The following is a 144,179-nucleotide window of genomic DNA, read 5'->3' on the forward strand; positions in this document are numbered from 1 at the left end:
GCCTCTCTCCAGATCAGAGCTTACCTCCACTCTGCTGCTCCCTGGAATTTCTGTTTCTCTGACACCCTGAATCCTGGACCCAGAATGTGAAAACTATAGGGCTTGCCTATGTATGTATGTAAATGTATTACTGTCAGGCCTCTGAGCCCAAGCCAAGCCATTGCATCCCCTGTGACTTGCACCTATACGCCCAGATGGCCTGAACTAACCGAAGAATCACAAAAGAAGTGAAAATGCCCTGCCCCGCCTTAACTGATGACGTTCCACCACAAAAGAAGTGAAAATGGCCTGTCCTTGCCTTAAGCGATGGCATTATCTTGTGCCTGGCTCATCCTGGCTCAAAAGCTCCCCTACTGAGCACCTTGTGACCCCCATTCCTGCCCACCAGAGAACAACCCCCCTTTGACTGGAATTTTCCATTACCTACCCAAATCCTATAAAACGGCCCCACCCTTATCTCCCTTCGCTGACTCTCTTTTCAGACTCAGCCCGCCTGCACCCAGGTGATTAAAAAGCTTTATTGCTCACACAAAGCCTTTTTGGTGGTCTCTTCACACGGACGCACGTGACAATTACTTTAATAAAAATGAAAAACAGGCTGGTGTGGTAGCTCACACTTGTAATCCCAGCACTTTAGGAGGCCGAGGGGGGTGGATCACTAGAGGTCAGGAGTTCAAGACCCGCCTGGCCAACATGTCTCTAACAAAAAATACAAAAATTAGCCAGGTGTGTTGGCACATGCCTGTAATCCCAGCTACTTGGGAGGCTGAGACAGGAGAATCACTTGAACCTGGGAGGTGGAGGTTGCAGTGAGCCAAGATCCTGCCATCGCACTCCAGCCTGGGTGACAGAACAAGACTCTGTCTCCCCCCGCCAAAAAAAAATGTAATAATGTTTGTTGTCAAAAATAGAAAATGTAGAAACATGTAAAGAACATGCAGAGTACTTAAAATGTCACAATCCTGAGATAATCATCATTCCTGTTTCTCTGAATTTCCTTACAATCTTATTACTGCATTTTTAAAGAATTGATGGTCATAAAATATTATGCTTTTCCTCTTTTACATATTTCATCTAATATTATACCATGAGAACATTGTCAAGTCATTAAAATGGTTTAAAACATGATTTTAACATCTGCATTATAGTCCATTAAATAGATTTACAATAATTTACTCAATCAGTCCCTTATGATTAGACATTTAAGTTCTGTCCAATTTTTTACTTTAATTTTTTTAAGTACCACAATGAAGATTTTTGTACATAAACCTCTTTCCTTATCTCTAATTATTTCCTTAAAAGTGAAATCACTGGATCAACAATGAGAAAAACAGAAATATTCAATGAGCAAAAAGCAGTAGAATTGTTATATGAACTTTGAAAACCCCTGCATAATTGTTATAGGTTGTTTAAACACCACATTTAAAATATCTTTCTTAAGATGTTCTTTACCCCGGGGCAAGTGACATCTGCCAACTTTTAGGCAAAATAGTTAGACTGCATTTGGAAAGGAATGCTTATTTAGACGATGACTTCTCATTGAGAGATTACTGAAAATAGTTACCGTCATTAAACGATTTGCCCCGCAGCTTCCTCAGCCTTTTTTCTTGTAGATTATCCCCAGAGAACATCACTGTCTTGTCCACACTTAGTGACAGAGCTGAGACTAGAATCTTGGATTTCTTCCTGATTCCCACACCATAGTATCACTTGATTTGAATAGATGAGTAAACACTTAACTTTTTTTAACTTTTCTTTTAGATTCAGGGGTACATGTGCAGGTTTGTTATATAGGTAAACTCATGTCACAGGGGATTGTTGTACAGATTATTTGGTCACCCAGGTACTATGCCTGATACACAATGGTTATTTTTTTCTTATCTTCTCCCTCCCCTGACCTTTCACTTTCACTCTCAAGTAGGCCTAGTGTCTGTTCTTCCCCTCTGTGTGTCCATGTGTTCTCATCATTTAGCTCCCACTTATAAGTAAGAACATGTGGTATTTGGATTTCTGTTCATACATCACTTACTAAGGATAATGGCCTCCAGCTCTATCCGTGTTCCTGCAAAGAGCATGATCTCATTCTTTTTTATGGCTGCATAATATTCTATGGTGTATATGTACATTTTCTTTATCCAGTCTACCATTGATGGGCAGTTAGGTTGATTCCATGTCTTTGCTATTGTGACTAGTGCTGCAACGAACGTATGTGTGCATGTGTCTCTATGATGGAACCATTTCTATTACTTTGGGTATATATCCAGTAGTGGCATTTCTGGGTCAAATGGTAGTTCTGCTTTTAGCTCTTTGAGGAATTACCACACTGCTTTCCACAAGGGTTGAACTAATTCACACTCCTCCTAACAGTGTATAAGCATTCCCTTTTCTCTGCAAACAATACTTAACTCTTTAATTATCTTGACTGGTCATCGACATTTAAAGACGAGTCAGTACAATAGACATTTCACCGTCAGGCAAAGAGTTTCTGGAGATCTTGAATAAAAAGTACCTGACTTTGTGAAAGGAAAAATGAATCACTGGTGGAATGAAAATCTATGATTTTGTCAAATAGAAGGAAAAGAAAGAACTCAATCTTTACTTGGATTGTAGAAAATAAGGTCAATTCAAACGATTTGAGATGTGAATATGAAAGAGAGAAAACTCTGTGTTTCTTAGGTACCTTTTGTGGTCTCCCGATTCTTTACCTCTTCTTACTTGCCATGGTAGGTGACATTATTTTTCCCCAAGTCTCCCTTGTCTCTTACCCTAAATAGACTAAACATCTCTGCCCCGTTAGTATTGGTTTTGACGATGTGACTGGCTTTGGCCAATAGAATGTAGGAAAAGGTGTCAAAGTGTGGGCTTAGAATTTACAAAGTAAGAGGCATTCTGTGTTTCTTCTTTTTTTTTTTTTTGAGATAGAGTCTTGCCTTGTCACCCAGGCTGGAGTGCAGTGGCGCGATCTCAGCTCACTGCAACCTCCGCCTCCCAGGTTCAAGTGATTCTCCTGCCTCAGCGTCCCAAGTAGCTGGAACTACAGGCCTGCGCCACCTTACCTGGCTCATTTTTATATTTTTAGTAGAGACAGGGTTTCACCATGTTGGCCAGGCCAGTCTCGAACTCCTGACCTCAGGTGATCCACCCTCGTCGGCCTCCCAAAGTGCTGGGATTACAGGCTTGAACCACCACGCCCAGCCACGTTTCTGATTGCTATGCTGGGATTACAGGCATGAGCCACCATGCCCGGCCATACTTCTGATTGCTATTCTGGTACCACTGTCATTGCCCATGAAAGAGCACGCCCCAGGTAGTACACAGGGAGTAAATTTAAACCCGATTTGCAGCCTGAAGCTGAGCTGTCTTGACTAACCCACAGACCTATGAGCAAAAATAAACAAGTAGGTAAATTTATATGACAAATACACTATTTAATTAATATTGTTGTAAACCAATGCAATTCTGAGATTATTTGTCACACAGCATTGATGCAGCAATAACCGACTAATACATATTAATTGACATTTTTTGATCTGCTCACAATCTGTGCATTAGCACCCTCCTCAAAAAGAGCTTGTTAATACTACCCAAAGAAACAATAGTGACTTCTGGGCCGGGTGCGGTGGCTCAAGCCTGTAATCCCAGCACTTTTGGGAGGCTGAGACGGGTGGATCACAAGGTCAGGAGATCGAGACCATCCTGGCTAATGCGGTGAAACCCCGTCTCTACTAAAAAATACAAAAAACTAGCCGGGCGAGGTGGCGGGCGCCTGTAGTCCCAGCTACTCGGGAGGCTGAGGCAGGAGAATGGCCTGAACCCGGGAGGCGGAGCTTGCAGCGAGCTGACATCCGGCCACTGCACTCCAGCCTGGGCGACAGAGCGAGACTCCATCTCAAAAAAAAAGGAAACAATAGTGACTTCTTAAATCGTAATTAGCAGACTATTTGATAACCTGTTGTTGCATTTATAGTCATGCATAGCTTAATTATAAGAATACATTCTGGAAAATGCATCATTAGGAAGTTTTGTCAATGGAGTAAACATCACAGGGTATACTTCCACGAGCCTGGAAGGTATAGCCTACTACACACCTAAGCTACAGAGTATAGCCCATCACTCCTAGGCTGCGAACCTGTACAGCATATTACCATACTGAATACGGCAGGCAATTGTAACAGAGTGATAAGCATTTGTTTACCTAAACATAGAAAAGCTATAGTAAAAATATAATATAAAAGGTAAGTACCCAACAGGTTACTTACCATGAATGGAGGCTATAGCACTGGGTGAGTCAGTGAGTGAGTGCTGAGTGAATGTGAAGGCCTAGGACATTACTGTACACTGTAGACTTGATAAACACTGTACACTTGGGTTATACTACATTTATTTTTTAAAAAGTTACTTCTAGCTGCGCATGGTGACTCACACCTGTGAGCACTTTGGGAGGCTGAGGCGGGTGAATTTCTTGAGTCCCAGAGTTCGAGACCAGCCTGGCCAACATGGCAAAACCCCATCTCTCCAAAAAACACAACGATTAGCCAGTCATGGTGGTACATGCCTGTAATCCCAGCTGCTTGGAAGGCTGAGGCGGGGGATTGTTTGAGCCTGGGATGCAGAGGTTGCAGTGAGCTGAGATCACACCATTGCACTCCAGCTTGGGCAACAAAGTGAGAACTTGTCTCAAAAGAAAACAAATTTTTTCTTCAATAACAAATTAATCATAGCTTACTGTAACTTTTTTACTTTATAAACTTATTTTTTAACTTTTTGACTTTTGTAATAACACCTAGCTTAAAACATAAACATATTGTACAGTTGTATAAAAATATCTCCTTATTCTATATATGCTTTCTATTTAAAAAAAAATTTTTTTTTCTCTTTTTAAACTTTTGTGTTAAAAATTAAGGCACAAAGAAAAACATTAGCCTGGGCCTACCCTGGGTCGGGATCATCACAATCACTGCCTTCCACCTCCACATCTTGTCCCACTGGAAGGTCTTCGGGGGCAATAACAGGCATGTGTTCATCTCTATGACATGGAGACCTGCCATCTCCTATGACAACAATACCTACTTCTGGAACACCTCTTGCAGCACCTACCTGAGGCTGTTTTACAGTTATTATTTTTTTAATACGTAGGAGTATACTCTAAAGTAACCATAAAAGTATAGGATGGTAAATATATAAACCAGTAACATTGTCTTTTACTATCATCATCAAGTACTCTGTACTGTACATAATTGCATGTGCTAGACTTTTATACGAGTGGCAGCAAAGTAGGTTTGTTAACAATAGCATCACCACAAACACGGGAGTAATGTGTTGCACTGCCATGGCTATGTATGACATCACTAGGCAATAGGAACTTTTCAGCCCCATTTTTTTCTCTTCTTCTTTTTGAGATGGAGTCTCAGCTCTGTTGCCCAAGCTGGAGTGCTTGGTGCAATCTTGGCTCACTCTACAACCTCTGCTTCCCAGATTCAAGCAATTGTCCCACCTCATCCTCCCAAGTAGTTGGGACAACAAGCATGAGCCACCATGCCCGACTAATTTTTGTATATTTTGTAGAGACAGGGTTTCACTGTTGTTGTCCAGGCTAGTCTCAAACTTCTGACCTCAAGTGATCCGCCCACCTCAGCCTCCCAAACTGCTGGGATTATAGGCTTGGCCACCATGCCTGGCCTTTTCAGCTCCATTATAATCTTACAGGACCACCGTCATATATGTGGTCCATCACTGACCGAAACGTCATACTGTGCATGACTGTAATTCTCACAACAGGAAATAAAGTCCAGAGAGGTAATACAACTTGTATAACATCACGCACTGACTAACAGCTAGGGCTGGGGCTTGAACTCAAGTCAAATTAATTAATAAGGCACCCCGCATGCATACAGAACTACAAAGACCAGTGATACAAATAGTCTAATAAAATTAAGGTGCTGAGATGTTGACAACAGATACGCTCTGGAGACAACTGCCAGTTGAAATGGAAAACAAGGAGAATCACATCAATGTGGTCAGAGAATGTCACTGGATTTTCACTAGTAGTCATTTCTTACATTCCTCTGTATTCGGGGAGGAATCTGACATGTCAATGTTATTTGAAAAGCAAACCTTTCATTTCCTAGGGAAATTCTTCCCCTGTGACATCGGGTACAGCTCTGTGGCCACATAAAATGTCGCAGTAAACAACTCAATATATATTTCAAACGTTAATTGTCTTCCCAGACCTTGGAATTTCTCACTGAGCTCATTCACAAGTTTTATTGAGGGCATAAAATTGATTGTGTTGACATACTCTTTAAAGTGCTGAATTCATCAAGGCCAAAGCAAGCCTGGATGACATTATGAAGAGTGAGTCCAAATTTTTTCATTGGAAGTTTTGTTCTACGCTTCTCTTTTTACATCACAACCCCAATTAAGCGGCTGGAAGGAAAAAAAAATGCCACCGCTTTTTAAAGGAAATGCAATGATCCTTTTCCAGGCACATTCACATAGAACCATAATGAAGCCGCATTATCTATTCTAAAGAAGTCTGGGGCCCCAGCAACCAGACTAAATGGTGAGAGTCTGTGTTTGAAATGTCTCGGCGGGATGGTCCAGTGTCAGAGGGGTCCCTGGAGATCCTCAGATAAAAGGAGTTTGCTATGGGACTTTTTGATTTGTTTAAAGAGAAGTTCCTTGTGACATGATGTCTTCAACTGATAATTGTTCAACATTTTGCTTCTCAGAGGCTTTGCTTGCAACTCACATGTCAACATGCTTGGCGAAGAGAATATCTTAAAATATAAAAGATCCCAACACGGAGAGAAAGGCCCAGCCTCCTGTGAAGGCCTTAGCAAAGAAAACAGGGAGGTGAAAAAAAGAACAGGTTGCTTTTGGAATATATTTTAGATGTCGACAACAAATACCATGCAAGGGGTTATAAAAACACCAATAAAGAAATGAAGGACAGAGAGGTACCCATCCCCCAAGGCAATAATCAGAAGTCATCCAACAGTTTTACTCCCTCATTTACTCCAACCCAAATATTTACTAAGAACTCTGAAGCCAAACTGCCTGGGTTCAAATCCTGCCTCCTCCATTTACATGTAACACCACTTTGGGCAACTTAATTCTTCTCCGCCTCAGTTTCACATCTACAAAAATGACGATTATAATAATACTTTTATCATAGAATTGTTAGAAAGATAAAGGAAGTCGGTGAAGGTACGATGCTTAACTATATGCTGGGCACGGGCTTACAGTATATGAATTATTACAAGTATGCAAGTTTTCTTGTGGATCTTACATTTTAGTAATGGAAATGATCCACTAAATGTACATTTATGACCCAGTGTGAAAAGGCCTTGAGATGCCTATTTTATCCAAGGAAGAGTATTTTCCTGGATACTATGGCCATCTGCCCCACTCAGTAGAGAGAGGCAAACTCATGCAGACCCATAGATGATCATTCCATTTTGATTGTGTAGTAGTTATCTGTTGCTGTGTAGCAAATTACCCCAAAATGTAATGGTGTAAAAATACAAACACTATTTCTGTGGGTCTGAAACCTTGGGAGCAGCTTGGCTGGGTGCCTCTGGCTCAAGGTCAGTTAGGCAGTTGCAGTTGTCAGTGCCGAAATTTCGCTTGAGGACACAACTTAAGAGGATTCACTTTCAAAGTCACTCGGGTGGATCTGGGCAGGCCACAGGCCTCTGTTCCTGCCACATGGGTCTCTTCCCAGACCTGCCTCATCACATGGAGACTGGCTTCACCTGGAGTGAGTGATCTAAGAGGAAGTAAGACAGGGAATACCGAAGGTCATTACCACAGTCATTTTATGATGTAAACGTTGAAGTGACAGCTCATCAGCTCATCCCTTCTGCCTCTTTTTTTTTTTTTTTAAGATTGAGATTCACTCTTGTTGCCCAGGTTGGAGTGCAATGGCACGATCTTGACTCGCTGCAACATCTGCCTCCTGGGTTCAAGTGATTCTCCTGCCTCATCCTCCCAAGTAGCTGGGATCACAGGCACTCACCAATACACCCAGCTAATTTTTGTATTTTTAGTAGAGACGGGGTTTCACTATGTCGGCCAGGCTGCTTTCGAACTCCTGACCTCAGGTGATCCACTCGCCTCGGCCTCCCAAAGCGCTGGGATTATAGACGTGAGCCACCACACCCGGCCTTCTGCCACATTTCATTTGCAAGAAGTAAGCCAATAAATCCAGCCCACGCTCAAGGGGTAGGGATTCCACGGAGCATGAATATTGGGATGTAGGAATCCTTGAGGGGCTCTCTTACTATGTCTATTGTGGTCTGTTGGATCACTTCAGGCACTTTGGAAGAGATTTGACAAAAAAGGACAGAAAGAGAGGAAGTTAAAAATTCTACTGTCCATTGTTTTTATCACAAGCCACCAAGCTAACACCAAAAAGAGGGAGAGAAGCCAGTCAATCCATTCAAGTGTCTACTCAAATGCCATCTTTTCAAAGAAGCCTCCCTTAGACCACCTTATGAGTGTTTCCTCTCTTCCCATTGCCCATTATCTGATCTTGTTCTTGTTTTCATTCTTATATGACATAGCATTTATTTACTTGTTTACTATATTTTCCCACCCACTATATTGCAAACTTCACGAAGGCAGGGACCTTGTCCATCTCGAATCTTAGCACACAGCAGATATTTATCAAATGACTACAGGACTTTCTATATAAACAAGAGGCACATCTGGCGTACAGTCCCTAAAATGTGGTTGGAAAGACCAGGATAGAAACAGGAAACAGTAAGGAATAAGTATTTGCCATGATTTCTGTCTTTAATTGCAATCTGGTTAGAAGACTGAAGAAGCCAGAGAACTCTCAGTGAAGAAAACAAAGCTGATCAGGGATTCGCACCGTGTTGTGGATTTGGTAAAGCAGAGAGATGAGCTCTATTTAAGGGAGGAAGAGTGTGAGTAGCAGGTGGATAGGTAAGGAGGGATCAGGTTCAAGCTTAGAAAGCTAAGCAGGGCACATGCAACAAGCTGAAAGCCAATCCCAATTCCTTGCCAGTAGCCCGGCCAACTGATACACTGAGGCCATGTGTCTCCATGCACCACTCAAACAGCTGAGCAAAAGCATTGATATTGCCAGGCTTTTTCCAAGAGTCTCCAAAAATGTCCCTAAATGAGAAACACTGCATCTCTCACAAAACTAGATAAGTGTCCCTTTAGAAGAATTTGCTGCCAACTTGTCTTTCCAGCATGAGTGAACATCTTTGAGGATCACCTAATTCTCTTTACTCTGATGTTGTGCTCACCCAGTAACCTGTTGAGGAGTGATTGACAGCCCAGAGATTTCTACAATGATCCAGCTTGAGCCAAGTGACCATCACTGAACCAGTCCCTTGGGGCCAGGGCAATGGTATTCCCTGATTGGCCAGCCAAGGACATGTGACTGCCCTGTTGCCATGGAGCGAGGTCAGTCACAGACACAACAAAGTCACATGATCTAGAAACTGAAGGAAGATGGTGCTCCCAATTAAAACTGGAATGACTTTGTCCAAAGATGATGAAGGATCCTGGGAAGATAAAAAACAGATGTTCACATAACATCCTGAACCACCTTAAGCAAATCACATCGCATTTCTAAGTACAATTGTCGGTATCACAGTCCCTTAAGAGGAATTTTCACACACTCAGACTGTGTGGAAGAACAGAGATTGTTTAAACTAGATGCCACGGAGGGAACCTCGCGGTGTGTGAACCACCTACCAAACATGCCATAAAGAAAGATAAATAAGCCAAATGTGATGCCTCACACCTGTGATCCCAGCACTTTGGGAGACTGAGGCAGGCAGACCACTTGAGCCTAGGCATTCAAGACCAGCCTGGGCAACATAGTGAGACCCCATCTCTACAAATTACAAAAATTAGCCAGGCGTGATGGCACATGACTGTAGTCCCAGCTACTTAGGAGGCTGAGGTAGGAGAATCACTTGAGCCTGGGAGGTCAAGGCTGTAGTGAGTCATGATTTCACCACTGCACTCCAACCTGGGCAACAGAGGAAGACCGTGTCTCAAAAAACAAGAAAGAAAGAAAAATAGTATATTTACTGTATCTCTCTCAAGAGTAGGCTTAGGGATATAGTAGGCACTCAATAGATGTTTGTTATAAATGGCAGAAATCCATGAGAAAGAGGGACCTCTTACAGATTAAAAGAGACTTAGAAGCATTTATGTGCTAAGGTACATAAGTCCTCATTTCTCCTGGATAAATAATTAGAAATGAGATGGCAGGATTATATGTAGGAATATGTATTAGTTTGCTATTGCTGCTGTAACAAATTACCAGAAACTTAATGGCTTAAAACAATAGAAATTTACTATGCTACAGTTGTAAAGGTCAGAACTTTGGAATTCATAGGAAGCACTTTTGGAAGCATAGGCAGACCTGTATTCCTTTTGAAAGCTCTAGGGAAGACTCATTCTCTTGTCTTTTCCAACTTCTAGAAGCCACCTGCATTCCTGGACTCATGGCCCCTTTTCCTTTTCAAAGTCAACAATGTAGCATCTTTACATTTCTTTCTCTGGCCCTCCTGCCATCCTCTTATATGAATATTTATAATTACATTGGACCACACAGATAATCCACATAATCTTCCCATCTCGAAATCTTTAACTTAATCACAACTGCAATGTCCTTTTTTTTTTTTTTTTTTTTTTTTGAGACAGGGTCTCACTCTGTTGCCCAGGCTAGAGTGCAGTGGCACCATCTTGGCTCACGGCAACCTCCGCCTTCTGGGTTCAAGCGATTCCCTTGCCTCACCCTCCCAAGTAGCTGGGACTACAGGCACATGCCACCATGCCCAGCTAATTTTTGTATTTGTAGTAGAGACGGGGTTTCACCATGTTGGCCAGGCTGGTCTCGAACTCCTGACCTCAAGCAATCTGCCCGCCTCAGCCTTCCCAAGTGCTGGGATTACAGGTGTGAGCCATCATGCCCGGCTCCTTTTTCCATGTAATATATTCACAGGTTGCAGGGATTAGCACGTGCGCTTCTTTGGAAGGTGAGACATTATTCTGCCTACCACGGTGTTTAACTCTTTGAGAAACTGTCTAACTGTTCTCCAAAGTAGCTGTATCATTTTACATCCCCACCAGCAGTATGAGAGATCATGTATGAGAGATCCTCATCTTTCCAACATCTGGCATAGTCAGTCTTTTTTTTTTTTTCTTTGCGACAAGGTCTCACTCCATTACCCAGGCTAGAGTGCAGTGGCACAATCTCTGCTCACTGCAGCCTCGACCTCCTGAGCTCAAGTGATCCTCCCACCTCAGCCTCCCAAGTAGCTGGGACTACAGGCATGCACCACCATGCTGGTTTAATTTTGTTTGTTCGTTGTAGAGACAAGGTCTCACTGTGTTGCCCAGGTTCATCTCGAATTCCTGGGCTTAAACAATCCTCCCACCTCAGCCTCCCAAAGCGCTGGGGTTTGAGGCATGAACCACCATGCCCGACACAGCTTTTTCTATTGTAGCGATTTTAATACTGGTATCTTATTTCTGGTTTTATTTTGCATTTTCCCGAAGTAAAGATGCTAAGTATATTTTCATGTGCTTATTTGCCATCTGTATATCTTCTTTGTTGAAGTAGCTGTTTAAATCTTTTACCCATTTTTAATTAGGTTGTTCATTTTCTTCTCATTGAGTTTTGAGGGTTCTTTATATACTCTGGATATAAGTCTTCTGTTAGATCTATGCTTTGCAAAATTTTCTTCCAGTCTCAGGCTTATTTTTTTTTCATTCTTCTAACAGCCTTACTTATAATAGCAAAAAACTGGGAATGATCCAAATATTCACCAACAGATGAACAGATAAATTGTGGTATATCCATTCAACAGAATGTTACTCAACCATACAAAGGAATAAGCTATCTACACCCAACAACATGGATTAATCTCAAACTAATTATGATTATAAAAGAAGGTCAGATAAAAATCAGTACCTGCTATACGATTCCATTTATATAAAATTCTAGAAAATATAAACTAATCTAAAATGACAGAAAGCAAATTACTGCTGGCATGGGGCTAGGGGGTAGGTGAAGTGAGGTGGGAAGAGGTGGGAAGGAGGAATTACAAAAGGCTACACAGAAACTTTTGGGGTGATGGAAATGTTCCTTATCTTGATCGTGTTGATGGTTTCGTGGTTATAAACATAGGGCAAAGCTTATCAAATTGTACACTTTAAATACTGTGTGCCAATTACACTTCAATAAACCTATTATTTAAAAAGAAGACTTAAGAGATTTACTGACTAAATGCAATGCCCAGATCTTATTTTGATCTGGGTTGAAAGAAATTAACAATCAAAGAACGTAAGTCAGGGAAATTTAGACACTGGTTGAATATTAATGATTTTAAGGAATTACTGTTAATTTTAAAATCAGGTCACCTTAAAATGTTTTAGTCCTTATCTCTCAGAGATGTGTATGGAAGTATTCACTGATAGAGTAATATGAGATCTGAGATTTCCTTTCAAAGAATCTATTCAGGGTGGTGAGTGGACATGAGACAAGATTGGCCACATGCTGATAATTGTCAGTACTGGGTGATGGGAACCTAGGGGGTCATTACACTATTCTCTCTAACTTTATGTATATCCCCAAACTTCCATCCTATAGAGTTGAAATGTTTAAATTTCTTTACAAAATGTTTGTTGGATGAATGATACAAGAAGGCATATTTTGACTCAATACATGATTGATGCTTTCTAAAAACAGCACCTTTCTGAAAGCAGAATGATCTGCCTTAGGATGCAGTCAGTTGGCTGGAGTTAAAAAAGGAAAGATTCAGATGCCAGAGGACCATTGATGAGGAATGATACACGAACAGTCGATGATCTATGGCCCGTGGGTCAAGTCTAGCCCTCCTCCTGCTAGCTAAGAATGTTTTCTTACATTTTTAAATAGCTGGAAAAAAATTGTTAAGAATATTTTCTGACAGTTAAAAACTATATGTAATTTCATTTCAGGGTTCATAAAGTTTAATTGGAACACAACCACATCCATTCATTTACCGATAGTCTCTGGCTGCTTTCATGTTAGAACAACAGAGTTGAGAAGGCGCCGGCAGACATTGTATGACCCACAGAGACCAAACTATGTACTTTCTGGCTCGTTACCGAAAAAGTCTGCTGATTTCTGATATAGGAGACCACCTTGACCCCTGAAGGTGTTTTCCTAAATAGACTCCACTCCAGAGAAAAAAAAAGTGAGTGGAAAAAGCCAGACATGAATGAGTCTAGCTTTCAGTTCTGTCTCTCTCAGTAATAGGAACCCCAAGGATGATGGGAAGATGTTACGCTCAATTCATCATGATGAACACGTGGTCATTTCTGGGAACAGAGTGAGCTGAGGGTGGGAAGTTGAGTTTACACTCCAGCCTCAGGATTCAGTATCTCCTTGTGGACATCGTTAGAGCCAGCAGATATGTTTCAAGAGCAAAGTGCAACTCTTAACCCTCACCTCTGTCTGGACCACTTGTGTGTTTGCTCACTTGTTTATTACCTGTCTCCCCGACTAGAACAGAAACTCCATGTGGACAGGGACTTGGTCTGTCCTGTTCACTACCATCTTGCACGTCTGGAGCAGTGCCTTGCACATAGTAGGTTCTTCATCAATGCAGGCAGAGGGAATAAACCGGCTATGAAGGAAGCCTCATCAAATCAAGAATGAGTGAATGTCATGGCACTGAATCTCAGAGATAAAAATTAATTATTTTTTGCACAAGGAGAACTATATTTACTCCCAATTGAGGCCTCTTCATGTATGTCTAAACACAGCACCTAGAAATCGTGCAATGTGAGTATTGAAGGAATTTTGCCTACCTAGATTTCTGTGCAAATCAGAAGTTCGGCTCCTGTTCTAGAAGGCAGCCAATGCTCAGAGTTCTGCCGCATAATATACACACACTTCTCTTCGTGACGAAGAGTAATGTGTACTGATTCACTGTGTGACCCTGGGCAAGTGACCTACCCTCTCTGTTCATATCTGTCAAAACAGGGGAGCTTCATGGGGTTCATGTGAAGATCAAATGAGATAGTATATGTGAGATGACTGAGAACAGTGTCTGTCACCAAAACAATCTGAATTTCTCCCCTGTCCTCAGTGATACAATCCTTCTCTACCTTCAGTATAAAAAAAGCTTTGGGCTTATATCAGTATTATTCACAATAGCTAAAATGTGGAAGCAAACAAAGTGTCCATCAACAGACACATGTATAAAAAAATGTGATCTATCCATACAATGGACTATGAATCAGTCATAAAAAGGAATGAAATTATGACACAGGCCACAGCATGTAGAAACCTTGAAAACATTATGCTAAGTGAAAGAAGCCAGATACAAAAGACCACAGATCACACAACTTTATTCATACGAAATATCTAGAATCGGCAAATTCACAGAGACAGAGAAAAGATGGGAGGTTACCAGGGGCTGAGGAGAGGAAAGAATGTGTGGAATGACTGCTTAACTAGTTCAGAGCTTCCGTTTGGGGTGGCAAAAATTTTGAAATTGATGGTGGTGATCAACGGGGTTGTATGACATTGTGAATATACTTAATGCCATTGACTTGTATATTTTTAAATGGTCGAAATGGCAAATTTTATGTTATATGTGTTTTGCTACAAGAAAAAAAAAAGGCTTTGGAGACTGAAGTGCTATGGAAGTATAAAATGCTGATTCAAGGAATTAAAGCCAGAATTCCTGGATTAGAATCCTAATTCTGCTAACTTTGTAACTTTGGGCAACCTTTGATCATCCTATGCCTCAATTTCGTCATCTGAAAAGGGGGAAGGAAGGAAACACACTTTTATCTCCCACCTGTTGTAAGCATTAAAAGAGTTCATTAATGTAAGCACTTAGAAGCATGCCTGCATATATAGTAAGTGCTCAGTAAATCCTCGCTGGTAGTAACAAGGCCACTACTGATAAGTGATTCTATCCACACATACTCTTAGAACAGGGTTTCTCAACGTCCACACTATTGACATTTGGGGCCAGATAACTCCCTGTTGTGGGGGACTGTCCTGTGCAATGCAGGACATTTAGCAGCATCCCTGGCCTCTACCCATTAGATGTCAGTAGCACACAATTTCTCCACAAAGTCGTGACAATCAAAAATGTCTCCAGATGTTGCGAAATCTCCCTTGAGAAGCAAAACTGCCCGTGCTTAAAAACCACTGTCTTATTGACACCATATTGCAAAATTGCAAGGGGCCTTAGCTATTACCTGCTTTCATGACTTCCACGTTCTTTTGACCATATTCCATGACTCATTACACATGTAAATAGTGTATGTTACATATTTATCATACATGTCATATGTATCAAAAGTTTACAACACTTACCCTTCCTATGCACTGCAGTGTATGCTGACATTTTCTTTTCTTTGCTTTTTTTTTTTTTTTTTTTTTTTTTGAGATGGAGTCTTGCTCTGTTGCCCAGGCTGGAGTGCAGTGGTGCAATCTCCGCTCACTGCAACCTCCACCTCCTGGGTTCAAGCGATTCTCCTGCCTCAGTCTCCTGGGTAGCTGGGATTACAGGTACACACCACCACACCTGGCTAATTTTTTTGTTTTTTGGGAGAGACAGGATTTTGCCTGTCTCTAGGATCAGGATTTGGCCAGGTTGGTCTCAATCTCCTGACCTCAGTAAATCCACCCGTCTCACCTCCCAAAGTGCTGGGATTACAGGTATGAGCTACCGCGCCCGGCCTGCATCCTGATATTTTCTATTCCATTGCGTTGCATTCTCTTTCTTTTCTAAAAACAGGGATACTAGTTATGACCCTTCAGATGGATTTCATGACCCATTTACAGGTCACAACCTACAGGTTGAAACATACTGATGCGGTCAACTTTATAAAGAAATGTTCAGGCATTTCAGACCAGTGCTCAGCCCCCAGCGCAGCCCAGCCTGCTCATGAACATTTCAGGCTGACCCTCACTGGCTCTCCAGCTTCCAACATGGGCTGGCACTCCAGGAAGCGGAGGGGAAACAGGGATTCCAAACCTCAAAATGGACATAGGTTTGAAATATTGAGGGGAAAAATGTAATTCCAAGGGATGGAATCAGCCCTGAATCGATTCCATATTAAAAAGCAATCTCCCTCTCCCTCTCATTCTGTTTGTTTTCGTTGTTGTTGCTGTTGTTGTTTTTTAAGAGACAGAGTCTCACTCTGTCACCTGTGCTGATGTGCAGCTACAATCTGCAGGATCATAGCTCAGTGTAACTTCGAACTCCTGGGCTCGAGTGATCCTCCTGCCTCAGCCTCCTGAGTAGCTGGGACTACTGGCATGCATTACCCTGTGTGGCTTGACTTTTTATTTTTTGTAGAGATGGAGTCTCCTTATGTTGCCCTGGTTGTTCTCAAACTCCTAGGCTCAGGCGATCTTCCCACCTCAGCCTCCCCAAGTAGCTGGGATTACTGGTGCGCCCCACTATGCCTGGTTAATTTTTAATTTGTAGAGAGAGGGTCTCGCTATGCTGCCCAGACAGATCTCGAACTTCTGGCCTTAGGTGATCCTTCTGCCTCAGCATCCCGAAATGTTGGGATTACAGATTACAGGCTACCACACCTGACCCTCATTCTGTCTTCATTCATAGCAAGCAGCAGGTTGAAAGGAGCTGTGCCTATTTTCCCGAGGCAGGACCCAGCCCTACCCCCAGGGACCTGCCTTTACTAGCCCCTCAGAAATTTTACACCCAGACACACCCCCCAGAGATCAGTCAAATCTGGCCTTGAGTGGGGTTGGGAGTTGTTGGAAGACGAGCTTTTAGATGCAATCAACCAATCCATTCTTTATGATCTACTATTAAAGAAATGAGAGAGGGCAGCTACAAGGACCGAGGGCAGCTACAAGGACCTTTTCAAAGAGGAGAAATATTTCCTAGTTTAAAATTTAAAAGGCTGAATCATAAAATCCTTTCAAAAAAAAACACTCTCTGTATAATGCTTTTTTCACCCCCAAAGTTACTCACCTGAGGATGATGGTGAATAATAACAGCTGACATTTCCTGCGTGCTTGCTACAGGCAAGGCTGTGTGCGAAATCCTTTATACGATTATTTCATCGTCATAATTACTTTAGGAGACAGCTTGTATTGTTACCAGCCCCGTTTTGTAGGTGGGGGATACTGAAACTCAGAGAGCCTAAATGATCAGCCTTCAACAGCATGACTTCAGAGTAACAGCACTGAGACTTAAACCCAATAGGGTTGCCAGACGTAGCAAGTAAAAATACAGGATGCCTCTGACATGGGACTTACACTAAAAAATTATCTGTTGTTTCTGTGAAATGCAACTTTAACTGAGCATATTTTACCGGGCAACCCTAAGCTCAAGTTGTTTGAATCCAGAGTCCTTGTTCTAAGCCAATTGGCTGGTGGTTCTCAATATGTGGTACCTGGACCATCAGCGTCACCATCACATGAGAAATTGCCACAAATGCAAGTTCTCAAGCTCTACCCTAAACTTTCTGAGTCAGAAACTCTGTGGTTGGGGCCCCACAATCTGGGTTTTTGTGTGTTTTGGTGTTTTTTTTTTTTTTTTTAAGATGGAATCTCTCTGTCTCCTAGGCTAGAGTGCAGTGGAGTGACCTTGGCTCACTGCAACCTCCAGTTCCTGAGTTCAAGAGATTCTCCTACCTCAGCCTCCCAAGTAGCTGGGATTATATGTGCCCACCACCACGCCCAGCTAATTTTTTGATTTTTAGTAGAGACTGGGTTTCACCATGTTGGCCAGGCTGATCTCGAACTCCTGATCTCAAGTGATCTGCCTTCCTTGGCCTCCCAAAGTGCTGGAATTACAGGTGTGAGCCACCATGCCCGGCCCATCTGGGTTTTAAGAAACCTCCCAAGTGATTCCAATGCACGCTCAAGTTTGAGCATCACTGCAGAGTGCTCCCCTACCCACCACAGTATTCTAAGGGAAGTAGAGATGCAGGCAAGCTTAAAATTAGGCCGCCAAATCTGAGTCTTAAGGTTTTTCCATGACCTTTTATCTCTTTATCTTCTCTTTCACTCAGTAAAGTCCTGCATACATCAACCCCCAATTCTCCGTAAAACTCCTAACAATATACTTCACTAAAAGCACACCCAAGTGTCTGGCGCTTTCCCATAGACCTCCATTCATCCATCCATCCATCCATCCATCCATCCATCCATCCATCCATTCCTGCAAACACTCAATCATTCTACACAACTTAATTAAGTGCCTATGATGGTTAATTTTATGTGTCAACTTGATCAGGCTGAGTGGTGCCCAGATAGCTGGTAAAACATTATTTCTGGATGTGTCTGTGACAGTGATTCTGGAAAAGATTAGCATTTGAATCAGTAGACTGAGCAAAGATGATTACTTTCACCAATGTGGGTGGGTAGTATCCAATCTGTTGAGAACAAAAAGACAGAAGAAGAATGAATTTGCTCTCTCTACTTGAGCTGGGGCATCTGTCTTCTTCTGCCCTCAGACATAAGCACCCCTCGTTCTTGGGACTTGAGACTCAGACTGGAACCACACCACTGGCTTTCCTGGTTCTTCGGCTTGAAGATGGTGTATCATGGGACTTCTCATCCCTCATAATCAGGTAAGCCAATCCTTACAATACATTTCTTCCTACATTTTCTTATATAAATTCCATTTCTTCTGTTTCTCTGAAGGGGAACAGCTAATACAGTCTCAATGGGACAGGCACTGTGCTGAGTCCTAAGCACAGTTTACTTTGTATAAAAGCAGCTTATTTAAACGTATCTATTTCCTGCACCAAATTAAGATCCCCTGGGAGGATGGGGAAGAGGAGTCTTTAATGTCTTGAGTCCCTAGTTCTTAGCCAAGGCAAGCTTAAAATTGGGCCCCCAAACCAAGGATCATAAAATGTGTGACAGGATTGAATGGGAAAAAATTGAAAAGAATTCTCACACCTCTTGTTTTTAATTCAAAGTCCTTCGGGTCTGAGAATGCTGCCTGTCCTTCCTCTTCCCCAAAGGAAAAACATAAAAACGGTCTCATTAATTCTCCTGGACATGTTTGCCAACTCAGTTGTCCCTCAGCCCTGATGCTAAGTGGGTTTCTCTGTTTGTAGTTAAGCAGGGAAGAGGGTTATTCAGGTTTCATGCCAAGAGTTCACCAGTTTTTCTTCCTGTCACTCAAAACAACCATCTTCGCTTGCCCACTGAATAAGGATAGAGAACTGGGATAGTGAAGAGATGTAATTGAAGATGGGATTTTTACAGCTACAAGACACACACACGCATGCGTGCGCGCGCACACACACACACACACACACACACGTCGTTAGTCTTACAATTTGCCAAGGGCCAATCACAAGCCTTTGGTCAACAAAAAGATTCTAGGAAATGATGTCAAAATCCCTCTTATAAAGAAAACACATCTGTCAGGGCCCAGGGCTGTCAGACAAATTGGCAACGCAGAGAATGGAAGTTACCACCAACAAGGGTTGGAGCCAATGCTGTTGTTGAATAGGCTGGGGGGACAGGCATGAGGAGTGAGTACACTGTGAACATGGTCTCTAGCCTGGAGCACTCTTCACACACCCCACTTTGCAGAACTCAGTTTAAATGTCACTCCTCCCAACCAGGTCAGATCCTCAGCCTTAGCCCTCACACACTGCCACCCTCACAACAAAGTCTTAGTTGCACCGGGAATTGGTGCAGGCGTCTCCACTGGAATGTAAGTGCCATTAGGACAGAGAGCTTGTCCTACCTATTTGCTCATTGCTGCCTTCTGTGTTTCTAGTGCAGTGTGTGGCCCAGTAGATGCTCAATAATTATTTGTTGTAAATGACAATGGAATGAATCCCGGCCCCACACCTGCTAGAATTGTGACTTTGGGCAAATGACTCAATGTCTCTTTAACCCTCAGTTTCCTTATCAACACAATAGGGATAAAAACAGTACCTGCCTCTTATTAGGGTTGTTGTCTATTAGAATGAGATATGTGTGTAAAAGATAAACACAGGCCAGGCGCAGTGGCTCACACCTGTAATCCCAGCACTTTGGGAGGCCGAGGTGGGTGGATCACCTGAGGTCAGGAGTTCGAGACTGGCCTGGCCAACATAGCGAAAACCCATCTCTACTAAAAATACAAAAATTAGCTGGGTGTGGTGGCGTGCACCTGTAGTCCCAGTTACTTGGGAGGCTAAGGCAGGAGAATCGCTTAAACTTGGGAGGCGGAAGTTGCAGTGAGCCAAGATTGCGCCACTGCACTCTAGCCTGGGTGATAGAATGAGACTCCATCTCAAAAAGAAAAAAAAAAAAAGATAAACACAGTGGCTTGGCACACAATAGACATTTGATAACAGTCAGTTGCTGTGACTATTAGCTGTATCTCTCACCCAGTGGGAAAAAGCAAGGTTATATAAAGGATGGTGGTCGGACACCGTGGCTCACGCCTGTAATCCCAGCACTTTGGGAGGCTGTAAGTGGGCGGACCACCTGAGGTCAGGAGTTCAAGACCAGACTGGTCAACATAGTGAAACACCATCTCTACTAAAAATACCAAAAAGAAAAAAGTAGCCAGGTATGTTGGCACGTGTCTGTAGTTTCAGCTACATGCCTCCCAGGAGGCGGAGGCATGAGAATCACTTGAACCCAGGAGGCGGAGGCTGCAGTGAGCTGAAATTGTGCCACTGCACTCCAGCCTGGAAGACAGAGGGAGACCTTGTCTCAATCAATCAATGAATGAATCAGTGGTTACCAGAGGCTGGGAAGGGTTATGTGTGGGGGGTATGGTTAATGGGTCCCCCCCAAAAAAAGAATGAATAAAACCTACTATTTGATAGCATAACAGGGTGACTATAGACAATAATAACTTAATTGTACCTTTAAAAATAACTAGAAGAGTATAATTGGATTGTTTGTAACATGAAGGATCAATGCTTGAAGGGACGGATACCCCATTCTCCACCATGTGATTTTCACACATTGCATGCTTGTATCAAAACCTCTTGTGCACTCCATAAATATATACACCTATGCACCCACCAAATATAAAAATAATTTTTATAATGAAAAATAAGAATAAAAAGAAATTCCACGACAGAGAAAAAGCCAGGTTATACAGCAACTAGAACATCACCTGGGACATAGTGAGCGCTCAATAAACCTGCGTTAAATACACGTAGTACATTTTACATGCCTCCTTTCCGCTAATCCTAATAGTTGATGCTAAGTCATCAATCATCTTTTCTTCCCACTTCATAGAAGAAGCAGAGGCTCAGGGAGACTGAAACTTGCTCAAATCACCCAGGGATTTGAGAAGTGGCAGATCCAGAATTTGAGCCCATTTGTTTAAGCGTGGTGACACTAGACAGCCAACCCAAGCTCTCTGTCCTCTCTAAGCTTTGGTTTGCTTATCTGAAAACTAAAATAAAATAAACAAACACAACGAGAACCTTGGCCTTGTGGGTCTCAGAGACACCCCACAGAGCCACCATTCCCTGAGAACAGTGGGTGAAATTCTTCCAAATCCATTTGCCTTGAGCACACGCAGTTGGGAGAACTGTTTACATTTTAAGTGTTCATTTTCACGGCATGATAATGTAGCCGGGCTCCATGAGGATTCCTCTCATGCCTTAAGACCAAATCAAGGCCAATGGGCTGAAAGAAGAGAGAGAAAAGAAAGTCTGATGGGCTCTATCTTTATTTTTAGGTGCAGCCATCTCTTGATTGAGACAAACAACCAGTCTCCCAGCCTGTTTCCTGGAGCAGCTTAACATCTCTTGGGGCTTTAATTTCCCACCACCTTTTTCCTAAGTACTCGACTTTTCCTTCACAGATGTTAGGTCTGTTCTTTGCACCTGTCAGCAGGCGTGATGCTCTCCTGATTCCCCGAGGTCCCTCTGCTTCATTACTCTTCTTTTCTCTGTTGCATCCCCCCCAACCAGTGCAAACTTGAAACGTAAATGTTTCCTATCCCAGAATGTAATGAAATCTCTTTAGCCTATATTTTGAAACAACACACATTTGGGGATGTGAGCATGGTAACCAGCTTAATGAGTCCTAGAGTTTGTGTGTCTATTTCTATTTGTGACTGACATTCCCATCCCGCTATCAAAATTAGTAGCCATCAGTCAAGCAGAAAGTTAGAAAGTTATTGTCAGTGAGCGTCAAACAAACCCCAGCTCCAGGTGGGACTGAGGTTTTTCAATAATGAATGTCTGAGCAATTTAACTAATCACTATATTCAGCCTTGCTGAACTTTTTCTCCCCCTCATACCTAAGCAAACAGAAATCTGGAAAGTTATGAGTCTGGTGCAAGCAAATGAATCTTTAGCTAGAAATTTAACCTGAGAAGAAATCCTATTTCTCTTAAACTATATGCTTGTTTCTATTTATTTCAACCTGTGTCATGTACAGTTCTATGCCAGGAATTTAGACTGAAGCTGAAGTTGAAAAGAAAGCAGTTAAGGAAAAGAAAGAAACCCCCCATTTATCCTATTTAGCAATTTCTAAAATTATCACCCTTATTCTACTGTCCTAGAAAGTGCTTTTCTCACATTATAATATACCTGTTGGCCTCTGTCCATTTTACCACGTATATTTGCAGCAGACAAAAAGGTAAGGTTTCCCCTTAGATTGGAGAAAGCTATCATTTGGGGAATGCAGTGATTGAAGTTTGAATATTATAAAATGTTCAACCCAGCATGCACTGGGGCAGGTATTCTCATGGACAATGACAGGTTTTTGCTTATAATTTTACAAATACATCAGCCCTTTCCCTACAAGATTATGAATAGAAAGAAGTTCAAATGAATTGTCCACTAAGGCTGGGAAAACCAGCAGAAAAATATTCTCAGGATTATATGTAAAAAGGAGTATAATATAACAGAAGAACTGGCCCATGATCAGAATTCAAGACTTAATGTTTCTTAAAATATAAGAGAAGCACATGGATTGGGATGTATCACAGTGCAGAGATTTCAAACATGAGCTTTGGCACCAGGCAAACCTGAGCTGAGTCCAGACTCTGCCTTTTACTGGTTTTGTTGGAGCAAATTTCTTAACGTTTTTTGGCCCTTAGTTTTCACATCTGGGAAATGGGCATAATCACTGTCGGTAACTAATAGAATTATTCAGATAATTTAATGAGATAATGCATGTAAAGTGCTTCACCCAGGACCCAGCCCACAGAGCACTCCAATACATGTCACTATTATCAATATTAATGTACAGGATAGTTCCACATGTCATTGTTGTCATGACTGTTTTGACTATATTTATTACTCTTAATGATATAGGTTGGTCTCTGGGATAAGGATTAAGAAGCCTCATAGCTTTATTAGAATATTGCCAAGACAGTCACTGCAGCAGGGCTATGAGAAAAAGCCTTTTGTTCTTTATTTTTAATATACAGACTCAGCCAAGAAAAAAAAGCCTTCTTCCCTCCCCCCCCCCACAGAATAATAAACATAATTCTGTGAAATAGATATGAGATTGCAGAGGACTTTGAAAGGTATTTGTTCAACAGTAATTTTTAAATGACATATTGTTATTACAAAAATAATGGATTTTCCTCGTCTCCAAAAATTTAAAGAATGCTAAATGGCGTGCTCCACTCAGATCCCCTAAAATCCCTTTACATTTCTTCACATCTCTTCCTCAACAGTGGTAAGCTTTTGCTCCCAGTGGCCTGCACCTGTGACTTTGCCTAGGCGACCTGCCTTCAGGCTACTGGAGCAGCTGCATTCAGCTTGTCTGGGAGTTTATGTCCCTAACCCCAGGGTGGCCTTTAACCAATGACTGCTGAGTGAAGGAGTTTGAAAGCCCAGCTTCCTTGCCTTGGGTTAGAATAAACCTAAGGTGTAATTTACACTTAGAGTTTCTCTGTGGGATCAGGCTGAAGTTATCCTCTATGGCAGAGGTCCCCACCTTTGTGGCACCAGGGACCACGTTTGTGGAAGACAATTTTTCCACGGATGGTGGGGACATGGTTTTGGGATGATTCAAGTGCATTACATTTACTGTGCACTTTATTTCTATTATTATTACATTGTCATATATGATGAAATAATTGTACAACTCGCCATAATGTAGAATCAGTGGGAGCCCTGAGCTTGTTCATCCTTCACTAGAAAGTCCCATCTGGAGGTGATAGGAGGCAGTGACAGATCATCAGGCATTAGATTCTCATAAGGAGCTTGCAGCCTAGATCCCTCACATGTGCAGTTCACAGTAGACTTTTTGCTCCTGTGAGAATCTAAAGCTGCCACTGATCCGACAGGAGGTGGAGTTCAAGCAGCAATGTGAAGAATGGGAAGTGGCTGTGAATACAGATGAAGCTTTACTCGTTCACCCGCCACTCATCTCCTGTTGTGCAGCCCAGCTCCTAACAGGCCATGGACAGGTACTGGTCCCATAGACCAGCTGGGGACCCCTGCTCTATGGGACTTGGCCTAAAATTGCACGCTGGCTTTGCTTCCTATCCTTTTCTGTCCTGTGTCTTACCTGTTTCTCCGGGAAGCACTCCCTTAATAACTCTGTTGTGGCCAGGTGTGGTGGCTCACGCCTGTAATCCCAGCACTTTGGGAGGCCAAAGCACGTGGATCACGAGGTCAGGAGATCAAGACCATCCTGGCCAACATGGTGAAATCGTGTCTCTACTAAAATTACAAAAAAATTAGCCAGGTGTGGTGGGGAGCGCCTGTAATCCCAGCTACTCAGAAGGCTGAGGCAGGACAACCGCTTGAACCCAGGAGGCGGAGGTTGCAGTAAGCCGAGATCGCACCACTGCACTCCAGCCTGGCAACAGAGCAAGACTCCGTCTCAAAAAATTAATTAATTAATTAATTAATTAATCTGTTGCACATGAATCCTTCTCTTAGGACCTGCTTTTGGAAAGCCAGACCTAATATAACTACTATTAGTAATAGCATCTACCCTTCCAGAGTGTGTGTGTGTATGTGTGTGTGTGTTTGGATATTTTATGATCTCCAAATCTGACAATTGTGAAATTGTATAGTACATATAATGGCGTTTTTGTTGTTGTTGTTGTTTTTAATTTAAACACTTATCTTTTCATGTCTACAAATAGGCTTCAACATGTATTTCTAAGAGCCACCTGGTATCCCATTGTAGGGTTGCACCATAATTTAGCCAGTGCCACTCAAACTTTTTTTGTTGTTCATTGCTATGGTAACAGTGTGGGTTGAACATCTTTGCCGGAAAATTTCTGTGTAAGTCCATTTGATATTACTCTACCTGAAAACATAATTCCTGGGTCAAACTGTAACCCATATCCAAGGGTTGTGATTCTTATTTCCAAATGCCCTCCAAAAAGGTTGGACCAATTCATACCCTTGCCGGCACTATCCTTGGTCTCCATCCCTACCCTTCCTCCATTTGTAATATTAAAGATTGGTGGGCATGAGCTCTGAGGAGGTCTGGAGCTTGGATGATGAACTTGATCTTCAAAATAGCTTGAGTGCTACTTCCTCTGCACTAACCAATCTAAGACTCACCCACATTTTAATTTTCATCTCATGTGAATTAAACCGACTTTTCTTGGAAGAAAAGTTTCTTCCTGATTGCAAAACCTACTGCAAGGCTACAGTAATCAAAACAGAGTAGTGCTGGCATAAGGACAGACATCTACACCAAAGGAATACAATAAGGACCCTAGAAATAAACTCTTACATATATGGCCCAGTGATTTTTAGTAGGGGAAAGGGGTAATCTTTTCAGTAAATGGTGCTGGTAAAACTAGATATTCACATACAAAAAAATAAAGTTGACCCCTTTATACTATTTACAAAATTTAGCTCAAAATGGATCAAAGACTTAAATATAAGAGCTAACACTATAAACCTCTTAGAAGAAAACATATAGGAAAATTTTTATGACATTGGATTTGGCAATAATGTCTGAAATACGATAGCAAAAGCACAGGCAACAAAGAAAAAAATACATGGATTGGACTTCATCAAATTATAATTTTTTTTGGATCGAAGGACATTATCAAAAGAGTGAAAAGAAAACTCACTAAATGAGAGGAAATATTTGCTAATCATATTCCTGATAAGAATTAATATTCAGAATATGTAAAGAACTCCTATAACTCAACAACAACAAAAAACAAACAGCACAGTTGAAAAATGAAAAAAGGACTTGAATAGACATTTCACCAGAGAAGACACACAAATGGCCAATCAGCACATCAAAAGATGCTCAACATTATTCATCATTAAGGAAACGCAACTCAAAACCACAATGGGGGCCGGGCATGGTGGTTCACAACTGTAATCCCAGCATTTTGGAAGGCTGAGGCAGGTGGATCACAAGGTCAAGAGATCAAGACCATCCTGGCCAACACGGTGACCTGTCTCTACTAAAAGTAAAAAATTAGCCAGGTGTGGTGGCTGGCACCTATAATCCCAGCTACTCAGGAGGCTGAGGCAGGAGAATCACTTGAACCTGGGAGGCAGAGGTTGCAGTGAAATAAGATTGCACCGCTGCACTCCAGTCTGGTGACAGAGCAAGACTCCTCTCAAAAAAAAAAAATAATAATAATTTTAAAAAACCACAAAAGAACAAAATAAACCACAATGGGATACCGCTTCACACCAATTAGGATGGCCACCAAAGAAAGAAAAGAACATGTTTTGGAACATCGTTCATCATAAAAAGAAATTAAATTCTGATATATGGGATAAGAAAAATAAACCTGGGACTTGGCCACGGGCCATGGGGTCAGTGCCTGCCTCAAGGGATGGGGCTGCGGGGTGTGTAGGAGCCCTGGGCCTACTGTGTTCCACAACACAGGATGGTGAACCAGGAGGCCACGGTGTAGCACCGATGTCTGCGGAGGAGGTGGGTGCTCGCCCTGGTCTTTGGGCTGTCACTCATCTACTTCCTCAGGAGCACCTTCAAGCAGGAGGAGAGGAGAGTCAAAGAGAGGAATCTCCTCCAGGTTCAAGACCACGATCAGCCCATTCTGTGTAAAGTGCATTTTAACTCGGGCAATGGCAGTCACCCCAGCAATCAGTGCCGCAACTCCATTCGAGGGGAGCACCTCATCATGAATGAACTATATTTGTGAGAGGAAGGATTTGCTGGTGAATGGCTGCTGCAACGTTAATGTCCCTGGCACAAAGCAATACTGCTGTGATGGCTGCTGGCCCAACTGCTGCTGCGACTGCAATGTCCCTAGCACAAAACAATACTGCTGCCATGGCTGCTGGTCCAGTGGCTGCTGCAACATTAACGTCCGTGGAACAAAGCAATACTGCTGCCATGGCTGCTGGTCCAGTGGCTGCTGCAACATTAACGTCTGTGGAACAAAGCAATACTGCTGCCATGGCTGCTGGCCCAACCGCTGCTTCAACATCAACATCCCTGGAACAAAGCAATACTGCTGCGATGGCTGCTGGCCCAGCGGCTACTGCAACATCGACATCTCTGGCACAAAGCAATACTGCTGTGATGGCTGTTGGCCCAACCGCTGCTGCAACTGCAATGTCCCTAGCACAAAGCAATACTGCTGCCATGGCTGCTGGCCCAACCTCTGCCAGCCCAACTGCCGCTGCAACATCAACATCCCTGGAACAAAGCAATACTGCTGCGATGGCTGCTGGCCCAGCGGCTGCTGCAATATCCATGTCCCTGGCACAAAGCAATACTGCTCTGATGGCTGCTGGCCCAGCAGCTGCTGCAACATCAACGACCCTGGCACAAAGCAATACTGCTGTGATGGCTGCTGGCCCGGCAGCTGCTGCCCAACAAGCAGCTTCTCTTGGAGTGCTTCCCCAGTTGGGCAGCTGGGGCATTCCAGAACCTCTTCATGGCAGTTGAAGAACATTTTGAGTTGTGCCTGGCCACATGCAGAACCTCAACCCGGAGCAGGCAACATGAGAACACCTACCAGTACCCCATAGCAAAGTCTTGCTAAGGAGAAAGCCCACCCAACCTCTTCCCTGCATGACAGGTGCAGGGGACTTGCTTCAGCTTGGACAAAGAGGCCCCACCAAAGAACTTGCCTCCTAAGGCCTGGTTTCAGCACGAGGAAACCTCGGCTTTGACACCTTCTCGTGTTATCATCTTTGGCTTCACTCACCACCTGGGCTTACCAGATGCACCTCTTCCGCAAAGTAGCGTGGACCCTCTATCCGGTCCCATTCGGGAAAGATGAAACCTCAGGCTGGGCTCAGGGAGTGACTTTCTTGGACCACTCAACCCTGGGACTGCACAAGGACCTGTAACTTGTGTTGTCAGGGGGCCGGTGTCACTTTCAGGTGTTTGTTTGTTTGTTTGTTTGTTTGTTTTGTGATGGAGTCTAGCTCTGTCACTCAGGCTGGAGTGCAGTGGCACGATCTAGGCTCACTGCAACCTCTGCCTCGCGGGTTCAAGCCATTCTCCTGCCTCAGCCTCCTGAGTAGCTGGGATTACAGGCACCTGCCATCACGCCCCGCTAATTTTTGTAATTTTAGTAGAGACGGGGTTTCACTCTGTGGGCCAGGCTGGTCTTGAACTCCTGACCTCATGATCTGCCCACCTCGCCTCCCAGAGTGCTGGGATTACAGGCATGAGCCACCGCACCTGGCCATCGCTTCCAGTTATGATTATAATTTTGTAACATTATTTATTGGATTCCTTTGGAGTAGCAGAAAAATTACAATGTTTTATGTTGGAAAACGCCTTGCCATTCTAGTTGAACATGTTCAAGGATGTTATTTCTGTTGTTGTTTTGTGTTCTTGAGTTTCCTGAGTTAAATCATCCCTTCACCCAGAAAACATGTTCTGTCTTTTAGGGCGTGGATGTTCTCTAGGCAGTTATTTTTGTTTTTATTTCAACAGTATCAAGAGTAGGCCCTGAACATAGCCTCTTAACCATATCCTGGCACCTAAAATTATCTAAAAACTCAGACACTCTTCTAATCTAACTGCAAGATTTCTAGCAGTTGGCACCCCGTGCCTGCCCTCCGGTTCCTTTCTAGAGGGGGTTGAATGTGCTCATATACCCTATGGGAGAGCACTGTTTTAGCAGAAATGTAACTTCTCATCCTGGAGGAATTTGTTCTCATTTCTTTTGCCACTTAAAATTAACTGTGGGCTGCTTAGCCTCAGGTACAATGGGAGCTTCAGAAAGGTCAGAGGCAAACTCCTCCCCTGTTCTGTCAACAGAAACCCAATGTTAAGGCAATTTCTAAACAGAGAGGCACATAGCAGCTTACTATTAAAAAAAAAAAAAAAATAGAGGCCAGGCACAGTGGCTCATGCCTGTAATTCCAGCACTTTGGGAGGCGGACGCAGGCAGATCACCTGAGGTGAGGAGTTCAAGGCCAGCCTGGCCAACATGGCAAAACCTCGTCTCTACTAAAATACAAAAATTAGCCAGGCGTGGTGGTGCACACCTGTAATCCTAGCTACCTGGGAGGCTGAGGCAGGAAAATTGTTTGAACCTGGGAGGCAGAGGTTGCAGTGAGCCGAGATTGCGACACTGCACTCCAGCCTGGGTGACAAAGCCAGATTCCATCTCAAAAAAGGACGACAAAAAAAAAAAGAGAGAGAGAGAGAGAGAAATAAAATCCTTTACAGACAAGCAAATGCTGAGAGATTTTGTCACCACCAGGCCTGCCTTACAAGAGCTCCTGAAGGAAGCACTAAACATGGAAAGAAACAACTGGTACCAGCCACTGCAAAAACATACCAAATGGTAAACACCATTGACACTGTGAAGAAACTGCATCAACTAATGGGCAAAATAACCAGCTAGCATCATAATGACAGGATCAAATTCACACACAACAATATTAACCTTAAATGTAAACAGGCTAAATGTCCCAATTAAAAGACACAGACTGGCAAATTGGGTAAAGAATCAAGACTGATAGTGTGCTATATTCAGGAGACCCATCTCACGTGCAGAGACACACATAGGCTCAAAATAAAGGGATGGAGGAAGATCGACCAAGCAAATGGAAAGCAAAAAAAAAAAAAAAAAAAAAAAAAAAAGCAGGGGTTACAATCCTAGTCTCTGATAAAACAGACTTTAAACCAACAAAGATCAAAAGAGACAAAGAAGGCCATTACATAATGGTAAAGGGATCAATGCAACAAGAAGAGCTAACTACCCTAAATATATAAGCACCCAATACGGGAGCACCCAGATTCATAAAGCAAGTTCTTAGAGACCTACAACGAGACCTAGACTCCCACCCAATAATAGTGGGAGACTTTAACACCGCACTGTCAATATTAGACAGATCAATGGGATAGAAAATTAACAAGGATATTCAAGTCTTGAAAACATCTCTGGACCAAGCGGACCTAAGAGACATCTACAGAACTCCCTACCCTAAATCAACAGAATATACATTCTTCTCAAAACCACATCACACTTATTCTAAAATTGACTAGATAATTGGAAGTAAAACACTCCTCAGCAAATGCAAACAAACAGAAATCATAACAAACAGTCTCTCAGACCACAGCGCAATCAAATTAGAACTCAGGATTAAGAAACTCACTCAAAACCACACAACTACATGGAAACTGAACAACCTGCCCCTGAATGACTGATGGGTAAATAACAAAATTGAGGCAGAAATAAGTTCTTTGAAACCAATGAGAACAAAGATACAATGTACCAGAATCTCTGGGACACAGCTAAAGCAGCGTTTAGAGTGAAATTCATAGTACTAAATGCCCACAAGAGAAAGCAGGAAAGACCTAAAATCGACACCCTAACATCACAATTAAAAGAACTAGAGAAGCAAGAGCAAATACATTCAAAAGCTAGCAGAATACAAGAAATAACCAAGATCAGAGCAGAACTGAAGGAGATAGAGACATGACAAACCCTTCAAAAAAATCAGTGAACCCAGGAGCTGGTTTTTTAAAAAAAGATCAACAAAATCGATATACCGCTAGCCAGACTAATAAAGAAGAAAAGAGAGAAGAATCAAATAGACACAATAAAAAAATGATAAAGGGGATATCACCACTGATCCCACAGAAATACAAACGACCGTCAGAGAATACTATAAACACCTCTACACAAATAAACTAGAAAATCTAGAAGAAATGGATAAATTCCTGGACACATATACCCTCCCAAGTCTAAATCAGGAAGAAGTCAAATCCCTGAATAGACTAATAACAAGTTCTGAAATTGAGGCAGTAATTAATACCCTACCAACCAAAAAATCCAGGACCTGACAGATTCACAGTCAAATTCTACCAGAGGTACAAAAAGGAGCTGGTACCATTCCTTCTGAAACTATTCCAATCAAAAGAAAAAGAGGGATCCTCCCTAGCTCATTTTATGAGGCCAGCATCATTCTGACACCAAAACCTGACAGAGACACACAATAAAAGAAAACTTCAGGCCAATATCCTTGAAGAACATTGATGCAAACATCCTCAATAAAAGACTGGCAAACCAAATCCAATGGCATATCAGAATGCTTATCCACCACGATCAAGTTGGCTTCATTCCTGGGACTCAAGGCTGGTTCAACATACACAATCAATAAACATAATCCATCACATAAACAGAACCAATGACAAAAACCACATACTTATTTCAATAGATGCAGAAAAGGCCTTTGACAAACTTCAACACTCCTTCATGCTAAAAACTCTCAATAAACTAGGTATTGATGGAACATATCTCAAAACAGTAAAAGCTATTTACGACAAGCCCACAGACAATATCATACTGAACAGGAAAAACTGGAAGCATTCCCTTTGAAAACCAGCACTAGGCAAGGATGCCCTCTCTCACCACTCCTATTCAACATAATATTGGAAGTTCTGGCCAGGGAAATCAGGTAAGAGAAAGAAATAAAGGGTATTCAAATAGGAAGAGAGGAAGTCAAATTGTCTCTGTTTGCAGACATGATTGTATATTTAGAAAACCCATTGTCTCAGCTCAAAATCTCCTTAAGCAGATAAGCAACTTCAGCAAAGTCTCAGGATACAAAGTCAGTGTGCAAAAATCACAAGCATTCCTATACACCAATAATAGACAAAAAGAGAGACAAATCATGAGCGAACTCCCATTCACAATTGCTACAAAGAGAATAAAATACCTAGGAATCCAACTTACAAGGGATGTGAAGAACCTCTTCAAGGAGAACTACAAACCATTGCTCAACGAAATAAGACAGGACACAAACAAATTGAAAAACAATCCATGCTCATGGATAGGAAGAATCAATATCGTGAAAATGGCCATACTGCCCAAAGTAATGTATAGATTCAGTGCTATCCCCATGAAGCTACCATGGACTTTCTTCACAGAATTTAAAAAAAACTAAATTTCATATGGAACCAAAAAAAGAGGCTGCATAGCCAAGACAATCCTAAGCAAAAAGAACAAAGCTGGAGGTATCACACTACCTGACTTCAAGCTATACTACAAGGCTACAGTAACCAAAACAGCATGGTGCTGGTACCAAAACAGATCCGTAGACCAATGGAACAGAACAGAGGCCTCAGAAATAACACCACACATCTACAACCATCTGATCTTTGACAAACCTGACGAAAGCAAGCAATGAGGAAAGGATTCCCTATTTAATAAATGATGTTGGGAAAACTGGTCAGCCATATGCAGAAAACTGAAACTGGACCCCTTCCTTACACCTTACACAAAAATTAACTCAAGATGGATTAAAGACTTAAACAAAAGACCTAAAACCAAAAAACCCTAGAAGAAAACGTATGCAATACCATTCAGGACATAGTCATGAGCAAAGACTTCATGATAAAAACACCAAAAGCTATGGCAACAAAAGCCAAAATTGACAAATGGGATCTAATTAAACTAAAGAACTTCTGCACAGCAAAAGACGCTATCATCAGAGTGAACAGGCAATCTACAGAATGGAAGAAAATTTTTGCAACCTACCCATCTGACGAAGGTCTAATATCCAGAATCTACAAGAACTTAACCAAATTCACAAGAAACAAACAACCCCATCAAAAAGTGGGTGAAGGATATGAACAGACACTTTTCAAAAGAAGACATCTATGCAGCCAACAGACACATGAAAAAAATGCTCACCATCAGTGCTCATCAGAGAAATGCAAATCAAAACCACAGTGAGATACCATCTCACACCAGTTAGAATGGCCATCATTAAAAAGTCAGGAAACAACACTTGCTGGAGAGGATGTAGAGAAATAGGAACGCTTTTACACTGTTGGTGGGACTGCAAACTAGTTCAACCATTGTGGAAGACAGTGTGGTGATTCCTCAAGGGTCTAGAACTAGAAATACCATTTGACTCAGCCATCCCATTACTGGGTATATACCCAAAGGATTATAAGTCATTCTACTATAAAGACACATGCACACATATGTTTACTACAGCATTGTTCACGATAGCACAGACTTGGAACCAACCCAAATGCCGATCAATGACAGATTGGATAAAGAAAATGTGGCACATATACACCATGGAATACTATGCAGCCATAAAAAAGGATGAGTTCATGTCCTTTGCAGGGACATGGGTGAAGCTGGAAGCCATCATTCTCAGCAAACTAACACAGGAACAGAAAACCAAACACTGCATGTTCTCACTCATAAGAGGGAGTTGAACAGTGAGAACACATGGACACAGGGAGGGGAATATCCCATACCGTGGCCTGTCAGAAGGTGGGGGGCTAGGGGACGGATAGCATTATGAGAAATACCTAATGTAGATGATGGGTTGACGGGTGCAGCAAACCAACATGGCACATGTATACCTGTTACAAACCTGTATGTTCTGCACATGGATCCCAGAACTTAAAATATAATAATAATAATAATAAAAGGCCAGGCACAGTGGCTCATGCCTGTAACCCCAGCACTTTGGCAGGCCGAGGCGGGCATATCACCTGAGGTCAGGAGTTCGAGGCCAGCCTGGCCAATATGGCAAAAACCCATCTCTACTGAAAATACAAAATTAGCCAAGCATGGTGGTACACACCTGTAATCCTAGCTACTGGGAAGGCTGAGGCAGGAGAATCACTTGAACCCAGGAGCTGGAGGTTGCGGGAGCTGAGATGGAGCCATTGCACTCCAGCCTGGACAACAAGAGTGAAACTCCATCTCAAAAAAAAAAAAAAAATTTGCTAGACATGGTGGCACATGCCTGTAATCCTAGCTACTAGGGAGGCAGGAGAATTGCTTGAACCTGGGAGGTGGAGGTTGCAGTGAGCCAAGATCATGCACTCCAGCCTCGGAGACAAAGCCAGATTCCATCTCAAAAAAAAAGGAAGAACCTTGGAAACGTCATGCTAAGACCAAGAGGTCACACACAAAAGGACAGATACTGTCTGACTCTACTTGTATAAGATACCCAGAATAGGCAAATTCACAGAGACAGAAAACAGAAGTTACCAGGGATTGGAGGAAGAGAGGAATGGAAAGATACTGTTTAATAGGCACAGAATTTCTGTTTAGGAGGATGGAAAGTTCTGGAAATAGTGTGATGATAATTGTACAACATTGTAATGTACTTAATGCTGACTTGTGCACTTAACAATGGTTAAAATGGTCAATTTTGTGTTTATATATTTTGCCACATTGAAAAAATTGCAAAATAGGCCAGGTGTTGTGGTTCATACTTATAATCCCAGCATTTTGAGAAACTAAGGCAGGCAGATCACTTGAGGCCAAGAGTTTGAGACCAGACTGGCCAACATAGCGAAACCTTGTCTCTACTAAAAATACAAAAGTTAGCTGGGCATGGTGGCACATGTCTGTAATCCCAACTACTCAGGTGGCTGAGGCAGGAGAATCGCTTGAACCCAGGAGGCAGAGGTTGCAGTGAGCCAAGATCGTACCACTGCACTCCAGCCTGGGATACAGAGCAAGACCCTGTCTCAACAACAACAACAAAAAAAAAAAAAAAAAAAAAAAAAGAAGTTAAAAACAATAGCAAAATGAATGTTCTTTCCCTGATGACTGGGAAAGAAAAATACACGTTCTCTCCTGTATTCAACATGACGTTCAGAGTTGACAATAGGAAAGAAAACTTTAAGAGGCATTATAGCATAATAGTTCAGAGGACTGGACTTCGCATTTTGACAGCCTGGGTTCAAATTCCAGCTCCACCCCTTACTTGCTGCATCACTGTGGACATCTGACAAAGCTTTCTAAATAGGTCACCTGAAGTCATCTGTAAAATGGCAGGAAGAATAGTTTCTACCTCATGGTGTTTTCTAGGTATTAAATGGGACAAGGCTTTTGACATATTTAGTACAGTGTCTAGTATGAGGTTTAAAAATGCACAAATGATATATAACTCTGGTTATTGCAGTGGTTGAATGTTATTGTCATTATTACCTAAAGTACTTAGGACACTTTGATTTTCTTGATTAGTTATCTTGATTGCATTTCATATCATTAAGAGACAGGCTGCAGGAAATTAATCAAAGGGCATTTCCAGCTCTGAAATGGGGAAATCTGATCTTTGTCCCCTTAAGAAAATACTTTCTAATTATGGAATGTACGGTGTTCCTGGCGGTTTCTGATCACTCTCAAATGCACTTGGGTGCCATCAATTTGGCCCTCTTTATTCTCAACAATTTAACTAATTTAGAGAAAACAATTCTTTAAAGGAGGGAGAACTCAGCAAAGGCTTGCTCCTGGTATGACAAATCCATCTCAAATAGCAGAGGAAGCCAAAATGCTGTGGTCCAAATGTCCTCTCCTCCAGGTTCATGGCGGCTGTAAACCCCATGCTGTGTGAGTGGGCTCATTCTTCATGGGATCCACTCCAGGATCCATACAAGGGGCTGACATTTGCTGAATGTCAGCCCCTAGCTGAGTAATGATGTATTTCTGATGTGCTGACTCCCTGCAAGGCCCTTTCCTTCAGCTAATTGTGCAGCAGGTTTACTTTGAAGGACTCTGAAGGCAGGCTCAGCATTTTCCTTCAGATGAATTAGCTTCTTGGTCATGCCTGAGAGAGTTGACTTGCTCAGAGCTTCTGCAAAGGAGTTGGGAACACCAGAAGACCAAAGACCCTCATGCTAATCTGACCTTGCCATTAATTTCTATGACTTTGGGGAAATCTAATCTTTGTTCCAGTAAAACAATACTTACTAATTATGGAATTTAACTCTCAACCTGTAATTTCCTAAAGGGTGAAAGTCTGTTTTCTTGGATGGGAGAAGTCGGATATACTTGGGCATCTAGAAAAGCATAAATATACACACACAAATTTAAGTGTTGTGATTTACCTGCTTTAGGGAGAGCATATTGATGTAATCAAAGATTCATGAGCATATTTGAGTTGTAAGTTTTCTTAGAAATTCAAACAGTTAATTTTACAAGTGAGAAAACTGAGACTTAGAAAGACTGAGTTTCCAAAGCAGGGACAAAGCTAGGCTTAGACTCCAGCTTCATGAGTTGGAGTCAGAGTTCCATAATGTGCTATGTGATGTGCCTCCTCCAACTATCTTTCATAGCTTTGTTGACTCCCACAGTCATCCTTGTTCACATTGTTCCAAGCACATCATCCTCCTTGCTGTTACTGTACCAAGCCTTAGGGCATTGCGCCAAATACTCTACCTGGGATTGTAAACAGGAACACCTGAAAAGCCAAAAGAAGCCCTCAGAAGTTAAAAATGTGATAACACAAATGAATGCGTTAGTTAAAAGGTTGAAAGAGGAGACCGACAAATTTTTCCAGAAGTGAGCAAAAAGACAAAGGGAGGCAAAATAAGTGAGAAGAATTAAAAAAAAAAAAAATAGTGAACTGACATCTGAATAACAAGAGTTTTAGAAAGAGAAAACAAGAAAAAAAATGGAGGGGAGAAAATTATCCATTAGATAACTCAAGAAAATCTCCAGAACTGAAGAGCGTGTGTTCCCAGGTTCCAAAGACCACCACCATAACCAAGGTACACTGAGGCACATTGCCGTGGCATTTTTGAAATCCAGGATCAAAGAAATTTTACACATTTACCAAGAGAAAAAGCAGATTATATGCAAAGAGTCAGAATCAGTGTGGCTTTAGACTTCTCAGTTGCAATTCTAAAAGATAGAATACAGTGGAGTCATGTCTTCAAAATTTTGAAGAAAGTGATTTCTGTGAAAGGAAAATAAATCTTGGGACTCCAAAATCACTAAGCTAAAGGGAGAAGTCAAGCTTGCACCCGCTTAGGGCAAACCTGCTTCCCATTCTATTCAAAGTCATCCCTCTACTCACTAAGATAAATGCGCATCTGATTGTCTCCTTTGGAAAGGCTAATCAGAAACTCAAAAGAATGCAACCTTTTTTCTCTTATCTACCTATGACCTGGAAGTCCCCTCCCCACTTTGAGTCATCCTGCCTTTCTGGACAGAACCAGTTTTCATCTTTTTTTTTTTTTTTTGAGATGGTGTTTTGCTCTTGTTGCCCAGGCTGGAGTGCAATGGCACGATCTCGGCTCGCTGCAACCTCCGCCTCCTGGATTCAAGTGATTCTCCTGCCTCAGCCTCCCCAGTAGCTGGGATTACAGGCACGTGCCACCACGCTCGACTAACTTTTTTCTTGTACTTAGTAGAGATGGGGTTTTACCATGTTAGTCAGAATGATCTTGAACTCCTGACTTCAGGTGATCCACCCACCTCGGCTTCCCAAAGTGCTGGGATTACAGGCGTGTGCCACTGCACCTGGCCTACGTTCCTCTTACATATATGGATTGATGTCTCATGTCTCCCTAAAATGTATAAAAACCAGACTGTGCCCTGACCACCTTGGGCACATGTCGTCAGGACCTACTGAGGCTGAAGTGTCATCGGCACATGTCCTTAACCTTGGCAAAATAAACTTTCTAAATTGACTGGGAACTGTCCCAAATATTTGGGGTTTATATTTCCAACCTAGGGTTCTATAGCCAACACCTTTATGTAACATCTCCAATAATAATAATAACTCCTTTTTCAGAAGGCTAGTAAAGTAAGTACTGTACGAAATTGAGGGGATAAACCAAGAACATAGAACATAGGTTCTTTGAGAAATAGGATCTCCACTACAGAGGATGGACAGAGGGGATTGCCCAGAAAGAGTTTGCTACCCCTGGAGCAGAGAGCAGGCTTGAAGCCCCAGGATCTTCATACTCCTGGAAGGTAGAATTAATAGCTTTGTGATACAGAGGGATATAAACAGAGAGTTACAGAACCAACCAAAAATTGGAGACTCAACCAGTGTCGAGATCATACAAAACGTTAAGCAAATTTTTATTTTTATTTATTTATTTATTTATTTATTTATTTATTTATTTTTGAGACAGAGTCTCACTCTGTCGCCCAGGCTAGAGCACAGTGGCCAATCTCAGCTCACTGCAAGCTCTGCCTCCCAGGTTCACGCCATTCTCCTGCCTCAGCCTTCCGAGTAGCTGGGACTACAGGCACCGCCACCTCACCCGGCTAGTTTTTTGTATTTTTAGTAGAGACGGGGTTTCACCATGTTAGTCAGGATGGTCTCGATCTCCGGACCTCATGATCCACCCGCCTCGGCCTCCCAAAGTGCTGGGATTACAGGCGTGAGCCACCGCGCCTGGCCTTAAATTTTTAAAAAGCAACTATTATTAATTTCATGGAAAACAAAAAGTTGTGCAGTAAAGGAAGAAAATATCATAGAACATATATTACATGATGCAACTGTGGAAGGCATTTGGCATGGTCATGACACAGGGAAATAATGAATATTAAACTATCAAAAATCATTGCAAAGACTCAGAGACAGGAAGTGTGTGTGTTGTGGGTGGAGGTCGTGGAGGCAGGGAGGGAGGGGCAAGAAAGCAAAATTCTCATTTTCTTTGAGAAAAAAACAACGGTTAATGCCTGAATATGAGAAATCAAGACATCACATTATAAACATGTCATTTAAGTATCCAAAGTTACCAAAAGAATCAGCTACAAGAGACAACAGTGGTTGCCTCATGAAAGGAAACAAGGAGAAGCAAGTTATTGCTCTTTATAACAAGCTTTTTAGAACCTTGGCTCTTTAAAGTAGATGCATGTATAATTTTGGTCATATGTTATGTTTATATATATAAAGACATATAAACATATGCAAAATAATATGTGTGTATATGTGTATGCATGTATGTGTGTGTATGCATGTGTATATGTATTCAATTAATGGGGGTACATAGTATAGGAAGTTTTAGAAGTTCTCTGAGCCACACTGGACATGGTAGCCATGAGAAAAACTAAGCTTGTTGGATAATGAAACATGGTTAGCAAAGCTTGACACTGGAAGGCACAGCCTGTAACATAGACTAGGTAGATGTCGTTTAGTTCTGGATCTTTTGCCAACAAAGCCTTGGTATGCAAAAACCTGCAAGGCACAGGTAAGATATTAGGGCATGATATAAATACCCTAGATACTTTAGAGGAGTCTTACGCGTAGAGGTAGTTTGGGCTCCCTCCTCTAAACATCCTTGTTGTTAAATGTGTATCAAACACTCTGGAGCACGAAAACACAGGTAAACTGAGTCCTAATTGGTACGTTTGCCATCTTGTGTTTTTGCTTTCCTTATGAAGGTGTTAACTGGGGAGAGTTGTGAGGCTTCTTAACCAAAGCACTTTAAAAAAAAAAAAAAAAAAAAAAAAAAAAAAAAGCAAGATGGAAAAACAAAACCCATTACAAAATAGTAATGGCCGTCTCGTTAGGTAGCAGAATCATCAAAGTGTGTATTCTTCCTTCTTTCCTATAGATGTCTTTTTAAATTGGGGCACATTTTTAAAAATCCTTATATGCTTTCTTTCTTTTATTTCTAATTCTTTTCTTACTGAAACTCACACATTATTTCAGATAACTCTACGTTCTATCTTCTGTATGCATAATCCATACCCTGTGTACAAGATGGTTGCCAGGGAGACCCGTCTTTAAATTGATCAGCAAACAAGTTTTAGAGGGTTGGCTTTAAAACACAAACTTACAAAGTGACTCCAAAGCCTCAGTTTAAGAGAAAATGTTCCAAGAAGTCTCACTTCGAGAAACACTTGTTCTGCAACACCCAGATAAAAGTTAGATAAGGGACGACATTTTGGGACTTCTCAAACGTTGCCACAGAATCCCTCTCCCTGGCCGCCATCTTGTAGGACTGTGGGAGTCCTCAGCATTCATTCCGAAACTACATTTTTGCTTCATGTTCAGCACCACAGCAATAAAATTAATGGGTTGAGCATTTTCTCCTTAATAAGTGCTGCAGATACAAATGTCTCGGCCATTTGTCTTTCAGTGGGGGTTAAAAAACCCAACAAAACAAACACTCCTACTATAGCATTGCATTCTCGCGTTTTGGTTAACATTATCATTTAAATTGCATCTCCCATGTTTCTAGATTAAGGAAGAGGGGCTGTTTGAATAGGTTACACTTTGCTTTTTCATTCAGGAGACTGTTTAGAGCCTCGAATCAATTCCATCTGACTTTCTAAAATGCGTTGGGGGAAAAATACATTGTGATAAATAGTATTTGCAATGGAAATACCAAAAAGGAAAAAGAGACGTTTCTGTTCGCTTCAGCAAGAAGCCATTCAATTTGTGGACTATGCCTGTCCCTTGTTTTCTTTGATTTTCCTTCCACTGGAAGGAATTTTAACCATTTCACTGCTATTAACCCATTCCAAAATGGGCATGGGAAAATGCTGTATGTCAGAGGCTTGCTATCTTACAAAAAATCTAGCTCCTCAGGCTGTGTAACTTGGGACAAGTCACTGAATTTCTTTCTATATCTCTACTTCCTCAACTGTAAAATGCATGTAATAATGAGACTTACTTTAGGGAATTAAGAGCAGGACTTTTCAAACTCTTATAATCTGCAATAATATATACACTTCAAATCCAGTACTCATATGCACACAAATACATATACACCTCTATCTATATGCATATATGGTTCTAAATACATGCCCATCTGAAATTAAAATTTCACAAAATAGGAATTATCCATATTAGAAGTGATGCATTCACGTAGTTTTTACTTATTTTTTTTCTTTTCTTTTTTTCCTTTAGAGACAGAGTCTCACTTTGTCACCCAAGCTGGAGTGCAGTGGGGCAATCTCCACCCACTGCAGGCTCCGCCTCCTAGATTCAAGTGATTCTCCTGCCTCAGCCTCTTGAGTAGCTGGGATTACAGGCATGTGTCACCATGGCTGGCTAATTTTTGTGCTTTTAGTAGAGACAGGGTTTCACATATTGGCCAGGCTAGTCTCAAACTCCTGACCTCAAGTGATCCACCCGCCTCAGCCTCCCAAAGTGCTGGGATTGCAGGTGTGAACCACCACGCCCAGCAACATAGTTTTTATTCTATTTCATGTTTTTAAAAAATGAGTTTTACAACCCTCTACATTGACTCTGTGACTAAATAGATCACAATATGAAATTTGAGAAACAGATTCAAAGCAAGCGTTAGCAAATTATGGCCAACAGCCGAAATCTGGCCAAATGACTGTTATTGTAAATAAAGTTTTACTGGAACAAGTCATACCTAGTCATTTATCTATAGTCTATGACTGTTCTCTTAATACAATCAAACTTAGGCAGTTTCAACAGAGACTGGTCCCCAAAACTAAAATATTATCTAGCCCTTTAAGAAAATGTTTGCCAACCTGTGGTGTAGAGGATTCAATGTTATGTGTCTAATGTAAAGTCTTTAACACAATGCCTGGGGTATCAAGAGGCTTTAATAAATACCTTGTCTAGTATTATTGTAGGTGGTGTTATTGCTGCTACTACTACTCTAGCTGAAGCTGAGTAGCTATGGAATGAGTTTTCTCATCAAACAAAGATGATAAACAGGCTTAGCTCAAAAAATATAAAGCAGATAGAGGATAGTTAGAAAGAATGAACAAACCTACTATTTGATAGCACAACAGGGTGACAATAGACAATAACTTAATTTTACATTTTAAAATAACTAAAAGAGTGTAACTGGGTCATTTGCAACACGGAGGATAAATGCTTGAGGGGATGGACACCCCATTCTCCATGATTTGATTATTTCACATTGCATGTCTGCATCAAAACACCCCAGGTACCCCATAAATGTATACACCTACTATGTACCCACAAAACTTAAAAATAAAGAAAAGAATCAGATAGAGGGATAACAGAGACATTCAATCTCTTTTCTCCCCAAGTTTGAGATAGTTGTATCAGACCAGCCAATTCCCCAAATTGTTATTATCAGCCTTCTCGCTGCCAGTCAAACCAGCTGAAAAAGAGAGGTTAGAGCATATTGAAGTTTTTAAACCCCTTCTGATCCCTCCTCTGAAGGTGCCCTGTTCTTCTTCCTGTAGTCATTAGAGAATAAATCTCTGATAAGCAAAGTAAATTAGATGCAGTGACATTCTGCTAATTGAGTCGTCTCCTCTGCTTGACTGGGCTGGGCTGTTAATTACCAGCTAATCTTCTCAACATAAGATATTCTGACTGGCAGATCAAGGCTCCTGGAGACAGGGGTAGGGGCCCCAGTTTGCCCCCAAAGTCTCTCATTGACCAAAGTGGATATCAAACCTTCCAATCCTACCCAAAACGGTCTGAATGCTGAGGCAAGAGAGTTTCGGAGAAGAACAAGACTATCACTCAAAAATCATGTAGGGGAAGCAGAGGGAAATGGCAAACCTCCAAATAAATGTTAAGGCAAAGTAAGAAAGGGCCAAGATTACAGATCATGCATTATTAAAGCTGCATTCTGACCTCTCTCCATCTCGATCAAATTTTCTTTCAGCGAAGCACAGGGGCTTACGGAGAGATAAAAAGACTTTAAAATATAAATTAAGTCCTATTTATTTCACCACCCTGAGCCAAGCATGCCAGGTTCTGTCTGAATGTGTTCCCCAGAAAGACTGAATAGGTTGGCTTTCAGCTAGATGAATGTCTGTGATTTGCTGACATCTGGCAGGGGGGTCCTGGAGCCAATCAAATCAAAGCCCCCCACCTGCCAACCCAGAAAACATTAGGTTCTGTGTGGGAATCTCTGCCCCCACTTCTTTTCAGAATTACCCTGATAACCATTTGTTAATCTTCCAAAGAGCCTAAATCAGTGTGTGGAAAATTAGAAGCATGGAGTTTTTGCTTCATTTACCGACAGCCTTCTCAAAGGCTCCTGCACACCAATTTTATGACAGGCCCCAGTCGTAAGAATTTCAGTTGTAAAGGAGGATGAGCCCATCAGATTGGCAAAAGGTAAATTAGTGGATAGTACCCAGTACTGGTAAGGGTGCAGGGAAAGAGGGAGTCTCAATGGCTCTTGGTGGGAATGGAAATTGAAAGAACCTTTCTTCCGGAGGGTTTTGGAGGATGGGATGAGGCGCTTGTGATATTAAGATCTATAATGCATATACCTTTTGATTCAGCAATCCGACCTCTAGAATACTAGTAATAACAGCAAATTCTTTTTTAATATACCACAATTTATCCATTTTTACACTTGATAGACATTTGGGTTATCTCTGGGTTTTTACTGTTACCATAGTTTTGCCTTTTCCAATATGTCATTTAGTGAGAATCTTCCCATATGCAGCCTTTTCAGATTCGCTTCTTTCTCTTAGTAATAAGCATTTAAGGTTCCTCCAGATCTTCTCATGGTTCAACGGCTCATTTCTTTTTACAGCTGAAGAATACTCCACTGTCTGGAGGCTCCGCAGTTTACCACACTGAAAGGCATCTTGGTTGCTTCCAAGTTTTGGCAATTACCGATAAAGCTGCTTTAGACATGTATGTGCAGGTTTTTGTGCGGCCCATTTACTTTTTAAAGTAGTATGTTTTGTATACGTACACATGTGTGTTTAAATCGCACACAGATCACACTTTGAGCTGTCTGACCTCTGGAGAGAAAACTGGAATCTAGTATAAAAGGAATGTGAAGAATAACTTACTTTTTATTCTGTATAGCTGTGTGTCATTTTAATGATTTTATGTTGAACATATATTCATGAAGTTACTTAAATAAAGAGTTAAAAACTGGAAAACCAAAGATAAAATAAAAATTAAAAACATACGCAAAGTCCATGGGGGTAAGCCATAGATATATAATATATATATAAAGTATATACTCTCTCTATATAAAGTATATGTATTTTATATATATTATACGTAAAGTATATATATATTTTATATATATATATACACACACACACACTTTTTTTTTTTTTTTTTGAGATGGAATCTCACTCTGTCACCCAGCCTGGAGTGCAGTGGCATGATCTTGGCTCACTACAACCTCCATCTCCCAGGTTCAAGCGATTCTCCTGCTTCAGCTTCCCGAGTAGCTGGGATTACAGATGCCTGCCACCATGCCCAACTAATTTTTGTATTTTTAGTAGAGACAGGGTTTCACCATGTTGGCCAGACTGGTCTCGAACTTCTGACCTCAGGTGATCTGCCCATCTCAGCCTCCCAAAGTACTGGGATTACAGGCGTGAGCCATGCCCCCAGCCCAATCCTCATTTTTCATTGTATTGGTGAAGTGGCCTACATACCAAAATTTATCTGAAACCCCAAAATCAATGTTTCTGGCATTTTCACAATTACTCACAGACATGCATATGTGCAGAGCACAAAAAAGTTGAGTCATTCAAGATGCACTTCTCGACCTGTCGAACAAGGTGACACCCTGTCTGCTTGTTTTAGCTCGCGCACAGTGGACAATCGTCCTTTTCTTTCTTTCTTTCTTTTTTTTTATGATACAGAGTTTCCCTCTTGTCACCCAGGCTGGAGTGCAGTGGTGCGATCTTGGTTCACTACAATGTCTGCCTCCCAGGTTCAAGCTATTCTGCCTCAGCCTCCAGATTAGCTGGGATTACAAGTGGCTGCCACCACGCCCAGCTAATTTTTGTATTTTTAGTAGAGACAGGGTTTCACCATGTTGGCCGGGCTGGTCTCACACTCTTGACCTCGGGTGACCCACCTGCCTCAGCCTCCCAAAGTTGCTGGGATTACAGGTGTGAACCACTGCACCTGGCCACAAGTGTTTTTTTATGGGGTCTACTTAGTGACACATTTTTGTATTTTCTTTCTCTTTTTGGTACCTTCATTATTTAAAGTGACACTGTCCCCCAACCCCCCAAGAATAGTGCGGAAGTGCTCTCTAGTGTCCCTTAAAGTAAAAAGGCTAGGAAATGCCTTTCAGAGAAAACATGTATGTTAGATAAGCTTTGCCCAGGCATGAATTACATTGCTTTTGGCTCTGAGTTCAATGTTTATGAATCAAAAACATGCATCTGTTAAATAAGGTGTCTCTAAACAGAAACACACATAAAACGAGGTTATGTATTGATTGGCTGAAAAATGTTGCAACCAGAGGCTCCCAGGAACCTAACCTTGTATTTCCTCGAAGAGCCATGTTTTGGTATTTGCTATTTCAGTGTTCGTTGTGGCTTTATAGAACATAACTACCATGAATAACAAAACCTGACCAAGCTCTGCCAAATTGGTGGACAGTAAACTTGTATATAAATCATGGTGATGGTTGTAATAATCATTATAATCATATAAACCAGGGATCAGCAAACCACGACTTCTGGGCCACTTCTTGTTTTTGTCAATAAAGTTTTATTGAAACATACACATGCCTGTTTGTTTACCTACTGCCTGTGGCCGCTTTCATCCTAAAACCGCAGATTTGAGTAGCTGCAGCAGGAACCATATGGGTCTCAAAACTTAAAATATTTCTGTCTGACCCTTTCAAGGAAAACATTCCCAGTCCCTGAATTGTAAACATTCACCATTTACCCAGCATTTATTATGCCAAGTGCAATGCAGGCTACTACGTGTGTTGCTACTCTGAGTAATAACTACCTCTAAGTATGTGTCAAGCACTCATATATGATGTTGTAGTTAGTCCTCATTTCTGCAACCCTGAAAGGCAGGTATTCCATCCCCATTTTACACCTGAGGAAACTGAGGCTCAGAAAAGTGACAGTCACCTGCTCGCACTCACACAAACTAGAGAGTCAGAGCCAAGTCTGACTTGCTCCAATGCCCATACACTTGCCCTGCGGAAGAAACAGAAAAAGCAGGTGCATGTAACCAAATAACATTTTTTTAAGTGAAAGGCTATGGCCATATGTCTTAGAGATTGAAATAGAGCCTGAATGAGACAAGGAGAGAGAGAGAAAAAGAAAGACCAGGGCTTTATGTGTACAGTGATAAACCCTCTCACCCAATAGAAAAATGGGCGCCAACAAAGAAGTGAGGGAGTTCAGTGCCATTTAAGCTAGAAGAAGATCAGACACTGCCCAGGCTCCACCCAGAGCCCCTCATCACTTTCTCTCATCACACAGGTGGCCAGCTTCTGACTGTCAGCATGCAGACCCTCCCGCCAAGGGCTTTCCAACTATGTGTAGCCTATGCACGCAGTGGGGGCTGATGCTTCTGTAGCAGCCTCCAGCCAATGATGGCAGGGATTGAAACATCAGTACCCCAACTTTCTCATCCTGCTGGTGGCATGACCCTGAAGCATGTCTCTAAGTGGCTCCTAGAGGTTCCCAGTGGGACCAAACCTTGGTTATCCACAGGAGTAACAGCTCAGCAACACACCCTGTCCTGGCTGCTATACTTCCTTGCTTCACCCTCCCTGCCCCACTCCCCTACTGGTGCTTCCTGGGATCCCTTCCCACATAAACTACTTGTGCATAAATCCTTGTCTCAGGGTCTGCTTCTGGGGAAGCAGTCTCTAATCCATCAGCTATCAGTCATGGGTGGCAATGTAATATATGGAGGTATTTATTACAGTTCTGTTTGCATTCTAATGAACAAGTTGGCCTCGTTAAGACAAATGTAAAACATTACTTTAATCTTTCCTTTCATCCTCCTTTAAGCCTCTTGCCATGTTCGGTTCACATACTGCCATATACAACAATGTGAAGAGGGTAGCAGAGTAGAAAATGGAAAGAATCCATGTCCAGTCTGGATCTACTTACCCTCAGATTTTTTGTTCCTTATCCAGTGTTAGTTGAGTCTTTTACTTGCCACCAAATGTACCCCTACTGACACCAGCTTGACGATGCTTTATAAAATCAACAGACAATGCCTCAGTGGTATTTCTGCCAAAAATGCATAACTTGTATTCAGGATGAAGAAATTGCAGAAAAATCCAAATTCAGAATAATTCAACAAAGTAACTGGCTTGTGCTCTTCAAAAATGCGAAGGTCAAGAAACACAAAGAAAGAATGAAGAACTGTTTCAGAGTGATGGAAATTAAAAAGACAAAACACGTAAATAGCATGTGTGATCCTAGATGGGATCCTGGGCTGGGTTGAAAAAGAAAGAACTTGACATTTGATAAAGTTTGAAAATAGACTATGGGAATAGATAAATGTAATATATCAATGTTACATTTCCTGACTTTGAGAACTGAACTGTGGTTATGTAAAAGGATGACCTTGTTCTTAGGGAATACACCCTGAAGTATCCAGAAGTACATATGCAAAGAGACAGGGAGGGAGGGCTAGGAACCGATAGAGTCAGTGGAGCAGCACAAACCATGGTTGAATCTGCATAAAGGCTATAATCAAAGCTCTTTATATTATTCTTTTTTTTTTTTTTTTTTTTTGAGACGGAGTCTCGCTCTGTCGCCCAGGCTGGAGTGCAGTGGCCGGATCTCAGCTCACTGCAAGCTCCGCCTCCCGGGTTTGCGCCATTCTCCTGCCTCAGCCTCCCGAGTAGCTGGGACTACAGGCGCCCGCCACCTCGCCCGGCTAGTTTTTTGTATTTTTTAGTAGAGACGGGGTTTCACTGTGTTAGCCAGGATGGTCTCGATCTCCTGACCTCGTGATCCACCTGTCTCGGCCTCCCAAAGTGCTGGGATTACAGGCTTGAGCCACCGCGCCCGGCCATGTACTTATATTATTCTTAAAACTGTTCTGTAAATTTGAAATTATATCAAAATTTAAAGTCACCAAAATACTAGGTACCATAAGCACTTATATTTGTTAGGTAAAACTTCACCTTACTTCTGCTTTTTCTCCCTCACTTTGACTACCAGCAGGAAGGTAGAAAAGAGCAAAACAGAAAAACCAGATTGAGGGGGTAGAGGGAACATGGATTGAGGAGAAATTGTTAGGTGAGAAAATCCCAATGTTTTTCCTTGGTCTTACAGTCCTCTCCCCAAAAGTGATGTGACTTTAAAGGAATCACCCCAGAGAGTTCAAATATTATCAAATTAAAAACATAATTAGTTGAGTGTATATCTGATGTTGAGTCCCGTTCTAACTGCTTCATGTATATTAATGCATTTAATTTAATTTTAACCCATTTCATCAATCAACATATAATTCTTAGTTATTGGAGATATATTTTAAATGTAATTAATCTAATCATTTAATGTATATTAATATACATCAATCTGTTAGTGACATGTAATCATTTATTATGCATTAATAAAAGTTAATGTCTTAGACCTCATAATATTTAATCATTTAATTCCCAAAAGTGAAGCCTCAGGGTTTGGTTTGTTTGCTGTTGTTAAGTTTTGTGAAAGCCAATAGTTGATGAAAATAAAAGCTAACATTTAATGAATGCTTAGCATGTGCCAGGACTAATTCCAAGCATTTGGCATGCACTTTCTTGTGATTAGATTAATGCTTCCAGCAGCCCAGGAAATCAGTACCATCATTAGCCCGCATTTCACACTTAAAGAGGTTGAGAAATTTGTTCAAGTTCACGGAGAGGCTATGCAACAGAACTGGATTCAAATCCAGGCTGTTGTGCTTTAGCACCAGCAAAGGGTTGATTTTGAAAATGTCATTCAGTGATGAAAGGGACGAGTGGGTTGAGGGTTAATCAAAGCAGGTATGGTTGACCCAGCTGTCATTTTCTACCCCTTTTTTGTGGCTTTGGTAAGCAATAATACATACCCCAAAAGAACCCCAAAAATTTCCAAAAGAGCAAAACGACTGCCTTTTCCTCAAAATCCACCACAAATCACAAAGTAATTCCCATGGGACTAACACAAGGTCGCTGCCCACAGGTCATTCTAAGAAATGACAAAAGACAGAATAGAACGAAAACAGGTAAAAGTAGACCTCATTCTTCTAAGCTTCATTCTAGAAGCTTCCCCAGTTCAGAATCCCAAATTATGAGCCCACACGCATGAGTGTCAGCAACTCCAAAGAGCAGCTTGTTTAAATTCTCCCATACTTGGCTTGGTACTCTCGTGTTATGTGTATTTAAATCAGCTTCAAAAAACGCCTTAATCTTTATGATTTGTAGGAACTTCCCAGGGCTTGCAGCAAGTAGCGTCAAACGTCCTATCTGCTGAAGGAGCGTCTACGTTGGTGGAGTCTTAGCAAACCCCACGGGTTCCCAAGGCCTTTGGATAAAATGTGGCTAAAGATTAAAGCATAGATTTGTGAACAGTGTCTTTCACAAAAGGACCTCAAAAACACTGTAGTAATGCTGAGAAAGCACAGTGCACATGTTTAGAATGGATCTTTCATTTCAAGGTAGCATTTTGTTTTCTTTCCACTCTGCTGGAATGGGCTTTTATTATGTATCCTTTGGCTTCGGGCTTGCAAAGGAGTTTCTTATCTCATCCTATGTCATACTTTTCCCCCTCCCTCTCCACTGCTCTCTCTTCTCCCTCTCCCTCTGTTACCTCCCCTGACTCTACTGCCATTTTTTTTTTTTTTTTTTAAGAACTATTGAACCTCAAAGAGATTTCCATCCCAGGAAACTTTCCACCCTTTCTGATGTTGAAGATAAAATGAACTGCGTGTGATAAGCGCTAACAGTCAAAAACGAACATCATTACCCAGGAGGTGAAAAAGGGATTTTCCATTTTTATGAGTTTCCAGCTTCCTTGATGTCCTTTGTGGGCCTGGCTTATACCACCTTGGCCTAGATTCTTGTAGCAGCCGCCCAAATAGCAGGGCTAAGATTGGGATGATGTAACTGGCAACCAGAGCACAAAATTGAAGGAGAGGGTTACTCTCAGGGCCGTGCAAGTGCCCTGGGAACCTCACTTGTCTCACCCTAGTCCCAGCCCTGCCATACACTCCCCCTACCTCCGTCTTTAGCGCCTTCTCTTCTCTCTCTCCTCAATAGCCAGAGTGAGCACTTTAGAGGATAAATCTGATCTTATCGCTCCCTGGGCAAAGCCCTCTGATAACTCACCAGTGCCCTTAGGATGAAGGATGCACTCCCTGGCAGCCTGGTAGATCTGACTCTTGCTCAACTCACCCCCTCCCGGACCACTGCCACCGCCACAGTTCTGAACACCTCCCAGCTTCCGAAGTGCTGTCCAATTCGGGTTTCATAACTGCCGCCTCCTGTTTCTCGAACGGTCCCCCCTCCTATGTTTTAAAGCTAATTCCAACTATTTTTCAGACCTCCCAGGGGAAGATTCAGCACAATAGATTAGGAGACGGGTTGAATTATAGCTACAGCCCAACTTTGAGTCCATCTCTGTCACTTACTGTCCTGACCTTGAGTGAGTTACCTTACGTCTCTAGGCTTCAGTTTCCCCATATGAATATTGGTGGTGAGAGGTTGGCTTTAGGAATTGACAACATGGTATGAGTATTTTAAAAGGTGAGCCATGTAATATTGTAAGATCTGTGCTTGGCACATGGCTAGCACTGTATGTATTAGATATTCTGATGCCATCTCCATCAGTGTTTTCTGTAAGCCCCTAGGTACCCTTCTTCAGCACCTCTGTAGCATCTGCTCTTAATTGCCATATGCAATTAAGCATATGATCAATTGCTAATATGATCATTTGCTCAAGAGTGTCTTCCCTCCTGGACTACAAACCTAAATGCTGGGACTGGGTCTTTCTGTTGACTGCTATCCTGCAACCATACTGCCTAGCATATAGCAAGTGCTCAATAAATAGTGTTGAATGCATGTGCTAATAATACAAGGGACACAGCCACAGGAATGATACTCAACCTGGCTCCAAGACAAGCAACTGAAGATTTAGAAGAACACACAATTGCTCTACAAGCAGAGTTCACTGCTGGATTTGGAAACCTCACCAAATATTAATTCAGCTCAATGTGAACTGATTACATGTCAGGTATTATGCAATGCAATGGAAAAGATAATGATGAATTAATTTAAGTTCTTGCCCTTTTGAGTGAGGTCAAAGAAAGGTTAGGAAGATGCTTGAAACTCTTAGTTGCCATCTTTTCCTGCTGAAAGGAAAGGCCTTGCTGGCCTCCAATGCATAGTTTCAAGAGTAAAATATCTTAAATCACACATACCTGGGCTCAAATCCCACCGCTTCATCACTGGCAAATCATGTGGCCTCAAGCAAGTTACCTAACTTCCCTGAGCTTCAAGATTGTCGTCTATGAAAGGCAAATGAAAATAGTACCAATCTCAGAGGTTATTTGTGCAGAGGAAGTGAGGATAATCACATCAGTCACCTAGGCACAAAGTCTGGCAAATAGAAAATATGCACCAAATTTTCAATGTTACTATTATTGTCATTTTCAGCCCCATTATTGGACTAGTTTCATGGACCTTATTTTTTCCTAATCTTTTCCATGAGTTTTTTCACTGCTTCAACTTAAAGATGGAAAAATATGCATTTGAGACTTAGCCACTTGGCAGCATGAGGCAAAGTTAATTTTTGTAACTAGAAGAGTGTTGGTACAATTTTATTTCAAACCAATTGCCAACACGGCAGAAATCCAGGCCAGGTCCAGGCTATTGTTATCTTCCTTTAGCTGTTTTTGGATAGATTCTAAGATGCCACATCTTAGAATGACCTGTGGCTCATGGCCCTGTGATAGCCCCACGGAAATGACTTTGTTGTTTTTGGTGGACTTTGAGGAAGTTAAAGACAGTTGTTTTGCTCTCAGAAAGTGTTTTCTTCCTTCTGGGTATGTAGCAATACTTACCTAAGGCACAGAAAAGGGTACAGAAAAAGAATAATAAATAGGACTCATCTCCTATGCCACCTCTCATTGATTGTTGGTGGGTGCCTAGAGCATTGTCTTAAAAATTCTAATGCACCTTTAGGGTTCAGTGGGAAAGAGCACATTGATTAGTAATGTCTGCCCTGGGCATGCAGTGGGTGAGTACCATAACAGAACATTCCCACATTAAAAGCACTTTTTCCTGAGGCCTGGATGACTATATCTCCTCTCGATATTCCCTATGCTATTTATTTCTCTCCATCTTACCTTACTCTCAGATTCCACTGCAGTACGGTATATCAGAAATAAAGTTGTTATTAGTTCAAACTGATTTATGTCCATCTGAGATGCAGAATACTTCCGAGATGATTCACAAAGGAAAAAAACCCTCTCGGTACAATTTCAATAGGAGCCATACATTTACAGTGACATCAATAGGCACCTCTCCCATTCAGAGCATCCCTTTTCAAAATCAAGGTACTTAAAGCAATGAAATTTATAATTAGAGGAGCGTAAAAGTAATAATAACAGCTAAATCTGCTGCACAAGTACTATGTGCCAGACAATGTGTTATCCCAGTAACTCTTTCACCTTTAAGAATGATATATTCTACTGGGTGTGGTGGCTCACACCTATAATCCCAGCACTTTGAAAGGCTGAAGCATGTGGATAGCTTGAGCACAAGAGTTTGAGATCAGCCTGGGCAACATAGCAAAACCCTATAACTACAAAAAATACAAAAAAAAAAAAAAAAAATTAGCCAGGCATGGTGGCATACACCTGTAGTCCCAGCTATTCAGGAGGCTGAGGTGGGAGGACTGCTTGAGCTCAGGAGGTTGAGACTGCAGTGAGCTATGATTGTGCCATTGCATTCCAGCCTGGACAACAATAGAGTGAGACCCTGTCTCAAAAAAAAAAAAAAAAAAAAAAAAAAGTGATATATTTCAATGTTAAAATCTTGATAAATGTTCAGTCTACATTATGCTTATGTGAGAACTATCTATCACTTATATGTACCTTTGAAATGTTTTTAAATAGAAAAGTTTAAAGACACGAGGCCAGATTTAACTTATCTGTGAGAGTCTAGTCCTCGGTAGTCTTAAAAATCTTCCCCATTTGTGGGGATGAAAACCATTGTGCCAAGCACTTAGCATATCTTGTTTCACTCTGTCCTCACAACTACATGAAGATATGCGCATTGTCATCCATCCACATTTTACTGATGAAATTGATGTGAAATGACTAGCCCCAAATCCCACAGCTGGTAAGTGGCTGAACCATAGTTCAACTCAGATAGTACTGAACCCTGAGCCTGGGCTTTTAACTTCCTGCGCTAAGTTAAGTATAACATTTATTTTAAAATGTGGTAAGACATACACGACATAAAATTTACCATTTTAACCAATTTTAGTATACAGTTCAGTGGCATTAAATACTTTTGCATAGTTGTGCAACCATCACAGCCATCCATCTCCAGAACATTTTTATCATCCTTGGCTATAACTCTATGCTTGTTAATCGATCACTCCCATACCCCCTTCTCCCTAGGCTCCAGAAACCATCATTCTACTTTCTATCTGTGTGGATTTTACTGTAATAGGTACCTCACATAAGTGGAATCACACACTATTTATCATTTTATGTCTGGCTTATTTCACTTAGCATAGTGTCCTCAAGGTTCATCCATGCTGTGGCATGTGTCAGAATTTTCTCCCTTTTTAAAGTTGAATAATAAATATAACTTAAGTTTCATGACACGAGGATGTGGCAATAAATAAAACATGATTTCTGCTGTTAGCCAATGATATCACAACCTGCTAGAATAGACAGACAACAATATGTTAAGGGCCCCCAAAGAGGCACAAACACACCTCTATGGAAGCTTCTGGTAGAAGAGGTCACAAGGTTGCATCATGTTACCCATGATTATCCATGTGAACCCAGACCCCTAACTGTCTGGGTAAACATCCCACTCCACCACCTTTTCACTGTGATCTACTAGGCAAGTTATTTTTCTCTTCTGAGGCTCAGTTTCTCCTTCTGTAAAGTGGGAGTAAAATAATATCTACCCCTGAGTTATAATCAGGCCTTAATGAATTCATTTATGGAAAGCACTTAGAACAGACACATTGTAAGTGGTCAATAAATAATATTAATTAAAGTAATAACTTCTATCTGGAGCAGTCTATTGGAAATATAACACTTTACTTTGATTTTGGAGGATAAAGAGGATTTCTGTAAAGTAAGGTTGCCAGACAAAATACAGAATGCCTAGTTCAATTTGAATTTCAGTTAAATAACGCATGATTTTTTAGTACAAGTATGTCCCAAATATTGGATACTACTAGTCAAATACTAATAAAAGGCAAGATTCTGGGTGACTATGTATTTGATACCTTAGAACATTTTAGTCACATTAGTAAGTATAATAAGATTCGCTAGTTACTCTCAACTGAGCTGAAGAAAGTGGGGAAAGAAAAGGATAAGCTCAGAGTTTCAAATTCTCAGCTCAAAACACTACATAAATTATCTGAAAGGTTGTGTGTCTGCCCTGGAAAAACAAACAAACAAACAAACAAAAAAAAAACATTATCTCTTGTATCTCCTGCAGGGCTGAGATTGCTGAAAAGTGACCCAGAGTCTCATCTTGAGAACAGCTGAACTACAATGGAAATTGAATTCACAGCCTCACAGGGTGTTTGCTGTTAAAGTGAGGGTTTGGATTAGGAGAGAATGAGATCCTGAAAGTTGGAAAGGGGACATATGGGCAGATCCCAGTGAAGCTGGGTACACTGAACCTATAAATTGTGCTAAGTCTTTTTGCCAGTAGAAACAACCCCCCATCCTCCTTTTTTCCCGTATCAGTTCATTCTCAACTGCTACAAAGAACTGCCCAACACTGGTTAATTTATAAAGAAAAGAGGTTTAATTGACTCACAGTTCTGCATGGCTAGGGAAGCCTCAGGAAATTTACAATCATGGTGGAAGGGGAAGAGACATATCTTACATGGTGGCAGGTGGGAGAGAGCGAGTGTGTGAAGGAGGAACTGTCAGACACTTATAAAACCATCAGATCTCATGAGAACTCACTCAGTATCATAAGAACAGCATGGGGGACACTGACCCCATGATCCAATCATCTCCCACCAGGTCTCTCCCTCAATACATGGGGATTACAATTCAAGATGAGGTTTGGGTGGGGACACAAAGCCTAAGCATATCATCTCCCTGCAGTTTGAGGTTAACCCTGCTTTTCTTGCAGCATCTGGAATGACGTCCTCTGAGGTAGTTACCTTTTGAGACAACGCTGATTTGTCTTGCAGAACCCACCCCCACTACCCGTCTTTGCTTCTGGACCTATAACTAGACTCAAGTCCGAGCAGGCCCCAAAGTTTGAAGTACGAAGAATGACCTATGGTTGGGGGCAGGGTGCTACACTCCAAAAGAAATGCAGGACTTTTCCCGTGTATACAGACATGAATCTAGGGAATACATGTAGGCATGGATATCAAGGGTGTGGAAGGAACAAAGTTGAATTGGGCTGAATTTATTGATGGGGGCTCACTAAGCAGAAATTCTGGATCTCATGTCGCAGCTCCTCGAGTTAGTTTTAACAGTGTGGCTGTTTGGTTGGCTGAAACATGGAGCAAAAAGGGTCCTGCACGAAATGAAGTTGAAATACCAGAACTGCATTGTTATTCTGTAAAGGAAGGTAGAGGAAGGTGCCCAAAGGCTTAGGGAGATTGGAATTGGAATGTTAGAGTGAATTTGTCGTGTAAAACCTGCTCATCCACCCTGGAAGGTTCACTACAACTTTGAGAAATAAATTTGTCAGGGGAGCCCAGCATCTTTGAAGAGTTCTGGGGTCATTTTTCTCTGAATGTTAGAAATTACAATGAGAAATGCTGCTACTAAGCTGGGATTCTAAATGCAATGGGAATAATTGGATCCTGGAGCAGGGGACAAATGACAGCACTTAATCACCAAAGGCAGCGTGGGTGTGGTATGGTTACAGTCATGGACGGGGTCAAAACAAGAATCATGAGTCTGAGTCACAGAGATCACAGCATTGGCTGGTTGATCATACTGCAGCTAAAAAAGAAAAAGATGGGCAGTCTACTAAATTTGTATGTGATCTGCATATACAGAAGAGTTCTAGGCTGAGTGAACAGAAGTCGAACTGGAATCACCAAAACAGAGTCCTTGCCCTTCGATTAATTCCTAAACTTGAGTCAGTTTACAGAACCAGAATCCTTTGAATGAAAGGGAGGCTGAGTCCCCTTGAGGAAGGACCATGCTCTACTGCCCAAAATGTGTATTGTTAATCTGTCTTCAGTCTTCCCCAAAGGGACCAAGGGGTTCTTATCAGGGTGACTATGCATTAGGAAAAAGGAAATAATCAGAACTTTGGGTGACTACTGGACACTGGATCTGAATTGACACCAATTCCTGGGAACCCCAGACATCACTGTGGTCCACTAGTCAGAGGAAGAGCTTATGGAGGTCAGGCAATCAATGGGTTTTTAGCTCAGATCCATCTCATGGTGAGTACAGTGGGTCGCCAAACCCATCCTGTGGTTAGTTCCCTGGTTCCAGGATGCATCTTAGAACAGACATATTTAACAAGTGGCAGAATCTCTTAAAAATTATTTTTATTTATATGAAATTCAAATTGAACTGGGCACTCTGTGTTTTTTGTTGTTGTTGCTAAATCTGGCCATCCTACTTCAAGGAAACACCAAGTGGAAAAACCACCATGTGAGCAACAGCTTAGAGGACATGAGAGTGAGGGTTTATTAAGAAGATTGTAAGTATCCTGAGTTGGATGGTAAAATCCAAGGGCCGGAGGGCATGAAATTCAATGAGCTGAGGGACTTTGCAAGACTCTGGAAATCTTCCTTTTTTAAAAGAGCCAGTTTGTCCCTAGCCAAAACACCACCCAAAACAAAACAAAAGCCTTTCAGTCCTTCCTTGGTTGATTAATTTGTAGGACATTATTTTTATGAGGTTTGTAATTATAAAACAAATTGTCTGGAAGTGATGACTTAAACTGCACATTGGCAGAATGGAATATTCACATGAAAGAAGTGTAATTTTTCTTTGAGCTGAGGCAATAGCCTCTCCCTTTATGAATTTGCTGCTTGGACTATGTGCCTGAGGGCAGGAAGAGTTTAAAATGCTTAAAGTAGTCTGGAATTGGTTGTTAAAGAGCTCATTCAAAATGTGTGAAAGGGTTTGGCTTTCCCCAAGGCCCCAGGTTGCATCTTCTCTAACAGGGGTCATTTAATGCCCTGAGGCTGTCCTGCCCAACCTTGGGGGCAACTACAACCATCTGGCAATCACTTTAAAACTCCGAGTCCCCTACCTAATAGCAGCGATTCTAACTTAAATGAACTAGAGTAAGACCTCAGCATCAGAATAGATTAAAATCTCTTCCAAGTGATTCTAATTTGCAGTTAGGGGTGAGAACCACCACCCTCAGGACTCAGTCTTTAGGTACCAAAAATCTACCAAAGCAGTCATGGTAAAATGATTGAGGGTTCCTGAGCTTCAATAACAGGAGGTTTGGTTTCTTTTTTTTCCTTTTTTTTTTTTTGAGATGGAGTCTTGCTCTGTCGCCCAGGCTGGAGTGCAATGGCGCGATCTTGGCTGACTGCAACCTCTGCCTCCCAGGTTCAAGCAATTCTCCCAAGTAGCTGGGATTACAGGAGCATGCCACTATGCCCGGCTAATTTTTGTATTTTTAGTAGAGGTGGGGTTTCACCATGTTGGCCAGGCTGGTCTCGAACTCCTGACCTCAGGTGATCTGCCCACCTTGGCCTCCCAAAGTGCTGGGATTACAGGCATGAGCCACCGCACCCGGCCACAGAGGTTTATTGTTTCTAAAGATGGGTAGCTGGAGGGGGTGTCTTCCTTTCCTTTTTGAAGGACTAGCAGGCACTTAGGACCTGAGAAGGCTGCGAGAGCTTCCCAATCTCTTACCCCACCCTGTTCACATCATGAGGGTATAAATATGGGGTATGGAGATATAGGAGAGAAGATGAGTTTGAACACCTTTGTCCCTGGTAAATCAGCACCTTATAGCAGAGAATTAGACTTCGTCCCATCAAGTGGAGAGAACCCTAGAGCAGCATGATCCTCATTAATCCATACAGATAAACCTGCATTGACTAGTTTAAGAGTAATTCCTCACACACTCACATTACACCACAGGGAGGGCTAATCACAGGGTGGTTTGGTGCTATGAATCAATAGACCTAAAGATGTACGTACCTTTTGTTGCAGCCATTCCACTTGGAGCAATGTTTCCCAAAGCAAAAATCAGCTAACTGCATAAAGACACATGTGTGAAGATGTTAGAGCCATGAAAATAACTGAAAAACTGAAAATCGTCTATGTGCTTATTACAAGGGCATTAAGTCATGCTGAAATATTCATACGATAAAACATTAGGCAGTCATTTAAAAGGATCATGTCGTTGTTTTTAACACAGAAAAAAAGGGTCCCAATTTATCGTTAAATGAAAATGTTCCTAATCTATTGTTAAATGAAAAAAATTACAAAGCCTTCCTAAATGCACACAGCATTTGGTATAGTATGTCTCTCTTGCTGTCATTCAGAAGCATATTAAGGGTGAAGAGAATCCATCCTGTTCTCCCAGATTAGATCTAGTATAATCTTTTTGTTCAAGAAGAAAAAGTATTCCAGGAACAGTAGCTCATGCCTGCAGTCCCACATTTTGGGAGGCTGGGGGATGCAGATATCTTTAGCCCAGGAGTTGAGACCAGCCTGGGCAACATAGTAAGATCCCCATCTCTAAAAAAAAAAATACAAAAATAAGCTGGGCATGGTGGCTTGCTCCTGTAGTCCCAGCTACTTGGGAGGCTGAGGTGGGAGGATTGCTTGAGCCTAGGAGGTCAAGGCTGCAGCTAGCCCTGATTGCACCACTGCACTCCAGCCTGGGTGACAGAGCAAACCCATCTCAAAAAAAGAAGAAAAGATGAAAGAAAAAGTACACTCAGAGCAGAGGAAAGATGATGGGAAAGAAATAGACAAGACAATGGGAAAGAAATAGACAGACCTGGCTTTGGTGGTGGTTTTACATGTGACTGTTGAATTTAGCTTTGGTCTTGTTCTGCTTTTGCTTATCTGCCTTTCTCAAGTTCTTCTATAATAAATATGGTGTTCTTAAATAACCAGACCACTTTAAAGATAGTGATGTGAAGCTGCCAGAGCTACATGTGAAGTGTGAAGATGGATCCTGCTTTTCACAGCTCCCCACCCGAGAGCCACACACCCTCAAAGATGCTCCAGAGACTTTGTAAAAGGCTGCAGTGTGGATCCTAAGGAATAACTGCTCTTATTACGGCTGTGCATTTTCCTCCCTTTGCCATATTTCTAACCTCTTAACCCCACACTCAGTGTTTAGTGAGGAAGTGTTGCAATTCCTTGATGGACTGTTTTGCTCTGCTTTGACCTTTTCCTGTGCTGTCTTCCATCGCCCCTTAGGCTACGGTGATGGTGATGGCTTTGGGATAGTTCAACACGCTTACTATGCAGATTGTCTCCAGTGTTGATTTTTGGCTTTTTTTTTTTTTTTAAATCTCCTGGGTTTTTACGTTTTCACCCAATTTGGGTTATTCTTCTCTTCCTCTCTCCCTGTCACTACTCAAATCATTTCCCAGACCCTTCCCCTTTGCATATTAATAGGGAAAGCTCAGGGTGACAGCATTTTTTTGTCATTTCCCCTACCCCTTCTGAACCCGAAACGGCAGTCTCCATCTTGCTGCATCTTGGAATCATCTGGAAGAGCTTCTCACACATAATGCCAGTGTCTTAGGCCCAGAGAGTGTATTCTATTTGATCTATAGTGGAGAGTGTTTTAAGCTCTTTCTCCAAGTGACTCAATGCACAGCAGCCAGGGCTGGGAAACCCTACCTTAGCCCCTGTGACCTGCACAGCACCTGCAGCTTTAAAATGAGTAATCTGGGATAAAACTGCGTCTGCAGAGGGGACCCACTGGGCTATGCTTCGTGCTCAGGTGGTCCTCATTAGCAAGCCCACTGCCCCAAATTAACGCTTAAAATTAAAAGTGCTGCTCTTACAAAGGCCACTATCCAGATTAGGAGGCTGAAATTCCCACCAGACTTGTTCCTGAATTGACTCAAGTATTTTCCTTCCGAAATGCACAAAACATTCAGTATGTCTCTCTTTTGCTGTTATTCAGAAGCATTTTGGGGTGACAAGAATCTATCTGTTCTCCTAGAACACTCAAAAAGTTCTGCCAGGTTCACTCATGCTTTCTTCTGCTTATTTATTTATTTATTTATTTGAGAGAGTCTTGCTCTGTCGCCAGGCTGGGTGCAGTGGCACCATCTCAGCTCACTGCAACCTCTGCCTTCCAGATTCAAGCGATTCTCCTGCCTCAGCCTCCCAAGTAGCTACAAGTACAGGTGCACGCCACCACGCCCAGCTAATTTTTATATTTTTTAGTAGAGACAGGGTCTCACCATGTTGGCCAGGAAGATCTCAGTCTCTTGACCTCATGATCCGCCTGCCTCAGCCTCCCAAAGTGTTGGGTTTACGGGCCTGAGCCACCATGCCTGGCCCTTTCTTCTCCTCTTCTACCCAGGACCTTATCACCCTATGCCTGGGTGAGTCCCAAAGCCTCCTAACCACCTCTCTTCACTGCTTGCACCATGCAGTCCATCTTGGGTGCCACTACTATAGGGATCCTTCTAGATTCTTCTTGTCCTGACCATGTCATTATTCCTGTGTCAAAATCTTTAGTAACCCCTGTGTGATTTACAACACTGTCAATAAGTTAATGATTATGAAGCTAATGTTAATGGTTACACATTTTTTTGAGTTCTTATTCCATGCCAGACATGATGTTAAGCACATTATAAGCACAACCTCATTTTTAAATGTTTTATTATGAAGATTTCCAAACGTACAAAAAAAGCGTAAGACTAGCACAGCCTTCCCTCTCTTCTCAATAATTCTAGAATCCACAGATCTCTGAAATCCAGATGTTTTTCATATATTTGGTGCTAAAACTCATTGGGTGGCAAAATCGGACCAAACTAAGTGTGGAATTATTTAGATTTTTATTTACTCCACTTAGAGTAAATATCCAAATATATCATAGCAGACATAATATGTTTGATTATGGGATGCCACCCAGACCCCCACTAAGTGTGTGATGTAATAAATAGTACGTGTACCTGAATGTTTTTCTAAAATCTGGAAACATCTGAATTCAAAAGCATATTGGATTCCCAGGATTTGGGGATAAGGAATATATATATAGGTGCTCATCGTGCAGATACACAATTCCTTATTACACAGCTGTAATAAGAGCAATTATGCCTTGTGACTCAAGCTGCAGCCTTTTACAAAGTCTCTGGAGCATCTTTGAGGGTGTGTGGCTCTTGGGTGGGGAGCTGTGAAAAGCAGGATCTATCTTCACGCTTCTCACAAAGCCCTGACAGCTTCACATCATTATCTTTAAAGTGGTCTGGTTATTTAAGAACACCACATTTATTATAGAAGAACTTGAGAACACAGATAAGCAAAGGCAGAGCAAATCTCTCTCTCTCTCTCTCTCTCTCTCTCTCTCTCTCTCTCCACGCCCCCCCCCATATATATATGGAAACCTTAGATTCAGAAACTGTTAGAATCTTGATATCTTTGCTTTTCCATCAATATATAGGTATAGATGGATAGCAGAGATACAGCTGTGGCCAATATATATACATATGCACATCAAATCCCTGGAACCTGTGAATGTCACCTTATTTGGAAAAGAGATTTTTGCAGATTTTTTTTTTTTTCTTTAGATAGAGTCTCGCTCTGTCGCCCAGGCTGGAGTGCAAAGACACGATCTTGGCTCACTGCGATGTCTGTCTCCCGGTTTCAAGTGATTCTCCTGCTTCAGCCTCCTGAGTAGCTGGGACTACAGGCGCATGCCACCATGCCCGGCTAATTTTTGTATTTATAGTAGAGGCGGGGTTTCCCCATGTTGGCTAGGATGGTCTTGATCTCCTGACCTCGTGATCCACCCGCCTCGGCCTCCGGAAGTGCTGGGCTTACAGGCGTGAGCCACCACACCCGGCCATCTTTGCAGATTTAATTGAGCTAAGAATCTTAAGGTCAGGAGATCGTCCTGGATTATCTGGGCAGACTCTAAATCCAATGATAAGTGTCCTCGTAAGAGACACAGAGGAGACACACACAGAAGAAGAAGAGGCTATGTGCAGACAGAGGCAGAAATCAGAGTGATGTGGCCACCAGCTCAGGAAGACTAGGAATGCCAATAGCCATCAGAAGTGGAAGCAGCAAGGAAAGATTCTCTCCTCAAGCCTCCAGATGGAATGCAGCCCTACTGACACTGTGCTCTCAGACTTCTGGCCTCCAGCACTGTGAAAAGAATAAATTTCTGCTGGTTTAAGCCACCAACTTTATGGTAATTTTTTTCAGTAGCCAAAGCAAACTCATACAGATTTAAATATAGGGATAGATGTAAATGTAGACATAGAGATAAACATAGACTGAATCACTTACAAGTACTTAAAGTCTGGGCATGGTGGCTCATGCCTACAAGCCCAGCAGTTTGGGAGGTCAATGCAGGAGGATCACTTGAGGCCAGGAGTTTGAAGCCCACCTGGACAACATAGCAAGACCCCATCTCTACAAAAATTTATTTTAAAAATAGCCAGGTGTGCTGGTGAAAGGTGAGGCAGGATTGCTTGAGCCCAAAAATTTGAGGCTGCAGTGAGTCATGATCAAGCCACTGCATTTCAGCCTGGGAGACAGAGCCTCTTTCAAAAAATAAATAAATAAATAAAAATAAAAAATAAAAGTACGTAAAGCCCTCACAATACCTCAATCCTAAATCCGTTAGCGCACGCATCTTATTTAACCCTCCCAGAATCCTATGGGATATATTATCGTGCCCACTGCAGAGGCCAGACAACAGAGGCACCTAGAAAGCAACTCCAATTCCCCTTCTTGCCACTCCCAGAGTCAGATTCAAAGCAAGAGGATTGGCCCTAACCTGCCACAGAATCTGCCAGTGAGCATTCCAGATGGAGAATTTAGTGAAGTCCAAAATCCCAGCAGGAAGAAGGGACCGAGGGCAGGCAGCAGCCCCATCACTTTGAAAGGCAGACATTTTTCCAAGCCTTTTTGGCAGGGAAATATTCAGTAAACACAGGGAAACTCGGCTTCTGAGTCATACTGAAGCCGACACAGAGAGCTTCACTGACTACGGGAACGGAGCCTGTTCTATGAGTTTGATGCTTTCAGTGGAGTCAGCCAGGGTCAGTCAAAGAGATGACAGAGCTGGGACGGCTGCCTCCTCAGCAGGAACGTTTGTGTTTGTCTGAGCAAGATGACACAGGCAAATACTGCCACCGGGTCAGCTGCACGGAGGTGGGAACTGGCTGGGGAACTAACAAGCTCATAAATTGGAAAGGAATTAGACTATCAGATGGCAGAGGCAGGACAAATGCAGCCACCCACTGGAGTCTTTGCCATAACTCAGGGAAAGCTTCACATTTTCCCCAGGAAGAGGTCATGTGAAGAGCAAACCAAATCAGAATGCTCATTTAGGGGAGAATTTATGGTTCCATTAGGCAAGTGCCCCACAAGGCTGACTCAGGGACCTGGGAGGAGAGGACATATCATCGGTCTTTCAACCCACAAAAGACGGACTTCCTTGGTGAAAAGACCCTTCTGGTGTTTTCAAGATCAGGGCTCAGAAAAGTTTGCTAAGGGGTGATCTGGGAGATGCCTCTGGAATCTTCTTGGGAAAAGCAGGGAGAAGTCAGGGCAAGCAGATCCTCCCCAGTCACACATCCTCCTCCTCCCATTGTAACCAGAACCATGTGTTGGTTTATATAAGGGAGTCTGGACCATTTCATTTAATGAAAGGAGTCCTGCTGTTAAATAAGAAAAAGGAAGCGCCTGTAGAATGTCTTTCAGTTGAGCCACTGCATTGAGCAGCAAGATTCATTCCATGGTGATAAATGAACACTTACTATGTGCCTGGCCCTGGCAATAAAGTATGAGCCAAACATGCATGATGCTTGATCGGACTCTTGGAGTTGACTCTCTTCTGGGACAGACAGACATCAGAAAGAATGAATTCACAGATAAATACATGATTATAAGTTGTGATACGTTTAATATCTCATGCCTGTAATACCAGCACTTTGGGATGCAGAGGCGTGAGGATCACTTGAGACCAGGAGTTTGAAACCAGCCTGGCCAACATGGTGAAACCCTGTCTCTACTAAAAGTATTTTTAAAATTAGCCAGGCATGGTGGTGGGCACCTGAAATCCCAGCTACTGGGGAGGCTGAGGCAGAACTGCTTGAACTCAGGAGGCGGAGCTTGCAGTGAGCCAAGATGGCACCACTGCACTCCAGTCTGGACAACAGAGCAAGACTCTGTCTCACAAAAAAAAAAAAAAAAAAAAAAAAAAAAAAAAAAAAAAGTCCTATATAGAAAAGGGGTAATATGAGGCAGAATAGCAGCAGGGAAGGGGCAAGGTAGCTAGAGAAGGTTGCTCAGAATTGTCATGTAAATTGAAACCAGAAGTTCAGTGTGAATTGGTGGGAGAAAAAAAATGGATTTGCAAGAGGCCTGGATATTTTCTAAAATATAAATTAACATTTTCTCTGACCATCTACTCCATGTGTAGAGGGGGAAAGGTAGTGCTTCTGAAATAAACATCCCACATTATTTGGGTTTTTTTTTTTTCTACCAATTGGGCTGATTTTCCATATACCTAGTGCCAACATCCTGGGTAACATCAGATGCAGCGGAGGACTCAGAGATGATGACCCTGAGCATGATACTGGCACAGAGCAGCTTCCAGGAACCTGAAGCCACTCATGCATGCATCCATTCCATTGTTCAACAGCACTTGCTATTGACTTACTATGGCCCGGGAGCCAGAAGCTGGAATCGCACAAAGAGGGAGAAGTGAACTTAGCTCCTACACAGCTTAATACAAAGTAGACAGATGGGTAGCGTGAGAGGGGCCACAGGGTACATACATGTAGGGGACCCAAATAAGAGACTATAAGCCATGGATACCTTATGGCAGGTGCTTGAGAGGATGGACTGTGTGTCAGGCTACCTGGATCTGATATCTGGCTCTGCTCTTACCAGCTGTTTTACCTTGGATGAGTGGCTTAGCCTCTTTGTGCCTCAGTTTCCTCCCTTCTAAAACAGTGCCTCCTGGGGTTATTATGAAAGTTACAAACTCTGATACCTAGTAAGAGCTACCGAACTGTTTGATAGATTGTAGCCAAATGAAAATAATGTTTTAATTTAAATGTAGAAAGTAAAAACAACTATGTTGAAATAAATATGTATTTACCAAAAGTTGAGAAAAGTTAAAATCTTATCAGATTTGTGTAAGAGTGTGTGTGTGTATGTATGTGTGTGTAAAGCCTCCCAATTTCTTGTGTTCCTCCTCCCCAGAACCCCTTCCCTGCCTATTGTCATGAATTTAATACATATTTTTCCAATGTCTTTATAATTTATTACCTATATATATATCTATAAACTATATTCAGTTTATTTAGTATATTTAGTATTGATAAGGATAGAATCATGTCATACATATCATTTTGGAATTAGGTTTTTTTCAACCAACATATGTTTCTAGATCCTTCCAAGCTGACACACATCTAGTTTATTTTAACAGCTGTCTAGCATATCATTGTGTGAGTCTACAATAATGCCATTATCCATTCTCCTCCTGATAGACATTCAAGTTGTTCCTAGTTTTTCACATTTACAAATGCTACTGCAATAACAACCTTTGACCATGTTCCTCATGAACATATTTATGAGCTTCTGAACTCACACCTGGACATAAACTTGCAAGAGGCATTGGCAGGTCAAAGGGTCAGCTCCTTCTTCAATTTGACCCCATAGGGCCAAATTGTTCTCTGCGGTGGTCACACCAATTGCTACTCCCACCAGCAAGCAGTATGTATTAAAGGGTTAAACTTGCATCCTTTCAGCCTGGAATAACTGTGTCTCAAGACTCTTCCAAGGACACATGGATCTGTCTTAGTCTCTAAAGAGTCTTCTTCACACCTTTGCAAGATAGATCCCGGGGGGGGGGGGGCTCCAGTTAGAGGAGATGACCAAGGCAGAGGGGAGCTTAGAGGATTGCCTACAGTTGCCAGGGGTCTTTGGATGGGAATCAGAGCATCCTGCACTCTGCCGAATATGCTGACCTTTAGACCAACGGTTTCTCAGCTGTGTTCCTGATAGCACCAGAGTTCTGTGGTGCTGTCAGGGCTAAAGAAAGAGGGTCATGGAAAATAAGGTGGAAAGAGAGGGGGCTGCAGAATGCTGAGCCTCCTCTCCCCATCTTAGCCCAAGCAGCTCTACTCTAGCCTGTCTACCTGCTGAGATTTTATTTGGGGGAGGCAGGGAGAATGAGGAAGGGATCACTACTTTTAAAACATAGGGATGGAACTGTGGTTTTTAAAGTATGTGGTTCAAGTTCTACTGGTGAGATGATTTCAGGTGGCACATTTTCCTTACTTTGTATTTATTCTAATAGTTGTATATGCATTCACATGCAGGAAAATGTATAACTAGGAGAACATCAACCATGTGATTCCTTGGATATTATATTCTTTTTTAATAACAGATGTTTTTTTCTGAGCAATTTTATTTTACAGAAAAACTGGAAAGAAAAAAGAATTCCCATATATCCTCTTCTACTTCCCCTCATAGTTTCCCCTATTATTTATATTTTGCATTAATGTGGTACTAATTGTTAGTGTAGTAGTAATTGTTACAACCAATGAGCCAATATGGACACATTCATATTAACTAAAGTTAATAGTTTACATCTTGGTTCGCTCTTGGTGTTGTACATTCTAAGGATTTTGACAAATGTTGACGACATGTATCTACCATTACAGTATTATATAGAGCAGTTTCACTGCCCTAAACATCCTCTGTGCTCCACCTAACTCATCCCTCCATCCACTCACTCCCGGCAACCACTAATCTTTTACCTGTCCCCAGTTTTGCCTCTTGCAGAATGTGCTATTGCCAGAATCATACTAGACATAACCTTTTCAGATTGGCTACTTTCACCTATCAATATGCATGTATGGTTCCTCCGTGTCTTTTCACAGCTTGTTAGCTCATTTCTTTTATTGCTGCATAATATTCCATTGTCTGGGTGTACCATAGACATCCATTCACCTATTACCAAAGGACATCTTGGTTTGTTCCAAGTATCGTAGTCTGTTCTGGCTGCTATGACAAAAATACCATAAACTGGGTGGCTTATAAGCAACAAATATTGATTTCCCACAGTTGTAGAGACTGGGAGGTGCAAGATCAAAGCACTGGCTTCACTGTCTGGTGAGGGCCCATTCCTCGAAGACAGCACCTTCTGGCTGCATTCTCACTTGGCGTAAGGGACAAACAAGCTCCCTTGGGCCTTTCTATAAGAGCACTAATCCCACTCATGAAGGCTCCACCCTCATGATCTAGTCACCTCCCCAAGGCCCCGCCCCTTTCACTTCGGGGGACTAGGATTTCAACATATGAAATTTAGGGGACGAAAAACATTTCCATCCTAGCACCAAGTTTTGGCAGGTATGAATAAAGCTGCTATAAACATTTATATGCAGGTTTTTGTTTGGATATAACTTTTCAACTCATGTGGGTAAATACCAAGGAGTGAGATTGCTGAATCATATGGTAAGACTGTTAGTTTTGTAAGAAAGTGTGAAACTGTCTTGCAAAGTGGCTGTGCCATTTTGCACTCTCACCAGCAGTAAATGAGAGTTCCTGTTGCTCCAAATTCTTTTCAGCGTTTGCTGTTGTCCGTGTTTCGGATTGTAGCCATTCTAATAGGTGTGAAGCGGTATCCCCTCATTATTCTAATTTGCAATTCTCCAGTGATATATGACGTTGAGTATCTTTTCATATGCTAATTTGCCATCTGTATATCTTTGGTGAAGTGTCTGTTCAGGTATTTTGCATATTTTTAATTTGGGTTCTTTGTTTTCTTATAGCTGGATTTGAAGAGCTCTTTGTATATATTTTAGGTACCAGACCTTTCTTAGATATGTGTTTTCAATTATTGCTTCCAAGTCTGTGGCTTGTTGGATAGTCTTTTCAGGTTGAAGCTACGTTTACAAAAAATGGGTCAATTTAAAGAAAAACATTATGAAAATGTATCCCTGTAAGAAAGTAAGTACAGATGGTAGTTGAATATAGCAAAAATCTTAAAGGCAGTGAAAAAAGGAATACAATTCAGGAAACACTCCTTTAGGCTAAAGTCTTTCTCTCTCTTACACACACACACACACACACACTACACCCCTTACACACACAGAATATATCCAATCACACCTCCCAGGTATGTTGTTGTCTCAGCAGGTAACATTTCAGACACAGTTTACCTAGCACAGGTAGATTACTATTTCCAAAGCTTGCACATCCAGGGAGCTCATTATTCCAAGCCTGTGATAAATTATTTTTACCAAAAACCACATACAAAACATACAAACACAAACACAGACGTAAATCAGAACTTAAGTTTTAAGCCCAGAACTGATAACTCCATTCAAAAATGCAATGCTTTAGATGAACTGGACTCTCACGCATATGTAAAGTGCCTTCCTCAGGGCTCTAAAGTCTTGTGTTTTACACCATCTTTCCCTTTGCTAATTCAGAGGCCAGAAAAGTGCATTCCCTTGTGTGTTAGTCCATTTTCACACGCTATGAAGAAATACTTAAGACCGGGAAATTTATAAAGAAAAAGAGGTTTAATGGATTCACAGTTTCACATGGCTGGGGAGGCCTCACAATCATGGCAGAAGGTGAAGGAAGAGCAAAGGCACGTCTTACATGGCAGCAGGAAAGAGCACGTGTGCAGGGGAACTGCTCTTTATAAAACCATCAGATCTCATGAGACTTACTCACTATCACAAGAACAGCATGGGACAAACCCACCCTCATGATTGAATTACCTCCCACCAGGTCCCTCCCATGACATGTGGGGATTATGGGAACTACAATTCAAGATGAGATTTGGGTGAGGACACAGCCAAACCATATCATCCTGACATCTTTCAGAAATCCTTAAAGCTTCTGAAACACAGCAGAACAAATGGCATGTGCTAAAGCCAGAGGCAGAAAGATGGGTGTGTTCAATGACCTGTGAGAAGGCAGGTGGCTGGACCATCTCGGGGGTTAGTGAGGAGTGGGATGAGGCCAGGGAGGTGGGCAGGGGCCAGTCATAAGGAACCTTGAAAGCTACCTTAAGGATTTTTCAAAGCAATGAGAAGGTCAAGGAGTAGTACCAGGGGGTGACATGATGACATTTGTCTTTTAGATTAAAAATGGAGGTAGTTTCCCTTCACCATGTATTCCTAGGGTTCCACAATACCCTGGGTGATTTCAGTGTTAGAAGATTGGGTCACTTGAGGTTGCTATAGTTGTTTGTCAGAGAACTGAGAGTGAGGGAGGTATGTAGTGGGCTATCAAGGAAAAAGTAAGAATCTAGTACCAGGGTTGGGCTCGTCGGAGCCTTCTGTTTCTCACAAACACAATGCCCACCTCTCTTTCCTATGTGTGAGGTGTATGTATGATTGTTGTATTATCTTGGCTGTTTTCTAGTGCTTACAGAGGGAACATAGCCCTACCAACACTTTGATCTTGGATTTTGAGCCTCCAGAACTCAAAGTACCTTTCTGTTTGTACTTGAATACAATTGAGGAAACACTCCTTTAGGTTTAAAGCAAAGACCCTAGTAATAGAGTTGGGCTAGTCTCATAAACTGGGGGGCTTAAACCACACAAATGTACTGTCTTACATTTCTGTTGAAATGTGATCCTATCTTCCATCTGGCTGCTTTCTTGAAGGTATCACTTTGCCAAATCACACACACACACCTGTTAAGCACCCCCAGTTTGTGGGACTTTGTAATGGCAGACCTAGCAGATTATTACAGTGACAACAAACCACAGAACTATTTGCAGTACCTAGGACTTGGTCACCAATAGAAATCAGGGGTATTTTCATAACATGTCACAGGTGTTACAGATATTTCAAAATATCATTTATGCTCATCCGTACTTTGAAATCACAGTTGTTATGAAATCCACTACTAAATCATGTTATTTAATGTGTTAATACAAGGGCACATACATTATAATATCACAACCTTTAAAAAGATTTTGAGAACTGCGTCTCAAAGTATTGGTGTTTTTTCATAACACTATGTATTTTATGTTTTTCATTTAAAAACATCATTCTGAGAAGGGGTCCATAGGACCGCCAAAGGAATCTGGAGCACAGAATGGGTTAAAAAGCCCTGAGTTAAGCAAAAGGAAAATACATAAAAGCATATTGCCATGTCTGACATCCCTTCACAATCCAGGACAGAGATTCAGGATGAAGTGGTGGGAGGTATGTATTGAAGGGATTGCTTTTCCAGTTAGAGATTATCATGGAATTAAAAGTGCTGTGAAAATTTGTTATAATCCATGAAAACCCAGATGCAAAGACCTACCTCCCTCCATCCATCACCCTCCCTCTCACACTAAAATATAAGCACCCAAGGGCAGGAGTTTTGTTTATTTCACTTCTGTGTTCCCAGGGTAAATTTAAGCCATACTTAGCAGATCATTGGTGCTCAATAGATGTTTGTGGAATAAAGGAATGAGTGAATGAACAAATAAAGAAAAGGCATGCTAGAAATATACAAATAGGGCCAATAGGGAAGTAGAGAAACAACTGGAGATCTAAATTGGCCTCTGTAGGTACCACGTCTGGCTTCTCAAGGATAAGGTCAATGAATGAATGGCCTCCCTCTTCAGGGTGATACTATCTTCCATTTGGCTACCTTCTTGAAGGTACCATTTTGCCCAGCCACACACACACACACGCACACATGCACGCACACACGTGCATGCACACACGCACACACACACATGTATGCATGCACGCACATACACACACACACACAAAATTATTATCCTCCCGAAGGAGGAACTGGAACTTTGTTGAATTCTGTGTGCACATCTTTGACAGACACCCTGAGAAGCCACAGGGACTGCTCAAGGCTGTGTCTGTCCACTAGCAGGTTTTGTAAATTGCAGCAGAGCAACTGAGCTGGAACGGCAAACTTTGCACAAAGCTGGCCATGGACACATCATTGGGCAAACTGAAGACCCTAGCAGGAAATCCAGATGTTCAGGGCAGATTCCAGAGGCTTTAGGATGCTTGGGACCACCCGAGACAGCCCCCAAGGTGGAGGACCTGAGTTGTGCTAGGAGACTTTAACAGATCTCTGTTCTGAATGCCCCCTCTCTCATCCACAAACACTGCCTCCCACAGTCTTCAAGGTCCAGGGGACACTGAAGATGGCTTTCAGGCAGATGACTCAGTGAGTCATGTGCCCTTTCGAATAGCAAAAATTCACATTGCTTTCACGTTGCTGTCTCCTCTTCCCATGACAAACTGCCGCTCCTGATACATCTCAGGGGTCTCCAGGTGGGTAGCTGTGAATGGCCCAGACACCAAAGCCCCAGAGGCATAATAGATAAAATCTGCCTTCAAAACCTGGAGGAGAGAGAATCAAGAGGATTTGAAGTCTGCAGTATATGATTCCCATCTGCTGGGAAGGCAGGAGGAGCCTGTTAAAAACTGCCAAGGGTTGCACAGTCACTAGAACGTGGGTTGGTCTGAGACAGAAAGTCCAAGTGTGACCCATTGGTCAATGAATCAATGGCTTCCCTCGCCAGGGTGATCCTGTCTTCTATTTGGCTACTTCCTTGAAAGTACCACTTTGCCCAGACACATGCACACACACACACACACACACACACACAGACATACACACACAGGCACACATGCACACGTACACGCACATGTATGCATGCAGGTGCACACTCACACACACATACACACACACAAAATTATTAGCAAAAAGCTCCTCTCTGGGGATTTACCCAGCAGGTGAAGCACAACAGAGCTGTCCAAGAAATGAGGAGAGAAGAACATGAGCTGACCCTGGCACCCCCTGGGTTATCTCTTCCCAGCCAGTGGTTGCCATAGCAAAACTTGTTCTGCAAAGTGGTAAAGAAGGAGAGAACTGAAGGTAGACCAGCCCCTTTCTGCAGCAGCACCTCGGAGCTGAGATAAAGAACAGGAAAATGTGGATGTTGCCGCAATTGAGATGACAGCAAACCTATTCAATTGAGGACTCTTCGTCTGAGGATAAACTTCAGCAGCAATGTGTACAGTCTTTGGGTTTCCTCGCTGTTTGTTTATATCCACTATCTAAATAGACCATTTGAGAATTATTATCGGCTGAATTTTGTTTCCCACTCCTGCCAAAATTCCCCTAGCACCTCACATGTGACTGTACTTGAGATGGGGTCTTTAAAGGGCTAAATAAGTAAAAATGAGGTCACCAGGGTGGACACTATGACTAGTGTCCTTATAAGAAGAGGAACTTAGGACACAGATATGCTCAGAGGGAAGACCATGTGAGAACACACCGAGATGACAGCCAAGTAGGGCAGCCTCAGAAGGAACCAATCCTGCTACTACCTTGATGTTCCTCTGTGGGCTCCTACCGTAACCTCTGCCTCTCTGCATCTTGTGCTATATTATCAACATTGGCTTGTCATTCCCGACTAGATTATAAAGTGAGGAGACGCCTCCGGAATAAGAAATACATTTTTGTTGTTTCAGCTACCTAGTCTGTGTCAATTTGTTAAGAAGTCCTAGGAGACTCACACAGGTACTCCACAGCCAAGAGTGTGAACACTCTCCAATCAGTGGAATCATCCCTTCAAAAGAGTCCCAAGCCAGAGGGCTTCCTACCCTTGCCTGGGAGTCTCCAGCCAATTTTATAGTTTCTCAGTTATAGTGTCTAGAGGTAAGACCTCAATTTCCCTACTAGAGTAGGGGACTTTGAGATTGAGTGGAAAGCTAATTAAAACCTGACTTTCTGAAGATCTGCTGGCCCATCCAGAATGTCTTATTCCATATGCAATTCCCAGAGATGCTTCAGATGCCGGGAATTGAAGGACTGGATGAAATGAAAAGGGGCCAGGAAGAAATAACCCTTTGCACTTATCCACACTGAGCTGCAAAGGCTTTCACCATAAGACATTTCCACTCTCTGAGCAATCCTGGGAGACACTGAGGGACAGTTGCAGCTATTCCCATTCTACAGATGAGAAAATTAAGGCATTAGGAAATGGAGCAGCTTAAGACATTGTTTTCTAACCCCAGTGGTGGGCATAGTTTGTTGGTGTTTGCATATATCTTTGGGGTGTGTGTTGGGGGGGGGGAGAGGGAGAGAAAGAGAGAGCGAGCGAGTGAGTGAGCGAGCACACATGCTTGGACCCTAGTGAGTCCATGTGCTAATGTTAAAATACCCGCCAAACGGGTGTCCTCATTTCCAACCTTGACCTCTCCTATCTCCCTTCCACACTGCCCCAGAGGAAGTTCCTATGGGCCACATGTGATATTATTCCCATATTAAAACTTCCCAGTGACTCCAGCACACACTGCTCTTAGGATGTCTGAAATGCTAAGCATGACTTAGAAGGCCCTAAAATGCTTGACCCCAGCTCTTCACTCTGGCGCCGTCACCCTCCAATCACCACTCCCACTTTCCTCCTGAAACATTCCTTTCCTTTGTACCCATTTCACCTGGCCAGTGCTTTTCCATGGGCTTAGCTTAGGCAAAACCTCTTCCAGGAAGTGCTTCTCAGTCCCACCAGCTGACTTCAATGTTCCTCTGTGGGATCCTACCGCAACCTCTGCCTCTCTGCGTCTTGTGCTATATCATCATCATTGGCTTGTCATCCCCCACTAGATTACAAACTAGGTAAGAATAGAGGCTGTGTCTTGTTCTTTATTCTATTCTCAAGGCTGAGCCCAGGGCATGGCACATAGTAGATGCTCATTGAATCACAGTTTAAGTGAATGTTGAATGTAAGTCAGATATATGTACATGTGCAGCAAGAGAACAAGGTATCATCTTTCTCTTGTGTTTGGACATTTTCATGAGTGTGGCCCATAAAGAAGATGTTAAAAAATAATACATCATTACCTTAAGTCAAGCAGAGGTTGACCTTAAATCAACCATCACACAGAGGAACTAGAACTCCAGACTTTAGTAAAGTGATTATTTTCCTTCCCTGGACTCTAGATGGGGGATAGGATTTGCCTTGACATTATAGGATTTGCCTCAACATTATCCCCTTCTATTCTGAGTTTTCATGGTCTGTCAGTGAAATTCAGCGAAGGACAGGGAAGGAGAGTTTGCATAAAAGAAGCTCAACTTTAACTGAGTCACTCTGGGAAATTGTGTTGTTAACTATAATACTCAGCCCAAAGATATAAACTGAGAGTTACCAACCAACCATCCATCCATCCCACATATATTTATAGAGTATATGTCCCAGGCATTGTGCTGTGCTGTGGGGAGATAATGGTGACCAAGCCATTATGATCCTTGTCCTCATGGAGTTGACCTGATAAGGGAGATTGACAGCAAACAAATGCAAACCCACCATTTTGTTCTGCACTTGGATGGCCTTGTCCTAGTCCTTGGCCAGAAAGAGCATAATCTGATCACCACACTTAAAACATCCAAATTTCTTTACTTTTCCGCATTGGATTCCCTCAAATGGGTACCTGGGAATGTGCTTTCTTCTGGCTGCCTGCCATCTTCTTTTGGTTGCCTCTCTGCTGTCTCCTCAAGGCCTTGACTCCATCCTTTCAGTTCCCTACATGGTCAGAGGCATGGTTTTGTTATTCCTGGCTTCATCCTGAAAGAAAAATGGCAGATACCTTTCTTCACGGTAATTCTCTTAACTTCCTCAGAATGAACTGAACACAAGATAAGCAAACATCCAGCTGATACTGATTGGCTCTCATAGCATAATTGCAATGATGTATTATGCTAAAGACTCCTTTTCCTATAAGAGATGAGAATGAAAAGGAGCTATGGGAATACCAAGGAGGGCTCTTTGCCCAGACCTGGGGACATCAGGGAAGGATCACAGAGGAAATGATATCTCTGATTCAATCTGTAACTCTACCTTCCTTCAGAAGAGCTATCAAAGTACTTTCCTCTTTTTGTTGTTGTTAGCTCTGTATGTAGTAGAAGGTGAAGCGACGTGTATTAGTTCATTTCCACACTGTTATAAAGAACTCTCTGAGACTGGGTAATTTATAAAGAAAAGAGTCAATTTATAATTGACTCACAGCTCCTCATGGTGTGGAGAGGCCTCAGGAAACTTTCAATTATGGTGGAAGATGAAGGGGAAACAAGGCATGTCTTACATGGTGGCAGGAGGGAGAGAGTGAAGGGGGAAGTGCCACACTTTTAAACCATCAGATCTCGTGAGAACTCACTATCATAAGAACGACATGTGGGAAACCGTCCCCATAATCCAATCACCTCCACCACTTGACACGTGGGGACTACAATTGGAGATGAGATTTGTGCGGGAAAACAGAACCAAACCATATCAGGATGTCTCTTTCAATTAGGATATAATTGGCTGCAAATAAGAAAATCCATCCCAAGCCTGACTTAGAATATAAGGGCCAAAAAGTAATAGCAAACAACACAGGCAACATATTGGTTCACAAATATGAAGAACACAGAAAGTAACAGATTTTAGGCATAATTTGATCAAGACTCTCATTCTGTTTGTCTATCATGGTACCTTTTTTTTTTTTTTTTTTTTTTTTTACTTCCTTATGTCAGCTTCATTCTCAGCCAGGTTTCCTTCATCATAGCAAGATGATGTTCACGGTTCCAATTTTCACATGCACACACTATACTTTCCATAGCAAAAGAGCATGTCTTTGACTCAGCAATCTCTGCAAGAATCCTAAGATTCCTTCTGACTGGGCAAGCTTAGGTCACAAATCCATCTCCGAATCAATCACTGTAGCTGAAGGAATAAAATGTTATCATTGGTTTAGTCTAGGTCATATGCTCCACCCTGTGAAGACTTTCTAAAACTGCATGAAACTACTAATAGAAATTGGGGCTACTGCCCTGCACGGGCAGTCAGCCTACTCCCAGACCAAGAGCTGGCTCAGAGGTGGTCCCATCACACAGAGAAACCCCTCACAGCCACCTGGCATGCTACACCCACACCTGCCCCGAGAGTCAGCCTAGTGGTGGGCTCATCCTCCAAGAGAGCCCACTACACAGCCTGTCAACCCACCACACCTGCAGATATCTGGCCCAACAACCACCTCCATGCCCTAGGCCCCAGAAACATTATGTTACCTTTGTCAAAAACTCCCATAGCCAAGGCCACTGACACAATTGCAGACATTGCCGACAAAGGTCATAGCTAAATAATCTGTATGGAGACCACATGACTCAGTCCACTTAGAACCAAAACCAGTGCACCATTCCCAACTGACAGCCTACGGCCCATTTACAGGGAAAAGCCTCATTCTATAAAAGTTATTCCATAAAATTGAAAACAGTAACTGTTCCACAGAGTGTGTAGATATCAACATAGGGACACAAGAAAAAGCAAATAAATGTGACACCCTCAGAGAAACAATAAGCCTCCAGTAACAGATGCCAAAGAAAAGGATATTTATGAAATGCCTAAAAAGGAATTCAAAATAATAATCTTAAAGAAATTCAAGAATATACCAAATAATACAAATAATTCAATAAAACAAAAAAATTATGATCTGAATGAGGAATTTAACAAAGAAATAGATGTTTTAAAAGAACCAGGGCTGGGTGCAGTGGCTTATGCCTGTAATCCCAACACTTTGAGAGGCTGAGGCAGGAAGACCACCTGTGGTCAGGAGTTCAAGACCAAATTGGGCAACAGAGTGAAACAATATCGCTATAAAAAATTTTTGTTTTAATTAGCTGGATGTAGCAATGCATATCTGTAGTTCCAGCTACTCAGGATGCTGAGGTGGGAAGATCACTTGAGCCCTAAAGATTGAGGTTGCAGTGAGCCATGATTGCACCACTGCATTCAAGCCTGGGCAACAAAGTGAGACCCTGTCTCAAAAAAAGAAAGAACAAAACAGAAATCTTGGAGCTGAAACAAATAATCCCATTAAAAAATGAGCAAAAGATCTGAATAGACCGTTCCCAAAAGAAGACATACAAATGGCCAATGGGTATAGGAAAAAATGTTCAGCATCACTAATCATCAGGAAATGCAAATCAAAACCACAGTGAGGTATCTTCTTACCCCAGTTAGTACTGGTATTATCAAAAAGACAAAAAAGATAACAAATGCTGGTACAGAGACAGAGGAAAGGAAATTTACTGTTGGAGAGAACATAAATTAACATATTCATTATGGAAAACAGTATGGATGTTTCTCAAAAAATGCATAGAACTACCATATGATCCAGCAGTCCCACTACTGGGTATTTACCCAAATAAAAGAAAATCAGTATATCAAAGGGTTACCTGCACCCTCATGTTTATTGCAGCACCATTTATAATAGTCAAGATATGGAATCAACCATATCTTGGATGATTAGGTAAAGAAAATGTGGTGTATATATATGCAATGGAATACTATTCAGCCATAAAAAAGAATGAAATTTTATTATTTGCAGCAACATGGATGAAACCAATGGTCACTATGTTAAGTGAATTAAGCTAGGTACTGAAAGACAAATATCACATGTTCTCACTCATATGTGAGAGCTTAAAATGTTAATTTTGTGGAGGGAGAGAGTAGAATGATAATTACCAGAGGCTAGAAAGGGTGGGAGGTAGGTGAAGAAAGGTTGGTTAATGGGTACAAAAATATAGTTATATAGAAGAAATAAGTTCTAGTGTTTGATAGAACAGTAGAGTGACTATAGGCAACAATTTATTGTATATTCAAAATATTGCATATATATTATACATTTCAAAGTAGCTAGAAGATTTGAAATGTCCTCAACACAAAGAGATAATAAATATTTAAGGTGATGAATATCCTAAATACTATGAATTGATCACTACACATTGTATGAATTTATCAAAATATCGCATACTCCATAAATATTTACAAATGTTATGGATCAATAAAAAAAGAGGGAACAGAATCTTGGAGCTGAAGAATTTGAAATGTTCCCAACACAAAGAAATAATAAATGTTTAAAGTAAAGGGTATATTAAATATCCTGAATTGATTATTGCACACTATATTCATTTATCAAGATACCACATGTACCCTATAAATATTTACAAATGTTGTATATCAATTAAAATAGAGGGAAAAAAGCCTTGGAACTGAAGAATTCAATGAATGAAACAAAAATAAATGAAGGCTTCAACAACACACTAGATCAAGTAGAAGAAAGAATTTCTAAACTTGAAGACAGGTGTTTAGAAATAACCCAGTCAGAGACAAAAAAGAAGTTAAAAAGAATGAAGAAGTCTACAAGACTTATGAGACACCATTAAGTGAACTATATCCTGCAAAGCTCTCCTTTAGAAATAAAGGAGAAGTAGAGACCTTCCCAGATAAGCAAAAATGGAGAGAATTCATCACAAATAGACAGGTGTGACAAAAAAAAAAAAATGCTTAAGAGAGTACTACAACTGGAAACAAAAGGATGATAATTACTATCATGAAAACATATGAAAGTACAAAGCTCACCAGTATATGTAAATCCATACTTATATTCAGAGTACCCCAATGCTGTAATGGCGCTGTGTAAATCTTTAAATCCTCTAGTATGATGGTTTAAAGTCAAAAAGGTCAAAAACATCAACAACTACAATTAATGGCTAAGGAACATGCAAAAGACCAACATGTAAAGTAAGGCTAACAAAATACAAATTGTGTGTGTTTGTGTGGAGTCTGGAGGATTCTTTTTTTTTTTTTTTTTTTTTTTTTTTTTGAGATGGAGTCTTGCTCTGTTGCCCAGACTGGAGTGCAGTGGTGCAATCTCAGCTCACTGCAACATCTGCCTCCCAGGTTCAAGTGATTCTCCTGCCTCAGCCTCCTGAGTAGCTGGGATTACAGGTGCACACCACTGCACCTGGCTCATTTTTTTATCTTTAGTAGAGATGGGGTTTCACCATATTGGTCAGACTGGTCTCAAACTCCTGACCTTGTGATCTGCCCACATCAGCCTCCCAAAGTGCTGGGATTACAGGCGTGAGCCACCACGCCTGGACCTCTGGAGGATTTTTAGGTGACCAAAATTAAGTTGTTATCAGCTTAATAGTCTATTATAACTATAGGACTCTTTATGTTAGCCCATGGTAACCACAAAGAAACAAATTACAGTAGATACACAAATCAGAAAGAGAAAGAAAACAAAGCTTAGTGCCACAGAAAATCACCACATCACAGAGGAAAACAAGAGACAAATAAAAGCACAAAAGATCTATAAAACAACCAGAAAATTGTCAACAAAATGGCAGGAGTAAGTCCTTACTCAGTAACAATCTTTAATGTAAATGAATTACATTCTGCAATTAAAAGATATACAGTGGCTGACTGGATTTTTAAAAACAAGACCTAATTATATGTTGCCTACAAGAGACCTACCCCATCATTAAAGACAGACCGAAAGGGATAGAAAAAATGCAAACAGAAACCAAAAGTGAGCAGGAGTGACTATACTTTTATCAGATAAAAGAGACTTTAAGTTAAAAACAATAAAAAGAAACAAAGAAGGCCACTATATAATGATAAAGAAATTAATTCAATGAGATGATATTACAAGTGTAAGTATATATGCACCCAACATTGAAGCACCAAAATATGTAAAGCAAATATTATTAGATCTAAAGAGAGAGAGAGACTGCAATACAATAATATTGAGGGACTTTAACACCTCAGTTTTAACAATGAAGAGATTACCCAGACAGAAAATCAACAAAGAAACTTTGGGCTTAAATGACACCATAGACCAAATGGACCTAACAGACATTTGCAGAATATTCCATTCAACAGTTACAGTATACTCATTCTTCCCAGCTGCACATGGAACATTCTCCAGAATAAATCATATGTTAGACCACAAAACAAGTCTTAACAAATTTAAGAAGACAGATTATATCAGGTATGATTTTTGACCACGATAGTATAAAACCAGAAATCAGCAACAAGAGAACCTTGGAAACCTTACAAATACATGAAAATTAAACAACATGCTCCTAAATAATGAATATGTCAATGAAGAAACTAAAGAGAAAATTTAAAAATTCTTTGAGATAAACAAAAATGGAAACACATCATACCAAATGGAATACAGCAAAAGCAGTTCTGAGATGGCATTTCATAGCAATAAACACCTACATCATCTTTTTTATCTATCTAATAAATCCTTACTAGATTTCTAATAAAGAGTTTAACCATGCACTTCCAGGAACTAAAAAAAATAAGAACTAAACCCAAAATTGGTAGCAGGAAGGAAATAATAAGGCTCGGGGCAAAAATAAATGAATTGGAGAACAAAAGAAAACTCAAAAAAATTAACAAAAGAAGAGTTGGCTTTTTGAAAAGATAATCAAAATCAACAAACCTTTAGCTAGATGAACTTAAAAAAGAGAAAATATCCAATAAATAAAATCAGAGCTGGAAATGGAGACATTACAGCTAATATTACAGAAATAAAAAGGATCATAGAGGTTATGATGAACAACTATATATCAAAAAAGTTGAGGGCATAGAAGAAATAGATAAATTCCTGGACACATACAACCTATCAAGATTAAACTATAAATAGAAAATCTAAACAGACCAATACTGAGTGAGGAAATTGAATCAATAATAAAACGTCTGCCATTGAAAAAAAGCCCAGGACCTAATGAGGCTAGCATTACCCTGATTCCAATACAGGGTAGACACAAGAAAAAAAAAAGGAAAACTACAGGCCAGTATACTTGGTAAATACAGGTGCAAAAATTCTCAACAAGATGCTATCAAACCAAATTCAACAGAAAATTTAAAAGATCATTCACTGTGACTAAGTGGGATTTATCCTGGGGATGTAAGAATGAGTCAACACATGCAAGTTAATAAATGTGATATGCCATATTAACAGAAAGACAGAAATCTTATGATCATTTCAGCAGATGCAGAAAGAGCATTTGATAACTTTCAACATTTCTTTATGGTAACAACTGTCAACAAATTTGTTACAGAAGGTATGTACCTCCACACTGTAAAAGCCAGATATGACAAACTCAAAGCTAAGAACATATTGAACAGGAAAAGCTGAAAGTTTTTTCTCTAAGATCAGGAACAAGACAAGGATGTCCACTTTCATCACTCCTATTCAACATAGTACTGGAAGTCCTAGCCAGAGCAATTAGGCAAGAAAAAAAAAAAAATAGAAAACATACAAATTGAAAAAGATGAAGTCAAACTATTCCTGTTTGCAGACAACATGATCTTACATGCAGAAAACCCTAAAGACTCCGCCAAAAAAAGTTATAACTTATCAACGAATTCAGTAAATTTGCAAGATACAAAATCAATACATAAAAATTAGTAGCATTTCTATATGCTAATAGCAAACTATCTGAAAAAGAAATAAAAAAAAAATTTCATGTACCACAGCTACAAAAATTTAAGATACCTAGCAATAAACTTAACCAAGGAGATGAAAGATCTCCACACTGAAAACTATAAAATATTGATGAAAAAAAACCAATTAAGACACAAATAAATGGAAAGACATCTCATGTCCAAGTATTGGGGTTTTAATTTTTTTAATTTTTAAAATTTTTTCTTAAATTCCTGCACAAAAAGTACAATGTTCAAGTATTGGAATAATTAATATTGTTAAAATCACCATACTACCTAAAGTGATCTACAGATTTAATGTAATCCCTATCAAAAGAACAGTGACATTTTTTACAAACATAGAAAAATCAATCCTAAAATTCATATGGAACCACAAAAGACTCCAGATAGCCAAAGCAATCCTGAGCAAAAAGAACAAAGCTGGAGACATCACACTACTCAACTTCAAAATACACTACGAAGCTATAGTAGTGTATTTTGTGCCCTGTTATGGGCACAAAAATAGACACATAGACCAATGAAACAGAACAGAGAACTCAGAAACAAATTCGTGCACCTATAGCCAACTAATTTTCAACAAAGTTGCCAAGAAGACACACTGGGAAAAAGATCATCTCTTCAACAAATGTTGCAAGGAAAATTGGATATTCACATGTAAAATAATGAGACTAGACCCCTTCCTCACTCCATATACAAAAATGAACTCAAAATGGATTAAAGGCCTAAATGTAAATCCCAAAATTATGAAACTACTAGAAGAAAACGTAGGAGAAATGCTTTATGCCATTGGGCTGGGCAAATAATTTTTAATAAGACCTCAAAAGCACAGGCAACAAAAGGAAAAGTAGACTGATGGGATTACATCAAAATAAAAAGCTTCTGCACAGCAAAGGAAACAATAAACAGAGTGAAGAAACAACCTACAGAATGGGAGAAAATATTTGCAGATTATACATCTGACATTCATATCCAGAATATATAAGGAACTTAAACAACTCAACAACAACAAAAAACCTTATTTTAAAATGGGCAAATGACGTTACAAGACATTTCTCCAAAGAAAACATGGAAATGACTAGCAGTTACATGAACAGATGCTCAACATCACTAATAATTGGGGAAATGGCAATCAAAATGGCAATGAGATATCATCTCACTCCAGTTAGACTAGATAGTTTCAAAAAGACAAATAAAAACAAATGTTGGTGAGGATGCTGAGAAAAAGGAATGTCTACACATTGTTGGTGGGAATGTAAAGTAGTACAGCCACCATGGAAAACAGTATGGATGTTCCTCTGAAAATTAAAATCAGAACTACTATATTATTCAGTCATCCCACTATGGAGTATCTATCCAAAGGAAATGAAATTAGCATATTGAAAAGATACCTACACTCCCATATTTATTGCAGCACTATTACAATAACCAATATATGAAATCCACCTAAGTGTCCTATAATAGATGAATGGATAAAGAAAATCATACACACACACACACACACACACACATATATAAATATAATTTAATACTATTGAACCATGAAAAAGAAAGAAATTTTGTCATTTTTTGACAACATGGACCTGGAGAACATCATGTTAAGTGAAATAAGCCAGACATGAAAAAACAAACATCATATGATCTCACTCATATGTGGAATCTAAAAAAAAAACAAAAAACACAGATGCTATTATAGAAGCAAAGAATAGAACAATGGTTAATAAAGACTGGGGAGGGAGTGGGAGAGGGGATGAAAGGGTGAGATTGATCAACTGGTACAAAGTTACAGTTAGATAGGAGAAATGAGTCTGGTGTTCTATTGCACAGTTGGGTGAGGATAATTAAAAGTAAGATATTTTGTAGATTACCAAATAGCTGGAAGAGAGGCTTGTAATTGTCCTCACCACAAAGAAACGATAAATGGGCAAGGTTATTGACACACTAAATACCCTGATTTGATCGTTATACAATACATATGTATCAAAACATCAAATTATACCGCACAAATATGTACAATACAATGTGTCCATTTTAAAAGGCATCTAATTTGGTGACAGAATTCCCCCAAAAAGGAATTGGGGGCTACTGAAAGGGAGGATAGGGTAATGAATGGTAGGGTAGCATCTGTGTTTGTTAGAATTAGGTTCAGCTGTAAGTGACAGAGACCCAAACTAGCAATCGCTTAAACTTAGATAGAAAATTTTTTCTCTCTCTCACAAAAAGTCTAGTAAGGTAGTTGAAAGCCGGTATGGTTTACGACAGCATTATAGACTCGAGCTCCTTCTATCTGTGTCTTCTACCACAAATTCCATGTTCATCTCATTGCCAAGACGGCTGCCCCAGCCATTACATCTGCAATCCAACCAGCAGAAAGGGAAAAGCAAAGGAGAAGAGCATGCCCATTCCTTTTAAAAAAACATCCCCAAAGTTGTACATAAAACTTCCTTCTTATATCTCATTAGCCAAAACTTAGACACATGGCCACACTTTGCTGCAAGCAAGGATGGGAAACATAGTTGATTCTAGGCATCAATAAATATATGCTCCATGAAAAATCATTTTACTTTGGAAGAAGGAAGATTGGATGTAGAGGGACAACTAATAGTCCCTTGGTCAGTATCGTTGGGTACTGGAGGTAACCCCTCCCCAGATTTCACAGAACTCCCTGGCATGAGTGACTGCAGCAAGAAGTTACCGTACTTCATTCCAACACTTTGAGGACACACTGGGGAATTACATGAGTCATCAAATGTGAAAACTGGAAAACTGCTGACCTTTCTTTAAAGCCCCAGTACCCTTTTGTTACCTCCCTTCCTCCTCCTTTTTTTTTTTGAGATGGAGTCTCACTCTGTCACCCAGGCTGGCGTGTAGTGGCATGATCTCGGCTCACTGCTACCCCCGCCTCCCAGGTTGAAACGATTCCCCTGCCTCAGCCTCCTGAGTGGCTGGGATTACAGGTGCCTGCCACTATGCCTGGCTAAATTTTGTATTTTTAGTAGAGACAGGGTTTCACCATGTTGGCCAGGATGGTCTTGAATTCCTGACCTCAAGTGATCCGCCCACCTCAGCCTCCCAAAGTGCTGAGATTACAGGCATGAGCAGCCATACCCAGCCCCTCTTTTTTTTTTTTTTTTTTAACACCATATTATTTGTAGCTTGAGCAGCAACTAGTCTAATGAAAAGATCACTAACTTTGGTTCAGAAAACCTGGGTTTGAATCTTGAATAAGCCACTTACTGATTATTTAAAGCATTTAACCTATCTTAAAGCATTTAACCTATCTGGCCTCATTTTCTCATCTGTACAATGGGAATTAAAAGATCTCATGGGATTGTGTTAAAGACTAAGTGGTAGCTCAGAGTAAGGGCTCAATAAATGGTAGCTACTGTTATCATCAGGTTTCTCTGTCCCAGAGGTCATTGCAGCTGTCTTCTGCATAATCACCCAATAAGTGGAGTTTATTAAATGAGCCTCCATTCTAGGGCTAAGCCACATGATTTTCAAATAATCAATATGTGAAGCCACCCGGCATAAGCGGACAGGCTATAAATCAAATCGGATGCAAAGTCTGTCACAGATAAAAGGGACCTTCATATATGTTGATTTGTCATTTTCCTGTTTATTGCTGTTATCATTATTGCTAATAATAATGGCAAGAGTTGTCATTTATTAAATGCCCTTGCTGTGCCAGGCACTGTGCTTTTGAAACTTCACAGTGATCCCCTGAGGTAAGTGTTTTCATTCTCCTCTAACAGATGAGGAAACTGAGGACAGAAGGCATAAGTGATTTGCCACAAGTCACCCAGAGCCAGCCTGGTACTCAGATCCGAGTCTAAAGCATCTGTGTTTCTTAGAATTAGGTTCATCTGTAAGTAACAGAGACCCAAACTAGCAACGGCTTAAACTGAGATATAAATTTCGTATGAATCATATAGTAGTTCTGTTTTTAATTTTCAGAGGAACATCCATACTGTTTTCCATAGTGGCTGTACTACTTTACATTCCCACCGACAATGTGTAGACATCCCGTTTTCTCTGCTTCTTATTGTTTATTTCCTTTTTATAATTTTTATGTTTAAAAAATCCCCAAAAACCATAAAAGAAAAAAATCACCAATTTTTACACCACCTTTCTTCTTTTGAAGTCTCTAATGAAAGAAAAAGTAAAAACACTCCCAGCTCTTCTAAACTCTCCCCCAGAGATAACCACTGTTAGCAGACTGTTTTTCCTGCTTACGCAGTTTAATATTCTTTAAATTGTCATTTTTACTCTTTTGCAAACAAGTCATTTCAAACAGAAGGAGTTACGTTATATAGTCTCTTGCTCAGCATCCTTGGATACGTTAAACGGCTACGTTAAAAGCTGCAGGGAAAAGTGACTTTCATTCTATATATGCTGGCTTCTGCAGCTTTCATTTACTTGTCCATTCATTCACTCATTCAGTCATTCAACAAATTGTCTGAATTCACTCATTCAGACAAACAAGTCATTCAACCAAATACCCCATACTTGCCAAGAACTAGTTAGGCACTGAGAATACAAAAATTAAGAAAATTCAGTTCCTCTCTTGGAGAAGTCACCAGCCTAGAGGGTGGTGACTTCACCCATCATTGCACACAATGAAAAGATCTACAATCAGGATGAGGGGCAAAAATGAGAGAAAGGTTCAGGCAAGGAGATGCTTGAGCTCAGAATTAGAGGAGGCATTCACTGCACAGACAAGAATCCATGTTATTTTGAGCAGAGAGTAGTAGGGGAGAGCCCAGAGATGTCTTGTGTGGCTACAACATCATGGAAGGAAGTGCAAAATTGATGGAGACGAGGCTGGAAAGGTCACTTGGGCCTTGAATAACATTCTTAAGTCTTTGCAGTGCATCTGACCTTCCTATCTGCTACAAAGCCTCTTGTTCTAGAAGGAAAATAGATGTTCAACTTGTGAAAATGTTATTCTAGAGGAAAGATAGGTGTTCAACTTGTGAAAAAAGAGAAGTTCCATCTTAAAATCCATCATCAGGAATACTACCTGGCAATTTACAAAATGAAATAGTGATATGATACATGCTACAGCATGAATGAAGCTTGAAAACATGGTAGGCAAAAGAATCCACTCACGAAAGAAGCTGTGTCATTTTCTTTCATTTATATGAAATGTCCAGAATAGGCAAATCTACAGACACAGAAAGTAGATTAGTGGTTGCCTAGGGGTGGAGGGGGTGGGAGGAAATGTGGAGTAACTGCTAATGGGAGTAGGACTTGGGGAGGGAGGAGAAAATGTTCTAAGGTTGATGATGATGGTTACACAACTCTGAATATACTGGAACCACTGAATTGTACACTTTAAATGGTTGAATTATATGGTATGTGAATTATATCTCAAGAGAGTGACTCAAAAGAAGGCTTAGCAGAATTTTTTAAAAACCCTCCATCACTAGAAAAGAATACACTCCTGAAAACTGCCACAAATAAGTCTGTGTTCAAGACAGGCTTTTGTGGTCATTGTTTCTTTTCCATCACCATCCTTTGAAAAATATAGAATATTTTGAATGTGGGTTACCTTGAAAGTTCATTGGTCAGTCAACAACCCAGGTCTATTTGTTTTCTCCCGTGTTTAATCCAGAGGTTGCTAGAGGACAGCGACTCTCAAACTCTAGTTCTGGAACCACCTCCATCAGAATCACCTGCGGTGTGGGTTATCAATGCAGATTCCCGGACACCAAGACCTAGTAAATCAAAATATCTGGACGTGAATCCCAGGGATTGGCACTTTAATTTTGATACATACCGATGTTTGAAGATCTATGCTCCAGACTATGATGCCTGGCTTATAATTTCCTCCATTTCATTATGTTGGCCCCACCCCGGTTTCTGAGTCTGAGTTTGATCCTAAATAGACCCAGATCATGGAACACATTAAGACACCCAATGCAGAAGAACCTTTGCAAAGAGATATGAAAATAAATGCAATCTGTGTATGACTGTAGCAGTGACTGAGTGTTCACAGAACATGTTAAGGACAGAAGGAAGTGGACGGCCGGGAATTTCAGGACCAAAATCTGATTAATCGAATGACCTCAGATCTAACTTCTGACTTCAGCACATAGGCTAGATTGTCTAAGAGCATGCCATTCCACCCATGTCCCACCTCCCGGATTTTTCCAATCTATGGTGCATCCTTCTGACTGCTGTGACTATGACCTTGCTGTCTCTCCTGAGACTAAGTCACCTCCTGCATAAAATGATGTGCTTGATCTCAGTTGTCTTGGGATTCTCCCCAGGCCCTGATGTTATATAATACAGGATCCAATGACTCTTGAGCAAGATTAGAAAGGCTTCTACCATGGCTTTGACATGCAGAATTAAAACAAAGAGGGGCTGTGCATGGTGGCTCATGCCTGTAATCCCAGCACTTTGGGAAACCAAGCTGGGAGGATTGCTTGAGTCCAGGAGTTTGAGACCAACCTGGGCAACATAGCAAGACCCTGTCTCTACAAAAAATTATAAAGCAATTAGCTGAGCATGGTGGCATGCATCCATAGCCCCAACTACTTGAGAGGCTAAGGTGAGAGGATCACTTGAGCCCAGGAGGTCAAGGCTGCAGTGAGCCAAGATAACACTGCTGCACTTCAGCCTGGGCAACAGAGCAAGACCTTCTTTTGAAATAACAAAAGCAAGCAAACAAAACAAAAACAAAGAGGGCTATCACCAACATCTTGAAAATTCACTTTATTGAGATATCATTTACATATAACAAAATGCACCCATTTAAGTGTATGTTTTGGTGAGTTTTGACACCAAACTTTGAGATCCATTCATAGTATTATATGGGTGTGGAAAAGAAGCCTTATTTTTTTATTTTTTATTTTTTGACAGCTTTGTCTTCGTGGGCCTGGGAAACAGAGCATGAGCATAGCTTCCCAGGAAGTCCCCTTCCCCACCCTGCCCAGGTCCAGCCTATCATTTATCCTCAAACACCATGTACCCCCTGCCTTTGTAGCCCCTCACCACTGGTTGTGACTTCCCCAAGGCTGCTCAAGAGTCCCCATAGAAAATCTCAGGTTTGTGTTTCCCACTTCCCTGGATGCTGCTGAACCATTTATAATTTCCTGGCCCCCTTGGTTTTTATAGGGTGGTCAGTTTATCGGTACCTCATAATGGCTCCTTGCTGAGGCACTCTCATGGCTATATTCACATTCCAAGTTCCGGCTTTGACGATTTACGTAGCAGCTGAGATTCACCTGCTAAATGGAAGGCCTGTCACGCAGGCTCATTCTCCAACTGTTACAGGATGGAAATGCTTGACTGTGAGTTGTCCAGGTTCTTGGTGCATTGAACAAAGAATCAAACAAAACATACAAACAAAGCAACAAAAAAAACCCCAAAACAATGAAAGCACAGATTTATTGAAGCAAAAGTACACAGAGTGGGAGCAGGCTTGAACAAGCAGCTCAAAAGCTCCAATTATAATGCTTTTAAGGGTTCTTATTAAGCTAAAAGAATTTGGTAACACCCACTTTGTGCCCTTTAGAGGGCTCCAGTTGGTTACACCTTATGAAGGATTGCCCCAGGACCAATCAAAGGCTGAAGTGGAGATAGCACATGACCAATCAGAGGCTGAAGTGGAGACCTGGCCTGTGGTCAATCAGAGGCTGAAGTGGAAATTTCCATCTTGTTGTTTTAGGAGTGAGGATGTGGCCTGTATGCTGCCCAATCTTGCCTAGAACTGGCTGCACCTGCCCTTCTTTTGCTTACACCTTAACCCTTGGTTACCCTCATTCCCTATTCGCCTGCTTCTCAAGCAGAGGGTTTCAAACACATGGACTCAAGTAAATCAATGACCTTCTATCTCTCCTTTTCCTGTATCTTGCAGACTAGAAGATGTTGATGCTTACAGAGCAGAAATACACTCTATAGCTGGAGACTGGTCTTTACGGCCTTAGAATTATTCCCCTGGGAGGTCAGTTCAAGCTGTTACTCCGCATATTCAGAAGGGCTCCCCTTCCAATTGTTCCAGTTGTCATTTGACACGTATTTATGTGGTTCTTTGGCTGCTGTCTCTTTCCCCCATAACTCATAAGTCTCAGAGGCAGGAACCATGTCTGTCTGGTCTCTGCACTCCATCACTGATTTCTAGAACTCTGCCTAATATGCAGGAGATGACCAATTAGTATGAGTTAACAAAACTACAGAAGGGGAAGAAAGAAGTCAAGAAGTAGGCCAGGTGTGGTGGCTTACACCTACAATCCCACCACTTTGGGAGGCTGAGGCAGGTGGATCACCTGAGGTCAGGAGTTTGAGACCAGCCTGGCCAACATGGTAAAACCCCATCTCTACTAAAAACACAAAAAATTAGCCGAGTGGTGCATGCCTGTAATCCCAGCTACTGAGAAGGCTGAGACAGGATAATCACTTGAACCCAGGAGGCAGAGGTTGCAGTGAGCTGAGATTGCACCATTGCACTCCAGCATAGTCAACAAGAGCAAAACTCCATCTCAAAAAAAAAAAAAAGAAAAAGAAAAAGAAAAAGGCAGAGAGAGAACTGTAGATTACATCACAGGGATTGCTCCCTTAACACTTGTAACAAGGTAAAATCTGATTCGACAGGACATCAGGCACTCTTGTACTCACATTGTTGTGGGCTGAATCGTGTCCCCCGACTCCTAAAAAATATGTTCAAGTCCTAGCCTCTGGTATCTGCAAATGTGACCTTAATTGGAAATGGGGTATTTGCAAATATAACTGAGCTAAGACGAGGTTATACTGGAATAGTGTGGGCCCTAAATCCAATATGATTGCCATCCTTACAAGAAGAGAAGAAACACAGAGACACATAGGGAGAATTCCATGTGGTGACAGAGGCAAGCATTGGAGTGATGCTTCTACCAGCCAAGAAACACCAGGGATAACCAGTAATACCAGAAACTATGAAGAGGCAAAAAGTGACCAATCTCTAGAGCCACCAGAGAGAGCCTAGCCTTGCTGGCACCTTTATTTTGAACTGCTAGCCTCCAGAAATGTGAGATAAGATGTTTCTGTTGTGTTAAACTTGCACCACCATGCAAGATTGTGGTGATTTGTTATGGCAACCCTAGGAAATAAATACGGATGCCCATTCTATGGGATTGTAATTGCCTGTTTGCTGGTCTGTTTCCCTTGCAAAAGGCAGGGGCTGTGACTCGTGCATGTCAGTAACCTCAGTACTAGCATACTGTGGTGCATGGCAGAGAATTGTTGCTTGGTCTCCATCCATTGAGTAGATAGAAGAGAAAGAGGTGGTGGGGGCTCCAAGTGACCTCCTGGGCCTTGTTAACACCAGTGGTTGCAACTCGTCCACAGGAAACTGCAACCTCAACAATGCCCTAGCTGCCCATAACCAGGTACAATTCCACTTTCCCAGAAAATGAGACTGGAGAAATGACCCTAAGTAGTTGTACCCCAGGGAGGATTGTGAGTTTAAAAACAAACTCGCTTCCTTTCTGCTAAATTATTGCCCACCTCCCACCACCCCAACTACCCCTTAGCTACAGAAAGCCTCACCACCAATCTACTCCTCTGTCCAATCAAATTCTTCATGTTGATGAAGACCAGAATAGCTTATTAAGGACCAGGTTTGCAGGTGACTGCACCATACTGAGAATTGCTGTTCATTTTTAGAAAATAAACTCCAGTTAGCAATCTCAGTCGCTTGTTTCATTTCCTGGCTAGACATTTCCACTTGTGGGGCTTTTGCTGCTGCTCCTGATACCATCTATGGGAGCTTCAAACCTGGAGACCCTGGGAAGATGTCCATGTGGGCTTTCTTCATAACCTGTAGAGGCGACTTTGCATGCTATAGAGGAGATCTGAGCGTGGAGGACACGTTGACACACTGATTACCCCTTATGTATCAGGCACTAGGCTACTCCCTTTACATACTTGTGAGATGTGGGATATCGGTCCCATTTTATGGATGAAGAAACTGAGGCTCAAAGAGTTTAAGGATTTTTCACCTCAGAAAATGTCACCATTTTCCCTTCAGTTGCTCAAGCCAGAACACTGAGAATCCTTCTTAACTTCTTAAATCAGTAATTATTTTCCTTTGGCCCACAAATTAGGTCTCGAATTCACATGAATCCCTTTATCCCTACAGCCACTGCCCTGGTCTAGGCCACGATCACTCAACAAGCAATTACTGATTGTCTGGTATGTACCAATCTCTGTTCCAAGAACCTGGGATGCTCAAAGAAACAAAACTGATGAAGATCTCAGCCCTCAAGCAGCCTTCATTCTGGCCATCGCTTTAGGTTACTGCTCTATCCTCCAACTTGTTCTCCTCCCACACAAACCATTCTCCAAAATTCAGTCGATTTTTCCAAAATAAAAACTCGATCATGTAATTCCCTCTTTAAAATCGTCTAAGAGGCTCCCATTACTTTGAGGATACAAGTCTATTCTCCTTAATAGGTCCTGAATCCCTTTCATAACCTGGCCCTAATTAGCTCTCCAGTCACTCTCCAGTCCCAGCTCTCACCGTTTCCCTCTCTACCACACACTCCACTAAAAGAAAAAAGAAAAGAAAAGAAAAGAAACAGCCGGGCACCATGGCTCATGCCTGTAATCCCAGCACTTTAAGAGGCTGAGGCGGACGGATCACGAAGTCAGGAGTTTGAGAAGAGCCTGGCCAACACAGTGAAACCCCGTTTCCACTAAAAATACAAAAAATTAGTCAGGTGTGGTGGTGGGTCCCAGCTACTCCGGAGGCTAAGGTAGGAGAATAGCTTAAACTCGGGAGGCGGAGGTTGCAGCGAGCCGAGATCGTGCTATTGCACACCAGCCAGGACAACAGTGTGAGACTCCGTCTCAAAAAAAAAAAAAAAAAAGAAAGAAAGAAAAAGAAAAGAAATAAAAAGAAACCACACACACACACACACACACACACACACACACACACAGAGTAGAAACTTCCGGATTAACTTTTCTGAATTTATTTAGAGTTTAAGGCACTCCACCGTCTCTAGCTCTCTGGCCTCCATATATGGGGGTCTGTCTGCCCAGCAAAGGTTCCCTTCCTCCATCTCGTATTCAGCCTTCACTTTCTGTTTAGGCTTAGCTTCCCTGCAAAGGCTTCCCTGACTTCTACCCTGTCCAGACCACAGTAGGGGCTTCTGCAAATGATCTCATAAAAATGGGTCTTCCCATATCCTCGCTTGGGTCACACTTTGTCAGGGCTGTCTTTGCCAGTAGATTTGTACTCTTTGAAGGCAGGATACATCACTGTATCCACAGCACCAAAGGAATATCTCTGTACTAGTTTTTGAAATGAATGAATAAATGAATGTTGAAGAAGGAACAGGTCTCAGTTTCACAGCTAGCAAGCAGCCAGGATGGGATTTGACTTCAAACGTCTACTCTTAACCACGTCATAAGCCACTGTAGGGTAAATGCACCCGAGAGCAATAACTAAAGCACACTCTTAGAATGACTCTGTATGGCAGATGCACCTGAATGTGCGTTCTGAGCTAGTGAATTAGGAGTAGCCAACCTGGAGATTTTTTTCCTTGTCTGTCAAGAATGTCTGAGTTCCTGGCCTGTCCTGTGAAACATGTGTTGTACAGGGAATTGAAACCCTAAGTTTTGGATTAAATGAAAGTTGCCAGGTGGAGGTCATTAACGGGAGAATACTAAGTGAAAATGCTATATAAACTGCATGCTGTTTTGTTTTTTTGTTTTTGTTTTTGTTTTGAGATAGAGTCTCACTGTGTTACCCAGGCGGGATTGCAATGGTGTGATTTCAGCTCACTGCAACCTCCACCTCCCAGGTTCAAGCAAATCTTGTGCCTCAGCCTCCCAAGTAGCTAGGATTACAGGCATGTGCCCCCACACCCGGCTAATTTTTGTATTTTTAATGGAGACAGGGTTTCACCATGTTGGTGAGGCTGGTCTCAAACTCCTGACCTCAGATAATCCACCTACCTCGGCCTTCCAAAGTGCTGGGATTACAGGTATGAGCCAGTGCACCCGGCCAAAACTACATGCTATTTGCAAGCAGTTGAGTTTTTCTTGCCCAGCCCACCACCACTGCATTCTCTCCCATGTATGTAGCCCCTAATCAAACCTCATGTCTTTTTTTTTTTTTTTTTTTTTTTTTTTGAGATGGAGTCTCACTCTATCACCCAGGCTGGAGCACAATGGTGCGATCTCAGCTCACTACAACCTCCACCTCCCAGGTTCAAGTGATTCTCCTGCCTCAGCCTCCGGAGTAGCTGGGACTACAGGCACATGCCACCACACCGGACTAATTTTTATGTTTTTAGTAAAGACAGGGTTTCACCACATTGTCCAGGCTGGTCTCAAACTCCTGACCTCAGGCGGTCCGCCCATCTCAGCCTCCCAAAGTGCTGGGATTACAGGCGTGAGTCACCGCATCCAGCCATCCCATGTCTTACTTACTGGCTCCGGGTCTCTTCTTCAGCCTCTTGAACCTGGTGCCTCCCTAATGAGGTTAATACGGGTTTAGCCCAACACCCACGGTGAGGGATGTTGTTCGTCGTGGGGAAAGTGAGCTTCGGAAATAATTTATCATGACTTGTCACAAATCTTCCTGATGAGAAGCAGAGCTTAGGCTAAGCAGACAGGAAAGAGGATGAAATATAAGATGTAGTGTGAGTGCTTCATCATCTTAGTTCTTAGGATTGATCAACTTTTGCGTTGCTTATCAAGGGAATGACAAGAACGCAGAATATCCAAACTGGGATAAATTTTAGACATTGTCTTGCCTTTTAGCCCCATTAGAATAAAAATTGAGGTTAGAATCCGAGGTTCCTTGATACCAGATTCCATGTTTATGCTGTGGGCATAACTGTAACGGGGTTGTGGGGGGGGGAGGTCTAAGTGCCTAGTCATCACTAAATGGTTCAAAAGCCAAAAAAAATTCTAAATCTGCTTCTATCCATCAGGGCTGTAGCTATGGAGGAGAGATTCTTACAACTAGATAGAAAATCCCTTTCCAATAAGACAAGATGAATATTGCCTTATTGGAAAGGAACCATTGAGCACAGGAATCAATGTGGGTCATTCCAGGAAAACTATCCGAGTAGCTAGGATTGCAGGCATGTGCCCCTACACCCAGCTAATTTTTGTATTTTTAATGGAGATGGGCTTTCACCATGTTGTTCAGTCTGGTCTCAAACTCATGACCTCAGGTGATCCACCTATCTCGGACTTCCAGAGTGCTGGGATTATAGGCGTGAGCCATCGTGCCCAGCCACAACTACATGCTGTTTGCAAGCAGTTGAGGTTTTCCTGCACAGCCCACCACCACTGCATTCTGTCCTCTGTGTTTAGCCCCTAATCAAACCCATATCTTTTTTTTTCACCCAGGCTGGAGTGCAGTGGCGCGATCCTGGCTCACTGCAACCTTAGCCATCCTCCAGTGAAGGAATGAGAGAAGGAAAAGGGAAACTTAACCAACTTGCAGAGCTACATACATCCATCTGCCCTGGGAGGAAATGGGGAGAAAGGGGTTGGTGGGAAGGTTGTGTCAGCTCCATCATACTGTGTGCCAGTGTGCTGAGTATAGCACATACCTTATCCCAGTGAATTCTCACAACCGCCCAATGGGACATATGCTAGTAGGTGCTGAGCTGGGACTTGATCTGACTTCAAGGCTGGGGTTCATAAACAACAGACAATGTGGACTCTTGGTCATTAGAGTAGTTGGCCAAGAATTGGGTGAACACTCATTAAATACTACCTGGTTCAGAACTACATCATCTTTCCTACCCAAGGGAAGCGCCAGCCAAACTAAGAATGACCTCTAAGGTCCTTCAGAGGACCCCATGACATAGAGATGCCCAAGGATCATGAAAGAAAGTGCTTAGGCACAGACCTTACACATTCTAGAAAGTTCTTGTCCATTGAGAACAGCAAAGACAACTGCCAAGCATTGATCATATATATGCCAAGCACTGTGCTTTCCATAGATCCCCTCAAATTGTATGTGGTTGACCCCAGGAGATCATTAGGATCACCATCTTCATTTTCTCTAAACCATTTTCAAAGAGATAAGTTAATGTGTCCAATGTCAGATGGTTAGGGTCAGAGGCAGGATTCAAACCTAGGTCTGTCTGCCTCTAATTCTGCTGCCCTTACCTGTGATGGATGCCAAGTGGCTACAGCATTACCGCCAGCCAAATGGCACCACCTGGGGAAAATGCAGTGGGGTGAGGTCAAGAGTCCTCACTTCTATGTCTTTACTTCATCTGTCAGAAAGCACTTGCCTCCCGTGATGACTTGAAGGTAAAATCAGGTAATCTCGAAACACACTGGAAATGTGCACTGTGTAAATGCAGGCTCTTTGCTCTGCTTTGAATTATTATTATTCATTGTCCTTGGAAGGAAATGAAGGAGGAAGATGCAATTTGTTGCTAAGCCCCCAGCTGGAGAAAGAAATCTCGGAATAGAATTGTAGGGCAGAGGAGGGATGTTCATTCCCCTTCCTTAGTTAGAGACCTCTTGCTTTCATTTGCATAAAAGCAGATCTCTGAGAAGCAAATTGCAGCCACTAATAGTACTGACTGACTCTTGACCTGGAGTGAACTCACCTGGAGTGACCTGGAGTTGAATGTGCTCTTCTCTTTCTGAGTCCTCACCCCCATGCACCCTCAGTATCCTTGGTTGGATTAAAATTGCAGAGACAGTAAAATTCAGTAGCTGTTTCTGTGATATCTAAAGACCAACTATCAGCTCATTTCTCACAGCAAGAGTTCCCTACCCAGAGATTTAAAAGATCTGATGTACTTTTTTGGGGGGGCAAGGGGAGGGAATGGGGGTGTTGAGATGGAATCTAGCTCTGTCGCCCAGGCTGGAGTGCAGTAATGTGATCTCAGCTCAGTGCAACCTCAGCCTCCCAGGTTCAAGCAATTCTCCTGCCTCAGCCTCCTAAGGAGCTGGGACTACAGGTGTGTACCACCATGCCCAGTTAATTCTTGTATTTTTAGTAGAGACAAGGTTTCACCATATTGGAAATTCTGGTCTCGAACTCCTGGTCTCAAGTGATCCTCCCATCTTGGTCTCCCAAAGTGAAAGAGCTGATGTATTTAAATCCCTGACCCAGAAACTTGTACAATGTCAACATACTAGAAATGGTGATGTGGGGATAGAGACAGCCCACATTCAGATGGCAGTTAAGGACCTCACTTTTTGAAGATGGACAGGCCCAGCAGTATATTTCCTATTTGTATGGACACTGGACATGTTTTTAACCTTTCTGAGTCTGTTTCCTCTTCTGTAAAACCTACCTCAAAGTGTCATTATGAGAACGAAATGAGTGACCACGCCAAGCACCTGCTAAACACTTGTATTGGTCTGCTCAGACCTCCGTAGCAAAACACCGCAAGATGGGCCTTAAACAACAGACATTTGTTTTCTTCAGTTATGGAGGCTAGAAGTTCAAGAGCAAGGTGCCAGCAAATTCAGCTTCTGGTGAGATCACTCTTCCTGGCTTGCAGATAGCTGCCTTCTCGTTCTGTCCTCACACAGCCTTTCCTCTGCGCAAGGAGTAAAAGAGAACGCTTGTGTCTTTCTCTTATAAGGGCATCAGCTCTATTGGATTAGGGCCTCACCTTAATTGCCTGCTTGAGGTCCCTGTCTCCAAATACGGTTTCAACATTTGAATTTTGAGGGGACACAACTCAGGCCATGATAGAGTTCAAACAGTGGTCACTATTTTGTGCAGTCCATCAAGTGGCAGAAGTCACTAGAACTAAAGCATAGATGGAGAAAGTTGATTGCATCTGTTTCTCTTTGCCATCTGCAATTCAGAACACTGGCCCTGCCCCTGTTCCCACTCCAGCATGCACACAAGACCTTCAGGCCACAGGGAGCAACTGCAGTCACCTCTTCTGGGCATCCTGCTTCCTCCCCAAAGGACGAGGAGGCTTCAGTTGACGTCTAATTACTCAGATACTCAGTGTTGCTGTCCCTACTGCTATGGATATGATTTCTCCTTTCCTGATCCTTTCTAAACAGTTTTTTAAAGTTCTGGGGTACACGTGCAGGATGTGCAGGTTCGTTACATAGGTAAAAGTGTGCCTGTGCAGTTTGCTGTACCTATCAACCCATCACCCAGGCATTAAGCCCAGGCGCGTTAGCTATTTCCCTGAGACTATGGTGAAAGGACACCCTTCATTCACAGAACCACTTGGAAATCGATTTCCCTGTTCCTGGCACTGGGTGGTTTTGCCAAAAAGCAAAACATTTTGCAAGTGGCAGGTGGGGCAACTGAGGATTCCTAGCTGATATCAGGGAAATTGGGACCCTAAAGATCCAGAGATTCTATACGATTCCTCAAGAGAAAAAAATTGATTGTGTTGTGTTTCTATTGATGGTTTTATTAATACAGTAACAACTAATATTCATTCATTCACTTTTCAAACTTTTATTTTAGGTTCAGAGGTACATGTGCAGGTTGGTTATATAGGTAAACTTGTGCCACCAGGGTTTGTTGTACAGATTATTTCGTCACCCAGGTAGTAAGCCTAGTACCCAATAGTTATTTTTTCTGCTCCTCTCCCTTTTCTCATCCTCCACCCTCAAATAGGCCCCAGTGTCTGTGTGCCTGTTGTTACCCTCTTGGTGTCTGAGTAACAACTACTTTTTATTGAGCATTGGCTATGGAGTATCTACTAAACAGTGTCTGAGAGCACTGTATGGATTATTTCATTTCATCCTCACAATAACTCCATGGCAGCGGCTTTCAATGAGGGGAAGGAGGAGGGATTGTACCTCCCAGGGGACACTGGCAGTGTCTGGAGATGATTTTTGTTGTCATAATGCGGTGGGAGGGAGATTGCTACTGGCATCTAGTGGGTAGAAGCTAAGGATGCTGCTAAACACCCTACAACGCACAGGGCAGCCCCTCACCATGAAGAATGTCCTGGCCCCAAATGTTGATAATGCCAAGATTAAGAAACCCTGCTATACAAGACAGCTACTTTGATATTGGCACCATTTTACAGGTAAAGACACTGAGTATCAGAGGAATTAAGCAATCAGCTTCACATTGCAGACCAAGCAGCATTTTCACCCAAGTGTGATGGATTTCAGAGCCTCATTCTTCACCACACAGCTATAAACAATCACGATTCTGCATCAAAGTTAAGGTCCTCTCTTCATTAGAGCCACTGGTGTCCCTGACACTGAAACTATCTATGGATGTCCACGCTCCATTACAGCCAGCCTGGCTGGAACAACTAGGCAATGTGCTGACACGCGGAACCAACCCACGCTTCATTCCAAATCACCCTTAAGCTCTCGGAAGTTACCTTTCACAATCGAAAAAGCAAAGAAGCCCTGATTCATGAATTTGCCAACTGCTTTTCCCCCCAGCTGCAGCTAACGTAGGTATTTCCAGCTATAGATTATATTGAATCGCTGGGACTGAAAAAAAAGAAAAGAAAATCAGCTTCAGGTGCAGCTTTAAAGAGAGAATGAGCTTGAGAAGAAGGAGAATGATTCGCCCTACCTTTCCATATTCATCCTCACACTTTGGATCAAAAAGTAATTGCCAATTGTTGTCATGTTAAGAGAGAGGTAACTGTGTAGGTCAAGCTTTCTGATTTCTTATTCAGGGAAATTTTCCATTCCCCAAACTCTCATCTAAAAGCCCAAGCCTCAGAAAGCTGTGTTGCCTGAAGGAGCCCAGAGAACACAAATGATTTTCTTTAAAGACTCCTTTGTCCATCAGAAAGCAAGCGATTCAATCAGACTAATTATTTCCCAACAAAGACATAAGGTTTCCTTTTAGCGCCTGCTCGCTTCTTGCTATCAAAGGAGTATTTAAAAAAAAAAAATGTATCTTGGACAAGGAAGATCAAAAGAGAAGCATGTGTCCGGAGCGAATAATATTTTTTCACATTATTTCCAGTTGAATTTGCTTAAATCTCTCATATTTTACTACTTGTCATTACTGGAAACTTTCACCTTGAGTTATGGCGGGTAGCAGAGGATGAAAAAAGACAAAGACAGGCCCAGGGTGACTGATGAATAAAGGCAATAAGAAAGAGGCGACTGTTTTATCTCAATAATGTTATCAATACCCATGTCTGTATTAGAGGCATAGCAGGACTGTGTGCAAGGGGAAAGGGATCATTCCAAAGGAAAATCAATGTTTAGATTCAAATGGGTTTATGAAGTTATGTCAAGTGAGCTTCTTTTATCTCTCGCCCCAGGATTACACTAAGAGGCCCCGGCACGTTGTAAGCTACCCAGCCTTTTTTTCCAGCACACTTGAGGGTGGCAGCTTAGTCGTGGGAAAGCGAGAAGTACCCTTTTGAAGAGGGTGATGCAAAAATTAAAATAGCCCTGATGAAAGCCAACATTGACGGAGTTTTCTTTGCCAGTCTGTTAAGCTCCTAGTATGCAGTAATTCATTTTGTTCTCACAATAACCTTATGAGGTGCCTTATTACTGCCTTCATTTTACAGAGGGAGAAACTGAGGCAGAGTTGTAGGTGGAGATATAAGCTTGGGCACTTCTAAAAGTGCGGGCTTCCTGGGTTCAGGTTCTCACCCTGCATTTGCTAGCCTTGTAATCTTGACACAGGTTGAGTTTCTGAGCTTCAATTTTCATCATTCAAGAACAATGATGAGGATGAGGATAACGATGGTTGATGATGATGATGATGATGATGCCTGGAAATGTCACAGGTTGTCTGGGGGATAAGTTGAGATAATCCAAGTAAAGTCCTTAGCAACTTGCAGGACACAGAGTAGCTATAATATCTGTAAATGTAAGCTGTCCTTACAACACATATTTGGTGGTGATGATCAAGTCACTACCTTAGTGCCCTAGGAAATGTAGACTCTGGCACCACGAAAAGACCTTTGTTTGAGCAGATACAGCTTCGTACCCAGGCACAGCTCCTGTGTGACCCTGAACAACTCACTTGACCTCTCTGAGCTTCATGTGTGGGAAGAACCTAGTCCAATGGTGGCCATGTGTTAGGTATTTTATAATCGTTGTTTAATAAATAAAAGGTATCTTTTCTTCCTCTCTTTTTAAATCTTAGGATTCCACAAGACTCTCTTTTTTCTCTGTCTCATTCTCCCCTCAGATTCTCCTATCCCCAAGCCAACTCTGAACAAGCTCTGGCAGGGAATTCATTTGGAGTTCTGTGTTTGTTCTTTGCCACAAGCCCCTAGAAGCATGTTGACTGGTCACAACAACCCTCCCAACTAATGCTCCCTGTGTTGGCTCCAGTCCCAGGATCCTGCCTCAGTTTCCCTATCAAGTCTACTCTCCCATTGGGATCAGGGTCTGCCCCTGGAAGCTTGAATCTCTGACCAAAAGCTTAGTCTTGGCAGCTTTCTAACTTTTGGAGGCTGGACTCTGTCCCCTCTTCCATGTCCTCCAGCCATTGGCCAAAGTTCTATTTCAAGTCCACAACCCAATGTCAACACCCACTAGATGCTTTCAAGTCATACAGACATGAGTTGAAATCCTAGACATGGCAGACCAAGTCACTCCAGCTTTCTAAGCCTCAGTTCCTTTACATGTAACACGGAGGTAAAAAGACAAAACTCATCAGGTTGTTGAGAGGATTAAATACAACAGTGTTAGGTAAGTCATTTAGGATAGTATCTGGTTCACAACAAATTTTTAATAAAAGATAGTGACTTCCTATAGATACTTGTCATAATTCTGCCCCCAAACCCCTACTTAGATCAGAGACCTCAAACATCATCTCGAGTAGGGTAGAATCCAAGTTCACCAGATCCGTTTTGTACTAGGTTAGTTCCCCCACACCTAATTCTTTATGCACCTAATGTACACCCTTCCTATCAACCCTTTTCAGAGGTTCTTACATAACCTAGTGAAGTTCCACATTTTATATCACAATGTCACCCAGCTTCTTGGGAGTTCCTCTAGTATGATTGTGTGACTTAAAGGCTACTTGGAACTTCTCAGATACCAAACTATTGCTTGATTAGGAAGACAGTGGGTTTGGGATGCAAGACACCCTCAGATGCACATTCTCCCAGATGTGGTCAACATCACATTATTCCCTTCTAATCTACAGACTATCCCTGCTTTTTACAGTTCCCTACTGAAACACTACACCTCTCTGAACTCTTTAAATTACAAATGACTTAATTTAGCTTAAACAAACAAATAAAGGAAATACATTGGCTTACATCAAAGATGCAGATTGCAGACTGGCTTTAAACAAAAATTGATCCAGGGTCCAGGAGTTGTCAAGAGTCTGCCTCCATCTGTCAGTTCTGTTTTCTTTCATATTGGCTTCTGACATGGTTTAGCTGTGTCCCTACCCAAATCTCATCTCGAATGGCAGCTCCCTTAAGTCCTATGTGTCATGGGAGGGACCCAGTGGGAGGTAATTGAACCATGGGGGTGGGTCTTTCCTGTGTTGTTCTCATGATAGTGAATAAGTTTCACGAGATCTGATGATTTTATGAACAGGAGTTTCCCTGCACCTGTTCTCTTGCCTGCCACCATGTAAGACGTGCCTTTGCTCCACATTTGCCTTGTGCCATGATTGTGAGGCCTCCCCAGCCATGTGGAACTGTGAGTCCATTAAACCTCTTTCCTTTATAAATTACCCTGTCTCGGGTATGTCTTTATTAGCAGCATGAGAACAAACTAATACACTTCATTCTTTGGCAAGTCTTCCCTTTTCATAGTAAAGATGGTCACAGGCAGCTCTGGGTAATATTTCTACCAGGTCAGCATCCCAGTAGAAAGAGAACCCCTCTTTCCCAATGGTTCTATCTAAAATCTCAAAATTGAGTCCCATTGGTTCTGATTGGGTCACATGGCTATCCCTTGCCCAGTCTTGTGGCCAGAAAGATGGTAGATACTGATTGGTCAGGTCTATTTCACAAGTCCACCCTAGAGCTGGAGGGAGAGGCAAAAAACTTAGGTTGAGTGTGGAAAGGGTCATTTCCCCAGAGATGCATGGGGCATCTTATTAGAAGAAAGGAGAATGGATGATGAGTAAAAACATCATCCATTTTCCATCATCTGGGCTTAGAGTTATAGTAGCCTTAGTAAGAAAGCCTCCAAGCATGGAGTCTAGCTAGATTCAGCTGTACTCAAGGAATGTTTCCATGGATCAATCAGAGACAAAGCCTATGACTTCACTTGGCATTATTCTCACCAGCAAAACCCCCTTCTTCTTTCAGCTGTCAATCCTCCACCTCCACTGCAACACACACCTTGCTGCTGTTGACACCTTGTGACTTGCTTCCCACAGATGGGTGTCTGCGTTTAAGAGCATGCATTATTGTCACTGAAATAACAGGATGCTAAAACCTTTATAAATTGATATGCCAGAAAAGAGGGAGGCAAAAATGAATGCTAAGTTTCTTTGCATAATACTCTGTGGGATGTGTTTTTACCCCTAAGAATATTTTAGCATTAATTAAGATAAACAATGATATATGCTGAAAGACAATTGAATCTGTTCTCGGTTAAAAATGGCTTCGTTGTGTAAAAATAGTACCCAAATTATAGCATATAAAGATGCAGGGGGAAAAATACTGTAAACCTATAACATGATTAAAATAGAAATGCAAACCAGTAATGATGAGACCTCGAACAAATCTGGGGGAAGAAGAGAAAGATGGGGAAGTAGCAAGGCGCCTCATCATGCTTAATTTATTCACCTCCCTCTGGGGTCTTCTTTACTGTTTCTCTTTAATAATAACTACTATTTATCATGGCATCGTTAGCATATGTTTTCAATGAAATTGGTGTTGTTATTGGAGAGTTTAAGTCAAGGTCACACTGGTAGAAATAGCTGAACCAGGCTTTGAACCAGGTTAGGTTAAGCCTCCAGCATAACACCTTCCACTTGTCTAGGCTGCCCCACTGTTCCCTGGGTCTCCCCTCTAAAAGTCCTCTTCAAGTCAGAATGAGAATCAAGGAAAGAGCTCACACATATCACACTTAAGATGTGCCAAGCACTGTTCCAAGCTTTTCCTAAGTATTAGCTTATTTCATCCTCACAACAATAATTGGGAGAGTGTTATGATTATTATCCCCATTTGACAGATGGGAGAGTGAAGTAGTTTGTCCAAGGCCAGACACCTGGTGGAAGCTGTAATTCAAGGCAGACAGTTGGGCTGACTTCAGAGTTCATGCTGTGATGTTGTTCTATTTCCTTTGGAGAGCGATTTGTGACCTCAAGGGTGACTCCTCTTGCCCCATTTTCCCCAGAGTTCCTGTAGGGGTGAATACCTACAGCACGTATCTGGTGTGGTCTTATATTTTAGCAGGGGATGTTTCTATGTCTTTGTGTGGTAACTGTCTGATAAGCCTGCAAATTCCTTGAGAGTCAGGAATTTCCAGAATTCTTCCCATCTCCCACAGTTCCTAGTCAATATTTCACACATGATGGGTGCCTAGCAAATTTAATGGGGAGGCTGATGGAGACCAGTTAATTTTGCTTCCTTCCATGGCTGCAAGATGCATGGTGAAAGCTGAGAGGTCACTGTCCTTGGGCAGGCAAGGATGATGGACAGCTCTCCACAAGGACAGCCTCGTCCGGAGGAATAATTCAAAGCTGTGTCAGGGCTTCTTCTGGGGTGCACATTTATTCATTCATCCATTGTCCCACCCACTCACTTACTCACATACTCAACCCTTCATTTACTCATTCCCTTACTTATTTATGCATTTACCCAACATGTACTGAGTGGCTGTTCCATGCCAGATGCTCCAATTGACCCTGGGGATAAAATCATTCATGCAGCCCGTCTCTACTCATCTGAACAGACAGAAGAATGAGAAAAGAGTGACTCCTAGTACAGTCATGACATTAGGACAGCAGCACCACTCACTGCTGCAGCCTCCAAGCCCTGCAAACTCAAAGCAGTAGCTGGGAGGCCCATCCATGTCTCTGATTTTGCTCATGATCAGATGCTAAATTCTCAGTATATTCCATGATGTGGCTTGCAGCCCTTGCTGCAACGTTTTGGTTGTAAAGCAGCAGGTTGATATCTTTCTCTCTCTCTTTTCCTCTCTATCATTTTTGAACCTCTTAAATCTGCATTGGCTTTTCTTTCAAGGAGAGGACAGAGTGAACATCTTCTCAGCTGTCTTGGCTTCTCCAAGCGTGGTTCTTTCTGTCTCCACAATGACAAGAGCTTTATTGAATTTTGAGAATTACATTCATTTTCATTAAACTATTTATTAGGTGCCTACTGTGTGTCAGTAAATTTAAATGTGTTATCTTTAAGATGGGTTCTGTTACTGCCTGCTTAAAAGTGGGAAAATACATGAAGTTTGAGAAAATGATTTGAACAATTTAGATAAGTATAAGGAAACTCAATAATCAAAATGTTACTATTATTTATCTTGAGTTTCTTCATACATATCTGTACTGTTTGAGTTGGTGGTAATCTTTTCATATACACACACGCATTCACACACATATGTATGCATATGAATGCTACATAAGTGGAATTGCCACCAATGCTTTTTTATTGTGCACACTTTTTAAGTTTCTATTCCTCCCACTTATTTTCTCTCCCCAGGTAAACAGTGTTAGGAAGCAAAGTGTATCTTTTCATACTTTTTGCCCATGCTCATGCAACTGTATGCAAACATGCAAATGTCTATGTTAACAATGGGGGCTGGTCATCATTTATTCTATAAAAAGGAATTTTGTAGCATCTTTCTCTACATCTTGCTGGTGTTGTAAACCAGAAGCCCCCTCCGAATGAACGGGCATAGATTTAATGCATTTGTTTTAATGGCTGCATGATAATTCATGGATGGGACGCTTCCATTGTTTACCCATTCACCCGCCATGGGGAATCCTTACTTTGCCATTGGAAAGCTTCAGGCATAGAACTTCTGGCTCTCTCTGTTCCCCCAGTATGGGGAACCTCTTTACTACTCTGGTGGTGGGGAACACTTAGTAACTCTCTTTTCTGTGCCCCTTGGAAGATACCCTTTGTTCTTCCTCCTGCTGTCATAGTCTTCCTCCTGACAGAATGAATATAGATTGGCTTAGCTGAGTGAGGAGAAAACAAAGGCAGTAAGAATGGGGAAAAAATCATGTTAATATTTCAAAAACATTCTTCCACCACATACTTACAATACTTTTATGGCACTTCACAGTTTGCAAAGCCTTTCTTCTATTGTATTCAAAATGCAGGTCAGCTGTGGTGGCTCATAATTATAATCCCAGAACTTTGGGAGGCAGAGGTGGGAGGATCACTTGAGACCAGGAGTTCTAGTCTTGAGACCAGCCTAGACAACATAGCAAGACCCCGTCTCTACACAAAATAAAAAATTAGCCAGGTGGTGTGGTGTGCCTATAGTCCCAGCTACTAGGAAGGCTGAGGTGGGAAGATGGCTTGACCACAGGAAGTCAAGCCTGCAGTAAGCTGTGATTGTGCCACTGCACTCCAGCCTGGGTGACAGAGATCCCATCTCTTAAAAAAAAAAAAAATGCACACTCACTTGGCTGTTACTCTACTTCCCACATCCTGAGCTGTCACTTGGCCAGGAAGCCTTCTCTAGTCTAACAAGCAGGCCTGAGCACCCCTTTTCTGACCACCTACTTCCCTATAAAAAAAAAGTGTCTTGGAAAACAAATGAGTAAAATTGACATTTTTTAGGGGATATCTTTTTTGTTGTGAAAATTTTCAAAGTTTTACACAAATAGAGTCAACCTTATCAAAATGCTCACATATCCACCACTGAAAAGCTTTACCAGGGTAACTCTGAATCCACTCTAATTTATTTTTAAAAATAAAAACTTGTTACAAATTCCAGCTAATTTTAGGTATTTGCAACACACCTCTTATCGGAACTGGCAGCAGTGTTTTGTAAAATTCCTGCTACTGAGGAACCCCTGAGGTATGTTTTGGGAGCTAAGGGAGAGTAGGTATTTGTGGTTGGGTCACCCACATCCATCCAGTCCCTCTTCTTGAACAGCACTACCTCCTTTTCACCTGAGATTAACCCTTCCCCTACTTTTAACCCAAGTAATTCAAGTGGGGCTTCCTCTCCCACAGAGGTTGGGGAGGGGGGACTGTTTTTTTTTGGAGACAGAGTCTCGCTGTGTCACCCAGACTGGAGTGCAGTGGTGTGACCTCAGCTCACTGAAACATCCTCCTCCCCGGTTCAAGCAATTCTCCTGCCTCAGCCTCCCAAGTAGCTGGGATTATAGGTGCCCACCACCATGCCTGGCTAATTTTTGTACTTTTTAGTAGAGATGGGGTTTCACTATGTTAGCCAGGCTGGTCTCGAACTCCTGACTTCAAGTCCTCTGCCTGCCTTGGCCTCCAAAAGTGCTGGGAGTTACAGGCATGAGCCACTACACGGGGGGAACATTTGATCTAGTCCCAAATCACGAGCATCACCCTTCCAAAGCTAGTGACATACACTACTGAGATTGCTGAAACAGAAGCAGGCTCTCTGTTTTACTGAAGTTGAAGCTTTGAAGATATAAGCTGAGCATCTCTGGCAACCATTTCATCATCAGGAGGAAGGACCCTGCTAAAAATGGAGTCAAGGAAAAGGAACTGAAAACTGAGAGATGGCAAGAAACTGAGTCCCAGTCAAATCAAAGGAGTCCTTATACTCAGCAATGCCTACAATTAGATCAGTTACATAAGCCAATAGATACCCTTTTTGGCCTGAGTCAGTTTGAGCTGGGTTTTCTATTTCTTGCTGCTCATGAATCCTGACACTCATTAGTCAGGGTGGCAAAGAAACCATTAATTAACCAGGAATCAGAGAGGGTGAAGAGAAGGCCATCTAAACATGCACTGGGAACGTGGATCTCATGCTAATGGCTGCGGTTTTGCCAGGACTTAGTAGTTTGCGGGTTGAGTCTGGGTTCTAGGAACTAGGTGGATGTAAATAGCAGAGCAGAGACCATCCGACTCCTAGTCTGTTGCTTTTTCTGCCACACCCTATTACAAAAGACATCCTTGTAGATCCAAGGTGGGAAAGCATTCTTCGTGGGGAAGATTCCAACACAGCAGCACTGTATATTTCCCTCCAATTTCAACATCACTAAGGCAGTTCTTCCAGGCAATAGTCTTTCTTTCCTTATCTTCTTCTATCTCTATTAACCTGAATTCCCTGGAAAGTCCTGGGAGAGCAACCGACAGAACCCAGCTATGATGGTTAATATTGAGTGTCAACTTGATTGGATTGAAGGATGCAAAGTGTTGTTCCTGGATGTGTCTGCGAGGGTGTTGCCAAAGGATATTAACATTTGAGTCAGTGGACTGGGAGAGGCAGACCCACCCTCAATCTGGGTGGGCACCATCCAATCAGCTGCCAGTGTGGCCAGAATAAAAGCAGGCAGAGGAACGTGGGAAGAATAGACGGGTTTAGTCTTCTGGCCTCCATCTTTCTCCTGTGCTGGATGCTTCCTGCCCTTGAACATCAGACTCCAGGTCCTTCAGCTTTGGGACTCAAGACTGGCTTCCTTGCTCCTCAGCTTGCAGATGACCTACTGTAAGACCTCACCTTGTGATTGTGTCAGTAAATGCTCCTTAATAAACTCCCCTTTATATATACATGTCTCCTATTAGTTCTGTCCCTCTAGAGAACCCTAATACACCTGCACTACGCATACCTCTGCCAAGGCAAGAAAAAAAACGATACAGGGATGTATTCTGCTATTTGGGCCCCCTTGCTGTCATCCTTTACAGCAATTAAGGTAGAGTTCCCATGGTAGCTGAATTCCCATTACCTCTTCACACTGGGGTCCGACACATTTGTTATCTGACAAGAGATATGTAACTGACTATTTGATGTCTGAGTTCAGCTGCAAACTGCCAGGTGGTCATTTTGGTGTATTATAGCAGGGCATGGAGGATGAGGAGCAAACCCTTTAATTACTCTCAGAAACTGACAGCCAAAGCCAAACTCTAATTTCCCTCCATGAAACAGGTCAGTTGTGTGTATCCCTAGAATGCAGGAATATGCACCTCAAATGGGATGTGGGGCTGAAGAACTAAAGTCGGTATAGCGACTGACTTGGCATTTCTGACGTCCAGCAAAAGTCATGTTGCCCCCAGGCTGTCATCCTCTGCTCTGCACCTCTTCATGTTCCTTCTGTTAGATAAGAGCACAACCTTCCAGGTAAGGGAGTCACTGTCCTTTCTCTGCCAAGCAAGAGGGACAAGCCAGTGCCGTGACTGAAATTAGAACTGTGCTGTCTGCCCATTGGTTAAGATTGGACAGAGGGCTGTGGGAAAACGGGAGCCGTGGTCATCTTACGAACCCACTCAGTGACAGGACTGGGCTCTGTCACTCCTGCTCCAAGGAATTTCCAGGGAATCCAGATGCATGCAACCACTCTAGCACTAGTCCCTAGTGGCACTGCTACTTTTTTTTTTTTTTAATTTTTTTGAGATGGATTCTTTCTCTGTTGCCCAGTCTGGAGTGCAATGGCACGATCTTAGCTCACTGCAACCTATGCCTCCTGGGTTCAAGTGATTCTCCTGCCTCAGCCTCCCAAATAGCTGGGACTACAGGTGGGCACCACCACACCCAGCTAATTTTTGTATTTTTAGTAGAGACGGGGTTTCACCATGTTGGCCAGGATGGTCTCAATCTCTCGACCTTGTGATCTGCCTGCCTCAGCCTCCCAAAGTGCTGGGATTACAGGCATGAGCCACCGCGCCTGACCGTGGCACTGCTCTATTTCTACAGGCAAACCCTGTAGATCACTTTTCCTGTAGAGTAGTTAGAAAGCAGTATTAATCAGAGTCACCACAGCTTACCGCTAATAAGGTATATTTTGTCCTAATATGGGTTTTTCTATATAAAATAAAACAGAAAAGTTAAATATAATCAATGAGTGTTCTTAACCAAGGAGCACATGCAATTGAAGGCATGATTCAAAGAAATATACTCTATTACTAGGTTTTTACTTTCTGCTTGGTTTTGGTTTTTTTTGAGACAGGATCTGTCAGCCAGGCTGGAGGGCAGTGGTGTGATTGTAGCTCATGGCAGCCTCAACCCCCCAGGCTCAAGTGATCCTCCTGCCTCAGCCTCCCAGGTAGCTGGGACCAAAGGCACATGCCACCATTCCCAGCTAATTTTTAAACAAAATTTTGGAGAGATAGAGGTCTCACTATGTTGCCCAGACTGATCTGGAACTCCTGGGCTTAAGTGATCCTCCTGCCTCGGCCTCCCAAAGTGCTGGAATTACAGGTGTGAGTCACTGCCAACAGCCTGTTTTGTAACTGGTCCTTAAATACCATCAGTCCTTTTCTGATTGGTCCTTAAATACTATCAATCCCTCTTATTCCAATGCAGCTCATAACAGTTGCCTGTTAAAATTCCATCTTAGTGATTAATGCATGTGAATATGCTTTATAAATTCTAATGCATCACATAAATGTAAAATGTAAATATGCACCTGACCCCTCTCTTGGTCCTGTTAAACACAGAGTTTCACACTTCCAGGAATGGCCCCCTTGTGTCTTCTTTGCATTTTTCATCAGATGGAAGCTTGGCTCCTTGCGATGCCTTTAAATCTCCTTTTACCCAGATACACAACAGTGAGATGCTCAAAAGTGTGGAACTGCAAAATCCACGCTTCTCAGAATTGTAACGACCAAAAAACACATTGAAACCAGCATAATAAGGTTTTAAAATAGACACAAAGCACTTCTAGTTTTCATCTAGTTCTCAAAGTAGTACCAGACGGGTGTCATGAAAGATAGAAATGGATTGCTCCAGCCTGGGCGACAGAGCAAGATTCTGTCTCAAAAAAAAAAAAAAAAGGAATGGATCACTCCAGCTAGCTACATTGTGCAAGGGTCAGAAGGAAGAGAGAGCCCCGGCTATTTACAGGGATGGAGAGTTATCATAATGGTATGTAGGAAGGAAAGCTGGCATAGGAATATGCACATAAGTGACATTCCTATCTTGCGTTCCAGAACTTTCAATAAAACGAGGTGTGTAGAGTTTTCAAATAAAGGGTGATGTTGCCCAGAGATGCTCAGCGGAATGCCTGTTCCTGTCTTTATTTATAATCACAAGTTTATGTGGAAAGACATTTACCTTTGAAATCATTGCCTGAACTCTCTCCTCCACATCGTTCTCATTACTCCTCACTCTTTTCTTCCCCTGACTCCAGCAGCAATTCGATTTAACAGCATTTGTTTACTTAAGAAAGGGGCTGCAGAAAAGCAAAGGAAAAGGCTTTAAATTTCAAATGCCTCATATTGTGAGTTTCCAAACGTGAGCTTTTGAGCTTCAAAAGCTCACACCTAAAAGGAATTAGGGCATAAATTCTACAAAATATAGAAAACTTGCTATTGGGTGAAGACAGGTTCCCACCTCCCTGAACGTTTCCCAGAATGAAAGCATTTCTTGTGTCTGGGGAGAAGGCACTGGAGAAAGAGCAAAGGACTATGGAAAGGAAAAAAGTCAGCTGGGCCTGGAATGAAGGAAGTACACACACCTGCAGCAAATCTTAGAGAGGCTTGGAAACCTCGCAGTGGCTTGATCACAGCTCACTGCAGCCTCAACCTCCCGGTCTCAAGGGATCCTCCTGCCTCAGTATGCCCCAAATGTCTCCTGGAACAAAAGCTCTGATGATTTAGCCCAGGAACTGCCTGGAAGCCGAGCCAGCTCCCATTAACATTGAGCCCCTAACCTCCTTATTAACGAGTTAAGGATGCTAGGGAATAAAAACAGAAGTTGGGATCATTTTTCTTAAAAGACTCATTCCCAAACCTTAGCATGTATCAGAAGACTCGTTAAAACACTGATTGCTAGGAGCCATCCCCAGAGTTTCTAGCTCCATAGGTCTGCGGTGTGGCGCAAGAATCTGCACTTCTAACATGTTCCCAAGTGATACTGATGCTTTTCCTCTAGGGACCCCATGTTGAGACCCCACAACTTTTTTTTTATATATACTTTAAGTTCTAGGGTACACGTGCACAACGTGCAGGTTTGTTACATATGTATACATGTGCCTTGTTGGTGTGCTGCACCCATTAACTCCTCCTTTACATTAGGTATATCTCCTAAGGCTATCCCTCTCTGCTCCCCCCACCCCACAACAGGCCCCAGTGTGTGATTTTCCCCTTCCTGTGTCCAACTGATCTCATTGTTCAATAGGCGGGAATTGAACAATGAACTTTTAACAGAAGTTAAAAAAAAAAAAAAAGACCGGGCGCCGTAGCTCACGCCTGTAATCCCAGCACTTTGGGAGGCCAAGGCAGGCAGATCACGAGGTCAGGAGATCGAGACCATCCTGGCTAACACGGTGAAACCCTGTCTCTACTAAAAATACGAAAAATTAGCCGGGCATGGTGGCAGGCACCTGTAGTCCCACCTACTCAGGAGGCTGAGGCAGGAGAATGGCATGAACTCGGGAGTCTGAGCTTGCAGTGAGCCGAGATCCTGCCACTGCACTCCAGCCTGGGTGACAGAGTGAGACTCCGTCTCAAAAAAAAAAAAAATTAGCCGGGCATGGTGGCAGGCGCCTGTAGTCCCAGCTACTCGGAAGGCTGAAGCAGGAGAATGGCGTGAACCCGGGAAGCGGAGCTTGCAGTGAGCCGAGATCCCACCACTGCACTCCAGCCTGGGCGACAGAGCGAGACTCCGTCTCAAAAACACAAAACAAAACAAAGCAAAACAAAAGACAGGGTTCAGAAAGGTGATGTGACTTAATCAAGGTCACACAACTCAAAAAGTGTGGAGGCAAAAATAAAATCTGAGTCCTCTCAGTGTCCATGCAGTTCTTTCTCCATTCCATCTAACTGCTGAGGTTAGACCTCAGATGTCTGCTGCCAGATAGGGTGGGCTGCATGTGCCCAGGTGGCAGCAGAAACCCTGATCAAACCAGTAGTTAACCCTGAGGCTATAGTGACCAGCCCTAAGCACATGGGGGAATTATGGATGCCGGGCAGGGCTGTGCTCCACGGGAGGGCAAACTGCTCTTCCAAGGGATAACCGACCCCTGCTGCTCCTGTTATTTGAGTTATGTGTTACAGCTCTCAAGGGATGGATTTGTCTTGGTTTTACTCACTTCTGTAGCACCAGTTTTGCCCACTTAGTGCTTTTAAGCTTTATATATCATTATCACATTCTCTGTTCTCCGATCACAGACAGTTTAACTCTTATTGCTTTAATTTCGCTCCTGGAGTTCTTGTCAGGGGACGACAGGCAAAGTAAATGGTCCTCTGTAAGACAGAGAATGGGGACTGGGACCCTTAGCCTGGAGAAGGGAACACCGGGAGCAAAGTCCTAGCGAAAGTGAGAGGTGCCCTCCTTTTCCTTCATCTCCTTTTTTGCACAAAGTAGCACAGTGAGGCAGAAGAACAAGGGCTTCACAACTCGGATCCCGGCTATCGACTTCTGAGCCGACAACAAGAATATTAATAGTACCATCAGCTAATACTTTATTTTTGAGATGAGGTCTTCCTCTGCTACCCAAGCTAAAGTTATCCAGTGGTGCAATCGTAGCTCACTGCGGCCTCTAACTCCTGGGTTCAAGCCATCCTCCCACCTCAGCCTCCTAAGTAGCTGGCACTACCAGTGGGAGCCACCATGCTCGGCTACTTTATTTTTTGTAGAGACAGGGTCTCGCTATGTTGCCCAGACTGGCCTCAAATCCCCGGACTCAAACTATCCTCCCACCTCTGCCTCCTGAGTAGCTGAGACGACAGGTGCCCGCCACCATACGCAGCTAATTTTTTAAATTTTTTTGTAGAGATGGGGCCTTGCTATGTTCCCCAGACTGGCCTCAAACAATCCTCCTGCCTTGGTCTCCCAAAGTGCTTGGATTAGAGGTGTGAGCCACCACACCCAGCTGCTTCTTTCACCCTCCATTCATCTACATTCTCCACCCAAGAGCAATTTTTCTATATTTTGTAGAACTTATGCACTCTCCAAGGTGCACTCTCCAAGCACCTCCCATTCATCATCACACTGAAATTCTCTCAGCAGCTCTAGGAAGTAGATACTGTTGCTTCTCCATTTTACAGTTGAGAAAACTGAAACTCAGAGCCATAAAGAGACTATCCAGCTAACATGTGGCAAAATTGAGGGGACTGGAACCTGAGACTGTTCGTCTTTAACATTCCAGGCTCTTAAGCTCTGTGCTGAGCTACCTCCCTTGGGAACACTCTCATCTTTGGTAAAAATTGCTGAATGAAATCCACTTCCACTGTTTCAAGAACTTGGTCCAGCATCTGCTATCCCCTGGCTTTCTCCACCAGGTCTATCTTCTGTATCTCAGCACTGAAGAAGACCAGTTCCTCAAATCTACACATGGAGAATTGTACTCAAAGCTTGGAGAGGCCTCAATGTCACTGGTCCCATGGTCTTCACAAGTGGTCCTCAAAACCAAGAGGGTCCTACAGATGTCTTCAGAGCCACTGTGGAGAAGAGGGGGAGGCCAAGTATGAGTAGGGCTCCAACCTGCTCCCCCTGCTTCTCTCTGCTCCCCAAAACACACACAACAACAGCTTCTATGAAAAGGACTCACATTGATTGATTACATGTGCTGAACTTTAACGTAAGATTTTACTTGAAGAGTTCAAGAAAATTAAAAGAAAAAAAAGTTGTAAACCTCAGATTGTGTTCAGCCCTCCTAATTTACAGGTGGGAAATAGGTAATTCATGTGTCTCTACAGCTGGGACACTTTGGGGATCTTGGGGTGACTTACAGAGGCAGAAACTTAATGTCTGGCTCCGAGACTTTTAGGAACCCCCCCCCCTCCATTGACCCTTGGCATCTCCTTGGAATAAGTGGCAGAAAATGTTCTGGTCCAAATCTGACTCAAACAACTGTCACAGTTGTGACCCCAGCTATCAACTTGCAAGCTGACAACAAGAATAGAAATAGCATTAAGAGATAACACTTATTTATTTCTTTAGAAACAGGACGTCTCTCTGTTGCCCAGGCTGGAGTATGGTAAATACAGGGTGCTTCAAAAGTCCGATCAAGGCTGGGTGCAGTGGCTCACACCTGTAATCCCAGCACTTTGAGTGGCCAAGGTGGTAGGATCATTTGAGCCTAGGAGTTTGAGACCAGCCTGGGCAACATAGTGAGGCCCTATCTTTACAAAATAAAATTATCCAGGTGGGGTGGCCCATGCCTGTAGTCTGAGCTACTCAGGAGGCTGAGGCAGGAGGATTGCTTGAGCCCAGGAGTTCAAGGCCGCAGTGAGCCATGTTCATGCTACTGCACTCCAGCCTGGGAAAGACAGCAAAGCAAGACCCTGTCTCAAAAGAAGAGGAAGAGGAAGAGGAAGAAGAAGGAGGAGGAGGAGGAGGAGGAGGAGGAGGAGGATTATCTCCCTTCTCACTCCCCTTTCCACATCCCAAACCATTACCTCAAATGCTGATACCAACATGACAAATGAGGGGTGACCAGAGGAGAGTCGTATGAGAGTCAACAGCACTGTTACATTTGATTTTTAATTTCTGACGGAGTCTTTCCATTTTCCAGCTAGGCTATGATGAGGCATCTTGGAGGTCCAGACCACACACCAAAAATTCTAAACATACTACCTAATTCCACCTTTCCCAATCTCTAGGGTTGTCGGTGGCAGGGGAAGGGGTGGGGAGGAGGGAGGCAGAGGGCACCTTCTGTTTCTGTCTGATTGCCCTTTTCCACTCTATGTGGGGATGGCAGAGCTGCCAATCAAACGATACCACCTCTATTAGCAGGGCAGGTGACACAAGGAAAGCCAGTGAGGTTCTTCCACCCTGGTCTTCAAATCTGGAGCACAAATTACATAGAGATGAAAGGTGCTAAAGACTGTCACCCTTGACAACATTCTGGAAGGAGAGCCACAAATCCCTCCTGCCAAGATCCCTAGAGTGGCCCTGACTCCTCATGTTGCTGAAGGCTGTATAGTCATCAGCTTCCTGGTGTCCTTCTCACCAATGCCCTTTGGCTATTGTTTCATTCAGAGTTGATTTCTGCAACTTGTCCTGATACAAGTGAATAAAATTGACCTTTAGCAAACTTGTCTCCAGACAGATCTTGCCCAGCTCCATTAATTGGGTATCAAAGGATGCAGTTATGCACATCTTGATTCATTTAAAGCTATCGGACTTAAGAAAATGTCAGCTATTAACAAAGGAAGCAAATCTTGAGATGTTTCCCATTCCCCTCGGAATTCACCGTTGAGTCTTAATTTCAAGACCTTGCGTATTAGCTATCTATTGTTGCATAATGAACCACCCTGAAACCCAGTGGGTTAAACAGTAAGAATCTGAAGCTGGGTGCAGTGGCTCATGCCTGTAATTCCAGCACTTTGGGAGGCCAAGGTGGGCAGATCACAAGGTCAGGAGTTCAAGACCAGCCTGGCCAACATGGTGAAACCCTGTCTCTACTAAAAACACAAAAATTAGCTGGGCATGGTGGCAGGTGCCTGTAATCCCAGCTACTCAGGAGGCTGAGGCAGGAGAATCACTTGAAACTGGAAGGCACACGTTGCAGTGAGCCAAGATTGTGCCACTGCACTCCAGCCCGGGCAAAAGAGCAAAACTCCATCTCAAAAATAAAAAATAAAATAAAATAAAAAATAAGAAGAATCTGTTATTTTCCAGGAGACTATGGACTACCTGGATGGGTTTTCTTATCTCAGCTAGGGTCTGTGGTCCATGGTCCTTGGTCAGTAGATAGTTTTACTCTAGGCTGGGTTCTATCTTGCATTTTTAGCAATTGCATTTTTAGCATAGGCAGGGTAGGGCAGTTTGCCTGTTGTACATGTGGTGTCTCATCCTCCAGCAGATTAGCCCAGGCTCACAGCACATGGAAGAGCAGGTCTCTGAAGGAGACAACAGAACTGTGCAAGGCCTCTGAGGCCTAGACTTGGAGCTACCAATTCTGCAGATTCTGCTGAACAAAGCAAGACACAGGCCAGCCCTGATTCAAAGAGTGAGGAACAGACTCCACGTCTTGATAGCAGGAGCTGCAAAGTGATATTGCAATGGCCAGGGAGGATGTGGAGGAGAATTGGGGCTAATTTTTGTCAGCAATCTACCATACCATGTAAAATGAGTAACATAGATTGAAAAAATAGTGACCCGGAGATGTTTAGTTACTTGTACAAAGTCACACAGTTTTAGAGCCAGGTTTCCTCACCTCAGGGTTATTGACATTTTAGACAGGACCATTCTGTGCTTGGTGGGAGGGGGCTATCCTGTGCACTGCAGGATGTTTAGCCGCATCCCTGGCTCCTACCCAGGAGATGCTAATATAACCCGCCCCCAACTTATGACAACCAAATATGTCTCCAGACATTACCTAATGTCCCCTGGGGTGCAACCTCCTTTATCCCCAGACTGGTCTACAGCCAGGAATTCTACATTCTCCTCCACCCAATACTGGACTCTTCTTGAGAAAATAATTCTCAACAGAATTCAAACTGAGAAGGAGGTACAATTATCATACAGTTTAGAGATGACAAAGGCAGCTCCCTGTCTCTCCTCTGAATCCTTCTTTATTTGATCTGTCTGGTTCTCCGTGCATCTGGCCCTAAACTGTCTGAAAAGGTTCCCCCCGACCTCTACGCTTCAGACATGGTACCCCAAGCTGCCCTGTCTCCCTGTCTCCACCACTCACTCACATCGCCAGTCGGATCTAGTTCCCAGTAACAGGAAACATTCACCCTACAAGATATTAGTAGGCCCGTTTTCAATCTCAGTTAACTTTTACAGCAGTTTCTCCCATTTGCCGGGCACTCTGGCTGAATGTGAAAGCATTTGCTGGTTCCTTCACTGGATATTTTTCATCCGTGTCAATTAGCACGATGAAGGGAATCTAACAATGATGTATGGGCTGTGCTGGTGCGGTCGGCGCTAAGGGCCCTGCAAGGAGGGTGGATTGTTAAGTGCAGCTCAGCCTCAGGCCTGACCTGCCCTGGACACCACAGGACCTGAGTTCCCCAGGTTTCTGGACAGTGCCCAATGATTCACTTCTAGATGCAATTTGACGTCCCCCCATCCCAAAAACAAACAAACAAAAAACAACAACAACAAAAGACTAGAAGAACTTTTGTATCCAAACAGGTCAGTGCTAATAGAGGCTGAGAACTCATTCTATCCAACCTCCTATACGTAAGCCAACTTGACCCCAGAAGGGTCAATAGGCTTGTCCAAAGTCAGCCAGTGAATTAAGACCTAATCCAAATGTAAAATTTGTATTTTCTGACTCCCAGTTCACTAATCTTTTTATACTTTGTTTTTTGCTTTCAAAACACATGCTTTGTTTTTTCTTTCTAGCCTCTATTTTCCAAGCCACCTTCTTTTTTTTTTTTTTTTTTTCTTTTTCTTTTTCTATTTTTTTTTTTTTTAGATGTACTATCACTCTGTTGCCCAGACTGGAGCGCAGTGGTATGATCTCAGCTCACTGCAGCCTCCACCTCCCGGGTTCAAGCAATTCTCCTGCCTCAGCCTCCCGAGTAGCTGGGATTACAGGCATGCCCCACCACACCTGTCTAATTTTTGTATTTTTAGCAGAGACAGGGTTTCACCATGTTGGCCAGGCTGGTCTCAAACTCCTGGCCTCAAGTGATCCAACCAACTCGGCCTCCCCAAAGTTCTGGGATTACAGGCGTGAGCTACCATGCCAGGCCCCCAAGCTACCTTATTCTTAATTGAGACTTAACAGGTATTGAGGGCCTTACAGACACAGAACTCTGGGTTACGGGACTCAGTTTCTTCCTGCAGGGATATCACGGTCTAATTTGGGGACGGGGGAGGAGGAGAAAACAGGTGTAAACATAACTAACACACACATCAGAACTTGTTCAGTCCAACAGCAACTACAGATTCACTCCACGTCACAGTGTGGGCATGACTTTTGCCCTCTGCAGGTGTCACTGAAGACAAAATCAATTCATCTTCAGCCCTAGGCCAGAGGGATGGTACGAACCAGGCCCAGGATTGGGACCTTGAGCGTTAATTTCTGCAGCCTGCCCTGGGGACAGGAAATTCTGATAAATTCAGAAGCAGCGCCATCTGGTGGTCCTATGGGAGAGCAAGCGCGCATCCCAGGACGAAATTTTCCCAGAGCCTCCGCGGTTGGTTTCTGGCTAAAAAGTGAGTTGGCTGCATAGAATGACCCTATTCATGTAACATGGAAATACTAGATAGGGTTGCAGAGAAATGTATAATGATATTTCAAGGAGAAGGTTCAGCAACATGTTAAAAGAGGTATTTCTGAGCGATTTATTTCAACTGATAAAGTACTTTGTACTGCTTTGTATCATTTCATTTTTTAAAGCAATGAACATAGATCTTTTTAACCAATGAAAACAATAAAAAAATCATATTCATTTTGGAAGGGAAGAAATAAATGGACAGATCCTAAGGGTGTCTCAATCCAGAATTATTAGGCTATTCTTTTGTGTTGGCTAACTTTTACACAGTAATAAAAGCAGGTCAAAATGAAACTTAAAGAGCAGCCTTGAAGAGGATAAACAAGACAGAGATGCCACACAAGGACAAGAATAATAGCCAGATTGGTAAAAATAAAAACACCTCATTGATGGATACCCCATTTACCTTGATGTGATTATTATACATTACATGCCTGCATCAAAATATTTCATGTACCCCATATATGTATACACCTAATATGTACCTCCAAAAATTAAAAAATAAAAATAAACGCCTTAGGAAATGCCAATTAATTTACAAAGTACTTTAATGATCCTGTAACTTGTAAGACATACCCATGGTGTGGAGCGACGCCCACAAATCCTGTTCTCATCTCTGTTGGAGCTGGGCTTAAGCTATATCATCTATGGCAATAATAGTAAGACTAAAATTGATTGAATAGTTTCAATGTCAGGCACTGTGCCAAGAGCACTATACGCGTTATCCCATTTCATCTTCACAACAACCCCGTGGAGTCAGTAATATTATGATCCATTAATAGATGGTGTTACCGAAACTCAGACAGCTGACATCTCACCCATTAACTCATAAGACCCATGAGACCAAACACAATATCACATTTGGCTATAGATCCCCGGTACCCATATGGTGATGCCTGGGTGGATGAATGGATACATACATGGTGTGTTAGGAAAGGCACAAAACCACGAGGAAAAAAAAAAGAAATTTCTGTTGAAATGAGCCTTTATTAAGCACCTATGAGGTACCACACAGGCTAGTAGGTGCAGAGTTAAAAGATGTATAAGGACAAGTCCCATGGTGTTGCATTCACTGAGACAGAGACCCTAGACAAAGGTCACTTTTATGCCGGGGATCTCAATTCTATTATTATTATTACCATTTTATCATTAGGATCACAATAGAAAATGGAAGAAATGCTCATTTGGCATAATTGGAAGAGTTTGTTACTAATTTCAAAGCTGGAAAGGTAAAGTTTGGTGATGCTCAAACATGAGCCTGCTTCAGAATCACCTAGACCTAGAGATCTGCTCAAAATGCAGATTGCAGAATCAACCCAAATGTCTATCAATTGTAGACTGTATCTAGAAATTGTGGTACATATATACCATGGAATACTATGCAGCCATAAAAAGGAACGAGATTATATCATTTGTAGGGACATGGATGGAACTGGAAACCATTATCTTCAGCAAGCTAATGCAGGGACAGAAAACCAAACACCATATGTTCTCATTTAGAAGTGGGAGCTGGACAATGAGAACACATGAACACAGGGAGGGGAACAACACACACTGGGGCCTGTCAGGGGTGGGGTACAGGGAGGGAGAGCATTAGGAAAAATAGTGAATGCATGCTGAGCTTGATACCTAGGTGATGTGTTGACACACGCAGCAAACCACCATGGTACATGTATACCAACGTAACAAACCTGCACATCCTACACATGTACCCCAGAACTTAAAATAAAAATAAAAAACAGATGCAGACTGCTGGGCCCACCCCTAATTTCAAGCTCAGAAAGGCTGGGAGGTGGCCTCAAATCTGCAGTTTTAATGTGTTTCCAGGTGATGCCCATCTCCTACAAGGGAACCGTGGCAAGGGTGAGAGCAGTCACCCGAGGCCAGCAGTGTGGAGGAGCTGCCATTGCCTCCAAACCTGCAGGGACAAGGACAGAGAATGATTGTCAAGACCTGGAAAGAGGGAGTCATGTAGGTAGAGAAGGCCACTAGAAAGGAGTAGGCTTTTGGTGGAGGAACACAATCCGGCTGAGGCCACCTTTAGGGGATGAACACTGCAGCTTCCCACTCCTGCCTCGCTCCTCCCTCCTCTCTCCTTTCTCCTCCTGATTGGTCAAACCCAGCCAGAGTTGATGGTGTTCCAATGACTCGATCTCCCATGGAAGGAACAAGATGGAGGTGGGTGAAAAGCACATCTAGGGGATGGATGGAAGATAATTGGCCCACATGTGTTGAATCTAAAGTAACAGTAGGGGTTGGGCACAGTACTCACACCAGTAATCCCAGCACTTTGGAGTGGGGGTCCCCCTTTGGGGGCCCGAGGCAGGATGATTGCTTGAGGCCAGAAGTTGCAGACCAGCCTGGGCAACATAGTGAGACCTATTCTCTAATTTAAAAATTAGCTGGGCATGGTGCTAATTTTTCCAAGCACTAATAGTATGCTTGTAGTTCCAGTTCCTTGGGACGCTGAGGCAGGAGGATTACTTGAGCCCAGGACTTCGAGGCTGCAGTGAGCTATGACCACACCACTGGACTCCAGCCTGAGTGATAGAGTGAGACCTCATCTCAAAAAAATAAATAGTCAGTGACAGGCAAGGTGGCTCATGCCTGTAAGCCCAGCACTTTGGGAGGCCAAGGTGGGCATATTACCGAGGTCAGGAGTTCAGGGCTAGCCTGGCCAACATGCCAAAACCCCATCTCTACTAAAAATACCAAAATTAGCCAGGCTCCTGTAATCCCAGCTACTTAGGAGGCTGAGGCAGGAGAATTGCTTGAGCCTATGAGGTGGAGGTTTCACTGAGCCGCGATCATGCCACTACACTCCAGTCTGGGTGACACAGTGAGACTTCATCTCAACAACAACAAAAATTTAAAATAAATAACTAAATAAATAATCCATGGGATACTCAAGAGGAGATGCTGAACAGGAAGCAGCATAAGCTGGAGCTCAGAGAAGATATCCCGGTGACCAAGAATGCAGCCTGTCAGGTATGCACTACTGAGGACCGGCCAAGATGCCCAAAGATTCAGTGGTGGATGCAAGGAGAGAAGAGATTCCAAGTCTTGCTCACAGTTTTGAGAAGCCTGGCCAAAGAGGCACTTTGTAGAGGGCAGGACAAGCAGGGAGAATAATTGAGATGACGATGAGGTTCAGGGAAGAAACTGGGAGGATGGGATAGAAAGATAACTTAATACAGCTCAACCACCACCCCCAACTAAAAAAAAAGGTCAAGAAGAAGCAGGAAACTGCTAAGTCAACATCAAATGCCAATATCAAATGTGGCTCAACACAGGCAACTGCTCCAGGGAAGTTCCATCCACATGCTCAGGCAGCCTGACTCACCCACTCGACAGACAACTCCCTCTGGAATTGAGACACCCTCTTTTTGTGCCTTTGATTTCACGATTCCCCCTCCCACTCCCGTTCAGTTCCACAAAGCTTCATCCAGAATCTGTTTGCCAACTGCCAATTGTGAATTGCAGTACGGCATGACGTTTTTAAATCTGGGAGAATTTGGAGAACTTTATGAGAATGCCTCAGAAAATTGGGATCACCAAGGAGGTCCTCCCCCTCTTCAATATTAGTTTTTCATAAGCCTTCTGGTACCTCAAATTTCACCATTAAAGATTCATTCCTTTGGCTTAAGGCTTTAATCCTCTATTAAATGTAAATCTCACTGACGAGCCGATAGTGTTTGGGGAATGAGGTCATACATTAAGCCTTATCTATCACTGACACCTCAATGAGAGCAAGCTGACAGTCTTTTCAAGAGCCAGGTTTAATAGAGGAGAAGGGAGATAAATGTAAAGGTGTGGAGAAACTTAGCAGCAAAGGGAGAGACACTCAAGGGGATAAGATCGGAAACCAATGTTTATTGAGGCATTATGCTAATAAGAAAAAGAAAAATAGCTACCTTTTACTGACTGCTTAAATGTGTCAGGTGCCATGCTGTGTTTTTTACATATGGGGTCATTATTTACTGAGATATCTGTTTGTGTTTGTTCTTGTTGCTGAAGGATGCTCAAAAGATCAAGAGGAATTTTCCCTACCTCATCTGAAAAACAAGTAAACAACTCTGAGACTGTTCTTCTTTATATCCCATTGGTTAGGGTGCTCTTAGGCAATAAAATATCCAAAGAAAAGTGGCTTAAACAGTGGGGAAAATGTCTCATCTCATCTCCCATCAGAAGGAGTCTGGAGGGAGGAGGCTCCCGGGTAAGTGATGTCATTAAGGACTTGGGTTCTCTTGGGTTTGGTCATGCTCAGCAGGTAACCTTGGTCCTTGAGCTTCTCCCCTTGATGCTCAATTGTCATGACATTGGGCCACACAAGAGGGGTTTCCCCCACTCTGTGTCTCTTCTTATAAACAAATACTCAGTCTCCTACCAACTCGCCACTCTGATATCTTTTAGGATATGACCGTCATGTGCTCGATCCAAGATGGCAGCAGCTGCATAGGAGACAGCAAGAAGGATGAAGAGAGGAACATCAAAGGGCAGGTATGTCCCTTAAAGAAGGCTCCCAGAAGCTGCCACCCACACTTTCTACCTAAATCCCTTTGTCCAGAACTCAACCACCTGGCTATCCTTAGCTATGAGGCAGGCTGCTAAATGTCAGCCTTATTCTAGGCATTTCCTGTGTAGCTAAACATTCTGTTGGTGTGAGTGAAAAAGAAATCGGCTACGGAGGACAACTAGAATCATTATTAACTCAATAGAAACTATGAGACATCCAGAACATAAGACTCATCCCAGCTTTGTTTACGAAACATCAGCTCATTCATGGGGAAGGAAAATAGACCGGGGAGACAGTTGGGGTTTGGGGTGCCTGGAGGCAGGTAAAGTCTTGGCCTCCCATAACAGAGAAGAGTTTGGAGGTTTGGGGTTTTCACAGGTGGTTAGAACTGGGCTGTCTTTGAACACAGATCTCTGAGGGATACCAGGGTGGTTGGATACAGTGCCAAGTCTTAGATAGCACTGGCAAAATTCCATGTAGTCAAACTTCTGGCTAGAAGAAAATACAATGGTCTTGAGGAACAGCCCTGTGTCTGTCGAGAGAACAAAGGCTGGGAAAGCAAGTAGGACAAACTCAGGAGCATCATGGAGCAGAAAGAGCAACAGGAACTCTGGTGACTCCAAGGGCTGAAGTCCAGGCCCCTCCCTCCTTTTTTTTTTTTTTTTTTTTTGAGACACATTGTTGCTCTGTCACCCAGGCTGGAGTCTGGTGGCGCAATCTCAGCTCACCGCAGCCTCCACCTCCGGGGTTCAAGCAATTCTCATGCCTCAACCTCCCAAGCAGTTGCGACTACAAGCACGTGTCACCACACCCGGCTAATTTTTGTATTTTTAGTAGAGGTGGGGTTTCACCATGTTAGCCAGGCTGGTCTCGAACTCCTGACGACCTCAAGTAATCCACTCACCTTGGCTTCCCAAAGTGCTAGGATTATAGGCATGAGCCATGGTGCCCGGCCCCCTCCCTAATTTTTAAATCCCAACATAAGGGATTTAGAAGACCATCTATATCTTTGGGGATTGGTAGGGAATGCTCCTAAACAAATTTGTGATTTATTTTCTCAACACTCTAGTTCTTGAGAGCCTACAGTCAGATTTACTCTGATTTAAAACAAGTAAAGTGGACGACTATGGTGGCTCACACCTGTAATCCCAGCACTTTGGGAAGCCGAAGTTGGAGGATCACTTGAGATCAGGAGTTTGAGACTAGCCTGATCAACAAAGCAAGTCCTTGTCTCTACTAAAATTAAAACATTAGCTGGGCATGGTGGTGTGCACCTATAGTCCTAGCTACTTGGGAGGCTAAAGTGGGAGGATTGCTTGAGCCCAAGAGTTTGGGGCTGTAGTGAGCTAGGATCACACCACTGCACTCCAGCCTGGGTGTCCCTAAAAAGTATGTATGTAAAAATATATAATTAAATAAATAAATAAAATGAGCGAAGTATTTAGGCCTTTTTTGCCTCAGGACGCTGTGAAGAAATTCACAGCCACTCATTTCCATTATGATTGCAGTCATGGCAGTTCTGTCAGGCTGGTGTTATTTTTCCGCACATTAAAGATGAGGAAGCTGAGATTCCAAGAAGTTAAATTACTTGTACCGGGCTTGGCTTGCCAGGGAGAGTCGAATCTCTACTCCAAAGCCAATCCCATCACTCTGGTACACATTGAGAGAAAAGGAAGAGTAAACTCGCACAGAGGAAACTCACCAACTCCACAATACTGCCCACAGCCGGTCAGATCCTGTCTACAGGGAGGCATGCATGGAGTGGAGACACCATCTTAGACATACTTGCATGTTCTCATTTACAAGTGGGAGCTAAACGCTGGATACTCATGGACATAAAGGTGGAAATAATAGACACTGGGGACTACTAGAGGGGAAGGGGAGAAGAGCAAGGGTTGAAAAACTAACTACTGGGTACTATGCTCAGTACCTGGGTTACTGGATCATTCATATCGCACCCAACATCAGGCAATATACCCACATAGCAAAGCTACATGTGTATCGCCTGAATCTAAAATAAAAGTTGAGATTATAAAAGCATAAAAGATCAGCAAGTCAGGCCCCGACCAGTCCTGGACCCATCAAGGTGTAGTATTATTAGTGCCAAGAGTTGCTGTATAGAGCTCACCTCTATATATATAGCCCTTCTAAAGGCCCTTTCTCCATAGAGAAAGGTGCCCCACAGGCATGAACATGAACCTGTTGAACCCCACTCAACACTTGGCAAGAGGTAAACACTCTGCGAAAGACAGCTTGGGAATAACAATTCCCTTTTCCAACCCAAGGCTATCAAATTGGCTATCTGGGCATATTCCAAAGGTGTGATTATGAAGGGATCGTTGAAATGTGCCTGGATAAGGATTCATTCACTTTTGATTCTATAGCAGAAAGGGTTCCCTTGTTCTGAACAATCTAACACTTTGGAAATGACAGTAATGAGACTTAAGCTGCCAGATTGCTTATGTAACCTGTGTATTCACATAGCAAAAACAGCAATGTTATGTAAATCAGCCAAGTGGCACCACAGAAGGCATATGACACATCCATGTCATTTTCCCAAATCAATGGATTTTACACTATTGCATGAAAGTACAGACAGTCTATCTTCCCAAACAGTCTCTGAACCCAAGTGCCAGATTCCACCCTACCCTAGGGTGAGGCAGGGGATGCTCCACATTTTTTAAACTTTCCAAACCTTTCCCTGTGATGAGTTTCCAAATATGCAATCTGTGCCTCTCTCAGCATTCCTGGTGCCTCCCAAGCCCAGAAGCCAACAGCCAGATTTTCATTGTGTTAGAATTTTCAGACTCCTGGTACTTGGAAGAGGTGAGAAACAAACATTGACCAAAATGACAAGTGTGAATAATGTCATGTGTTGGCCTAAAGCAAAATGTACAGTCCATCTCTGACAAGTGTTAAGAATCCCTGGATGAGGATTTGTGTGCTAACCTTGCTCTTGGCTTCATTTTGTCTTTCCAGCTTTCAAGTACAGCCTGCTTCACTTTCCTCATTTACTTCTATTTATTATGGCACGATCAGTATTTGTATAAGCCAACTTCAGTTCTTTCTAGAATACAGTGGCATGCAAATAAACTCTATAGCTGCTTTCTATTGGTGGTGCCACCATATACTCAGATACCTAAACTAGAAAGATAGAAGTCATCCATCTCTACTCCCTTTCATCACCCCAATTCTATCACCCAATATTATTATTCTCATACCTAGATATTTATCAGACCCACCCCCAATTCTCCATCCCTGCTGCTACTGAATGAAAAAGCTTTTCTTTTTTTTTTTTTTTTTGAGATGGAGTCTCACACTGTCACCTGGGCTAGAGTGCAGTGGTGCGATTTTAGCTCACTGCAACCTCCACCTCCTGGGTTCAAGCGATTCTCCTGCCTCAGCCTCCCAAATAAATGGGATTACAAGTGCCCACCAACACGTCCAGCTAATTTTTTTTTTTTTTTTGTAGTTTTAGTAGAGATGGAGTTTCACTATATTGGCCAGGCTGGTCTTAAACTCCTGACCTTGTGATCCGCCCGCCTCGACCTCCCCAAGTGCTAGGATTACAAGCGTGAGCCACCGCGCCCAGCCAATAAAACATTTTAATGGGTCTCCATCTCCTGTCTTGCCCTCCCTCCTTCAATCCATCTTCAGTTTTGATGTCGGTGTGACCCACCCAAATTTCAGATGCATCACGTCCTTCTCTGCTTTGAATTCCCCTGTGACCCCTCTCCCCCACAGCAATGCTCTTACAGTCTTCTAGTAAGCCATGACGGGCAGCACAAGTAATACGTGACCAAAAGCAACCAAAATACCGATGTCCGTGAGCGGTTTTGCTTTGCACGTATACATTTGAAGAGGCTGAAGTGGAATGGGACAGGCATTGTTTGTGTAAGTGATCCCCCCTTCCAAAGTGCATTAGGGCTGCCAAAACAAAATATCGCAGACTGTGTGACTCGAATAACAGAAATTAATTTTCTTGCAGTTGCAGAAGCCAGACATCTAAGATCAACATGTCAGTAGGGCTGCTTTCTTCTGAGGCTGCTTTTCTTGGTTTGGAGATGACCATCTTCTGGTATCATCATGTCATCTTCCAATGTGTCTGTGTCCAAATATCCTCTTCTTATAACATGACACCAGTCATGTTGGATTAGGGCCCACCCCAGTGATCTCTTTTTAACTTAACTATCTCTGGAAAAACCCTATCTCCAAATACTGTCACATTCTGAAATTCTGGTGGGTAGGACTTCAACACATAAAATTTTGGGGGGCATAGGAACACAATTCATTCCATAACACAGACAGTATCTTATGATTTAAAAAGCAAATCCTGCAAGGCATGCTGGCATAGCCTGTAGTCCAAGATACTTGGGAGGCTAAGGTAGGAGGGTCACTTAAGCCCTGGAATTCAAGTCCAGTTGGGGCAACAATAATGATAGTGAGACCCTGACTCTTAAAAAAAAAGAAAAGAAAAGAAAAGAAAAGAAAATGCAATTCTTGCCCACCCACTCATAGTCCCTCAGAAATAATAATGATTCCTGTTGGCTGGAGACAGGCTCCGATCATCTTATGTAATAAAAGAATGCAGGCCGGGTGTGGTAGCTCGCACCCATAGTCCCAGCACTTTGGGAGGCCAAGGTTAGGAGGATCACTTGAGCCCAGGAGTTCAAGACCAGCCTGGGCAACATAATGGGACCCTCATCTCTACAAAAAATTTAAAATTAGCTGAGTGTGGTGCTGCACTCCTATAGTCTCAGATACTCAAGAGACTGAGGTGGGGAGATTGCTTGAGTCCAGAAATTTGAGGCTGCAGTGAGCTATGATGGTGCCACTGCACTTCAGCCTGGGTGACAGAGTGAGACCCTAATCCAAAGTAAATAAGTAAATAAAATAAAAATAAATAAAATGATACAGAGTAGAGGAAGAGATAGGGGAGCTTCACAGGGCTGTACGGAGGGAGGAATGCCCTGGAGAAATATAAGAATAGTGAGAGGATGGGAAATAAAAGAAGAACTTCATGAGGTTGCTGTGAACTTAGGTTTTTTGTCTCCTTCATTGTCTTTGAGAAACGTGAACAAAGTACTTTTGCTTCCCATTTGGGTGTTATGTTTTTTAAAACTCAGCAAGGCAAGTAGAGAGCATATAATTAAAATAACTCTTGAATCCCTTCCAGTGCCCATTAAATATAATACAGTCATCCCTTGGTACCCATGGGGGATTGGTTTCAGGGCTCTCCATGGATACCAAAACTGGTGGATGCTCAAGTTCCCGATATAAAAGAGTATAGTATTTGCATACAACCTACACACATCCGCCCATATACTTTAAGTCATCTCTGATTACTTATAATACCTAATACAATGTCACTGCTATGAAATACTTTCACTTGTTATGTTGCATTGCTTAGGAAATGACGAGAAACAAAGTCTGTACATGTTCAGTACACAGTTTCTTTCCATACAGTTTCGATCCACAGTTGTTTGAATCCATGGATGTGGAACCCACAGATACGGAGGGTCAACTCTGTATGCTGGGTTTTTCATATGGCCAACCAGGCCAGTCTGTCTCCCAGCGAAAGGTGATCACTCACTGGTTCTTTGGTGAACCGTTTATCTTGTGTTTAGTGTCCAGGTTGTATGAAAAACACATATTTCTAAACACTAGACTCCCATTTGGCTCAGAGAGATGCTCAGGTTATGAAAGCCACATGGGAGACGAAGGCTGATGATGGGGCTTGAACATCAGTCCTCCTGTCTCATGTTCTCTTATGCCATGAGGAGAGGACAGAATTGGCTGGGCCAGTTACACTGTCCCCATTTTCTCCCTTGCATGTCCCATCTCCTGCTTTTTTACATCCTTTAATCAGCATAAAGAATTGAATTAGGGCTGGGCGCAGTGGCTCACTCCTGTAATCCCAACACTTTGGGAGGCCAAGGCAGGTGGATCACCTGAGGTCAGGAGTTTGAGATCAGCCTGGCTAACATGGCAAAACCTCGTCTCTACTAAAAATACAAAAGTTAGTTAGGCGTGGTGGCGCACACCTGTAGTACCAGCTAACTGGGAGGCTGAGGCAGTAGAATCACTTGGACCTGGGAGGCAGAGGTTGCAGTGAGCTGAGATTGCACCACTGCACTCCAGCTTGGGTGACAGAGCGAGATGCCGTCTCAAAAAAAAAAAAAAAAAGAAATTGAATTAAGTTAAACCAAAATGCATAAATGATTCAACTCTACAGTAAAAATGTGAGCTACTTAAACATTATATCTATTGGTAGATTGCATTTCTTTTACCTCAACTCCTCTCCAAGCTCCAGTGCTGATAGATCCAGGCTTTATAAGGACCATGGAAACCTCATCTCTTTCACACTCACTGGATAGAAAAAACAGGCTGTCGGTACAGCCAATGAGCTGATAATCATGCAGAAGCCTAGGCACACCCAAGAGAAGTTATCACAGGGTGAAATGCTATCTGTGGGTGTCTGGCCATGGGAAAAACAAGTTAATCCATGGGATAAATTACAAGTCTTTTAGAGAACAAACAGGTTTCACCAGGTTCTGTCTACCTCTTCAACCACTAACTCATGACATAATTTCTGCTCCGGAAACACCACCTATCATGGCACACATACATACACGTTTTTATTTCACATCTCCATTTGTTTGATCACATAGTCTGGCCACCTTGTCTAACACCAGTTCATACTAATGTTTTTACCAAGGTATATCTCCTCCAAGAACCCTTCCTCTATGAGTTAGATTGGGAGGATTTCTTTTATCATGGTACTTACTACATTGTATTATAAATATCTGCTTATAGGTGGGACCTGCTTTGATGTGGGAGTTACTTGAGCCCAGGGGCTGCTTTTTTTTTTTTTTTTTTTTTTGGACAGAGACTCGTTCTGTCACCTAGGCTGGAGTACAGCCATGCGATCTCAGCTCACTGCAACCTCCGCCTCCCGCGTTCAAGCGATTCTCCTGCCTCACTCTCCTGAGTAGCTGGGATTACAAGTGCGCGCCACCACGCCCAGCTCTTTTTTGTATTTTTAGTAGAGACGGGGTTTCACCATGTTGGTCAGGCTGGTCTCGAACTCCCGACCTCGTGATCCACCCGCCTCAGCCTCCCAAAGTGCTGGGATTACAGGCGTAAGCCACCGCACCTGGCCATGGCTGCATTTTATTAATTCATTTTAGTATCCCTAACGCAGAATCCAGTGTGTGGAAAATGCGGGAATCTAGCCAATTGTCCAAACTTCCTTCCTCTGGGATTTTAACCAGTTGTTCCCAGACATAAAGATTACATGAAAATCTAAGTAAAGTGTCATCTTTATCCCTAGTTGGGCAGGGGCCATTAACTTAACAATGCAAAGTTTCTGATTAACTGCATTGACACGTGTGGCTTAGGCTTAGAGCCAAGCCTGGGCTTCCTATCTCCTCCCCATCCAAACCTTAAAAGTCAGGCTGAAGGAGGTGCTGAGAGAAAGAAGTTTTGTTACCATGATTATCAGCAGAAAGAGCCGATACCGATAAATGATGAAACCAGCCGATGTTTGACTTTTTCTAGAAAGACCATGAGTTGTTTTTTCTTATGACAAAACCCGTAATGATTACAAAATGTACTGCAGAGAAACAGGCCTCAGCAAAAATGAAGTGCAGTCATTTCCTGAGGCTCTTGGACAAAATTGCAGGGGGTAGTCAAAGTAAAGCTTTGATGTTCCGCCAAATGTATTTCTAGCAAATACAAATAAATTCTGTGGCTACTGGAGGTCACTGTGTCAGCTGTCCCGCTTCATTCCACCTACAGACACAGCTAAGAAAACCATAAAGGGATGGAGTGATAGAATGAGGATCCTACCATCTGCCTAAGGGCTTACGTATGACTTCGGAAATGCATAAAGAGGAAGGCAAGGGCCAGGCGCAGTGACTCATGCCTGTAATCCCAGCACTTTGGGAGGCTGAGATGGGAGGATCCCTTGAAGTCAGGAGTTCAAGACCAGCCTGGCCAACATGGTGAAACCTCGTCTCTACCCAAAATACAAAAATTATCCAGGTGTGGTGGTGCACACCTGTAATCCCAGGTACTCAGGAGGCTGAGACAGGAGAATCAGCTTACTGATTCTCCAGGAAATGGAGGTTCCAGTTAGCTGAGATCATGCCACTATACTCCAGCCTGGGCGACTGAGCGAGACTCCATCTCAAAAAAAAAAAAGAGGAAGGCAAGGTGATGTCATGGAGTGGATTCACTAGAAAAATATAAAAACATCTATTAAAAATGTTTTAAGTTACACCAAAAGCAACGGCAACAAAAGCCAAAACTGACAAATGGGATCTACTTAAACTAAAAAGCTTCTGCACAGCAAAAGAAACTGCCATCAGAGTGAACAGGCAACCTACAGAATGGGAGAAAATTTTTGCAATCTATCCATCTGACAAACAGCTAATATCCAGAATCTACAAAGAACCCAAACAAATTTACAAGAAAAAAATCAAACAACCCCATCAAAAAGTGGGCAAAGGACATGAACAGACACTTTTCAAAAGAAGACATTTGTGCAGCCAACAGACGTATGAAAAAAATGCTCATCATCACTGGTCATCAGAGAAATGCAAATCAAAGCCACAATGAGACACCATCTCACACCAGTTAGAATGGCCAACATTAAAAAGTCAGGAAATAAGAGATGCTGGAGAGGATGTGGAGAAATAGGAACATTTTACACTGTTGGTGGGACTATAAACTAGTTCAACCATTGTGGAAGACAGTATGGTGATTCCTCAAGGATCTAGAACTAGAAATACCATTTGACCCAGCCATCCTATTACTGGGTATATACCCAAAGGATTATAAATCATTCTACTATAAAGACACATGCACACATATGTTTATTGCAGCACTGTTCACAATAGCAAAGACTTGGAACCAACCCAAATGCCCATCAATGACAGATTGGATAAAGAAAATGTGGCACATATACACCATGGAATACTATGCAGCCATAAAAAAGGATGAGTTCATGTCCTTTGTAGGGACATGGATAAAGCTGGTAACCATCATTCTGAGCAAACTATCGCAACGTCAGAAAACCAAACACCACATGTTCTCACTCATAGGTGGGAATTGAACAATGAAAACACTTGGACACAGGGTGGGGAACGTCACACACCGGGGCCTGTCATGGGGTGGGAGGTGGGGGAGGGATCGTATTAGGAGAAATACCTAATGTAAATGACGAATTAATGGGTGCAGCAAACCAACATGGCACATGTATACATATGTAACAAACCTGCACATTGTTCACATGTACCCTAGAACTTAAAGTATAATAATTAGAAATAAATAAATAAATAAATGTTTTAAGTTAAGCCCTTTCACAGTCTATAAGGATACTTTTCTGAGAAAAAGAAATACGAAAGACTCTTCCATATAAGAAAAGATGTTAGCTTACTCACAAAGGAGAAATGCCACTTAAAACCATAATGAGGCCATTTCTGCCTTATGAGTGCCAAGAATTGTAAAGTTTGATCATACCCTGTGTAGGGGGACAAAGCTCTTTTTAAACAAATTTATTTATTTTTTATTATACTTTAAGTTCTAGGGTGCATATGCACAACGTGCAGGCTTGTTACATGTATACATGTGCCATGTTGGTGTGCTGCAGCCATTAACTCGTCATTTACATTAGTTATATCTCCTAATGCTATCCCTCCCCTCTTCCCCCACTGTCCTTTGTAGGGACATGGATGTGGCTGGAAACCATCATTCTCAGTAAACTATCACAAGAACAGAAAACCAAACACCACATGTTCTCACTCATAGGTGGGAATTGAACAACGACAAAGCTCTTTTATACAGTATTGATTGAGGAACAAATTGGTATGATCTCTGTGATGAGAAATTTGTCGATAGCTATCAGAATTATAAAAGCCCATAACTTTTGATCCAGCAAATTTGCTTCTAGAAATTTATTCTACAGTATAGCTACATAGGAGCAAAATGACTGTACTGCTCAAGGTTCTCCAGAGGAAGAGAATCAATAGAGTACATATAGGCAAAGATTTATTATAGGAATTGGCTTACATGATTGTGGAGGCTGAGAGGTCCCATGATCTGCCATCTGCAAGCTGAAGAACCCAGGAAGCCAGTGATGTAATTCAGTCCAAGTCCAAAGACCAAGAACTGGGGAGACCACTGGTGTTAAGTTCCAGAGTCTGAAGCCCTGAGAACCAGGAGTTCCAGTCTCCAAGGGTGGGAGATGAATGTAGCAGCTCAACAAGACAGAGAATTCACTCTTTTTCCACCTTTTTCTTCTATCTGGGCCTTCAGTGGCTTATGCCATGCCCACCCACATTGCTGAGGGCCATCTTCTTTACTCAGTCTACCAATGCAAATACTAATCTTTTTTGGAAATGTGTTAGCAGAGATACCACAAAACAATGTTTGACCAGCTAACTAGGCATCCCTTAGCCCAGTTAAGTTGACAAAATTAACCATCACAATGACATATGCACGGTGCTATTCATTGAAGCATTGCTAATATAAAAGCAAAAGAAATAGAATAACTTAAATTTACATTAAAATGGACTACTTAAATAATTCCTATAGCAGATTTTAAGTTATCCATACAGTGGACTATTATGTAGCAGTGGAAAAGAATTGAGCTTAATTATATGTACTGAGATGGAAGCTTTTCAGCATATTTTATAGTGGTAGGGGAAAAAAGAAAATTGCAGAAGAAAATGTATACTACCACTTATGTAAAAATGCATGTGTGTATTTATGTAAATGCAGAGTAAAAGTTATGGCTACTAGAAGTGCCACAGTATTTCTTGAAGGCAAGTTATTCAAATGAATATAGTTATTACATGGGTGTTCCTTCTGGGTATTGATGTTAGAAAATTGTCCTTGGCAAATATTCCTATAATCACAGACAATTTAGGAGCTGGTAGAGGTTTTGGAAAATATCAAGCACAACCCCTTACTCTACAGATGAGTAAACTGAGGTCCAGGTTGTTGAATCCCAGAGCCTGAATAGGAGTCCACATGACAAAAATCATAAACTAACAAGGCTCTGGTCTTGATTTAAAATGTAACCTTTGTGAGCTGAGATCACACTACTGCACTCCTGCCTGGGTGACAGAATGAGATCCTGTCTAAAAAAAGAAAGAAAGAAAGAAAGAAAAATGTACCTTTATTACAATTGCTACATGTTCTTAGATGTCTTCCCATCTGTTCCAATTCCACCACAACCCTAAGGAAACATTTTCCTGTGCTAAATACAAGTGAGAGAAGGAAGTTCATTTTACAAAGGTAAAGGCTGCTTGAGAAATCAAGTGTGGTCTTTTTAATAGTGGAGGGTGATGCACTATCAGCTTAGTTCCTATTCATTTGTGGTGCTTATTAGAGTGTCTGAAAATATAAGCTGAGTAATTGGAGCATTAGAATTGATTAATTGAAGTAGGCTTTTGGTGTAAATACACCTGGAGAAATTTTTCAAAGTGGGATTGAATTCTCTGCTAAAGGCTTAGAAAAATTCACATCTCTGAACATGGGAATAGAAATGAGGTTTTCAAATAGGGCTGCAAATTCTTTGATGCTCCTGCCATTAAAAGGTGGGGTCTGTCTCTCCTCCTCTTGAATATGGGTGGATTTATGACTGCCTCAATTTATAAAGTTTGGCAGAAGGAATGCTATGTGACTTCTAAGGGTAAGTCATAAAAAGCCAAGGTCATGTTGGGGGAGGATCCCTCACAAATGGCTTGGTACCCTCCCCACAGTAATGAGGGAGTTCTCACTCCATTAGTTCACACAAGAACTGGCTGTTTAAAAAGAGAGTGGCATCTCCTCCTCTTTCTCTCTCTCTCTCTCTCTCTCTCTCTCTCTCGTTCTCTCTCTCTCTCTCTCTCTCTCTCGTTCTTTCTCACTATGGGATACACTTGCTCCCCTTCTCTTTCACCATGACTGGAAACTCCCTAAAGCCCTCACTACAAGCAGATGCCAGCGCCATGCTTCCTGTGCAGCCTACAGAACCAAGAGCCAAATAAACCTCTTTTCTACATAAATTACCCAGTCTCAGGTATTCCTGCAACACAAAACGAACTGAGACAAGGGTGTTGGTCTTACAGAGGCTGTTGGACTAGAGCCTTTCTCAACTGGGAGATTTTGCCCCAGGGGATATTTGGCCGTGTCTCAAGACACTTCTTTGTCACAACTGGGGACTGCTACTGACATATAGTAGGGCGAGAACAGGGAGGCTGCCAAACATTCTAAAATGCATGGGGCATTCTCCCTACAACAAACTATCCAATCCAAAATGTCAGCAGTGCCAAGGCTGAGCAACCCTGGACTAGGGGAAGCACAGTTGTGGGGCACCCTGCAAATTCCCAGGAGCAAATAGCCAGATTCAAGGACCTATCCCAATACCAAGGTCCAGAAGTGGCTCCTAGGGAGGCCTGTCCAGCCTTGTGATGGGTCTTCACTCTGTCTGTGCTCCAAACCATTACCTGGTAATTGACTGGTCCTCAAATGAGGATGGCCCCCGGGACATGGGCAAGCTGCAGAGGACAGGGGTAGGGACAGACCAAGACACATTAATACATTCTGAACCAGGAATACAGGCTTCTCTATTATAAGAGAAAACAAAGGTGTTGTAGCAAAGTTCTCTGAGCAAGGTTTGTGGAAAGAGGGGTGGTAGAAGACAGCAGTAATGATGGGACTAGGCCCATGTATCCATCACCCTTGAAAAGCATTAAAGCAAAAGCAACTCCGACCACTTTCTAATGATTGCGATTATTTGGCTGCCTGTGAGACGGTTTAAGAAATGACTTGTGAATTTAAATTTTAATTAAGGCAGAAGCCCTTGGGGGCCTCTGGAGTTCAAGCATTAAAAAGAAAACTCTGCTGGGGAAGAGGAAGGCTCACAGGGCCCCACGGCCTGGAGGATGTGCCTGTCACACACATCTGGTGGTCTGGCAGCCTGCAAGAAAGCCCAAGTCTGAGGCCACTGATGGGCGTTGGGATCAAGGGTCAGGGCTGGACAACTCAATGCAACTGTTCACTTTAGTGCTGTAGAAAGTTCTTTACATAGAATGATAAAAATAAGAAAAGCATGTAAGTTTCTCACCACTTTCTTCAGGTCCAAGTCTTAAAAATGTGTCACTCCTCCCACTTCACTAGCTCTGGACCCAGCATCAGAATTCCTGGGACCTTGTCTTACCCTACCCTCCATCACCAATATCCTCAGGTGACCCTGAACACTCCACTGGTCATGCTGAGTCTTGGTTTCCTCATGTGGGACTGATAATGCCACCCCTGGTTACTTCATAGGTCCATCTGCGTTCTAAGGGAGATGAATGAATGCACCTTGGAAGAGGTGGACTCTCTGGTACTCACTTATCTGATTCCCTCTGAGGTATAGCAAAAGCACCCATTTACTTCTCAAAGTTGCTATGGCAAAGAAAATAACACACTCAACCTGAGATAGAAGCATAGCCCTGGACCAAAACAAAACAAAATTAAAAAAGCAGGCAACATTCATTTGTAGGCAGCTCAAACTTCACTGGATTCTGGAGACATGGGGTCAAGCGCTAAATCCACCACAGTTTTTCAAAACATATTTGTAGTAAAAAAAAAAAAAAAAAAAACATTAAATTCACCATCTTCACACCATTTTTTAATGTACAGTTCAGTAGTGTTAAGTATAGTCGCATTGTCATGCAACAGATCTATAAAACTTTTTCATCTGGCCAGGTGTAGTGGCTCATGCCTGTAACCCCAGCACTCTGGGAGGCGGGCGGATCACTTGAGGTCAGGAGTTTGAGACCAGTCTGGCCAACATGACAAAACCTCATCTCTACTAAAATCACAAAAATTAGCCAGGCCTGGGGGCATACATCTGTAATCCCAGCTACTCAGGAGGCTGAGGCAGGAGAATCCCTTGAACCCAGGAGGTGGAGATTGCAATGAGCCGAGATTGCGCCACTGCATTCCAAGGGCTACAGAACGAGACTCTGTCTCAAAAAACAAACAAACAAACAAAAAACAACACCACAAACTTTCATCTTACCAAACAGAAACTCTATACCCATTAAACACTAATTCCCCCTCTCCTCTCGTTTCCCCCAGCCCTTGTCAACTATCTTTCTACTTCCTATGATTTTGACTATTTAGATACTTCTTATGATCAGAATCATACAGTATTTGTCCTTTTGTGACTGGCTTATTTCACTTAGTGGAATGTCCTTGAGTTTCACCCAAGTTGCAGCATATAGCAAGATTTCCTTCTTTTTTTAAGGCTGAATAATATTCATTGTATGTATAGATATTTTCTACATCCATTCATCCATCAGTGGACATTTGTCTTCACATCTTGGCTATTACGAATAGTTCGGTAATGTACATTGGAGTGCTAAGATTTCTTTGAGATCCTGCTTATTTTTTTGTATGTCTATCCAAAAGTGGGATTGTGAGATAATATTGTAATTCCACTTTTTTTTTTTTTTGAGAAAATTTCATACAATTTTCCATAATGGCTATGCCATTTTATAGTCCCATTTATAGTATATGAAGATTCCAATTTATTGGCCTCCTCACCAACACTTGTTATTTTCTGTTCTTTTGAAGTGACTATCCTAATGAGCATGATGTCACACGGACAATTTTGAGAAATTCACACATCCCCCTTGGGTCAAGACAAGGGAAATCATTTGTGTTAGTTTAGACAATCTTTCATAGTGTTTCCAGCTCTTAAAAAAATTCAGCAAATCAGACTCTGTGTCCCCACACCAAATGAGATCATGAATATGAACAAAGAATCTGTGTCAACAGGGAAGGGCTAGACAGCTGATGAAGAGCACATCATGTAAAGACTAAGGGAGGGGACTTGGTCAAGCTGCCTAGATGTGATGCTCATACCTGACCACTCCAAGCTATGTGAGACACTATCCATTTTCTTACCTGTAAAATGGAGGTGATAATTATCACTCACTCCCCCCACCCACAGAGGGTTAATGAGAAGACCAAAAAAGATCACAGGAGGTAAGAAATCTGAGCCAGGTGCAAGGGTGTTTTTTCCTCGCTAAGAGACAGAGCCAGTGCTACTTGTTCCACTAACAAGTGAGGCCATAGGAGTTTCTCAACAAGGGCCAACTCCTTATGGTCTAAGGCAGACACCAAATCACAGAAAAGGCACAGATGTTGGCATCAGATAAACATGGGTGTGTTTGAATCTCGATTCAGCCTTCTAGTAACTGTGGTATTTTAACAAGTTCTTCAGTCTCAATGAGCTTCATTCAGTTTACTCAGCTGGAACATAAAGATATTTTAAAATGACTTTTCAGGATTGTTGCATTGCATAGAATGTACCCACCTGCCATGTAACAGGTGTTCAATGAATGATAACTATTATTTCTGTGTTGCCATCCTTTTCAAAGAAACACTGTTCCTTTCTGAAGGTAATAGCAAAGTCCAAGGGCCACCCAAAGTAGGGGGAAGAGGAAGAGGTGGGAGAAAGGGGGAAGACGACTGGGTTTTCTGTTCACGAATACTCCCTTTCCAGAAACAAGCCATTTATCAAAGTATTGGAGTCTCGCTTACTGTCAAAATGCAAGGGCTAATTACGCTTGAAGAACAATTGACTACAAGAGCAAAAAAGACAGGGCCTGTTCAATTAATGGGAAAAGAAAGGGGGTCTCTAGCATATAATATTTTGGACATCAGATTGGAATGGCTTAATTAGCCATTGCTAAGGACTCTGAATTGTCTGTTGTCCTAGAAGCCATTAGTCATCTGTAGCTTTGAAGCATCTCATTTCAATTCTCTGATTCAACACTTTGAGTACCTGTTACATGTCAAGCACTGTGCTCAACATTAGTGATACAGCAAAGTCTAGTGGAAGACAGATGGCTTGAGCCTCTGCATTAGTCAGGGTTTTTTAGAAAAACAAAACAAATAGGATATGTAGAGATACATAGAAAGATTTATTATGGCCTTCAGTTCCATCCATGTCTCTGCAAAAAAAAATGATCTCATTCTTTTTTTATGGCTGCATAGTATTCCATAGTGTATATGTACCACATTTTCTTTATCCAGTCTATCATTGATGGGCTTTTAGGTTAATTCTATGTCTTTGCTATTGTAAATAGTGCTGCAATAAACATATGCGTGCAAGTGTTTTTATAATAGAATGATTTATATTCCTTTGGGTATGTACCCAGTAATGGGACTGCTGGGTCGAATGGTATTTCTGTCTTTAGGTCTTTGAGGAATCAACACACTGTCTTCCACAATGGCTAATTTATGCTCCCACCAACAGTGCATAAGTGTTCCTTTTTCTCCACAACCTCGCCAGCATTTATTATTTTTTTACCTTTTAATAGCAGCCATTCTGACTGGTGTTAGATGGTATCTCATTGCGGTTTTGATTTGCATTTCTGTAATGATCAGTGATAGTGCCATTATCCTTAGCAAACTAACACAGGAACAGAAAATTAAACACTGCATGTTCTCACTTATAAGTGGGAGCTAAATAATGAGAACACATAGTTACATAGAAGGGAATAACACACACTGGGGCCTTTTGGAGGGTGGAGGGTGGGAGGAGGGAAAGGATTATGAAAAGTAACTAATCAGTACTAGGCTTAATTCCTGGGTGATGAAATACTTTGTACAGCAAATCCCCATGACACACATGTACCTATGTACCAAACCTGCACTTGTACTCCTGAACTTAAAATAAAAGTTAAAAAAAAGAAAGATTTATTATGAGGCATTGGTTTGCCTCATTATGGAGTCTGAGAAGTCCCACAAGCTACCATCTTCAAACTGGAGAATCAGGAAAGCTGGGGTATAATTCCAGTGCAAGTCCGAAGTCCTGAGAACCAGGAGAACAATGATGTGCATCCCAGTTTGAGTCTGAAGCCTCAAGAACCTGGAACTCTGATGTATCAGGGCAGGACAGGATGGATATCTCAGCTCAAGCAGAGAAAACAAACTCACCCTTTCTATGCCTTTGGTTTTTATTCAGACTCTCAGTGGACTGAATAATACCAACCCACATTCAGTAGAGTGGTCATCTTTACTCAGTCTACTGACTCAAATAGTAACCTCTTCCAGACACACTCTCACAGACACACCCAGAAATAATGTTTTACCAGCTATCTGGGCACCACTCAACCCAGTCAAGTTGACATATAAAATTAGCCATCATGCCCTCTTATGGGCATCTCAGATTTATTATGTCTTCAAAGAGCTCTCATTTTATCCAACCTCATGCTCCTCTGCCAGCTTTCACTTTTCAGTAAAAGGCCTCTGCATCTGCCCAGTTGCTCATGGCAAAAAAAATCCTTGCTTTCAAAGTCATCCTTGATTTATCTCTGCTAGAACTTACCTTCAATAGACCAACAAGTCCTGTTTGTTTTATCACCAAAGTAGGTCTTGATTTCCACTCTTCTGTAAGCACATGGCCATTATCCTAGTCCAAGGTACCTGCTTTTGTGTGGGTTATTGCAAGAGCCTCCTTACAAAAAAAAAAAAAAAAAGTGAACTTTCTGTGTCTATCTCTGCTTCCCATTGTAATACACACAACATCTAAGGTTATCTTTTGAAATGGTAAATCATGTTGTGCTATTCCTCTGCTTAAAATCCTTTAATATCTTTCCATTGCTCTTAGAGCCTACAATTACTAAAATAGCCTACAAGTTTCCACATGTTCTATCCATACTCACTCCTATAACCTCATCTCAGACCACACTCCTGATTGTTGGCTAAGACTTAGGCCCATCAAGCACTTTCTTGTCTCCAAGCCTTTGCCCTTGTTTTCATTGCACTTACTCTTTCTCTCATCTATTCCCAAGCCTAGTTCTTTCTCATCTCTCAGGCCTCAATTGAAACGTCACTTCTTCAAAGAGGTGGTCCTGACCTCACGATCCAAGTGAGCTCTCCCAGTTACTGTCCAGCCCATCACCTTATTTATTTCTTCCACAGCACTCACCCCATTGATAACCGCCTGACTCATGTGATTTTGTTGGATGCCATAATCCCCCCAGTCAATTGGTATCATGACGGCAGGGGCTTTGCCACTCTTGTTCATAGTTGTATTCCCAATGCCTTGCATGGCACCTGGCACATAGTAAGCTGTCAACCAATATTAATTAACTAAGTGAATGAAGGGGATAATGTGCTGGACAGCATAAGAGCTAAAAAATAATATAAAAAAAATACATGTGCCCATATGTTCATTTCACCACTATTCACAGTAGCAAAGACATGGAATCAACCCAAATGCCCATCAATGATAGACTGGATCAAGAAAATGTGGTGTGTATACACCATGGAATACTACACAGCCATAAAAAGGAATGAGATCATGTCCTTTGCAGGGACATGGATGGAACTGGAAGCCTTTATCCTCAGCAAACTAGCTTGGGAACAGAAAACCAAACACTGCATGTTCTCACTTATAAGTGGGAGCTGAACAATGAGAACACAAGGACACAGGGAGGGGAAAAACACACACTGGGGCCTGTTGGGGGGTAGAGTGGTTGGAGGGAGAGCATTAGGTAAAATAGCTAATGCATGCTGGCCTTAATACCTAGGTGATGGATTGATAGGTGCAACAAACCACCATGGCACATGTTTATCTATGTAACAAACCTGCACATCCTGCACACATACCCCAGAACTTAAAATAAAAATAAAAATTAATTTTGTAAAAAGCATAATGTAAAAAACTCCAATTTTCTTCCTCTAAAGAGCATTGTACAATGGTGTTTTTAGGAAAAATAAAATATCTTCACCAGAAAAGCACATATCAGATAGGAGATGATACTCACACAAGAACAAGGGAGCCCTCACTGCAGAAGCCAGACTCTGAAAGCCAAAGAGGAGTAGGGAGAGAGGCATGAAAACCTAGAGAGAATGTAGCAGAAGGAAAAACCAAACAAAATGAAAACAGTCTTCATACCAGTAGTGTGTAAACTCCAGAAAGAGAGTTTTCAATGAAGATACGCTGTGAGCTAGGCTCATGATGTTGAGTAGCAGTTTTCTAGATTAACAAGAGGAGAAAATCAAAATCAGGATGAGGGGTAAAGGACTGATGGATTGGAGCATAAAATGCATTATAGCCACAAAGAATGGTTGAACATGCCACAAAAGCACACAGTCATGGAGAAACAATGTGGAATATCCAGCTAATTCCAGCATAGTCACTGCCTCATTAATAGGGGATGGAGGAAAGACAGCCAGGATGATTCCCAGATCTCAGTGAAATCAAACCAAGAGTCAACTCTCCAATACCTGGGAGTGAGTGATTCATAGTTAAATCATTGCAGAATCCTGGGAATACTCAATGGGGATTACACTGCAGGAGGTGATGAGTAATATTTTCTCGACCCTGGTGTTGGGAGAAAAGAAATCCATTATTGTGCTAAGCCCTCATAGAAGATGAAGGATCACCTCCTCTATAAACAAAGAATCGATTATAGAAGCTTGGCTTTCCTCCTCCCATCCTTCTGAGACTTGTAATCAATTCTTACTTAGTTCTCACCTACTTAGCAAATCCCAGCAGAGACTAGAGCGTTTCCCAAGTCCTTCTGCCATGCTAACCTGGTAAATATTCAAACTGACTGCTCTTAGATGAGTAAATATTGAACCCAGGGCCAGGTGTAAGTGGGGAGGGAGTAGCAGGAACTGAATGTATAAGGTGACATGAGAGGAATGGCATTTTATCCTTATATCTGTGGAAGGACTTTATGCAAGAAAGTGGCCTAGAGATGATGAGAGGAAGGTGCTCTGGCCATGGTGCAGTGCATGGATTGGAGGGAAAGAGCCTGTAGGCAAAATACCTGGGAAATGAAGTGTGAAAAGAAGGGGGAAATTTGAGGCATGTTTGGAAAGTATTGATAAGGAAAGAATTTGGTTGATTATTGGATGTGACAAGCAGAGATGAAGGAGGATCTGGAATGACACCCGGATATTAACCTTATATCAGCAGGTGAATTTGGTTATTCATTAACATAGGTCACACTGACAGAATAAGTGGATTCAGGAAACATCAAATACTTTCTCAGTTTTCACATGTTTTCTTGGGCGTTCATCACTGCAAGAGTTTCTCCACCTCCAAGTAGTGGATTGTATTACTTGCTCACAATGACTTGCACCCTACCCACTCTAGCCATGCTTCCCATCCCTGCCCTGTTGCCATTGGGCTTGGCAGCCAAGGGACCTGTTTTGACTGATGGAATGTGAAAAGATGTGACAATCACCATATCCAATCAGGAGCTATAAATGAATTCCTGAAATTTGGTTTTGTGCTCTTCAGCCTCTGTCATCTATCATGAGAGTAGCATGCCACTGAGTGGCTGCTCCTTGAGAATACGAGAAGAGAGAGCCCAGCCCAGCCCAGGAGAGCCATGGGTGACCTTTGGCACAGATACAATATAAGCTAGAAACCTACAGCTCTTAGATTTGGGAATTGTTTGTTGCTGCAGCAAAAGCTGATTATGACACTTCCAAAATCTTAGTGACCCCGGAAAGTGACTTACCATCTCTGAATTCCTTACTCCATCATTGGGGAAGTTGAACTAAATGACACCAAAATCCTTCTTGGTTCAAAAGTGTTTGTTCTTTTAAAGACTGTGTTGCTGTTCTATGATATAATGTTGTTTGGGAGTTCAAGCAAGTTTTTTTTTTCTTTCCAAAGATACAGATAAATAAGACAACTTCAACTTAGCCAAACTCTAGCCTGGCAGTTAACAGTACCAAACTAGGACAAGGCCAAAGTGCAAAGACCTGAGGTGGTTTAAGCTGCTGCAGCAGAACTTCTATTCTGAAGACCCTGAGATTTAAAAAAAAAAAAAAAAAAAAAAAATCTATAAAGCACAAACCCGCCGCATTCAGCTGCTCCGGTTATTTATATGAGCATTTCCCGATTCAAATTGCATGCTCAAATCAAATTTTCCTGGTTTATGCCTTCTTCAGCAATTACTTAAAGGCAGTTTACCTCTCTCTGGAGGAACACAGCAGAAAGGCCTATAGACAAAATCTCTTTGACTCAGGGAGAGATAAACGTACTCTAGGCCTGGTGCTGCAGAAGTCACTTTGCCTACGGAGGTGAACACAGATGAGCCTCTT

The 144,179-nt window shown here is 42.2% G+C and overlaps 1 protein-coding gene across 1 annotated transcript; it reads left to right on the plus strand.

The window, feature by feature from the left end:
• The first annotated feature begins 26,839 nt into the window (after positions 1-26,839).
• On the plus strand, positions 26,840-27,932 carry LOC100428520 (SREBP regulating gene protein-like). The gene is made up of 3 exons (XM_028840704.2): positions 26,840-26,919; positions 27,072-27,249; positions 27,753-27,932. The coding sequence occupies exons 1-3, from the start codon at positions 26,840-26,842 to the stop codon at positions 27,930-27,932; spliced, it is 438 nt and encodes a 145-aa protein (XP_028696537.2).
• Positions 27,933-144,179: the final 116,247 nt, after the last annotated feature.

The sequence above is a fragment of the Macaca mulatta genome, chromosome 20 (assembly GCF_049350105.2).
Source record: "Macaca mulatta isolate MMU2019108-1 chromosome 20, T2T-MMU8v2.0, whole genome shotgun sequence".
Classification (NCBI taxonomy): domain Eukaryota; kingdom Metazoa; phylum Chordata; class Mammalia; order Primates; family Cercopithecidae; genus Macaca; species Macaca mulatta.

Bases quoted from the DNA above. Each gene is read 5' to 3' on its own strand.
- LOC100428520 (XM_028840704.2), top strand. From the start codon at position 26,840: ATGTCTGCGGAGGAGGTGGGTGCTCGCCCTGGTCTTTGGGCTGTCACT. The intron at 26,920-27,071 runs AGGAGAGGAGAG...ATCATGAATGAA, and splicing joins CAGGAGCACCTTCAAGCAGG to CTATATTTGTGAGAGGAAGG. The intron at 27,250-27,752 runs GTCCGTGGAACA...CTGGCCCGGCAG, and splicing joins GTGGCTGCTGCAACATTAAC to CTGCTGCCCAACAAGCAGCT.